At 40.8% G+C, this 144,179-nt stretch overlaps 1 long non-coding RNA gene and 1 pseudogene across 1 annotated transcript; one reads left to right on the forward strand and one right to left on the reverse strand.

Annotated features, from left to right (window-relative positions):
* Positions 1 to 29,779: 29,779 nt before the first annotated feature.
* On the reverse strand, positions 29,780 to 95,232 carry LOC126210395 (tubulin alpha-1 chain-like; annotated as a pseudogene).
* On the forward strand, positions 36,115 to 91,798 carry LOC126210397 (uncharacterized). Its single transcript, XR_007540657.1, has 4 exons — positions 36,115 to 36,230; positions 54,897 to 54,959; positions 69,664 to 69,732; positions 91,750 to 91,798. It is a non-coding gene; the product is annotated as an uncharacterized LOC126210397 (long non-coding RNA).
* Positions 95,233 to 144,179: the final 48,947 nt, after the last annotated feature.

Genomic DNA, 144,179 nt, shown 5'->3' on the forward strand with positions numbered 1-144,179 from the left:
AAATGGGAAGATACGTAAAGGAATTTTGTTTCATAAGAACAACAAAACAGGTAAACGGTTACTATGCATCCCTAAAGACAGCATAAAATATCTTACGTGGTATGTATACTTAGGCTGTGCATACTTTGGACTAAAGACCTGTATAATGCATGTGAAAGAGTATTAATACTTTAAAAAAAAGAATCAACAGGCAAAGAAAATATTACACTCCTGCAAGGTATGCCAAAAGATAAAAATAAATAGTTCAGAAGTACACACACTTCTGCACCCCATCATTTCAGGAGAAATTTGGGAGTTAGTGGCATTGGATTTCTTTGGCCCATTGCCTAAAGGCCAGGGAGGAATGGGATGCATCCTAGTCACTTTAGAATGTTGGTCAAAGTTGGTAAAATATTATCCTCTAATAAAAGCTGCAACCAATAAAAGATGGTAAAGCATTATCCTCTAAGAAAAGCTACAACCAATAGCATAGTAAATAAATTATGAGATCACTATTTTAAACAGGTCGGGAAACCTAAGAACCTGTTAACAGACAGTGGGAGCCAGTGCACATTCAAGAACTTCAAAGAGCTTTTGGCATGGGAGAATGTAAACCATATTTTGATTTTGTGCTACTATCCACAAAGTGTTAACTGGGATGTTTGTTCTGAATGTACTGTGCAACTGAACACTTAAAGTGGACAGACTTAGTAAGTGAACTGGAATTAGTGTTGCAAGAATTGCCACACTCGGTCATTAAGGTATCACCAGTGGAGGTAATAGCACAACAAGTAGAAGGGGAACCCTTCTTGAAATGGGTTAAATGGTCAGAAGAAAACTCTGCCCTCCAGCTGATGTCAGTAAAAAATATTAAAGCAGAGATGACTATGGTAGTTGAAAAATGGAAAAAGAGATGGGAAAAAGGCACCCCTATATCATATAGAGAAGTAGATATAGCATTGTTTAAAAGGCACAAGAGAACTGACAAGTATTGGAAAACAATGAGTAAGTTTTACTCACTGTATGAGGGGCCATTCATGATAATCAGGATACCGCATGCAAAGGCAGTAATGTTCACCAACCCAACAACCAGCAAAGAAACGGGCATGTATAATACCCAGGATTTATGCCCTTTCATAAGAAATTAAAGAGTGATTAAGTAACAGTCAATTTTTCCCGAAATTGCTGGGTCTAGCAAGCTTATTAGGCAGTTTCTAATAAATTAAATAATTCAGAAATAGTGTGTAGTTAAGACTCAGGATTTTAAGTGGCCTCACTGAGGGGTGGCAAAAGGAAGGTGATTACATTATGCATGGTGATGTTGAGAATGTTAGGTTGAACTCGACCTGAGGTATTAAGGTCGGTAGTGAACCCATCAAGAAAATTAGAAACAGTTTTTTTTTCTTCCCTATAAGGGCTTTTACACAGATAAAAGTAACTGATATCACTGCATGTATAGAGTAAGCTAAGTAGCAGCTCCAAGGCGGGGAGTCTGTTCCTAGTTTTGAGGTTGTTACACATGCTCTACATACAACAAGGAAGTATGTCATAATGAAAGAGATGTAGAATGTCTACACTAGTATTAATACTGACTGCATTATGACTGAGCATAAATTAAACCTTTCTGCAGTTCCCCCACTTATAACCATGTTACAAGCCACTATGTGTTATTTATGACTTAGAGAAGTTTTATCAGAAATGGATAACGAGAAATTAACATTCATATCAAATAAATCGTTTATGACATGTTATTCCCTTTTGAATATGACATTTTATTTGGTTTTGGCTGTGATTACAGTGGATTTCATAATGGAAACTAAGCTTCATAACAACACCCCAAAAAGTGTTATATGAGTCTTTATATCCAAATACAAACTGAGATCCTCAGTTTTTAATACTTGTTTAATGGTTTTACTAATGGTTTTACTAATGATAATTATTATGACTGATCAATTTAGGTTGTAAAGGTATTATTGTTTCCGACCACAACAACAGCGCTTTGTTACCCCTGTAAGGCGTGAAAAAGTAAAATAAGTAAATAAAAGGTTCACTTATCGGCTTTGAAGACAAACTGAAAATAGTTAAAGGAGGAGTCTAAGGTGTTCGTAACTTGACATATTGTTTTACAATATTCTAAATGTGCGTATGTATGTATGTATGTTTATAAGTTTGTTTTTCTTCTTTACTTCCTTTCCTGTTTGTTCATGTATAAGGGATGGCATATGCAAGGGTACAAAGTCTCCCTTTAATTTGTTGATTTTATATTTATAGGGGGGTGGCATATGTAAGGGTACAAAGTCTCCCTTACATTTGTTGATTTTATATCCATGTTGTGTAGCTTCAAATAAATGAACAAGCAGAATGAGTTGAGAATTAGGTTGTTTCATGTTAAGGAGCTAATTATCTTTATGTTTTTATTATTTACTTTGCTTTCGTAGTCTGCTGCTGTTGTATTTTTGAAGTCATTGCAAGTAACAGCAAAGAGACCCCAGGCCAAGTGCAGTGCCCAAGGAATACTGAAGAATGGAACATAGAGCTAATAACAGTGTCAATGCGAAATTCAATTGTTTCTGGTGTGAGAGAAAGACTGGTCAGTCCTGCTTGTCTGTATTTGTCTATGTTTGTGAGGAAATAATGAATTGTTATTTGAGGAATGGTGGTACTCCTTTAGTAGCGTACTTTGAAGCAAAAAAAAAAAAAAAAAAAAAAAAAAAAAAGACCTTCGCAGGAGTTAGTCAACATTTGTTCCACTGATGGTGCAAGATAGTTGAAGACCTTCACATTATACAGGGTGGTCAATTCATAGTGACCGGGCCAAATATCTCATGAAATAAGCATAAAACGAAAAAACTACAGGGAACGAAACTCGTCTAGTTTGACGAGGCAAACCAGATGGCGCTATGGTTGGCCCGCTAGATGGCGCTGCCATAGGTCAAATGGATATCAACTGCATTTTCGTAAATAGGAATCCCCATTTTTTATTACATATTCGTGTAGTGCATAAAGAAATATGAATGTTTTCGTTGGACCACTTGTTTCACTTTGTGATGGCGCTGTAATGGTCACAAACATATGGCTCACAATTTTAGACGAACAGTTGGTAACAGGTAGGTTTTCTTAAATTAAAATACAGAATGTAGGTACGTTTGAACATTTTTTTTTTCGGTTGTTCTAATGTGATACATGTACCTTTGTGAGCCTATCATTTCTGAGAACGCATGCTGTTACAGCGTGATTATCTATAAATACCACATTAATGCAATAAATGCTCAAAATGATGTCCGTCAACCTCAATGCATTTGGAAATATGTGTAACAACATTACTCTCAACAGCGAGTAGTTCACCTTCCGTAATGTTCGCACATGCACTGACAATGCGCTGACGCATGTTGGCAGGCGTTGTCAGTGGATCACGATACCAAATATCCTTCAGCTTTCCCCACAGAAAGAAATCCAGGGATGTCAGATCCAGTGAACGTGTGGGCCACGGTATGGTCGTCTTCTGCCACCCTACAGAACCCAGAGCCAAAATAGACCTTGTAATCTTACCCTCCCACACATCACCAGTAGATTTTCAGTCTCTTAAATAATTGATTCATTTCATAAGCTTCAAGAGGAGTAACATGTTCAAATAACTTTTTTACTTATCTTCATTTTCTCGTTGGCTGCAGTTCGACACATGAAGGGGTATATACTTGAGGTTGAAGTTTTTGACTTTGGGGATTCCAGGTAACTTGATAACAGTTAAGTAAGTCTGCTGTGTTATTTCTGTTTCTATGACTTTTTATATATATCCCATTCTTCTATGTCACACTATCTTTACAATCTCCACATTAAAACAGATATTTACATTGTTATTGCAAAAATTAAATACAGGTCCGATTCCATCAGAGGCACACCCACTACTGCTTCACTCTGCAGTACTAACAACATTCCAAAGAGTTTACAAAACAAAAGAGTTTACAAACTTTCATGACAAAAGAAGAATCTTCACCAAGTTATATCATTATTTTATAAATGAGCACAGAAATAAATTTAATAATTAGTGGCAGATTGCATAATTAATAATAGTTATTCTAAGTGTGCCAGATATTTTGTAGTTTTAAATGTTTCTAAAAGAAGAGCAATTTTAACCGTACACACAGAATTAATACATATCGATTGTAATTTCTTTTTATACATTTTAGCCTGAAATATACTGCATCATATACAAAATCATATGAAATTCTTTCTTGAGATAATTTTAACCTATTCAAGATTTGAAAATATTTTTGTTATTGGTTACTTCTATTAAAGAAAGGTAATGTTGGAGACGGGTGTCCCATTACAACCTACAACATCGTCATGAACATGTCCTCCAAATGCTTCAGTCCCACAGATGTACCAGTCATTACTAAAAGTCTTACTCCTTGCCTCACTCCCAAATCCAATCATGCTGGGTATACTGTGGTTATGAAACACAGTATTTATCTGTCAGAGGGACTCCATCAGGTGTCAGATATATCCTCCTACAAGCCCTGCCACAACAACCCCATCCAAAAAATCCAGTAGGATCTCCAGTCCCTCCTTAAGCCCTTAGGTCCATCCTAGAATATCTCCCCTAAGTCTCTCTCTCTCTCTCACTCCCCCCCCCCCCCCAACACACACAAACATATCCCCACCAAATCCTACCCTCTAAATGATTCCTACAGTTCATAAACTGAACCATGCTGCAACTTGTTAGTGTACCTCCACAGAGAGAATCTCTGCTCTTGTGGATCAACACCTTCATCGTATTACACATAACATACCTCCCTACATAAAAAGACGCCAACCATTTCCTCCATCGATTCTCCACAGTTCCTGTTCCTTTACCAACAAGTTCCCTGCTTGGCACTGTCAGTGCCACTGCCCTCTACACTAGCATCCCAATTCTCATGGCCATGCTGCTATTGCAGGCTAGCTTTCTCAATGCTTGACTGACTCTAAACCTACAACTTTCTTCCTGGTTACCATGATCAAGTACATCCTCAACCCACAATTACTTCCCCTTTGAAGGCATCACCTATGAACAAATCCATGGTACAGCAATGTACACACACATGGCACTATCCTATGTTAATCTGTTCAAGGGCCATCTAGAGGAATCCTTCCTAACCACCCAGAATCCCAAACCTCTCAAACTCCTCTCCTGATTCAGATTCATTAATAACATTTTCACAATCTGGACTGAAAGTTGGGACACTCTGCCCAAATTCCTCCAGAATCCCAATGCCTTCTTCCCAATTTGCTTCATGTGGCCCTTCTCAGCCCAGTAAACCACCTTCCTTAATGTCGATCTTCACTTCAAGGGTGGCTACATCAAGTCCACATCAAACCCATCAAACTCCACTTCGACAGCTGCCACTCATACAACTACAAAGACATCTGTTTCCCCCATATAGCCACTGTCCAGTCACATAGGAGCACTCCTCTTGTGACATAATACCTCCCAAGACTTGAGCGATTCAATCACATTCTCTGCCAGAGTTCCAGCAAGGTCTCATCACGTCCTGAAATGAGAAACATCCTGCCTGCCCCTCATACAGTAGTATTCCTCCTACCCACCCAAATTATGAAATTATGATAGACTAGATGCAATGTCTGTCCCATACATCCTACAACTATCACACCTACTTCAGTTCTGTCACAGGCATTTCTTATCCTGCCAAAGGCAGGGCCACCTGTGAAAGCAGCCATGTGATCTAAAAACTTAGCTGTCACCACAGTACGGCATTCTGTGTGGACCTGACTACAACAAGATGTCTGTCCTCATGAATGGTCAGCTACCAAAACCATCTTTTTCAAATTGCACAGGTGGGAATTCTCCCTCCAACATATCCTTCATTCTCATAACCCCCTTGTCCTTAACCTTTGCTAGTAACTGTCCTTCAAATGCCTATTGCTTTCCCTGTTCCCACTCTAGTACCACATATGGTTCTACCTCTGTAAGGCATTATATGGTCTTTTCCTCTTGTCTACATCTGTATTCTCCCCTTCCTCTACCCCTCCCCACAGTACAGCCACTGAATCCTTCATCTAGCAGCCCTATCCTGTTTCCACCACATCCCTCTGCACTCTCACAGGCAGCACTAGCATCTTCCCCCACCCCAGCCCCACTATCCCTGCCCCCCCCCCCCCCCACTCTTCCTTATCCATAGTGTTCACCCCAGCTTGATTAGCATTCATGTCGGACATTGCCACAGTCAAGCTTAGTACCTGGAGACCGAGGTTGTGTGAGTGAATTGCATTTGAGTGAATGTGAGAGAGTTTTATAATTCCAAGAAGGACTTTGTCCACATGCTGAAATATTTCTAGCACTCTTTTTCATTTTCTGTGACTCAGTACCTCCTCCATGTGGTGACTAGCACAATGTCCTTTCCACATTGTTGTAAATATTTATTCATAAATTTAATTAAACATGTCCAATTGTTAAAACCTGAGGAAATAAGATTATACAAAGAATCTTGAAATTCCTCCATAAATCTACACACGAAAGGTTAATACAAAAGACCTAGCATATTTACCTGAATGTAAGATGAGCTTTTCCCCAGATTCAGCATTCAAAAAATACTGGGTCATCTTACACTCATAGATTAATATAGTGGTCATCTCACATTTGCAGATAAAGCTTTGGCAGTTGAGGCACACACACATTTATATGTACAATCTGGAAGAGTTGCAGGGGGAACCATGACACCAGCTTGGCTGAGCACTAGTATGAGTGGGAGGAGGGAAGTGGTGAGGAGCAAGCAAATTTCGCCATGCTGTCAACAGAGGGAATGTATACAGTGTACTTTGGCTTTTTATATACATGTATCATGTTTAAATTGCCATTAGCCTGAACCCATTTGTAGTCAGAATAGAACTACCCATGAGTTGGACAAATAATAATAGGAAGAGAGCAATTATTGCTAACATTGTGGTCACACAGAACAACTGAAATGTGGTGTGAGTGGAACATGAGCTTCATCAATGTTGCTAAAGCTGCTGCTGTTCTACATCACTGATAATTTTTAAGATTTGGTACAGTATTAATCCAAAATGATACGATTTCTGCTTATTCAGCTGTAGGGAGTTGAGTAGACAATATATAGTTGCTGTTCAGTTTAGTAATATTTTCAGTGCTGTAAAAATTGTAAACTGTAGCAGTCAATAATGAATACAAATTATAGCTGTGACTTTGTTAAGAAATGTACAACTGTGAGATCATAGTACACAGTTGGTTCGGTCAGACAATATCACACTAATTTTAAGTTAAATATGTCTTTAAATATGTCTGCTTGTCTGTATGTGTGGATGGATATGTGTGTGTGTGCGCGAGTGTATACCTGTCCTTTTTTCCCCCTAAGGTAAGTCTTTCCGCTCCCGGGATTGGAATGACTCCTTACCCTCTCCCTTAAAACCCACATCCTTTCATCTTTCCCTCTCCTTCCCTCTTTCCTGATGAGGCAACCGTTGGTTGCAAAAGCTAGAATTTTGTGTGTATGTTTGTGTTTGTTTGTGTGTCTATCGACCTGCCAGCGCTTTCGTTCGGTAAGTCACCTCATCTTTGTTTCTATATATAATTTTAAGTTAATGTTGATTCATGAAGCAGAAGCTACAAAAAACTATGCATCAGGAAGAAAATTCAGTGTCACAGAAGCTAGTGTTGCTAGGTGGCATCAGATAAAGAGTAAGTTAAAGAATGCCATTTCTAAATGCTGAATTTTTGGAGAACCAAAGCAGGGGAAGGTTTCATGAATTTCAGCATCAGGTCATTGAGTATGTGAAGAGAAACGCAATGAAGGCTTCACAATTACTTGAGAAATTATCTAAATGAATGTTATGGAGATAAAGAGGAATTTTCCAACTGCATGCATTATAAAATTCAAAGCAAGTACTGGTTAGTGTGTGAGGGTGATGATTATGGCCAGGCTTATGATACAATTCAGAACAATGCCAGCTCAGCAATTTTCTGCAAGTGTTTGATGAAAATCTACTTACATATTAGTGTCATATTACTATGATACTTGCAGGGTTCTTGTTCCTAGTCCTCATGTCATGTATCCCTTTTGATACAAGCAGTTATGACACAGTAGTAAGTTCCACCAGCATCTGGCCTTAAGTTTGAGCATGGCTCATCGTCGTCAATAAGACGTGGCCGTACACCATCAGTCTATAGCTCAGCAACTCAATATATTAATGTTTATACCAAACCCCATACTAACTGTGAGACACATTAGCAAATATTTTCACAAATATGGAGAATGGTATCACTTAGCCACTAAACGTAAACTTAGGTCTTTCGGATCACAATACACTATTAACATACATAAATTACTCTATCCCCAAGGCAGTAAAATATAAGTAGGGATACAAAAGGCACTTCTATACAGAAAAAGTGAATACTTTCATCCAGTTGTTAGCTAATGAAACCTGGGAAGATGTCTTTGCACAAACAATAACCGAGGAATCTTTCAATGCTTTTTCTAGTACATTCATGTCCCTATTTGAGATGTGTTTCCCAAAAAAGCTCACAAAGATCAATGTCATGCCTAGGAACACAAGCCAGTGGATAACACCTGCTATTAGAGTATCTAGTCAAACACTAAAACATATCAGTCAACTCAAAAAAGATAACAAAGATGAACACTTCACAGATTATGTTAAGACATACAAGAAAATTTACAGGAAGGTGATCAAAAAATCCAAGACAATGCAGAATGACAGTGTAATTGCTGGGTCAGCAAATAAATCAAAAGCTATATAGAATGTAGTAAAAAAAGAAATAGGCCCAAGCAAAAATGTTAGAAATCCAGATGACTTTGTTTTAAAAGATGATCAAGGTGTGCTAGTCAGAAATCTTACTTTAGCAAATTACATTAATGACTACTTTATAAATAGTCCAATCAATCTGAGTAAAAATTGTTCTAAGATTAGTAGAACATCAATCCCAGAACAAAGTGTTAATTCATTATTGCTACCTCCCATGAACAAATTGAAAGTTAATCGAATAATAAAAACAATGAAGAATAAAATGTCCTCAGGGATTGACGAGATACCTTGCTCAGTCATTATGAGATGTGCTAGTGTCATATTAGACCCACTCTCACACATCATAAACATATCATTTTCAGAAGGTGTCTTTCCACAACGATTAAAAATTGCAAAAGTAAAACCATTGTATAAAAAGGGCAATATACATGAAGTGGGAAACTATAGACCAATAGCTTTATTATTGGTATTTTCAAAAGTAATAGAGACAGTTATGAAAAACAGAATTACAAATTACCTCAAGAAATTCAATCTATTGTCTGTAAACCAACATGGCTTTCACAAAGGAATGAGTACAGAGTCAGCCATCACCCAATTCATTGAAAACATTGTAACGGGGCTAGATAAGAACAACAGTACAATAGGAATAAATTTGGACCTCTCAAAGGCATTTGATACTGTCCAACATGATATCCTGCTAGACAAATTAGAATATGTCGGTATACGAGGAGTAGCTAAAAAGTGGTTTCAGTCATATCTCCATAATAGGAAACAGGTAGTAGAAATTGCAACAACAAACAGTAAAAACCAAAGTATTGTTTACAGATCAGATATTCAGACTGTGCCAATTGGGGTACCGCAGGGGAGTGTTCTAGGACCTCTCCCATTTCTTCTTTACATAAATGATATCAAGATTCCAGTAAATGGTACTCATATAACCCTGTTTGCGGATGACACAAACATTGTAGTAACTGACATAAACCGGGTATTGCCAACATCTGCAACCAGAGTTATAGAATATTTGCGAAATTGGTTTGAAGTGAACAAATTAACCATAAATATCTCTAAAACTAATTATATACATTACAGGAAAGCAAAGTCACATTCTGATCTAGATCTCAGAATACAAAATAAAGAAATTGTGAGAGTTGCTACCACAAAATTCTTAGGTGTACATATAGACGAAAATTTAGACTGGAAATCCCATATCCTGTATCTCTCGCATAAGTTAAGCTCTGCTTGCTTTGCTTTACATGTTATTAGCTTTGTATGTCGTAGGGAATGTAGCAGAGCTGTTTACTTTGCTTGTATACATTCTGCTATTACCTATGGCCTCACCTTCTGGGGTCATAGTAAGAAAAATCTCAAAACCATCTTCACTCTACAAAAACGAGCTGTTAGAATAATTACCAACAGTTCAAGGCTAACTCCTTCAAAGCAATTATTTAAACAGCTGAATATTCTACCCCTACCGTGCCTCTATATACAGAAAAGCGTAATTAATGTAAAAAGAAATATTAACAATTTCCAATCCAACTCGGATCTACATACTTACAACACAAGAAAGTGCAATGACATTCATATAAAAAGAGTTAACAAGGCTTTGGCGCAGAAACAAACAAACATACAAGGAAGCAGATTGTATAACAAACTACCGGTAAAGATAAAAGAAATAAAAAAATTGTCTTCATTTAAAGAAGCAGTATTCAAATTTCTAATGACCAACTGCTATTATAGTGTAAAAGAATACCTGGAATAGCTTCATACTAAACAATTATATTTATGTACTCTGTGCCAATAGTAATTTTTATCTGACTGTTGCTGTGATCTAAATAAATAATATGTACAAAAGTGCTATATCTAAATATCAACTGTGCATTCCATGTAAAAAGTCTTTCTCATACATCAATGTAAATAATCAAAGTTGTACATGCTATTTCAATGTGGTCTGATGTTATGTAGTCTACTATGCACATCTGTATTTTGTATAGTATTGTTCACCCTATATGTGTGTGTGTGTATATATATATATATTATGTATTTTTTGACGAAATCCATGCAATGTACATTGCCTCTGGATGAATAAACTACTACTACTACTACTACTACTAATTTAATAATAGATGAACTGAGATTGGATCTGTTGGATGAAATCCTGAAGGATAAAAATACTGCTCAAAACAAACTGATTTTTACTTTGATATAGATCCCTTTTATTTTTCAGAAATGCACAATATATGTGAATGGTGGCCACATAGAATAACTGTTCAGTATCTATCAGTAGTGCAAAATTTGGAATTACTTTGTGCAGACATAGCATTTAAGCCCAGCAACATGTGCTAAATAATAAAGTGCATCAGATTAATAAACTGTCAAAAACCTGAACTATATCTTGATGTTTACTAGCCTGCACTTTAACATTCCCGATGAATATAAATTTTATAGCTGTCAGTGCTATCCAATTAAATCAGTTCAAGCCCATAACAACATAAATCCGTTAAACCACAAGTCTTTACAAGTTCGCAATTGCAAGGATATACAACAGAAACTAAAGTCATTAGTGAAAGACCTCATCACTCTTCACTAACTAAACTGGCTATAAAGACTGAAATCAGAGTCTCAAGATTTACAAGTTATCACACATGCCCATGATTACTCTAAGCCTCACTACACAAAAGAAACACTCGCGGCATACACACTGCCCATAACTTTACTTACTCCATACAAACCCATGAAAAAACTACATCAAAACCTCTAGACGCGAGACAACAGATGAAAGACCATGAGCTCTTTGTGCATACTTATTTAAAGATTTGGTCACATGACTACTCCTCAGTTCGGTGCAGATACTTTCATCCTGACCACCATTCATAACTTTCACAGCAATTTTATATACACTCTTGTGATAAAACACATAGAAAATTTCCTTGGTTAGTTTGCAACCTCTTTTAAAATCACTTCCACATTGATTTAACAATTTCAGACAAATCTCAAACATATAAAGTGCCACACCCAGCACTTAAGCCAAAATGCTGACTTCATCTAAAAAACCACAACTATAGTTAAATATGCATTGAGAGGTACTAGAATATCAAAGAAGGAAACTCATGCTGATAACATCCTTTGTCTCTCTGTGGAGAATTCCGTAGTTATGGTACTATTTACATAAATAAACTAAACTGCTTATAACATTTTTTGTATGTTTGTTTAATTAGAAAAGTAACCTGCTCATCATATTGCTGGTATTATCCTCTTTCATCTTGTGTTTCATAAGTGTGACTTTCATGATGGGTTCAGCTGTTACAGTTTATAATAAACAATAATGCTTACAATGTTAATACCTTTTAACTGTTAAAACTTCAAACAAGGGTTTATATTCAATGAGCTTGTTGCATTGTTATGGTTCCAAAGATGTCATTGGTTTCTTTTTAGCATGCTTGTAAGTCTTTGACATATTTTTATTAAAATGACATTAGTGACAATATCTCAAATACAGCCCCCTCCACATTCGCCACTGGAACACAATCCTCTTTTTGCCTGGGAAACCCTGGTGACTGCTGGACCTCACGGCTCGCTAGCCGCCTTTATGTGCACTCAGCTCACCTGTCACAGTCCATCTGACAACTGGCCGCCCCAACAAACATTCACACCAAGCCACAGCTAACCTGTTAGATTCAGTCCGCCTGGTGGCAGTTGAACCAGCTGCTTGTAACATGACAATATAATCAATGAATGGAAATGACATGACTATTTTCTAGGCCATAAGGACACCTGTTTCTTTTGGTTTGTCATCAAATGTTCTATCAATGTGGATGGCATTTAAAGTTTTTCTTTAAGAAGTTCTGGCATTAAAAAGGTGATAATAGCAATAATTCTGCATGCACTAACAGATAGGAAGAAGTTCCCCCCCCCCCCCCCCCCATGCATGATTTTTTTGCAGGAAAATGATACTGAAAAAAAAAAATTGCCTGCAGGACTTATCTTCAGATACCAAGAAAGGGGTTGGATGACAAATGACTTCATGCAAGATTGGTTTAAGGTTGTTTGGTACAGAATACCATGCTCTCTACTTAACTGAAGGGAAATGTTGGTGCTGGGGTCATTCAGGGAATATCTCACCCATGAAGTAAAGCACCAGTTGGCAAAGAACAACTTACACCTGGTAATAATGCCTGGCAGCATGATCTCACAACATCAAATAATGGAAACAGACCTTTTAAGGCTCACCTCAGGCAGTTTTACAGTGAATGGTCTCTTTGAGAAGACTATACCCTCACTCCAGGTGGGACGATAAAGAAACCCTCAATATTCATGTTGGGCCAGTTGATTGTCTTCCAGGCTAGTGGAACATCAAGTTAACTCATTATGAAATGAGTCAAAAGTGCCACATATCCATTGTTATGGACAGCCCACAAGATGACATACTTTGGGGGGAGGGGAGGTGGGGGGGGGTGTCAGGAAGGAAAACATCCCAGTAGGCTTACAAATGAAGATGATGATACCAGAAAAGAAGACGATGATGGTGGTGGTGGTGATTAAAAATAGTGATACCACAGACAATGGCTTAGACTCTAAAGGAAGAAAGATTAGTGTTTAATGTCCCATCGACATAGCGAGGTAATTAGATATAGAGCACAAATTCGGGCTGAGTCAAGGATGGGGAAGAAAATCGGCCATGTGCTTTCAAAAGAAACATCCCAACATTTGCCTGGAATGATTTAGGGAAATCTTGAAAAAACTAAATCAGGATAGTCTGAAATGCAACATGGAAGGGTTTTGGTGTGGTAAGAATGTTACATTTCCTTTGGGAGATCTGTAATCCTCTGATGTCCAATGTTAGTTTTTAGTACATTTCTCTTTGTTGATGTTTTCCAAGGTGGCCACGATAGTCAAATCCGCCCAAGTATTGTGCATCACTCTTCACAGGACTTCATCTCCTTGTGTGTGGATGGCTGCGAAAGAAATTGTTAATTGTCTTCCAATTAATTTGAATGATGGGAAAGACTGAACTTTAAACCTTCTATATTGGCACTTTCTCTTACACAACATTGTGTCTCAATTCATAGTTTCATGTACAATGTCAGTTGACAGTCCTTTTTAAAAACTAATGTTGCTTGGACAAGAGCAAGGCAAGAAGCATTTTCTACACAATGAGGGTAACAGATTTTCCACGCTTTTGCAGTCAAAGTGTTAGAAAATAAAGAATTTTTTTAGATTGAAGGTAAACATGAACTTAAAAGTTTATATATGTAAGATGATTTGTTAAGGAGCAAGTCTTGTTTTGCGTGTTCTGTTAGTTATCTGAAGTATTCCGTGTTGGCTCCATTCTGTCCCAAGAGCATTAGAACTGTACTTAGTGTCAAAACATGTGAAGTAATTAAAGGCAGCAAAGAGTCTAATGGCATGAACCGTGGGGTCAAGGAATACCAACAACCATAAGATTATAACAATAACGTTTATACAAAAGCCTTCCTAAAATCATTGTTAAAGAGTCCTGGTTTCAGTAGAAACTGAGCTCTTCTACAGTCATAAGAAGAATTATCAACAAGTCATGGGGATTCACAGACTTCTCAGAGCTGAACAACAGCAATAGTGCCTTTTAATTATGCCTGTCTGCAACTTAATGTTTGCTCTTTATAGTAAGTAGCAATCTGTCTTTTCCTGCACTGTTAATATTCCTACCTGAAGTTGCCATTGTGTAGTCCTTGCTTTGTGTACCCAAGGAGCTATATGCTGATCTGTAAATTCAATCTGCAATTGATAATTGCAAGTCCTAGACATTTATTAAGTCAAGCATACACGGAAACACTGCTGTCCTCCTTTGACATTCACCAGGTAAGTCTCTCTAAATTGATCCACATTTGAGAACCATTCACGAATGTGAACAATTACTTGCTTCTACACCCTCTTCTATGGGTGGATACTTCTTAATTACCTTTCAACTTAACACACTAGTGTCCCTTCACAAATTTTCTTCCCCTAGTATGGTTCAGGTCATTCCTTCTGTGGACTCACCCGACATAGGCATAGGCCATCCCTTCCATGGGTCCACCTACCATTTACTCTCCAACACAATCAGTGTATCAGGTGCACTGTATCACAAACATTCACCAATATGTGAAGCATCCTACCCTATTTCCCTGTTCATTTAAATGAAGGTATTGCTTCTTAACCTTTCGACTCTTCCTGGTCATTATACACTTACATTCCACACTCCCCTAAATTTACATTCATGGTTATATTTCTTTTCATTTGGTATCTCAGTGCTGGTATTAAATACAGTTTGTTACTTACATTGCCACATTTTGGACCATTGATCGTTTTAGTACAGTATGGTAATGAGTTAAATCTGCACTCCTATATGCTACCTTAAAATATTATTTCATTTATTTTGATACATTATCCTCTCCTAGCTAGAACATACAGATTATTCAAAATTATCAAGACACTTTCAAGTGACTGTAAAAAAATGTTTGCTTTGAGGTAAGGTATTACGTTTTATGGGTATAGAAACAGAAACTCAAGAAGTTTTCTTTGTTACAAGGATCTCCAGCAACATGGCTGCCAGGTAAATGGAGAAGGTGTTTTGCGTAGTGGAGTTCTGCAAGAACGAGTCTGCAACTGCAAATCAACGCAAAATTGTTTCCACAGACATTTGTTGCTGCAGTTTCATCTGCAGGCATTTTCTCAGCATAGCCAAAACAATTGTGTATGGAATTTCTAGTTCGCTACTGGCCCTAACAATTCAGGACCATGTTTAACAAAGCTCCTACCAGACAATCCATTTACAACTAAGTACAAAGTTCAAGGAAACATGATGTCTTCGTACAACCAAATGTTCTGGGCAGCCAATGAAATCTGAGAAACAAACTGCAGAATGGAACATTCCTCACAAGCCTACAAAAATCCGTGCCTAAGACCAGCCACAATCCAGGAATTCCACAACCAACTATTTGGACAGTGCTGAGAAAATGCCTGCAAATGAAACCGTGGCAACAAGCGTTTGTAGGAACAGTTATGCATTTGTATGTAGTTGCAGACTCACTCTTGCAGAATTAAATCACACAAAATTCTTTCTGAGTTGCTCTGGCAGCCATGTTGCTGGAGATCATTCTAACAAAAAATTGTACTGAGTTGCTGTTCCCAAACAAATAATTACGTAATATGTCACCTCAATATAAACATTTTTTACAGTCAATTGAAAGTGCCTAGATCATTTTGAATAACCCTGTATTATTTGTTTTCAAAACCTTAAGGAGTATGCGAGTTTGAAGTTATGCCTTCTCTTAATATTTCATCCCTTCACTTTCAGAGCTTGTATTATCTACATACTAGCAACTGCCTAGCCCTTGCCTAATTTCATCATTAAAATGATCCTAACAATACCCCTACCAGTAGACAGTGGAGATCAAGTAACAACATGTAATAATCATCAGAAGTAATTTAGTCCTAGTCATCGGTCTTTAGGCCTTTGGTCAGTTATAGTATTTCACCACTATCATATGAATGTATATACACGGCAAGTTGAAGTATTTAATCTCTGTCATAAGTACTTCTGTGCTCGGTGACTTATAGTACTTAACCTCCACTATAAAAGATATAAGAAACCCAACCATTACTTATAAGAGGAAAGAAAAGTTGGAAAATCCCATGTCCAAAGCACCTTGACAATACATAAAGAAAAATTGTAATAATAAATTACCATATTTTGTTGTATTTTATTGTTTCTGGATGTGTCTAAGCAACTCTATTAATCCTTATAAAAAGGTAAGGGTTCATTTTGTTCCAATGTGTTTTCAAACAATAAAATAACTGTATTGCTTTATTTTGAAGTAGACAAGATGGGATCTGCTTTTATTAACCTTTTTTATATGTCTGACCTACAAGAGATCAGTATAATTAACAATATTAGGAAAAGGATGAATTGCTACACACTGTGAAGACGACATGTGGAGTTCCAGACAGGTACTACAAAAAGACTGTTACACATTTAGCTTTCAGCCAAAGCCTTCTTCAAAAAAGAAAACATACACATCCATGCAAGCCTGCAAACCTCATGCACACATGACCACCATCTCAGGCAGCTTGGACCAGATAATTCTAATTTAAAAATGTAATCCACTTTAAATAAATCTATGGCAGGGCAGTAAGAGAGAGTTAGTTGAAAAGCAACAGAATAGCAAAAGAGGAAGAAACTGCTTCAAGAAAAATTAAACTGAAAGTATTGAAACAGTTAACTTGGTAAACCCACAGACTTCAAACCACAAAACCTACTTAGATTGCAAGTTACTTTACCATATCAATATTAGATAAACCTTTTTCTTGTCCCATTTTAAGGTCTGCTAAAAAGTACTGCTTTTGGATGTGCAATAACCACAATTTTAAATTAGAATCATATTAATATTGTCAGCTGCTGACGGGCGTTGATATGTATCAACAGGGACAGGTGAAAATGTGTGCCCCGACCGGGCCTCGAACCCGAGATCTCCTGCTTACATGGCAGACGCTCTATCCATCTGAGCCACCAAGGGCACAGAGGATAGTGCAACTGCAGGGACTATCTCGCACTCGCCCCCCATGAGACCCACATTCTCACCTTGTATGTCCACACACTACATTCGTAGTGTCCCACCCCATCACACTCATTACTCATGGAAGACAATCTTACCAAGTCCCATAAGGGTTCGGGGAATATGTGTGCATCTGCAGAGGAGGAGGTCATGGCCGGTATTGCCAGAACTAAATACTTATATGGATATGGTGTCTGTTCTTTTGGACATGTCAGAAAAGTTTTGTTTGCAGATTATATAAACATTGGAATAAATAGCTAATGAAGTGTAGTCTTCAATCAGTTAATGAAAAAAAAAAAAAAAACAACAACACCCACAAAATGCAGTTCAGAACTTTTAAGATGTTTCCCACCAGTATGTGTAAAATATGATAAATAGACACATAAAGTTGACAGTGATAAATTCTTGGTATTACTGATTATTAATAAATTCACTTTGAAGGGGCATACCACAGAACTGCCAAGGAGCCTAAACAAATCTCTATTTGCAGTTCATTTGTTGTTAAGTCGTAGGGAATATAAAAGTGAAAAAATGCGGGCATATTACACTTACTTTCATTCCATGGCCATATGGGACTTTTTTTGCGCAACTTATTGAGAGTGAGAGAGAGAGAGAGAGAGAGAGAGAGAGAGAGAGAGAGAGAGAGAGAGAATAATGGAAGTATATTAGTACAATCTGGTTTCTGTACAAATTGGGTGCAGTAATGTGATCATTGTAAGTAAGTGTTGTAAAATGATTTTTCTATTTAGTATTTATCACCTCATAAACGAAATTATTACTCATTCCACATCCATGCAAAGCCTTCCACTTGGATCTGAGGAAGATACTTCAGCATATTTGTTTTCATTGGAAATATTAATTGTGAATTCTTGTTCTCCTGATATGTTCTAGATCCTAGATGACTCCTCACCACGAATCAATTGTAACGAAAAGTATGTCTAATTTAGCAAACTACATCCTTGGCAAAGGAGGAAGGAACCAGAAAATAATCATCTTGTGGTGCAGTTCTTCTTGTTGTCTCCGTGCTTGCAAAGAAAATGGGATGAGAAGTTCCGCCTTATGCAAGACACCTTTTTTCTTTTGTTTCACCCATACATGTTTCAGCACTTTTGTGCTATCATCAGTGGGTTCTGTTTTTTATTTTTAACTGTAAATGTGTTGTTATCATATTAACCAGAAAACATTACTTTCTGTCATGCCACAAAGTATGGTGTGGACACCTGGAATGACTATTCAGCTACAGTTGCTTGTAGGACATAGCCGATACACATTTTTACTTTATCCTAAACGTGGTAGCTATAAATGTGTAGATCATCTACAATCAAATAATCAAAAATTACCTGAAATGCAAACATTCATTCTTTCGCTGGCAAATGAAACGACAAACAGGAAACAACAAATAACAGGACAGTCTGCATAAAATGTGCACAAAAAATACCAATAATCAGCTAAGTGCAATTTCAACATTCAGAAACAAACATGGGAAATACATTAAATGTTAGGAACTTGAGAAACCACATTTCTGGATGAAAATGCAACTTTTGTATCCAAAACAGTAATGTGTTGCACTTTCAAGGTAAGGCTTGAAATGTGTATGTGACAAAAACAAATGGAAAATACAAATGTATTACTTTAACCATGTTGTAGATTTTGTAATGCAAGTCTCAGAGGTCAAATATCCCTTTCCATAGTTGTAACGGGCCCCCCCATGAACCATGGACCTTGCCGTTGGTGGGGAGGCTTGCGTGCCTCAGCGATACAGATGGCCGTACCGTAGGTGCAACCACAACGGAGGGGTATCTGTTGAGAGGCCAGACAAACATGTGGTTCCTGAAGAGGGGCAGCAGCCTTTTCAGTAGTTGCAGGGGCAACAGTCTGGATGATTGACTGATCTGGCCTTGTAACATTAACCAAAACGGCCTTGCTGTGCCGGTAGTGCGAACGGCTGAAAGCAAGGGGAAACTACAGCCGTAATTTTTCCCGAGGACATGCAGCTCTACTGTATGATTTAATGATGATGGTGTCCTCTTGGGTAAAATATTCCGGAGGTAAAATAGTCCCCCATTCGGATCTCCGGGCGGGGACTACTCAAGAGGACGTCCTTATCAGGAGAAAGAAAACTGGCGTTCTACGGATCGGAGCGTGGAATGTCAGATCACTTAATCGGGCAGGTAGGTTAGAAAATTTAAAAAGGGAGATGGATAGGTTAAAGTTAGATATAGTGGGAATTAGTGAAGTTCGGTGGCAGGAGGAACAAGACTTTTGGTCAGGTGATTACAGGGTTATAAATACAAAATCAAATAGGGGTAATGCAGGAGTAGGTTTAATAATGAATAAAAAAATAGGAGTGCGGGTTAGCTACTACAAACAGCATAGTGAACGCATTATTGTGGCCAAGATAGACACAAAGCCCATGCCTACTACAGTAGTACAAGTTTATATGCCAACTAGCTCTGCAGATGATGAAGAAATAGATGAAATGTATGACGAGATAAAAGAAATTATTCAGGTAGTGAAGGGAGACGAAAATTTAATAGTCATGGGTGACTGGAATTCGTCAGTAGGAAAAGGGAGACAAGGAAACATAGTAGGTGAATATGGACTAGGGGGAAGAAATGAAAGAGGAAGCCGCCTGGTAGAATTTTGCACAGAGCATAACTTAATCATAGCTAACATTTGGTTCAAGAATCATAAAAGAAGGCTGTATACCTGGAAGAATCCTGGAGATACTAAAAGGTATCAGATAGATTATATAATGGTAAGACAGAGATTTAGGAACCAGGTTTTAAATTGTAAGACATTTCCAGGGGCAGATGTGGATTCTGACCACAATCTATTGGTTATGAACTGCAAATTGAAACTGAAGAAACTGCAAAAAGGTGGGAATTTAAGGAGATGGGACCTGGATAAACTGAAAGAACCAGAGGTTGTAGAGAGTTTCAGGAAGAGCATAAGGGAACAATTGACAGGAATGGGGGAAAGAAATACAGTAGAAGAAGAATGGGTAGCTCTGAGGGATGAAGTGGTGAAGGCAGCAGACGATCAAGTAGGTAAAAAGACGAGGGCTAATAGAAATCCTTGGGTAACAGAAGAAGTATTGAATTTAATTGATGAAAGGAGAAAATATAAAAATGCAGTAAATGAGGCAGGCAAAAAGGAATACAAACGTCTCAAAAATGAAATCGACAGGAAGTGCAAAATGGCTAAGCAGGGATGGCTAGATGACAAATGTAAGGATGTAGAGGCTTGTCTCACTAGGGGTAAGATAGATACTGCCTACAGGAAAATTAAAGAGACCTTTGGAGAGAAGAGAACCACTTATATGAATATCAAGAGCTCAGATGGCAACCCAGTTCTAAGCAAAGAAGGGAAAGCAGAAAGGTGGAAGGAATATATAGAGGGTTTATACAAGGGCGATGTACTTGAGGACAATATTATGGAAATGGAAGAGGATGTAGATGAAGATGAAATGGGAGATAAGATACTGCGTGAAGAGTTTGACAGAGCACTGAAAGACCTGAGTCAAAACAAGGCCCCGGGAGTAGACAACATTCCATTAGAACTACTGATGGCCTCGGGAGAGCCAGTCATGACAAAACTCTACCATCTGGTGAGCACGATGTATGAGACAGGCGAAATACCCTCAGACTTCAAGAAGAATATAATAATTCCAATCCCAAAGAAAGCAGGTGTTGACAGATGTGAAAATTACCGAACTATCAGTTTAATAAGTCACAGCTGCAAAATACTAACGCGAATTCTTTACAGACAAATGGAAAATCTGGTAGAAGCCGACCTCGGGGAAGATCAGTTTGGATTCCGTAGAAATGTTGGAACACGTGAGGCAATACTGACCTTATGACTTATCTTGGAAGAAAGATTAAGAAAAGGCAAACCTACGTTTCTAGCATTTGTAGACTTAGAGAAAGCTTTTGACAATGTTGACTGGAATACTCTCTTTCAATTTCTGAAGGTGGCAGGGTTACAATACAGGGAGCGAAAGGCTATTTACAATTTGTACAGAAACCAGATGGCAGTTATAAGAGTCGAGGGACATGAAAGGGAAGCAGTGGTTGGGAAGGGAGTGAGACAGGGTTGTAGCCTCTCCCCGATGTTGTTCAATCTGTATATTGAGCAAGCAGTAAAGGAAACAAAAGAAAAATTCAGAGTAGGTATTAAAATTCATGGAGAAGAAGTAAAAACTTTGAGATTCGCCGATGACACTGTAATTCTGTCAGAGACAGCAAAGGACTTGGAAGAGCAGGTGAACGGAATGGACAGTGTCTTGAAAGGAGGATATAAGATGAACATAAACAAAAGCAAAACGAGGATAATGGAATGTAGTCGAATTAAGTCGGGTGATGCTGAGGGAATTAGATTAGGAAATGAGACACTTAAAGTAGTAAAGGAGTTTTGCTATTTGGGGAGCAAAATAACTGATGATGGTCGAAGTAGAGAGGATATAAAATGTAGACTGGCAATGGCAAGGAAAGCGTTTCTCAAGAAGAGAAATTTGTTAACATCGAATATAGATTTAGGTGTCAGGAAGTCGTTTCTGAAAGTATTTGTATGGAGTGTAGCCATGTATGGAAGTGAGACATGGACGATAACTAGTTTGGACAAGAAGAGAATAGAAGCTTTCGAAATGTGGTGCTACAGAAGAATGCTGAAGATAAGGTGGGTAGATCACGTAACTAATGAGGAGGTATTGAATAGGATTGAGGAGAAGAGAAGTTTGTGGCACAACTTGACTAGAAGAAGGGATCGGTTGGTAGGACATGTTTTGAGGCATCAAGGGATCACAAATTTAGCATTGGAGGGCAGCGTGGAGGGTAAAAATTGTAGAGGGAGACCAAGAGATCAATACACTAAGCAGATTCAGAAGGATGTAGGTTGCAGTAGGTACTGGGAGATGAAGAAGCTTGCACAGGATAGAGTAGCATGGAGAGCTGCATCAAACCAGTCTCAGGACTGAAGACCACAACAACAACAGTTGTAACGGTTGTCACATTGCCCACTGCTCTACTGTTGAATAGGTGTTGAGTGCACCTGCCTTGAGCAATACTTGGAATTTTGAATCCTAAACGTAATTAATGTTCAGTCATCCTGTCAGTGCCATATAAGAGGTAGTTTGACTCCATTACTTTTGCATCAAAATGACTCAATTTTATCACTGGCTGCAGCTCCACAAAAACTAATTTCTCGTTTGGATACAAGGATATTCTGGAACGTTCCAAAATTTCTACAGTTTACAGTCCATAAATGGTGTAGGGCAGAACGTGTGTCTTCATCTTTGTTCACGTGTTGTGTAACAAAAACGCTATCAGGAATAAGGCCTTTCACAAACCCATGGTGATCATCTGAGGCACCCATACATTTCAGTGACACTGCTGATAATACTAATCATTGGACAATAGGCTCAAAGACACACTGGATGCAAGCCCAAATTTACACTTAGCTATTGTTTCGGTTCCCAAAAAAGATCCATTTCAATTCAACTGTCATGTATTCTATATTATGTTGTTGTTGTGGTCTTCAGTCCTGAGACTGGTTTGATGCAGCTCTCCATGCTACTCTATCCTGTGCTAGCTTCTTCATCTCCCAGTACCTACTGCAACCTACATCCTTCTGAATCTGCTTAGTGTATGCATCTCAATCTGGCAAAAAACTGTTCAACAACTGCCCACCCGTAAAGCAAAAAAATTGAGAACCTCCACAAATTCACAATGAAAGTACAAACATGCCTTATACTCCGCCCCTATTAAAAATTATGGGGTTATGTAGGAAAAATACTAGTAGCAATGTTTATGGTTAATCTGCAAGACATACAGTAATGTTTTTGAAAAGTAACAATGAAGTTAAGAACAAGCTAGAAATAGAAAACGAGCAGCAAGTATAAAATGTAACTGAGGAAGCAGCAGATCGAAATTTAGTGGCGTTCCTTCTAATTTACCAGAAACTTTTGTTCATATATTAAAATATTTTAAAATTTTCTTTTTAAATCTGTTATCTGCAAAGTTTGTGAATGCTTACAAGTATTATAAAAAATTAGTGCCAGTAAACAAACACTGGAATTTTTCAAATTCACTACTTTTCACTTAACATACAAATAACTCTACATGTAATTCCCATGATTACCATTAGTAGATTAGCTTTAGCCATAATCCGTATACTTTACAGAGGTATCCTCCAATGATTGCTTCTGTCAGTTAATGTGCAACTTCACTCATTTTAAATCTCTTAATGATCTTCACAATGAGCTTCCATATGACACTACTAATGTAACAGCAACAGCGTAAATGTACATATGCCTACTATTGCATACTGTTAACAGCAGCCATGGGAGGTACATATGAGGCTGCTTCCATAGAATTCCAATTTAGCAAATATTCCGCAGTGACATGAGCTGAATGAGGAAGCTTACAATCACAAACTTTTCTCAATTTGCACTCTTGATATAACACAACATTATCTGTACTTAAAGAGCACAAAACATTTTCATACGCATTTTATGATCAAGATTCACATTCACAAGTATTTCTTGTTCAACATTCACAAGTCTCATTGTGTTCGCCTGGCATTGTAGGTAATGATTGTGCTGTACAAGGAGATGTTATGTTTTATTATTGTAATGTTTGAGAGTAATAAAGAGTTTATTTTGTACATTATGTTTTTTGAATTTAAATAAAAACCTACACACTGATCTTGTCAAAAGCCGAGAAGTGATTCTTCTTGGTGTTGTAGCTCTCAGAGGCACTCTGGGATGCGCACATTGTCTCTGGGCATCTGTGTTTTACGCAAGTACGGGGTCTCACAGGGTTCGGTCTTAGGTCCTTTACTGTTCTTGATATACATTAATGACTTACCATTCCACATTGATGAATATGCAAAGTTAGTTCATTTTGCTGATGATACAAGTATAGTAATAACATCCAAAAACCAAGAACTAAGTGATGTAATTGTAAATGATGTTTTTCACAAAATTATTCAGTGGTTCTCAGCAAACGGACTCTCTTTAAATTTTGATAAAACACAGTATATACAGTTCCGTACAGTAAATGGCACAACTCCAGTAATAAATAGAGACTTTGAACAGAAATCTGTAGCTAAGGGAGAATTTTCAAAAATTTTAGGTGTGTCCATTGATGAGAGGTTAAACTGGAAGCAACACATTGATGGTCTGCTGAAACGTCTGAGTTCAGCTACGTATGCTATTAGGGTTATTGCAAATTTTGGTGATAAGAATCTCAGTAAATTAGCTTACTATGCCTACTTTCATTCACTGCTTTCGTATGGCATCATATTCTGGGGTAATTCATCGTTGAGTAGAAAAATATTCATTGCTCAAAAACGTGTAATCAGAATAATTGCTGGAGCCCACCCACGGTCATCCTGCAGACATCTATTTAAGGATCTAGGGATCCTCACAGTATATATATTCACTTATGAAATTTGTTGTTAATAATCCAGCCCAGTTCAAAAGTAATAGCAGTGTGCATAGCTATAACACCAGGAGAAAGGGTTACTTCACTATGCAGGGTTAAATCTGACTTTGGCACAGAAAGGGGTAAATTATGCTGCCACAAAAGTCTTTGGTCACCTACCAAACAGCATCAAAAGCCCGACAGATAGCCAACTAACATTTAAAAATAAGTTAAAAGAATTTCTAGATGACAACTCCTCCTACTCATTGGCTGAATTTTTAGATATAAATTAAGGGGGGGGGGGAATAAAAAAAAATAAAAAAATAATCAGTGTCATGCAATATTTTGTGTAATGTAATATCTTGTACAGACATCTTTTATTAACCGGCACGTTCCACATCATTACGAAGTGTCGTATTCATGATCTATGGAACAAGTATTAATCTAATCTAATCGAGCACACACTCTCCACACTACCACTGAGACAATTCACATAATGGAGTGTAAGTATTACAAGACACATTATGCTGGAGACTAAAGCACAGCAAATGCATATGGATGAGTAGTGAGTGCCCTCAACTTTTTTTCCATTTGGCATTTGACAGCTACATTACATGGCCATGTGAACAATTCTGACACTACAAATTTAATACTAAACTCGACCGATCAGCTGAACCTGAATATCTTCAATAACAGATTTAAAATGTTGTTTTGGTTCACTTCTCAAATCTAGCTCCTTACCAAGGCTTTTAAGGCCCAAAGGATGTTTACTTGCCACCATGTCATCACCTGCCTTAGTGAAGCAGATGCAGTATGGAGAGCCATGTTAGCACACCACTGCTTGCCAAAAAATCCTTGGCTGCACCAAGAACCTCACCCCCAAATCCTCCAAACAACAGACATCTACATCAGTACCTCAACTACAGATGCAGACACCCTTTTGAAGTTGGTTTCTTATTTTTGAATTGAGAAGTTTCACGCTAATTTTACTTTGTAAGCAACTGAAGACTATATAATTATTTTCTGAAACCATCATAATGTAACCCGTGCCTTAACAGATTTTACACAAAGTCCTCCACAATATTATCTACAAAATACTGAGAACAACTGATAGCATTTAGACACTGACCACCACAAGGCCACTGCCAGCCATAGCAGTGCCCCTCTCCTCTGGACATGAGCCCACCTGTGCAACATCCAACAATGCACATGCAAGTTAACATTAACACAAACACACCACTCCCTGTACAATATAGGTTTGCATTATCTAATCATGACAGAGGCACAGTCTCATATATACAGTCGCGACACACTCGCTGATTTTTTTTATACACCGCAACAACAGTGCCCCGAGCGGTGCAGAATCTACGCTGCTGAATACGGTATTCAGTATATGTAAACAGTATCGTTTATATTCATTTTTAACACGGTTTTGACGAAAGGCAGCGTATGTTGCGCAATCGATTGCAGTAATAATAGGAGGAAGACACCACATTTGTCATTCTTCAGGTTTCCTAAGGACCCTGAGAGGTATGAAACATCACATTAGACCGCTCTTTATTCATGATTTTTTTCTAAACTGTATCGAATTACTGCATTTGTTTCTCTTTTCAGGAGCAAGAAATGGTTAATAAATAGTAGAAGACAGGACCTGTTGCGAAAAGATGTCTCTTATTTGCTCAATAACGTGAAGTTTTGTGCTTTACGTTTCAAGTCAAACCAGTTCATGAGTGCGGAAAAGAAGACGTTATGGAATGCAATTCCCACGTTATTTGACAAGCCGAATAAGCCACAACTAGTGACGAAGAGAAAATTGCCATACAAACGTGAAAGTGTTACTGCAAAAACAATAAGATTGTCTCCTGACAGAAGAAACAGCTACCACAGGTGTTCCTACTCGAGACACACACAAAATAACAACGGAAGCTGCAATACAGACCATCTTTTGAAGATGAAATGCATAGATTACATGAAATTATTTGCGTGTTGGAAAATCGTGTGAAGTGTAAAAACGTGCAAGTCATTAGACTTCGTACAAAACTACTACGTGACAAGGAAAGTGCCCATCGTAAGAGTAAACTGCAACCACAACGTCACAGGACAGAAGTACAAAAGCACAAGCTCATTTTAAAAAGTATTGGTTCCAAGTACTTGAAAAAGATGCTATCGATTTATTGATAAGCCAAATCAGTATACCACTGAATGGAAAACGTGGTATGAGATGGAAAGATGAAACAATTATTTGCACTTAATTTGTTGTAATATAGTACTCAGGCATACAGTTTTTTATCACACTGTTTTAGCCTTCCATCAGTATGTACCTTAAAAGGCATGTGGAAGATATACAATTAAATTGTGGGATAAATAACATATTTCATCTTTTAAAGCAGAAAGTGCAGCAGTTACCAGAAACTGATATAACTTAATTTGTCTATGGACGAGATGTCATTAATGGAAAATTTGATATATGACAGCTCTAGGGATCGTGTTATTGGATTTGAAGACATGGGTTTCATACGTACATCTGTGGTTGCCAATACTGCATTAGTTATAATGATTAATGGCATCTTCTCAAATTTTAAACAGCTATTAGTATATTATTTCTCCAAAGGACCAGTAGGAGCCACCCATCTGATGTGTATATTTTCTGAAGTTGTCAAACTCACAGCGATTGGTTTGGTTGTAAAAACGTGTGACTGACCAAGGCTCGAATTTTGTGGAGTGGAGGCAGACTGGGTATCACACCAGTTAATCCATGCTTAGTACACGAAGTGAGTAAGATCTCTTTTATGACACCACACACTTGATAAAAATCATATGTAATAATTTATTCAGGTATAACATTATCCGCACAACAGATGAAGGATGGGTTGGCACTGCTTCATGGAAGGACATTTGTCAGTTGCACATTGTGAAAGGAAGTACAAGTTGACCCCCAAGCTCACCAAAACAGCTGTCCAACTGCCAGCATTTTCAAAACGAGGTAAGCACTGCAGTTCGTGTGTTGAGTCAAATAGTAGCAGCAGGAATTGAGACACTTGTTACTTGTGGCACCACATCATCTGCTACTGCAGATTTTTACCGAAAAGTAAACGATATTTTTGACATATTTAATGCATATAGTGTTAAAGTGCCTGTATCCTTAAGGAACTGCATTACAAGTGCCTCAAGACATTTGGAAATATTAAAGACACAGAAGCTATGGATAGTCATGGAAATTTGTACAGACCTCAGAGGCAAACAGCACGAGATACGTGTGTGGTTATGTATTGAAGAAATTGCATACAATCCATGACTGTTAAAAATGTAGGACAGTACTTTTAGATGACAGCCAAGACTTAGATGTTAGACAAAGTTTGTCATTTTAAAAGCTATGAAGGCAACTTTGGAAGCCTATTTGTACAGAAGATGTCAAAGAATTTTTAACTTTTTGTGAGACTAAGATGACTTCTACTTTTGATGAATATGCTCATCATAAGTAATTGTGGTGCTTTCTTTGTGAACATGATGGAAATCCCCAATTTTCCACCTGGGTGCAGTGCTGAAACCAAGCTGCTGTTAAGACTGTTTGTGAAGGTAATGCTCTTCTACTTAGTCTGTAGGAGCAAGAGATGAAATAAAGTGATGAAGTTCGCTCATTTTGGTTGGTAAAGTGTTAGGACTGACTCACTCACGTAATTTTCGTTAAATGTATCAATGGGATATAATAGAGTTTTAAAACAGTCATGCTTTTTATTGGGATAGCCTGACACCACAAAGAATAAGATGGGAATTGTACTTTTGGAAGCAGGCTTCCTGCAAAGCAGAACGTAATGAGAAGTGATGTGTCGCTTCATTTTTACACAAGGAAGAGCATCTATATACTTCATATGTGGGATATACAGTGTGTATTCTCTTACTTTCAGTGGAATAAGTGTGATTGTATGCTACTTCTTAATTATTTCTTCCAGAAAATGTTGCAGCTTATGTCACTTCATTCAATAGCTCGTGCTCTGTTTACTTATATTTCACGATCATTTACGACTCGCTGTTCTAACACCTGTGACGTAAAAATATACTAACTATTTTGTAAATAAAGTACAAAACGAATGAAAAAACAAACATTTTAATGTCGCATCTGCCGTCAGAGGAAGGCGAGCTTTCTGGCCGCTAGTGTCATTTGAACTGTCAAATGGTAACAACTTTCACAGCAGCGAGTGTCGCGACTGTATATATTAGACTGTGACAGAGGCATCTAGTAAATTTTAAGTCTTTACACACAAAAACTTAATCCTTTTGTCAGAATACTACTCCATCCCAACTCACATTCTGAAAAAACTACAAACACCCAACTGATCATTAGTTCAAAATTTTACTCCAGTAAAATAGTGAGGTTCTGCTACAAATTTCTCATTTGTACACCCACCTATCAGTTCAATCTGAAGTAACAAGCCATTATTGTGTGTCCCTGACCAATGTGCAACAATTAAGCATTTGCTTTTTTTTACAATAGTTAAAATTTTCTATCTCTCAGAAGCCATCAGAGGCAAAACACTTACCTGCCAGACAGTGGAAATCTTACAAACCTAAGAAAGCATTCTTTTCTGTCAGTGCCCTAAGTGTTCCATCTTTAGTACACCATACAGACTAAATGTGAGCTGAAGTCTATTCCAACACTAAGTGGAGTATGAAAGAAATTTGTCCTTATATAGAAATTTACTAGTATACTGTTAAGATGTCCCATTTACAGCATCACTGAAGGTTGAAAGTTTAGTATACTCCCGAGAACGAGTTTTCATTAAGCTGAATAGTCATTCATTGCAATGGTTCCTTGTAATCAAACTCTACAAAAAATAATCTGTCACCAACTCCCAGAATTGGTTAAGTTATCACACCAGAAGGCTATCAAGCATACCAGCAATACACAGTTTTAACAATTTGTCAATTTGTAGATTTAACTGCTAATTCACTCGGGATTTCTGAAATAACCATTACACAACTTATGCTAAAACAAATTTTATTACACAAAAAGTGGAATGAGCAGGTATCTTTCAACTGTAAAAAAATCTGAACATCAAATCACAACTTAAATGACATCACAAACAAATCAGAAAATGGCATTTTCCATCTGTCAAACTTAGTACTCTTCAGCTCCTTCACCTTCTCCTTCAATAGAATCCATACCAACTTCTTCGTAATCCTTTTCAAGGGCAGCCAGATCTTCACGGGCTTTTGAGAACTCTCCTTCCTCCATACCCTCACCGACATACCAATGGACAAACGCTCTCTTGGCATACATCAAATCAAACTTGTGGTCAGGCCCCTGCAATTGCAGTTGTATTTGACACCATGCAAACAGCACGCTGAACCTTTGCAAGATCACCACCAGGTACCACAGTAGGAGGTTGGTAATTTAGTCCCACCTGTAACAAGTAACAGAAAGGTTTAGTAAATACACACAATATTTTCGTTCTGCCCCATAAAACGTCAATTAGCAGCGAAATCACAGATAGTAATATAACCACACATACCTTGAAGCCAGTTGGACACCAATCCACAAACTGGATGGTTCGCTTTGTCTTAATTGTTGCAATGGCAGCATTTACATCCTTCGGCACAACATCTCCTCTGTACAGCATACAACATGCTATGTACTTTCCGTGTCTTGGATCACATTTCACCATCCGGTTGGCAGGTTCAAAACAAGCATTGGTTATTTCTGCCACAGAAAGTTGCTCATGGTAAGCCTTTTCTGCAGAGATTACAGGAGCATAAGTAACAAGTGGGAAATGGATACGAGGGTAGGGAACCAAGTTGGTCTGGAATTCTGTGAAGTCCACATTAAGAGCTCCATCAAAGCGAAGAGATGCCGTGATTGAGGATACAATCTGGCCAATCAGCCTGTTCAGATTGGTGTAAGTCAGCCGTTCAATGTCCAAATTTAGGCGGCAAATGTCATAGATAGCTTCATTATCACACATGAAAGCACAGTCTGAATGTTCCAAAGTGGTGTGGGTGGTAAGGATGGAGTTGTATGGCTCCACAACTGCTGTTGAGACCTGAGAATTTAACACGATACTTTAGTTATAGAAAGCACACACAACTTCCAATATTTTAGGCAACATACAGGGTTTCACAAAACTAACGTACCTGAGGAGCTGGGTAAATAGCAAATTCCAGTTTGCTTTTTTTGCCATAATCCACAGACAGACGTTCCATCAAGAGTGAAGTAAAGCCTGAACCAGTACCACCCCCAAAGGAATGGAAGATCAGGAATCCCTGAAGCCCAGTACATTGGTCAGCAAGCTTGCGAATACGATCCAGCACAAGATCCACTATTTCCTTTCCAATTGTATAGTGATCACAGGCATAATTGTTTGCAGCATCTTCCTTGCCAGTAATCAGCTGCTCAGGGTGGAACAGTTGCCTGTAGGTACCAGTACGCACCTCATCTGCAATGGAAAAAATTAATTGCAGATGAGAAATTTGGAACACCACTGAAGCAATTTAAATGCATAAAACATAGATTAGAAACCATCGCACCATTTTTTACCAGCAGATACAACATACGCTGTCACCAACAACTAAATCTGCAAACCATTTCCAGTGACAACTGAAAGTGTACATTTTCATAATAGGCAACTACAAATACAAAAACGAATGAAGCGGCTGCTTAGTTTGCATGCCAGCCAAGCAGACTACAGGACAGGACACACATTAGGTTAATTCAGGAAAAACCATTAAGATCAATTCATTTACACTGTGCTGTAGAATACCAACTACCCCATGTCTTATGCTGTGACTGGGGGAACAGCTGCCACCTTGCTTATTTTCGTGGTTGCAGAGCTAACATGCCATTGCATGGAATTAAAGAGGGACCAATAGGGTGAAGTGGGGTAAGTGTAACCATGGGGTTAGTGTAACCACGGCTTATGGTGCCTTAAAGCTGTATTTTTACCTCTGACCTATCACACATGTTAATTTACTACTTTCTTTGTTATATTTAACCATAAGTTGTCAAATCTGACAAATTGGTAATTAATTTTTGGAGTTGAATTGACGTCTACATTTTCACTCTGCGAGAGAGTGACATGCTCAGAATTTGGTGGTCTGTCATTCTCGCAGTTTTAAAGATAACTGCACAATTTTTTGGTTACAAACTAACTTTTGCATGATAATTTCAAATATGAGATTTGTTTTACTCTACTGATAAAGCTCTTGATATGCCAGGCATGGTTACACTTACCCTAACTTTTTCCCATGCGGGGCAAGTGTAACCAATCGGCTGGGGCAAGTGTAACCGGGGGGGGAGGGGGGGGGGGTTACACTTGCCCCAAACAAACTTACCGGAACATTTATTTAAGCCATAACCCTGTTTTTGCCATCACACTAGATCAACTAAACTGACCTTCCTGTGTGTGAAATCTACCTGGGACCATAAGTTAACTCATCACCAGAGACATCATCAAGGAGTAAAAATGAGCAAACGTGACTGTTCCAATCTCCTCAATGCTGTATGGAATGAAACACCATCTGAATTTGTGAAAAGTGGTTTTCAAAAACCAGGAATATTCCCTTACAGTAGAGAAGTAATTGATAAAACTAAAGATGATCCCGAGGCATATAAAAGATATGTAGCTCATACCAAATCTTTGGCAGAAACAAATCCATTGCCAGCTCACGATAATGCAGCCATAGACTGTGTGGAAACTACGTCTCTAACAGAAAGTACTCAGATTTTTGGGAAGCTTCCAGCTGAACAACCTCCAGAATTTTATAGGCCTACATCTACTGAGCCCTGTAGTTCTCTCAGTATCAGAGTTCTTTCTCAATCATTCCCAAGCTAACCAATGTTTCATTATGTTCTGGAACTTATGATTTGTCATTTGAAAGGTTATTATTGGAAACAGTCCAACAGTGTAGTCCCACTGGTAAAACAAAGAAGAAAAGGATTGCACCAGGAGCTGAAGTTATCACTTTTCAAGATGCCATCTATAAAGAAAAAGATTTTAAAGGAAACAAGAATAATAATAAAAAAAAAAAAAAAAAAAAGCATTATCGGCATACAAAAGGGGTTGGTAATGAAAAGTAAATCTTCCAAACAAAGTGCTGTTACTTTATCCAAAATGGCATCTCAGAATGTTGTGGAAAAAGAAATCCCCGACTGCGCACGTGGGTAACAAGAAAAAAGACTGGAAGTTTAATCAACAAGTGAAGAAAGTGAAACTGAAGGAGGCCTATCTTTAATAAGTAGTGATGAAGATAACACTGGATGATCTCAGGAAAGAAATGATAAGCTGTGAAAAAAAGAGGCAAACTTTTTTGAAGCCAAAGATAAAATTACAGTTGGAAAAGTATGTTCTGGTAGCTTTTACAACAAAATGTAAGAAAGTTCATTTTATTGGCCAAGTTACCAAAATTATTGATTTAGGAGATCCAGAAGTGATTTTCCTCAGATCCAAAAATAAGAAAGCATGGCACCACATTCTATTGGCCTGATAGAAGAGATGAGACGCAAGTTTCCTCCTCTAATGTCATTTCAGTGCTGCCTTAGCCTACTTTGGGTCACAAGGGAGACCTGACATTTGGTGTTACATTTGATTCATACAGCATTCAGTGACTAAATAACAGTTAGGGCCTAAGTGTGAATATAATAAGTTGAATTAGGGCAGTTTAGCATTAAACACAAATTGCCAACAACTTTACTTCAATTACCGTGAAAAATAATAGAAAGTGAACTTATAAAGTGATTTTTTTCTTTCTCTTGAGACTAGATATTTTATTATTTTTGTCAAATTGCCTACTAAAGAAAAAAATATTACTTTTGTAGAATTTAAACTAATAAATACCTGGCCTAAAACAAAAATAAATCTATGATGCATTCAGTTTCAGTGTTTTATGGTTTAGGCTAACACTTATTTTTTTTTAGTTTACCTAACAGTTTCTGTCTATTTCATAATATACAAAGAGGCGAGTGCAAAAAAGTTCATATCTTGAGTAAAATTTAAGGTATTTTAATAATTTAAAAATCCTCAAATTCAGTAAAAATTGGGTAATCAGGTCACTTACCCAAAGTCTCTTTTTACAATGCTCTGTGTGGGTACAAGAATGCGGGGTTACACTTGCCCCGAACCTTGGGGCAAGTGTAACCTCACAACACAAAATTTTGAAAACAATTATTTGACCGTATAATTTTTTCTTTCAGAAACAAAATGTATATTGTTTAAAAGTCAGTAAGTCAAACTTTAAGCATGAGAAATTTCAAAATCATATCTTCAATAACAATTTGGCAATTTGGTGTCAAAGTTGAACTATGCCAAAACGTGGCTACACTTACCCCACTTCACCCTACTATAAAATCAGGCATGGGTCTAAATACATAAACTCTGCAAAAACAGATGTTAGGGCATCGTCCAAAAGTTTCACTTCAAATGGAAGTATTTTTTGAGGTCTTGCATACTTAGAATTGCCTATAGGCTTCAGTTAACTAGTGAAGCCTTGGACAACTATCTGGTGGGCGTATGGGTTTGTTTAATAACCCTAGAAGAAAATTACAACATCCAAAAACTATAGCACAGGGAATCCATAATTCACCAAGGAGTAGGAGAAATTTTGTTGAAATTTAAAACAATCCATAAACAAACGACACCATAATTCCCCATACCCAAGCCTCAAATTTTTACCACTGTCCACAGGTCATACCAAATGCACAAAAACAAATTTGGCAGAAAAAATAACACCAAAATACAGCAATAATAAATTATTAAAGGGGCATGCGCGACGTTCTTAACGGAACATACATAATAAAAGTATATACGCAACTTAAATGTGATCTAATTTATTTCAAACCTGAATAAAACGGAATTTGGGGTTTTCTGGTAAAATAAATGAAAAACCAGTGAATATGATTGGATAAGAAAACAATTTTGTACTTGCAAAGGGGGCAGGCTCCAATTCGTAATTAAATCTGCAAGCAGAGGGACAGTGCGTAGGATAGTAACACCCAGTATCCACCGGTTTCCGAACTCAGCAATACAAGAATATGCAGTTTCTTCTATTAAAACCAGTCTTTGACTGTCTGTTGTGCTAAACCAACGGAAAATGCTACGTCGGCGTATAATCTGTTTCTGTACTTACCAACAACAGTCGGTTCCAAGTCCACAAATACTGCGCGTGGCACATGCTTCCCAGCACCAGTTTCGCTAAAAAATGTATTGAAGCTGTCATCGCCCCCTCCAATAGTTTTGTCTGATGGCATCTGCCCATCGGGCTGAATGCCATGCTCCAAGCATTCACGCTGAAATACAGAAAACACTTATTAATGGCTTTACTTACAGTCTTCATTCACATTAAGTAACTTCCTTCTTACAACTAAATTTTCTCCCCAGACAGTTCTACATCAATATTCCTACAGAACAGGAACATCAGCTATTCATCCACGGCTCAATGAAAATCATTCGACAAGTAAAACAAAGAATAACGCTTATCTCTCTCGAAAATAGTGGAATTACACATGAAATAAGTTACAACGTAAAGTGCACACATTGGCTCCATCAATCTCAAATGAAAAAAAGAAAATTGAAAATTTAATTTCGCTCAAGATCATTTATCTTCGCCCTGTAATAGAAACTGAAATGGAAATACATTTCACTTCACTTCACGAACTGGAGCTGGAAACGTGTCAAACATGGCGGTCGGCCGGCAAAGTGCCCCACCCAAATCTGTAACCTCAAATTGAGAAACCATAATGAAACTTCCATGCCTTATTTTAACACGAATGCCATTCTTGAATGGCTCTGAGTACTATGGGACTCAACTGCTGAGGTCATTAGTCCCCTAGAACTTAGAACTAGTTAAAACTAACTAACCTAAGGACATCACAAACATCCATGCCCGAGGCAGGATTCGAACCTGCAACCGTAGCGGCGTAGCGGTTCCAGACTGCAGCGCCTTCAACCGCACGGCCACTTCGGCCGGCGCCATTCTTGAACCTGGTTGTAATAAATGCATACAATCACCGGCGTTCTTACATACGAATAGTCTTAATTTCTAGTATATTTGACTACTGTGATTGAAATAACAATTTATGTGTTGCGTCAATTATGATAACATGTTAAATTAAACGTTAGCGTATTTTATATGCATGTTGTTGCAAGCGATGCGTCATTTAATTAAGACAATATATCAATTACGTATGAGACAATTTTTATTAATATTTTATTACCCCGCCCCCCCCCCCCCCCCACATACACACTGGCTTATTGCACCATTCACAGCACGAAATTTTCGGTACACCCCTAGTAAAATCAGTTTTGGCGACTTTTGATGTTGAATCTAGCGACTCGGGTTTTTTAGAGTTAGCAACACTGCGTGCAGTTCGACTAAACGTCAAGTTTTGTTTACAAACAATGTGCCAGATGTTGCTGGCGTTAAGAAATTTACGAATAGAATATTTAAAGAAGTATTCCTGATTTCCATTTCAAAACACGTCGCTGTGAATATGGTGAGTATATGATAACTGTTGACTGAGCTGTATGCAACCTTTATCGTTGGACGTGACATTTTTTAGCAAACTCAAAACAAATTTGTCTCTAAAGTTAAGTTAGTAGGATAATCAATGCGTAACGTGTAACATGAAATTAAATCATAATGAGAGTTAGTTCGCACGAGAACAGCATATTAAATATGTGGTGTTTTCATATGAATTCGATTTAACATTAGTAGTCTTTTAAGGATTGTTATATTATTCCGTGCATTCGGAATTATTTATTAATTAGCTGATTACCCGGTTGCGTATTTGTCATATGTCATATAAGATCTGAAATGAAATGACATCTGCATTCGTGCAAAAATAAACTTAGAATATTGGATTTAGAGAAATGTTCGATACGAGTTCTAAAGCGGGCTACAGATCATACTTTTTTTTGACCTTTCTGCTTTCTCGTCCTTCTTCTTCTTCTTCTTCTTCCTTTTTTCCACAAAACTGGACATGTGCACCGAAAGGTAGCGTGACAGCCGTTTACATTACCTCACCAGCCAAAGTCAACGACGCTTATTGAACATGCCAGTTGACACGGAATGTGGGACATCCATAGGAAGCGTGTCAGTGGCTCCTACATACCCATATCCACCGTGAATGGAATTTTACTTAGTTATTCCTTGTAGAATAGAAACAAATATGCGCAAAATTTGAGGTACTAAATAAATCCTGGTTTTATGAGGCTTTCAGTGGAGAGCTACAAGATTTATGGGATTTACAAAAGTTTTGGAAAACAAGTAGGCTGTTTAAAGTGGAATCTGGGGCACTTATGCAGTTTAGCAGGTACGGAAAAAATTTTTCATTTTTTTCCAAAATTTGATCGATTATAGTCAAATGTGATACGCTGATTACGAATACGATATTTATTTTCGCCCCAGTCAATTATTTACATCAAAAAATTGTTTTAAATTTTTTTAAAATTTTTTTTTTTATTTTTCAATATTTTGTCGATAACAGTATACGTTCATTTTAACGGAACGGTAGGTACATATTTTTACTAATTAGCCACAATCAAACGCCAGTGCAAAATTAACAAACTTTTAATAAACTCCCCCCACTGTATATTTACACATCTGTAGCGTAGCCCACTTGAGGTTAGGTTGGGAGTTTTTTTTTTGGAATGCGGCCGCGGCAGCGGCCGCCTATGATTCGAAAATATTGAACTGGTGATCATTCACCATATCATTTAATGAGTTGATGATGAGAATATGCTGCTCATAATTTTAAACGAAAATAAGTAGAAATAAAAACAAAACGGATTAGTTTACAGCTTCGGGATACGCTAAGCAAAGGTTTAAACTAAGAAAAGGTTTAAACCCCGAAGCTGTAAACTAATCCGTTTTGTTTTTATTTCTACTTATTTTCGTTTAAAATTATGAGCAGCATATTCTCATCATCAACTCATTAAATGAAAATGGATGTTATATGGTGAATGATCACCTGTTCAATATTTTCGAATCATAGGCGGCCGCTGCCGCGGCCGCATTCCAAAAAAAAAAAACTCCCAACCTAACCTCAAGTGGGCTACGCTACAGATGTGTAAATATACAGTGGGGGGAGTTTATTAAAAGTTTGTTAATTTTGCACTGGCGTTTGATTGTGGCTAATTAGTAAAAATACGTACCTACCGTTCCGTTAAAATGAACGTATACTGTAATCGACAAAATATTGAAAAATAAAAAAATTTAAAACAATTTTTTTGATGTAAATAATTGACTGGGGCGAAAATAAATATCGTATTCGTAATCAGCGTATCACATTTGACTATAATCGATCAAATTTTGGAAAAAAATGAAAAATTTTTTCCGTACCTGCTAAACTGCATAAGTGCCGAATCTGGTGCTGAATGTATATAAATATACGTATGAGATACATACACACCTTTTTTGCTCAACACAGTTTTAACAGTTCAGTTTTATTAAGTTTCTACATATTTTGATTCAAAATTGGTGAATATTAACACCACCTATTTTTTTATTTCTACTTATTAAGAGAGAGCAGGTGTTTTTCTACTGAAAATGTGTTTTTTTTTTTTTTTTTTTTTTTTTTTTGGAGGTGCTACAGATAAGGTTCAAATTATGAGCCTGAAAATACTTCTGTCAAGCATTCCCAAAGTATTCATTAATCTTATGATTTACAGCTCTTACAAAAATTTTATTGTTGTTACACTTAACAGCCCATGTAAGACACTTCTAATCTAACTCATCTTACTCAAAGAAAGCTAAAAACCATAGTTTTTATGTTATCAGAAAAGACTTGTGAAGTCACAGCATGGTACTGACCAACATTTTGTAGCAGCTGTCAACATTTACTAATCTCAGTATGAAGAAACACATTTTTTTTATTTCAGCTCACTTTAGGTCATCATAACAAAAAAGAATATCATTACTGATTATTATAATTTTGCTGAAAAATGTATGTGGCTTAAAGCCATCAGATCCTGCAATCCGACCACAAATTTCACTTTATACCTGATTAATGTTGCTCTTTATGTAGGCTTTTGAATCTTGTTTTGAGACTTTCTGACAATTTTAGAGGAGAATGGCAAAGATTTGGGAAAGTACAGTTGATTCTTTCCGCTGTTTACATTTCTTTATCACCATGTTAAAACCTTTCAGGAGGATAACAGAGCAACAGGTTTATTGTGACTTCATCCTGACATATTGAACATAATTTTTGTTTTATTTATTAGTGCAGCTGCTCTTGTTTTATCAAAAGCAAATAAACCAATTTGATGCCCCCCCCCCCCTTTTTTTTCTCTTCTTCATTTTTCGTAAGGGCTCAAACTGAGCAAGAAATAAGGCTTAATATTAGAAACAGATCATTGAATGTGTTTCATTGTCATAACCAGGATGTGATGTGGTATCAACAATCTTTGTTGATCAGGTTGGAATCTAGTTAGTGATACACCAGTTTCTTAAGCGATAAGAAAGGCCTGATGGTACTCTGAATTTTCCAAACAACCAGTTGTGTGAGATGATTATGTCAGTGCCCACATCTTGATTCATTTGTGTACACACCATAATTTTAAACACCCTTTGATACAACACCTTATGTTTACCTTCTAAACAAGGAAGTTGTACTTGTATTGTAGGCTCAACAACTAAACTGGCAAGGAAGAACTCAAAAGTTAATAATTTATGATTATAATTAGAAAAAAACCTATTTGTACAAATGTACTTTTTCACGTGCTAGCCATATCCACCCATAGCAGTTTCCAGACACATCTGGTGGCAGCATCAATAATTATCACCCTAACGATTAGACTGCCACTAAAAATTATAACACAGCATACGTCAGCCAGTGTGCATCTGGAATCAACAGTGCGTGAATGTGTTTCATTTTATACAAGTCATTTATTGTTGAATTGTAGTCTGTTCTCCTTTTTGGACATTTCCCATGTGTCATAATTTCATGAATATGATTAGATATCATAAATATTAAAAAAGCAGCAAAACCACAACATTACAGGACCTGAAAATTACAAATAGGTATAGAAACTTACATATGACAGTTTACAAATACACTGGTGTCAGAATTAAAGCAACAAACCACTATTTCTCAATCTTGTGTCTAATTCATGTGATAAACATACAGATTGTCAACCTGCAGCTGTCACGAGGTGCTGTAGGCCCATACTTCTTATTGATGGATAATAATGCTCGACCTTATGGAGCACGGGTTGTTGATGTTTTCTTGGAAATGGAAAATATTGTATGCATGGTGTGGCCTGTTCACTCTTCGGTTTGAATCCTATAGAGGATGTCTGGGAAGCACTAGGGAGATGATTTGCGTCACATCAGAATTCACCAACCACTCTTCAAGAGAGAATGTGCATTATAGAGAATGTGCATTATTGCCTCAACGTGAGGCAGCATGCCCCCCATCATTGTCAGGCCTGTATTGGTGCCAGATGTGGTCACACCCCATACCGAGCACATTAACCAGTTTTGGGGATGTGTGTGCAAATCCGTTGAGCTGGAAAAAACAAAAAAAATATTTGTCTACCATTATGCATGTTGCAGTTGTTTACATTCTGCATCCTTTACATTGTTTCTACTCTACTGTCACTTGTTTATACTGTTTTGTGGCAAAATGAATGCAGCTGTGGAAAATTTCTGTCTGCTGCTCTAATTTTTGACACCAGTGTATTTGACTCTATAACTTTGAAGATCATTTTATAAATTTTATCCACAGAGTCTTCAAAGCAAACAAAACTTTTTTTAGTAAAGAAACACTCTTTCTAATCAACAAAAAAGTAAGAAAACAAGTGGTAATATTTAGTAGCATAGCATGAAAGTGCAAAGAAATTTGATAAATTAATTGCATGTTTACACTTTAACAACCTCTATAATACTCACAATAACTGCTGCAGTTTGGTAAAATTGATAACAACTAACTTATCTGCAAACATGCTAAATGGCTCTCAACGTGCTTTGCACAAAGAGTACTGAAGCCCCAAAATGGTTGAAAAATTGTCATGTTCAACTGTTCCTCAAATCTGACCTCACGTAGCATGAAAAAGCTGAATGTTATAGCCCTGAAATTAAAAAAAAAAATGGTTGTGTAAAGAAAGAAATTCATCTGACCCAAATATACAGGGTGTACGTAAAGTCTGGGAACACTTTGAATTATTTATTGCACAAGAACCAAAAATTGTACAGGTATCAGACATATGTCATTTTGAAGAGAAACCCTGAACGTTTTTTTCATGTATACCGCCACAGCATAGTTTAGTAAATCGCCGATAGTCAGCGCTAGTCACCAACATGGCGAGTTTAGGTGCGGAGCGAACTTTCTGTGTGTTGAGTTCGACAAAAACAGTATGGTTCAGCTGTTCAATGGATGTTTAGAACCAAATGTGGTAAGAAGCCACCAACAAGGAAGGCCATTCACCATTGGCACAACAAATTCATTAAGACGGGTTGCTTGTGCCCGGAAAAGAGAAGTGGACGTCCCAGTGTGAGTGAAGAGAATGTGGAGCGCACATGGGAGACATGCTTGAACGGGTATGGTAAGAATTCAATTACCGTATTGACGTCTGCCAGTCACTCATGGTTTGCATATCGAATGTTAAAAAAAACAAACAACTTTCAGAGTTTCTTCTCAAAATGCAATATGTTGACATCCGTTCAGTGTTTGGTTCTTGTGTAATCAATAATTGAAAGTGTTCCCAGACTTTATGTACCCCTTTATATTTTCAATTACTACTAGCTTCAATTTTAAGCCATCTTAAATTTGGCCAAAACCACTATAGAGCTGTCATTTTTCTTAGCCTACCACTGAAACCATCCTAAAACATTTAATTTTTGCATCTGAGCTCAAATTGTGCCTAGTTTAGGTTTTCTCTACAGGGAACATCAACATGAAATTTGATTGAAACTGGAGATGGTCAGTCGAAGACTACTTGATGTGGTATTATCCTGTTATTAAAAGTGTAAATTTATTATTAACCCCTCTGTAGACAATAAACACCCCCCCCCCCTTCCCTATGAACCATGGACCTTGCTTGTGTATCTCAGCGATACAGATAGCTGTACTGTAGGTACAACCACAACAGAGGGGTATTTATTGAGAGGCCAGACAAACATGTGGTTCCTGAAGAGGGGCAGCAGCCTGTTCAGTGCTTGCACGGGCAACAGTCTGGATGATTGACTGCTCTGGCCTTGCGACATCAACCAAAACAGCCTCACTGTGCTGATACTGCAAATGGCTGAAAGCAAGGTCAAACTGCAGCTGTAATTTTTCCTGAGGACTTGCAGCTCTACCGCATGGTTAAATGATGATAGCATCCTCTTGGGTAAAATATTCCAGAGGGGGCTACTCAGGAGGATGTTGTCATTAGTAGAAACAAAACTGGCATTCTACAGATTGGAGTATGGAATTTAGGTTCCTTAATCAGTCAGGTGGGTTAGAAACTTAAAGGGGAGTGGATAGGTTGAAGTCAGATATAATGGGAATTAGTGAAGTTTGGCAGCAGGAGGAACAAGGCATCTGCTCAGATGAGTACAAGGTGATAAGTACAAAGTCAAATAGGCATAATGAAGGAGTGAGTGTAATAATAAATAAGTAAACAGGAATGTGGGTAAGCTAGTATGAAGAACATAGTGAACACATTATCATAGCCAAGATAGAGGCGAAGCCCACACCTGCCACAGTAGTACAAGTTTATATGCAAACTAGCTCTGCAGATGATGAAAAAATTGAAGAAATGTATTATGACATTAAAGGAATTATTCAGATAGTTAAAGGAGATGAAAATTTAACTGGGATGAGGGACTGAAATTCCATAACAGAAAAATAGTAGATGAATATGGGGTGGGGGAAAGGAATGAAAGAGGAACCCGCCTGGTTGCACAGAACATAATGTAATCATTGCTAACACTTGGTTTAAGAATAAAGCCTGCATATGTGGTTGAAACCTAGAGACACCAGCAGGTTTCTGATTGAATATATAATGGTTAGACAGAGATCTAGGAACCAGAATTTAAACTGTAAGACATGTCCAAGGGGGAAGGGTGGACTTGGACCACAATTTATTGGTAATGAACTGAAGAAATTGCAAAACAGTTGGAAATTCAGGAGATGGAACTTTAATAAGTTGAGAGAACCAGAGGTTGTTGAGAGTTTCAGAGGGAGCGTTAGGCAACATTTGAGAATAGGGGAAAGGAATACAGTTGTAAACAAATGGGTAGCTTTAAGAGAAGAAATAGCGAAGGCAGCAGAGAATTAAATGGTAAAAAGATGAGGCCAACTAGAAATTAAATTTAATTGATGAAAGGAGAAAATTTAAAAATGCAGCAAATGAAGCTGGAGAAAGGGAATACAGATGTTTAAAAACTGAGAGTTACAGGAAGCGCAGAATGGCTAGAGGACAAGTGTAAGGATTTAGAAACATATTACAATAGGGGAAAAATAGATACCACCTACAGGAAAATTAAAGAGGGATTTGGGGTAAAGAGAAGCAGCTGTATGATTATGAAGAACTCAAATGGAAAACCAGTCCTAAGCGAAGAAGGGATGGGTAGAAGGAATATATGGAGGGTCTATACAAGTGGGATGAACTTAAAGGCAATATTATAGAAAGGGAAGTGGACGTAGATGAAGATTAGATGAGAGATAGGATACTGCGAGAAGAATTTGACAGAGCTCTGAAAGATCTAAGTTGAAACAAGGCCCAGGAGTAGACAACATTCCATCAGAACTACTTATAGTCATGGGAGAGCCAGGCATGACAGAACTCTTCCATCTGATGCGCAAGATGTATGAGACAGGCGAAATACCCTCCAAATTCAAGAAGAATGTAGTAACTCCAATTCCAAAGAAAGCTGTTGCTGAGTGGTGTGAAAATTATGTAAAGGTTTTTAACTACTGCTACCAGCTACAAAATTTGTTAACTTATGTATTATTTATTTATTGTGTGACATGTTTTGAGGGTGAGACGCCCTGCTGAACCTGCAGGACAGGACAGTTAGTTTAAATTGTGGAAAGGGGTCAAAATAAGCGGCTGTCAGTTACACTTGAACATACAACTTTATTTACTTGATAAAACATTACAAGAACCTTAAGAATTTTTTTTAACACACAGCTTTAATTTTTGGGACTTAATTACTGGCTGAAAGCCACTTTAATTTAAAAACGGCTGAAGGCCAATAACCTAAAATGCAAGCATAATCAGAAATTTAAAAGGCAAGCCTTATCTTACAAAAGTTCTTTATTTAGGCTGACGGCCCAAAGAATCTGAGATTTTCAGAGCAAACAATTTGAATCCAAAATTGGCTGAAAGCCCGACACTTAAAATTCAACAACATTAAAATTTTTAAAATGCCAAAGGCCTTACGTGAAACAGTTCTTTAAATTAGGCTGAAAGCCTAAAGAATCTTATGCCTTAAGGGCAAAACAATCTTAATGTAAAAATCAGCTAGAAGCCATACAAGTGCAAACAACAAGAACAAATAAAAAAAGGCAGTACACCCAAAGGCACTCAGATGTTCGAGGCTCAGCCTGGAATTCAAACACTAACGCTCGCTTAGGTGAAACAGGCGTCGGCCCAACCATTCTCAATCCAGCGGCAACCCAACCGACAGAGATCAGTTCTGCTCCATACTTGCACCAAAACTCAAATGATGCTAACAGCAGAGACAGTGGAACAACAACAAGAATGGATCACAGACAACCCATAAGTGGTGGATGACCCAAATACACGTTTTCAGAAAGAGATTTTCACTCTGCAGCGGAGTGTGCGCTGATATGAAACTTCCTGGCAGATTAAAACTGTGTGCCGGTCGGGCACACAGTTTTAATCTGCCAGGAAGTTTCAAATACACGTTGTTTAATCAGAGGACCGACCAAACGGTCAAACAAGGTTGTTGCCACTGAAACATGTGTATCGGCAATTGTTGGGCGAGTGATGGCTGTCCTGTCCTTCCTTGCTACTCCACGCCAACTGACCAATTCAGAACCAGTATGCCGACAACATTTAAATTAAGTTGTCAGTAAAACTCATATAAACTATCCACAGTTTCACGAACACTAGCATGAAGAACTAGATGATGCTAACGGCAGTGACTGTGCAATAACAAGGACTATTCACGAGTCGGTACACACAGGCAACCTATAAGTGATCACCGGCCAAATACACGTCATCCGACAAGACGACCGACTGACAATCCACCAAAGTCATTCCCACTCGTATCAAATGTGTCGGCAATCGTCGGCGAGTGATGGCTATCCGTGCCTCTCTGGCACTGCATGCCCCACTGGTGCTACGACGTGACTGCCCCAATCGACCAACTGCTACACATCAGCATGGAGACAGCACTAAAACAACTGGGCAGTTGACATCACAGGCTACATACAATTTCACAAACACTTGGGCGAAGAACGTGACGAATGCTAAAAGCAGTTACTGTGCAATCACAAGGACGAACCACGACTTGAGATACACACCACCAACCCATAAGCGATCGGCAAGCAAATACACGTCGTCCGGTAAGATGACCAGTCGATGATCAACCGAGACAGTTCACACTCGAGCCGTGTGTGCCGGCAACAGTCAGGCGAGTCATGGCTATCCGAACCTCGCTGCCGCTCCAACCCGACCGAACTTCTGATGCATCCCAACCGTCCGGCTACCAGGTCCGAACACCACTGCTGGTGTGTTCCAACTGACTGGTCAACACACGACGACCAGGAAGTAATAGCAATCCAGCAGAGTTAATACCGGAGGGCCTATGTCGATAAGCACTGGTGCTGCCACTCACGGGCAGGCAAGGCAACAAGTCAGTGACACCAGTAATTGAAATAGCATAACGAGGTGACAGTATGGTAAAAACAGGATATTAAATAAGAGATGGCATGAACATGAGCCACGCATGGCTCAGAGGGTATACCCCATCCTCAGGCTATATGGCATTACACAAATTAATTCACAATAGGAACATACCGATGTTAAACAGTCTTTTCATAAATGCTGTGGTCATACTGTGGAAGAAGAGAAAACCTAGTAAGAGGCAATGTCACACTGCAAGCTGGACTGATGTGTGCATGAAAATGTTTTGTAACAGTCACTCACTTTGTTCTTATGGAGTAGCAGTGTAGTTCTGATGAGCTGAGGTGTATCCATTTCTGTGGCTCTCTTGGCTTTCTTAATCACTGTTCACAAATTTTCACAACAGGATAACCACAGAATTTATGAAAAGACTGTTTAACGTCTGCATGTTTCTATTGTGAAATTGTTTTTGTAGTGCCATATTGCCTGAGGATGAGGTGTACCCTCGAAACATGTCACACAGTAAATAATACATTAGTTAACAAATTTTGTGACTGATAGCGGCAGTTAAAAACTGAGACAGTCACGGTTGAAAAATAGTCAAAATGCTGTGAAAATTACTGAACTATCAGTTTAATAAGTTATGGTTGCAAAATACTAGCACTAATTCTTTACAGAGGAATAGAGCAACTGGTAGAAGTCAACCTTGGGGAAGATCAGTTTGGATTCAGGAGAAATGTAAGAACATGCTAGGCAATACTGACCCTACCACTTATCTTAGAAGCCAGGTTAAGGAAAGACAAACGTACATATAGCATTTGTAGACTTAGGGAAAACTTTTGGCAAAGCTAACTGGAGTACTCTCTTTGACATTCTGAAGGTGGCAGGGGTAAAATACAGGGAGTGAAAGGCTGTTTACAACTTCTACAGAAACCAGATGGTGGTTATGAGAGAAGAGGGGCATGAAATGGAGGCAGTGGTTGAGAAGGGATTGAGGCAGGGTTGTAGCCTATCGCCCATGTTATTCAATCTGTACAAGCAGTAAAGGATACCTAACAAAATTTAGAGTATGAATTAAAGTTCAGGGAGAAAAAAATAAAAACTTTAAGGTTTACTGATGACATTGTAATTGTGTCAGAGATAGAAAAGGACTTGGAAGAGCAGTTGAACAGAATGGACCGTGCCTTTAAAGGAAGACATAAGATGAACATCAACAGAAACAAAACAAGGATATGGAATGTAGGCTAATTAAATCAGATGATCCAAAGGGGATTACATTAGGAAATGAGAGACAAAGTAGTAGATAAGTTTTGCTATTTGAGCAGCAAAATACCTAATGATGGCCAAAGTTGAGAGGATATTAAAGTAGAGTGTTAACATAAAAAATAGATTTAAGTGTTTGGAAGATTTTTTCTGAAGGTATTTGTCTGGAGTGTAGCCTTGTAAGAAAGTGAAACATGGATGATAAATTGTTTAGACAAAAAGAGAATAGAAGCCTTTGAAATGTGGTGCTATAGGAGAATGTTGAAGACTGGATGGGTCAATCACATAACTAACGAGGAAGTAGTGAATAGAACTGTGGATACAAGACATTTGTGGCACAGCTTGACCAAAAGAAGGGATTGGTCGATAGGACACATTCTGTGACGTCAAGGGATCACCAGTTTAGAGAGAGAGAGAGAGAGAGAGAGAGAGAGAGAGAGAGAGAGAGAGAGAGTGTGTGTGTGTGTGTGTGTGCGCGCGTGGGTGTGTGTGTGTGTGTGTGTGTGTGTGTGTGTGTGTGTGTGTGTGTGTGTGTGTGTGTGTGTGCGCGGGGGGGGGGGGGGGGAGGTAAAAATTGTAGTGGGAGACCAGGAAATAAATACAATAAGCAGATTGAGAAGGATGTGGTTTGCAGTAGTTATTTGGAGATGAAGAGGCTCAGACAGGATAGAGTGGCATGGAGAACTGCATCAAACTAGTCTTCAGACTGAATACCACAACAACAACAACAACAACAACAACAGCAACAGACAGTAAACATTGTATGGATGTTATTCATACATACACGAAGATTTTATGTAAATTAACTGCAAAGAAAATGCAACATACTACAATATTAAAAACTAATCTATGTAAAGTAACAAACTAATCTATGTAAAGTAGTAAAATATAGGAACTCGTTTCTGCTCTTGTAGTGATCATTGTCTGTTCTTCATAAGCCTGTCTGTTCTTCAAAAGCCTCGGTTAGTTTGTTTCAGCATGTTCCATGGGTCATGTTCATGACAACTTGCCATGGTTTGGAACACGTTAATAGGTTTACAAATAAGAAACATTTTCTCTGTGGAAACATGGTGGCATGCTGGCTGTTTACACAACTGAATTTGTAAAGCTTAATGTGTCACAGAATTGGTAAAAGTAACCCAGCCACTTAGGTACTAGCTTCTCATCAATTTATCAATAGGATATAAGGAATTGTCAAGGAGAAATTATTTAAGTTTGGTTTTAAGCCTTTAATTATCTGCCAATATTTTTAATTCACAAGAGATAAGATCAAATATTTTTATGGCTGTGTACCTCACTCCTTTTTGTGCAAGAGTAAGTTAACTTTGTGGATAGTTGAATCTATTTTTGTTCGAAGTGTAAAATCAAACAATGGGAAATCCAGGATGGAATAATGACAATATTATGAAAAGGACAGTTGCTACTAACCATACAGCAAAGATGCCGAGTTGTAGGTAGGTACAACAATGTCAAACAAAGCTTTTGGCCAAACAGGCTTTCATCAGAATCAGACAAACACACACACACACACACACACACACACACACACACACACACACACACACAAATGCAACTCACATACACATGACCACATCTCTGGCTGCCAAAGACAGGATCTGGCTGCGGCAGCCAGAGACGTGGTCATGTGTATGTGAGTTGCATTTGTATGTGTGTGTGTGTGTGTGTGTGTGTGTGTGTGTGTGTGTGTGTGTGTGTGTGTGTGTGTGTTTTGTCTGATTCTGATGAAAGCCTGTTTGGCCAAAAGCTTTGTTTGACATTGTTGTGCCTACCTACAACTCAGCATCTTTGTTGTATGGTTAGTAGCAACTGTCCTTTTCATAATATTGTCTTTGTTCCTAGTGTTATATTTATGAATGCAACTGTTTTCAAATTGTGCCTGATTCTTCACAACATACTTCAAGATTGTGAAAGAATATCCTTACAGCACATTTGTGCTTAATGAACACTTTGGGCCTGTATAGAATTGCCCCAGAAAATTATTCCATACGACATCAATGAATGCAGTGTAAGCTAATGTTCTAATGCTTTCATCAGCAAAGTCAGCTATTACATGTAGAGAAAATGCTACTGAAGTTAAGCATTAGAGAACATCTATAATATTTGATTTCTAATTCATGTTCCGATCAAGAGCAGAGCTTTGTTGGACTTGATTATGATGCTTACATCAGCACTAAAATGCAATATTATTTCTGCTTTATTGGAGTAAGATGAAAGATAATTTACATATAGGGAGAAGAGGAGTGGTTTCTGACTTGAAACCTGTGGAATGCTGATAGTAAGAAGATTATTCATCACAAGAGCTGTGTGACACTTTGCTTCATATTAATGAAATGAGAAGGGAATCATGTGCTCACTGTATGTAAAAAAATCATAAACTTTAATTTGCTCCTAACAAATTTTGTCATTTGCTCCAGAATAAACATCTAGGCAAAATCTCATCATTCAGGTATTTTAATACACAGTTACTGAAATGGTAAATAGCATGTTCAGTGGAGAGGTTCTTGTGGTATCCAAATTATGACTGATACAGAATCTTATATTTGTCGATATGCTCTACCATTATGAAATACATTACCTTCTCCGGAATGTTTGAGGAGGAGGTTAATAGTGAAATCAGGTGATAGTTGTTAATGACTGTCTTACTAGTTACAGAGGGGTCTGACAGCGATGTAGTTTAGTCTGTCAGGAAAGCTACATTGTAAAAGCAATGCAGTGCATTAAATATATTTCTGAATACACTAGCCATATCAGAAGAATATGCTTTTAATATTTTGCTTGGAAGGTTAGCAAACTCATGAGAATATTTGCTTTTAAGAGATATATTTATCTGGAAGAAGTTGGAGTGATCTTTTATTGGTAGGACACTTATGGTGCAAGTTGTCACATATAGCCTACAGAAATTCTTTTTTCTGCAGCGAATAAGAGGGGCAGTTAGAACAGTTTAATATGTTCTCATTAACATAAGTGAATAGCTTTGAGCTTGTCTCAATTTGCCACCTTTTCATCAGCAGTCATTGTTCTAGATCTTCAGTTGTCTAGGAAACCACAGTTTAGTCAATAATCAGCCGCCTTTAGTGAATTAGCAGACTAGTTAAAAGTTGATTAACTCTCTTCAGTAAATTGATTCCTTAGGATGGATAGGATCTGTGGCTGCTGTGTACAGACGCAGGAGGAGCTGGCCACTGTTCGCGAACAGCTGAACGTGTTGATGGCCGCGGTCAGCCGTCTTCAGGCTGCTGCCTCGGAGTGTAGCAGCAGTGGGGGAGTCTGGTGCATCACATGGTACATCCCAGGTGCTACATGCTTCACCCACTGTCGCTGCTGTTGAGACATCTTCGTGGGTATCGGGCGCGGTTGGGCCACTCTCTCCCCAAGGGGAGTGGCGGGTTCAGCGGCGTTCGCGGCGCACAAGGCGGAGGATAAATGTGGAGGCTGGCCATGTGGCATCGCCCGCTCTGCCTGTGAGTGGACATCTGGCCGCTCCTTCAGCAAGGTCTGAGCAGGCTCACGGCGGGAGGGGTTTATTAGTTATTGGGAGGGGAGCTCCAACGTTAGGCGGGTGATGGAGCCCCTTAGGGAAATAGCAGAAAGGTCGGGGAAGAAGGCCAGTGTTCACTCTGTCTGCTTGCCGGGGGGTCTCATCCGAGATGTGGAGGAGGCTCTGCCGGTGGCGATAGAGAGCACTGGGTGCACCCGACTGCAAATTGTTGCTCATGTCGGCACCAATGACTCCTGCCGTCTGGGTTCAGAGGTCATCCTCAGTTCCTACAGGCGGTTGGCGGAATTGGTGAAGGCGGAAAGCCTCGCTCGTGGGGTGGAATCAGAGCTAACTATTTGTAGTATCGTTCCCAGAACCGATCGCGGTCCTCTGGTTTGGAGCCGAGTGGAATGCGAAAACCAGAGGCTCAGACAATTCTGCGGATATCTGGGGTGCAAATTTCTCGACCTCCGCTATCGGGTGGAGAAATGTAGGGTCCCCCTGAATAGGTCAGGCGTGCACTACACGCCGGAAGCGGCTACAAGGGTAGCGAAGTACTTGTGGAGTGCACATGGGTGTTTTTTAGGTTAGAGAATTCCCTCCCTATGCCCGACAAGATGCCTCCTGAGACGCGGCAAAGTAGGAGTAGGCAAAATGCAACAGGGAATAACAATATTAATGTGCTAATAGTAAACTGCAGGAGCATCTATAGAAAGGTCCCAGAACTGCTCTCATTAATAAACGGTCATAACGCCCATATAGTACTAGGGACAGAAAGTTTGCTGAAACCAGATGTAAACAGTAATGAAATCCTAAACTCAGATTGGAATGTATACCGCAGAGACAGGCTGGACAGTGAAGGGGGAGGCGTCTTTATAGTGATAAGAAGTGCAATAGTATCGAAGGAAATTGACGGAGATCCGAAATGTGAAATGATTTGGGTGAAGGTCACGGTTAAAGCAGGCTCAGACGTGGTAAGTGGATGTGTCTATAGGCCCCCTGGCTCAGCAGCTGTTGGTGGCTGAGCACCTGAAGGATAATTTGGAAAATATTTAGAGTAGATTTCCCCACCATGTTATAGTTCTGGGTGGAGATTTTAATTTGCCGGATATAGACTGGGAGCCTGAAACGTTCATAACGGGTGGCAGGGACAAAGAATCCAGTGAAATTTTTTTAAGTGCTTCATCTGAAAACTACCTTGTGCAGTTAAACAGATAACCAACTCGTGGTGATAACATATTAGATCTTCTGGTGACAAACAGACCCGAACTATTTGAAACAGTTAACGAAGAACAGGGAATCAGCGATCATAAAGTGGTTACGGCATCGATGGTTTCAGCCGTAAATAGAAATATTAAAAAAGGTAGGAAGATTTTTCTGTTTAGCAAAAGTGACAAAAAGCAGAGTACCTGACGGCTCAACACAAAAGTTTTGTCTCAAGTACAGATAGTGTTGAGGATCAGTGGACAAAGTTCAAAACCATCATACAATATGCATTAGATGAGTATGTGCCAAGCAAGACCGTAAGAGATGGAAAAGAGCCACCGTGGTACAACAACCGAGTTAGAAAACTGCTGCGGAAGCAAAGGGAACTTCACAGCAAACATAAACATAGCCAAAGCCTTGCATGCAAACAAAAATTACGCGAAGTGAAATGTAGTGTGAGGAGTGCTATGCGAGAGGCGTTCAATGAATTCGAAAGTAAAGTTCTATGTACTGACTTGGCAGAAAATCCTAAGAAATTTTGGTCTTATGTCAAAGCGGTAGGTCGATCAAAACAAAATTTCCAGACACTCTGTGACTAAAATGGTACTGAAACAGAGGATGACAGACTAAAGGCCGAAATACTAAACGTCTTTTTCCAAAGCTGTTTCACAGAGGAAGACTGCACTGTAGTTCCTTCTCTAGATTGTCGTACAGATGACAAAACGGTGGATATCGAAATAGATGATAGAGGGATAGAGAAACAATTAAAATCGCTCATAAGAGGAAAGGCCGCTGGACCTGATGGGATACCAGTTCGATTTTACACAGAGTACGCGAAGGAACTTGCCCCCCTTCTTGCAGCGGTGTACCGTAGGTCTCTAGAAGAGCGTAGCATTCCAAAGGATTGGAAAAGGGCACAGGTCATCCCTGTTTTCAAGAAGGGACGTCGAACAGATGTGCAGAACTATAGACCTATATCTCTAACGTCGATCAGTTGTAGAATTTTGGAACACGTATTGTGTTCGAGTATAATGACTTTTCTGGAGACTAGAAATCTACTCTGTAGGAATCAGCATGGGTTTCGAAAAAGACGGTTGTGTGAAACCCAGCTCGCGCTATTCATCCACGAGACTCGGAGGGCCATAGACACGGGTTCACAGGTAGATGCCGTGTTTCTTGACTTCTGCAAGGCGTTTGATACAGTTCCCCACAGTCGTTTAATGAACAAAGTAAGAGCATATGGACTATCAGACCAATTGTGTGATTGGATTGAGGAGTTCCTAGATAACAGAACGCAGCATGTCATTCTCAATGGAGAGAAGTCTTCCGAAGTAAGAGTGATTTCAGGTGTGCCACAGGGGAGTGTCATAAGACCATTGCTATTCACAATATACATAAATGACCTTGTGGATGACATTGGAAGTTCACTAAGGCTTTTTGCAGATGATGCTGTGGTGTATCGAGAGGTTGTAACAATGGAAAATTGTACTGAAATGCAGGAGGATCTGCAGTGAATTGACGCATGGTGCAGGGAATGGCAATTGAATCTCAATGTAGACAAGTGTAATGTGCTGTGAATACATAGAATACACAGTTAATTCCATAAATTATCTGGGAGTACGCATTAGGAGTGATTTAAAATGGAATGATCATATAAAGTTGATCGTCGGTAAAGCAGATGCCAGACTGAGATTCATTGGAAGAATCCTAAGGAAATGCAATCTGAAAACAAAGGAAGTAGGGTACAGTATGCTTGTTCACCCACTGCTTGAATACTGCTCAGCAGTGTGGGATCCGTACCAGATAGGGTTGATAGAAGAGATAGAGAAGATCCAACGGAGAGCAGCACACTTCGTTACAGGATCATTTAGTAATCGCAAAAGCATTACGGAGATGATAGATAAACTCCAGTGGAAAACTATGCAGGAGAGACGCTCAGTAGCTTGGTACGGGCTTTTGTTGAAGTTTCGAGAACATACTTTCACCGAAGATTCAAGCAGTATATTGCTCCCTCCTACGTATATCTCGCGAAGAGTCCATGAGGATAAAATCAGAGAGATTAGAGCCCACACAGAAGCATACTGACAATCCTTCTTTCCACGAACAATACGAGTCTGGAATAGAAGGGAGAACTGATAGAGGTACTCAGGGTACCCTCCGCCACACACTGTCAGGTGGCTTGCGGAATATGGATGTAGATGTAGATAGTATTTGTTGCTGCAAAATATCATCATTGCTAGCAAACTGGTTAACATATGACAGCGAGCTCTACTTAGCCTATGGAATCCTCAAAAAGTTTTTATATATGCTTCGAGGTAGACATTTCACTGTTATTGTGAACCACAAGCTACTCATTTTCACCTACCATCAGAATCCAGGCAATTCATCACTGCACTAGTAGTGGGATTAGGACTTCATGGCACAGTTCACTCCAGAAATTTAACATGTTTATGGTAAACAGAATGGATGAGCAAATGCTCTGTCTCTCACTGATGCCATTGCAAAGGGAATTGGCTGACACTCAAGCAGGACACAATGAACCGAAGGCTTCCTGCCCAGGCTTCTTCATATCCCATACTAAAATGTAGCACTGTATTGCAAAATGCCAAATTCACAAGTGCATCTGTTCATATCAAGTGTACTTGCTCCAGCAAGCAATCTTGCTGTATACAGCTCCTCCTGTACAGGATTATAGTCTGCAACATGATTATTAATAAAGGCATTTGTTTGGCCATATATCAAGAAGGACTGCAAGGCATTTGTCCACTAGTGCAACAAAATAACGTGTCACATTGTGATTCTGCTCAGTACTTCCACCCCACTGACTCAGAGATTTGAGTGTATACATGTTGACATCATTGCATGTTAATGACTATCAGAAGGATATAAACACAGCCTTGGCCAGCAGTTTCTCTCATTGGCTTGAGGCCTACCAGTGACAGATTCATTAGGAGCAATTGTAGCCACAATCTTATTCCATAAAAATACCTCGTAAACCACATCTCCTCTGATTTGTCTAAATATTATGACTCACAGATATAAATACTACATAACTCAAATGTACATATTAAAAGGAACTTTACTTTGATAGTGAAGAGACATTTAAAAGGGGTCCATTTAAAGAAAATTCTTTGTTTGAAGTGTTAAATAAAAATCATTTGAGAAAATTAGTGGTATCCATAATTTGTGATTGATATACTTCACAGGAATAGCCAGCAGTTGCAGCTTGTGCCTGTTAATGTGTAACTTGATTCATTTCATGTTCCTAAAGGCTGTTCTTCATGATGAGATTTATCCAATGTGATCTGTGAATAAATGAGTGAATATTTGTCTGCTGACCTTGTTTTCTCTCCATTTTTGCTCATTCGTCTAGCCTGTTCTCTTCTCACAGGAATCTGCAGGAGAGATAGATGCAGCAGCAGTGGATAGCGAAGTGGATATCAAGGAAGAACCAGTAAGTAATACGAATACAAATACTCATTGAAGCTTCTCACTGACACATTGCTTTTCATGTAGCCATTGTGGCAATAAAGTCAGTGCATTGCTTTCCTAAAAACACACACACACACACACACACACACACACACACACACACACACACACACACACAGAGAGAGAGAGAGAGAGAGAGAGAGAGAGAGAGAGATTGATTTTCGCGGCAGACTATATTGTATTGGGGTACTGCAGTGTGTGTGTGTTTTCTGTGCTAGTTATCTCTGAATAAGATCCTTGTCCCAAAGTTTAGCAATGTTGTTAGCCTTCTTTATGTGCCTATTGATCAGTCAACACTGCAACTGTATGCCGAGTTGTTACTTTTACCCCTTCCTTTATTTTGTTCCGCACAGAACTTTTCATTATTGTATTTGTACCACCACATGGCTCCGTTTCATCCTATTACCTCATTTCATCTGTCCTCCTACGCTGTACTGTGTTCCATATGTGTTTTGCCCTCTCTCCTAATGCCCATCTGTATGTCTCACTTTGGTTTGTACCTGCACAGTTGTTACACTCATGTCTTCCCGCCTGTCACTAGTGCATCTGTGCTTGATTTTGTGGTATGCTGTAGCTCTGGTCGCAGCCACTCCTCCTGCAGCACCCACTATCACCTACTGACCTCACTGCCAGATTACAGTCAAACATTTTCTAACAAGTTACCTCATTTTATTCTGTAATCCATCCAACCCTTTTCCAAAGACTGTTCTTGTCATTATGTCACGTGATATCTGTTGTCATTTCCTTACCTCCAGGAGTCCTAGTCCCACAAAGCATGCGGGAGAACTTCTTTGCCATTTGAAAGTTAGGAGACGTACTGGCAGAAGTGAATCTGCGAGTGTGGATTGTCAACCGTGGTTGAATACTAGGCAGAAATGCTAACCGTCACACCACCACAGCACTATGGTTAACACTGCTGCACAAACTACCCAAGCTGAGTGCCCTTCCCAACACAAACTTCAGTTCATATCTGATGCTTATTTTCCCTTACATTGTCGCTACTGTCAGGGCTCTCTGGCTTTTGCATAGCACCCCAGCATTGGACGTAATGGGAACGTCCTGTACCAGAGGTGATCTTATAGATTTTATATTTTGCCCTGAGACGTGTAAATCTCTTCTTTATCTATACAATTATAAGGTCGCCTATTGTACAGGACTTTCCCATTACGTCCAATGCTGTGGTACCATTCCAATGCTGGAGAGCCCTGGCAGTAGTGACTGTGTAAGGGAAAATATGCAGAAGAAGTTTGTGTTGAGGAGGGCACTCAGTTTGGATAGTTTGTGCAGCAATGTTAATTATAGTGCTGTGGTGGTGTAATGGTTAGCATTTCTGCCTAGCAAGCAAGAAGACCTGGGTTTGAGACCCAGCTGCAACACAAATTTTAATTCATGCTTGAATAGTTCAACTGTAAGAGCACTTGTCTGCGATAAGAGAGGCACCCGGTTCAAGTCTCCCAATAAGTTTCAAATCTGTTGTTGTTTTTGTTGTTGTCTCCATCATCATCATCATCATCATCATCATCATCATCATCATCATCATCTTCAGTCCTAAGAATAATTTGATGTGGTTCTCCATGCTAGTCTATCCTGTTCAAGCCTCATCATCTCTGAGTAACTGCTTCAACCTATATACAAGATGTGATCAAAAGGTAACACGAATTTTTGTTTTCTTAAAGAACCTTTATTTATTCATCAACATCAACTTTGTCCCCTTCAGAGCAATCTCCCTCAGATATAATGCACTTTTGCTGGGCATTTTTCCCAGCCTTTGAAGCACTTCTGAAATTTATTTTTCATTATTGTATTCAGCTTTTCAGCAATTCTGTTTTTATTACATCAATGGTGGCAAAATGATGTCCTTTCATAGCTCTATTCAGCCTCAGAAATAGAAAGAACTCACAGGGGGCCATTTCTGTTTAATACAGTGGCCGAGGCAACGTAACAGTTTTGTTTTGTTTTGTCAAAAAATAACAGGAGCATTACTATCATGCAATTTCCACGTTTCACTACAGTTGTGGTCATTTTCTTTGGAGTGCTTCATGCAAACTGTGCACGACTCCCAAGTAGTATTCCTTATTGACTGGTACAACCATAAGGCAGGAACTCATGATGCCCTATGCCATTATAATTGAAGAAAACGGTGAGATGAACCTTCACATCTGATCGAACTTGATTTTTTTCGGTCTTGACTCTTCAGAAAGTTTCCATCGGGACAATTGGGCCTTGGTTTCATCATACCTGTATACCCATGTTTTGTCACCTATTATAGCTTCATTTAGAAGCACTGGATCATTGTGAACTTCATTCAGCAATCCCTGAGTGATTCAACAATTTTGATGCTACATGTTTCATACCTAAAGCATCTAAAAAAAATTGCTTGGCATCAGCCAGAGGATATGCTGACATCATCAGCAACCTTTCTGATGGAGATTACCCAGAACCAATTCTTTACTTTTTCCACTCTGTCATCAGTAACTGTTGTGCTAGGATGTCTTTGGCAGTCATCTTCTTCAGTGCCTTCTCAATGTTCTTTGAAATGTTTATACCACTCTTAAACTCTTGTCTTACTCAAAGTAGATTCGCCAAAAGCCACAGTCAACATTTTGAATGTTACACTGCTCTTTATTCCACTATTCTAGCAACATTTAATGGAAATTCTTTGCTCAGTCTTTTTGCAAAGTAAAAATTCACCAAGCACTTGAAAACACATATAACCTTTTCGACTGTCAACAGTAAACTAAATAATTGAAACATCTGAAAAGATAAATGTACATCAGGAACATATGCACCAACAATATAAAAAGAAATAAATTTGAAAATTGGGTTTTTAAAGCCTGCGAATTTAAAAATTTCGCATTACTTTGTGATCACATCGGGTGTCAATCTACTTACTGTATTCATCCCTTGGCCTGCCTTTGTGATCCCCCCCCTCTCCCCCCCTCCCCCTTCGCCCTTCTCCACCCCCATTACACACAAACAGTACCTTCCAGTACCAAACTGACAGTTCCTTGATGCACCAGGATGTGTCCTGTCAGTTGATCCCTTCTTTTAATGTTGTGCCAGAAGGTTCTTTTTTCAGCAGTTTGCTTCCATACCTTTTTGTTTGTTATTCAAACTAGCCATCTAATCTTCAGCATTCTTCTTTAGCTCCACGTTTCAAAAGCTTCTATTCTCATCTTGTCTGAACCGCTTATTGTCCAAGTTTCAGTTCTGTACTAAAATAAACTTGCCCACATCTAAATTTGTATTAGATTTAGATTAGATTTTTATTAGTTTTTTTTCCAGAAATGCTGCTCATGCTATAGCTTGTCTCCGTTTTATATCCTTTCTACTTTGACCATTGTCAGCAATTATGCTGCCCAAATAGCAAAACTTACTAACTATTCTTAGTTTCTCATTTTCTAAGCTTATTCTCTCAGCATTTCCTGATTTAATTTATCTATATTCCATTAACCTTATTTTACTTTTGTCGATATTTATTTTACAACCTCCTTTCAAGACACTGCCCATCTGTTCAGTTGCTCTTCCAAGTTCTTTGCTTTCTCTGACAGAGTTACAATGTCATCAACAAACCTCTTGAGTGTCTTATCCCTGAAATTTACTTCTCTTTCCCAACTTACCTTTGTTTCTGTAACTGCTTGCTATGCTCACAGATCGAATAACATTGGGATAGGCTACAAGTATGTAATACTCCCTTCTCAACCACTCTTTCTCCTCCATATCATTCAACTCTTACAGTTGCCGTCTGGTTTCTGTCAAATTGTAGAAAATCTTTTGCTCTCTGGGTTTAATCCCTGTTGCTTTCAGAATTGGAAAGAGTGTTCAGTCAACAATGGCAAAAGCTTTCTCTAAATCTACAAAATCTGTAAGTGTAGGTTTTCTTTTCTTCAACTACATGCTAGGATAAGCCATAAGGTTAGCATTGCCTTCCGTGATCCTACATTTCTAATGAACCCAAACTGATCTTCTCCAAGGGTGGCTTCTTCCATTCTTCTGTAAATATTTCATGTCAGTATTTTGCCACCACAACTTATTTGAACTGAAAGTTCAGTAACATTCACACTTGCCATCACCTGCTTTCTTTGGGGTACAAAGAAGGTCTGAGACTACTTAGCCTGTCTCATAGATCGTGCACACCAGGTGGACCTGTTTTGCCATTGCTGGCTCCCCTACAGATCTTAATAATTCTGAGTGAATGTTGTCTACTTCAAAGACCTTATTTTGCCTGAGATCTTTCAGCACTGTGCTAAATTCTTCTCACAGTATCGTATCTCCTAACTCACATTTATCTACTTCCTCTCTCCATTCTGTTACTGGGTAGTTATAATTTAACTTTCCCTATTTAACTAATTACTGTATGAGGACCAAACATGGTAGCATTAATGTTGAGGACATGGGGAATAGAAATAATGCAGAATCAATTAAACTGAAACACATTTAATGTGCTGCTAAGGTGCATGAAACCATTACATACTGTTACCATTATTGCTACAAAAGGGGCTCAATATGGCACCCATCAGTGTCCAGAAGAGTCTGAAAGTGCAGGATTGCATTCTCCACAACAGAGTGAAGGTGTTTGAAGGAATGCTGGCTACCTCTCTTGACATGCTGCACTTCAGATCAGCACACGTGTGAATGTTCCCCTGGTAAACCCTGACCTTCAGGCAGCGCCACAACCACAGATCACGGGGAGGGAGCTCAGGTGATCGTGCCGACCGAGCATTTGGAAACGATCGGCTGATAATTCAATAGTTTCCATACGTGTTTCGGAGAAGCAGGTGTGCTTCGAGAGCGATGTGCAGTGGGGCCCCATCTTGCATGAAAACTGTTGAGTTCAGTGTGTCTCTCTCCTGCAGGGTGGATATGAAATACTGGCAGAACACATCACAGTAACACTGGCCAGTCACACTGCACATCTTTGAACCTTGAGTGCCAACCTGTTCAATAAAGAATGGGCCAATGATGAACATAGTCATGAAGCTACACATACGGCGACAAATTCACCGTACAGAGGAACTTCGTGTAATGCGACTGGAGGTGAAGATCCCCAATTCTGTGTGTCCTGCCCACCCATAACAGAAAAATAAGCTTCATCTGTCCATAGGACAGTCCAGGGCCTATCTTCATCAATGTCAATCCTTGCAAGAAAGTGAAGTGCGAAGTCAACATGTCATTATGCGTCCTACGGTGCAAGCTGCTGTACGGTATGGATCTTGTGCAGATACTATTTGAAAATGTTTCAAAGCACCTTTTGTACAGTGGTCTGCAGTGACTCAGGACCGGGAATTGCGCGCAGCGTTGTCTTCCGTAGCAACAGAGATTTCATCGAGCACCTGTGGTCGTTGTCGGCCTCTTCCCAGAGTGACGCCCAGTTCTCTAGTTGATTCAAACTTCATCGTGCAGGTGGAGAAAGAGGACCCCACCATAATCCTTTCAGCCAGCAATAATCTCAAAGTGCAGCTGCAGCATTACTGTTGTTTTGATAATATAGTTTCACAAATAATGCCCTGCTCTTTTTGTCCAAGCTCATATTGACACGTGAACAAGTGCACTGCGACTGGTCAGGTGTGTTGGACTATGAATCAGATGGTTGATAATGGCACCAAGTGGCCATAGGTAGAACTGGACGGTGGCGTTATGTAGCATGGAAATCGTGCATCCCATACTCTGGACATTAATGCTACCAAGTTTGGTACTCGTACAGTATTAGTTTCCATGCTTTTCTTTTGTTCTTCAGTCTTCTGACAGGTTTGATTTGGCCCACCATGAATTCCTATTCTGTGCCAACCTCTTCAACACAGAGTAGCACATCCTCAATTATTGCTGGATGTATTCCAGTCTCTGTCTTCCTCTACAGTTTTTGCCCTCTACAGCTCCCCTAGTGCCAGGGAAGTCATTCCATCATGTCTTAACACTCTGCCATCCGGCGACACCACAGTGGTGTCGTGCGCATAGTATCGCGCAGTGGCCAGCGATATCACTTTTGTATCTTTTGCATTCTGTTGGTGTTTTGTTTAGATAACAATAAGTTACACATGTCAACGAGTTTTTTGTTTTCTTTTTGTAAGTACTTGTGCCATTTCATCATGGCAGATGAAAGAGACAATATGATTAATTATGATGAATGCATGGAGCAAAACTTGGAGGTTGTCAGTACATTGTGTGTGTCTCATCATGATCTGGTTGACAGACTTTCGAGTCTCATAAAGCAACACCAACTAATAGGCCTATGTATTTCCGAAATGAAAACGAAGAAACTGCCACGTATGTCCTAAAAAAAAAAAAAAACTTTATGTGCAACTCTTGTGGAGTTGTGTTACATCTTGGAGACTGTTTTGCTGCGTATCATATGAAAGAAAGATGCTAAGTACCAAAGTCAATGCAAATAAACAAATATATGAAACAAATTTGTGTTTATTTACACATGTATATCTTCGAAATTTCGTGAAAGTAGGGGAGCAGGGTTGAGAACTTATGAGAACTAACGATGATATTAGTCAAACGTAACAATTTATAATTTCTCGATAATGTCTAGAACGACTGGCGACAAACCGAGTAATCCGAATTAGCGCTGCTAGCGCCAAGTGAATAAGTTTGTACGAGATGTGCAGATGGCAAAGTGTTAACAGATGTCCTACCATCCTGTCCCTTCTCCTTATCAGTGTTTTCTGCATATTCCTTTCCTCTCCAATTCTATACAGAACCTCCTCTTTCCTTATGTTATCAGCCCACCTAATTTTCAACATTCGTCTGTAGAATCACATCTCAAATGCTTCAATTCTCTTTCATTCCAGTTTTCCCACAGTCCATGTTCACAATGCTGCACTCCAAACGCACATTCTCAGAAATTTCTTCCTCAAATTAAGCCCTATGATTGATACTAGTAGACTTCTCTTGGCCAGGAATGCCCTTTTTGCCAGTGCTAGTCTGCTTTTGATGTCCTCCTTGCTCCATCCATCATTGGTTATTTTATTGCCCAGGCAGCAGAATTCCTTAACTTCATGTACTTCGTGACCATCAATCCAGATGTTAAGCTTCTCGCTGTTCTCATTTCTGTTACTTCTCATTACTCTCGTCTTTCTTCGATTTGCTCTCAATCTGTATTCTCCTCATTAGATTGTTCATTCCATTCAGCGGCTAATGTTATTCTTCTTCACTTTCACTCAGGATAGCAATTTCATCAGCAAATTGAATCATTGATATCCTTTCACCTTGAATTTTAATTCCACTCCTAAACTGTTCTTTTATTTCCACCATTGCTTCTTCAATGTCCTGATTGAATAGTAGGGGCAAAAGACTACATCCCTGTTTCACAGCCTTTTTAATCTGAGCACTTCGTTCTTGGTCGTCGTCTCTTATAATTCTCTCTTGGCTGTTGTACATATTGTATATTACCCATCTCTCGCTATAGCTTACCCCAATTTTTCTCAGAATTTCAAACACCTTGCACCGTATTACATTGTCGAGCGCTTTTTCCAGGTCAAAAAATCCTATGAAGGTGTCTTGATTTTGCTTTAGTCTTGCTTCCATTACCAGCTGCAATGTCAGAATTGCCTCTCTCATGCCTTTATCTTATCCAAAGCCAAACTGATCATCATGTAACATATCCTCAATTTTCTTTTCCATTCTTCAGTTGTCAGCAACTTGGATGCATGAGCTGTCAAGCTGATTGTGGGATAATTCTTGCACTTGTCAGCTCTTGCAATCTTCGGGATTGTGTGGATGATAAAGACTGCTGGCTCTTACAGTACCACTTCATAACATGTAATACAGACTGTGACATAAATCTAAATACTGAGTGCTTTGACAGTCATTTTCCAATAATAATGTTCTCATTATTTACCAATAAAATGGTGTAAGAGGGTCGGCTTGGTGAAGCAAGGCTATATTTTAATTGTTTGGAGGAACATTGATCTTAAGTCTTCCAAAGTGCTTTTAAATTCTGATTCTAATACTGGATCCTCTATCTCTTGTAAATCGACTCCTGTTTCTTCTTCACATTAGACACATCTTCCCCCTCATAGAGGCTTTCTATGTATTCTTTTCACCTATCAACTCTCTCCTCTGCATTTAACAGTGGAATTCCTGTTGCACTCTTTATGTTACCATACTTGCTTTTAATGTCACCAAAGGCTGTTTTGACTTTCTTGTATGCTGAGTCTGTCCTTCCAACATTCCCTTCTTTTTTTTGTTTCTTCACATTTTTCATGCATCCATTTCGTCTTAGGTTCCCTGCACTTCCTATTTATTTCATTCCGCAGTGACTTGTATTTCTGTATTCCTGAGTTTCCCAGAACATTTTTGTACTTCCTCCTTTCATTGATCAACTGAAGTATTTCCTCTGTTACCCGTGGTTTCTTCACAATTACCTTCTTTGTTCCTATGTTTTTCTTTCTAACTTCATTCCTCTTCAACTGTACCACCTACTGAACTATTCCTTATTGCTGTATGTATAGCCTTAAGAGAACTTCAAGTGTATCTTGTCATTCCTTAGTACTTCCGTATCCCACTTCTTTGCATATTGATTCTTCCTGACTAATGTCTTAAACTTCAGCGTACTCTTCATCACTACTATACTGTGACCCAAGTCTATACCTGCTCCTGGCTACACCTTACAATCCAGTGTCTGATTTTGGAATATCTGTCTGACCATGATGTAGTCTAACTGAAATCTTCCCATATCACCCAACCTTTTCGAAGTATACCTCCTCCTCTTGTGATTCTTGAAAAGAGTTTTCACTATTACTAGCTGAAATTAGTCTTTCTCCTCTCTCATTCCTTGTCCCAAGCCCATTTTCTCCTGTAACCTTTTCTTCTACTCCTTCCCTTACAATTGTATTCCAGTCCCCCACGACTATTCGATTTTCATCACCCTTTACATACTGTATTATTTATTATGAATACTTCGTATTCATAATAAATCCTACTCCCTTTACACTATTTTCTGCTGCTGTTAATATTACCCTATACTCATCTGACCAGAAATCCTTGTCTTCTTTCCATTTCTACCATATCTTGATTGAGCCTTTGCATTTCCCTTTTCAGATTTTCTAGTTTCCATACCACATTCAAGCTTCTGACATTTCCACCCCGACTCATAGAATGTTATCCTTTCATTGATTATTCAGTCTTTTTCTCATGGTCACCTCCCCCTTGGCAGTCCCCTCCTGGAGATCCGAATGGGGCACTATTCCAGAACCTTTTTCGAATGGAGAGATCATCATGACACTTTTTCAACTACAGGCCACATGTCATGTGGATATGCGTTACGCGTCTTTAATGCATCTGCATCCTCGTGCTGTTGATCATTGATGATTCTTCCACCTTTAGGGGCAGTTTCCCACCCCTACGACAAGAGTGTGCCCTGAACCTCTGTCCACTCCTCTACCCTCTCTGATAAGGCTGCTGGAAGAGTGAGGGTGATTTCTTATGCCGGAAGTCTTCAACTGCCAGTGCTGATTATTAATCAAAATTTAAGCAGTGGAGGGATTCAAATCTGGGACCAAAGACATTTTGATTACTAGTCAAAGATGCTGCCCCTAGACCACAGGTCTATATATTATGATGTGTTAAATAGGGAAAGTTTAATTATAACCACTCGGTTTACTCCTACGAATTATTTCCCTTGTATAGCCCTCCTGTATATTGCTTCCACATTTCGGCTTTCCCTTCTGCACTTACAAGGAAACATCACCAACTTGACCCCATACTCTAAGGAGAAAAAAGCAGACTTTAAGATATTTCCCCCAGCAGTCAATCCCATGCAGCACCCTACAGGGTGTGATTCTGACAGTATGCTGTTACTACCTTCTGAAAATAAAGCTTGAAAAGTTTTTCGTGCACCGGTTATGTGTCATTTGCTCCACCCCACTGCAGCTGCTTAATGCCTGAGCATGAAGTGGTGTACAACAGAGCGACAGCCAGAGCCCTTCTGTTCACAGGATGTTGAAGGGGGAGGTGGACAAATCTGTCCCTCACGTTTTGAAATCTTTTCAAGAACACATTATTTTACATGAAAAGAGTATGTAATATGTAAAATTCTCGCACAATTGTATCTCTTGAGACATTCTGGTCATGAAACCGTACTTTCTCAAACACTGTCTTTGGAGGAACATCCTTAAGGGGACATTATATGCCCTATGCCACCAATATGAAATTATCAAATTTTGTGACCCATTATCTTGGAAACTTTTCAAGACATCAACTTACAATTTTCCATAATTATTGAATGCACCTTTCTAGATACACTGAAGTAGAGGTATTACTAAAATTGTATTGTGGGGCATGTTATCCATTTCTTTTTTTCAGACACTCAATTTTTGACAGAATTTTGTAAATAGATGAACATAAAAACAAAACAACTCAGGATATTTTAATTATTCTAGTTCCATATGTGTTGAATCTCACACTTGGCATGCTGTGAAAAGTTCATATCTCTACCATCAGTACTTTCTTAGAAAATGGGTCATTTATTGCCAAAAATGTAGTTCAGAGATACTGGGGTATAAACTTTTTTTATTGCAATTTCTTATACAGACTTACATTTCTGCATCTTATATGCACTAGAATTGGCCTGGCCCATAGTCTGTGTCGTCTTCAGTGTCACAACAGCCCAGTGCTTGCCTCCTCCTTTTCTTTCTTGCTTCTTTCTTCATTTGCTGAGCAGCTAACTCTGCTTCACGTACACGAAGCTCATCCTTTAGCTGTATTCTGTCCAAATCTTACCCCTAACTTCTCAAGAACCGTAAGTCTTTCATAGTTCCCACCATTAAAAGTTATTACAGCATCAGACAGTGCTAAGTTTAGAGTCATAAGGCCAACAAACACAGCACCACACAACATTATTGCAAGACTCATTCACATTCTGGATCTTCTCATGTAAACACTTCTTTAGTAGCTTAGGATTTGCCAAATCTCTGTAAATAGGTTTGATTGCCATAATATCATTACTTTTACCACTGTCATCCATTCCTAAAGTTACTTTCCTTTTTTGATGCACTAGGGGCTGGGGTCACTTCAGAAACATTATCGTGGTTTCCTTCACTGTTAGCACACGTATTTTCAAGTACTTCAGAAGAAAATGAAGGTCTCACTTATCTGTTATCTGCAAATTTGTGTTTCTTGAAGTTACTTTTACACTTAGTCATTTTATTTACATATAAAAAGCAATAGAAGTTAGCATACTACATAAATAGCTGATAATCACACTACTTTCAAGAGAAACTTGTATCAGAAACAAAGGACTGATTTGTTTATTCGTAATGCCAACTTTAGAGACATAGCAGAAGGCACGAAACAAAGCAATTCACAGCTTTCTAGACTGTGTAGTTCCCAAGATATGACTGCTCAACTGTGGCAGTATATGCGTAGCCGCAAAATTTGATTGTCACACGTCAACATTCAAAATATTGTTTGAAGGTCTCACAATGGTCTGTATTGTATACCAAAATGTTCAGGAAAATCCTAAGTAGATTATGAAGTAGAAAACAGAAAATGTCAAGGTTCAGCGAATTTCACATACAGTGTCCCCTTAAGTAGTTTTAAGTACCCAGATTGACAGTTTCACGGTTTCCAAGAGTCCCTGCGCTGTACTGACCAGCAGCTTCACCTCCTCCCATGGGCATCATCTCCTTCATCCAATTTACTGTTCCCATCTCCTCACAGCCAAAGACTAGAGACCTCCTGAATTTGGGGACTTGACTTACACTCGCCCTAATCTATTGAAAGAGAGCAAACTGAAATAGCTCCTCCTGCTTGCACAGTGATGTTAACAAGTGGATATCCTTGGTGGATTACCACCATCCTGAAATATGAGACTGCAGCACTGTAAGTCTGTTTCCCTGTTTCCTGTCTCAGCTTTTGCTGGATTCAGTTATCCTGGGAAGTGGGAGTAAGGAACTCCTCTCTCATTCTCTTATTCACTGTTGTGGAAGTGGTACGGATCTGTTTACCCCCTTCACTTGGCACTTTTCTTGGAGACCTTAGGTTCAAGACCCTTTAATTTCCTCTATTCGTTCTTAGGAAGCCATTCTTTGGCTTCCTTTTCTCTTAGTTCTCTTAGAAGTGTCCTCCTCTGTGCCCTAGACAAGGCTTTGATCTTGATCTGGTCCAATTTATTAGAAATCTTTTCCACATCTTGGACTGCTCTGTCCCCCAAACCAGTTTTGAAAAGAACCTACATTGTTTCAGTGCCCGATTTTTGGGTATTTGAAATATCATCAAGTCCCTCACTTTTTAGATTAGTATCTAAAGGACTACAGATTTTAATGGGAAAATGTACTACTGAAAAAATGCATAATTTGGCAATGATTTGATTTTTGTTCGGCAGTGAAAATGTGTAGTTAAAACTGGCACTGTATATCAGACAGTATTTTTTGATGTAATTGTCTTGCTCTTTGTCCCATGTTTGAATGCACACAGGACCTCACCATCAGTAGAAAATCATTTTAACCTGTAAACAAATTCAGAGCAGTGAAAAGATGAAAATCTGGAAGTGTCAAATCAGGGCTGTGAGCAGAATCCACATCCACACTCTTCATACCACGATGAGGTGCATCGCAGAGGGTACGTCCCTTTGTACCAGTTATTAGAATTTCTTCCTGTTCCATTCACATATGGAGTGCAGGAAGAATGATTGTTTGAATGCCTGCACACATGCAGTTATTCTAATCTTATCCTCATGATCCCTATATGAGCAATATGTAGGAGGCTGCAGTATATTCCTCGAGTAATCATTTAAAGCTGGTTCTTGAAACTTTGTGAATAGACTTCTTTTTGGGGTAGTTTACACCTATCTCCAGGAGTCTTACAGTTCAGTTCCTTCGGTATCTCTTTGACATTCTCGCACGGATTAAACAAACCTGTGACCATTCGTGCTGCCCTTCTCTGTATATGTTCAGTATCCCCGTTAGTCCTATTTGGTACCAATATTTTAGAACCAGTCACACGAGTGATACGAGGATTAAATCGGGGAAATTCTCCTAGGTTTTCCTTTGTAAAGGAACATTTGAAAATGGAGTGAAGCATTTCAACTTTTGCTTTTCTACCCTCAGTTTCAGGTCCTGTTTCATTCACTGTGGACTGGACACTAACTTTGGTGCCACTAAGAGCCTTTACATACAACAAGAATTTATTTGGGTTCTGTAAAGATCACTTTACAGTATTCTGCTACGATAGTCATTGAAGGCATCACGCATTGCTCTCTTGACAGCCAAATGCGTTTCATTCAGCATCCCTCTAGCTGTAGTCCTACGCTTTGTTTTACACGTATTATGCTGCAATCTCTGTTTCTTTAGAAATTTCTTTACAGTGACTGTATACCATGGAGATTCCCTACCATTACGAACTGTTCTACTGGATACATATCTATCCAGCGCATGGTGAACTATTCTTTCAAACTTGAGCCTTAGTTCCTTTACATTCTTCCGCCTTGTGCTGAAAGTTTCAAGTTCTTAATTGAGATATGAAACTACTGACTTTTTATCCTGTTTACTTAACACACATATGTTTGGTAATCATTGTTGCCACAACTGTGTCATGGTCATTGATACCAATTTTGATGTGGGCGTTCTCAAAGAGGTGAGGTCTGTTTGTTGCCATTAGGTCACATATATTTTCACCATGAGTGGAGTTCCTAACTACCTTTTCTAGGTAGTTTTCAGGGAAGGAGGAGTGGAGAGCAGAAAGGGAGAGGAGCAGAGGAGTAGAAAAGACTGTTGGATACATTAGCAAAGAGTGGCACATAATGAGGGTGAGAGGACATGAATCGAGAGGAGGTGATGGGACAGAGGGGCAGAAACTGTTGGCTGTAGGACTTCAGGACAGTAGTTACCCTTGGTTGAGACGGATGATTTCTGGAGCCCCACTCGGCGTTGCTGCATCTGCTCAACGTGATACTGTTGCTTTCTGGCCGGAGACAGTGGTCGTGTGTGTGTGTGTGTGTGTGTGAGGGGTGCTTGCTTGTGTGAATGTGTATGTGTATTTTTCTTTTCCTTTCTGAAGAAGGTTTTCGCAAAAACTCAATGTATAACAGCCTTTTCGTTGTGCATGTCAGCATCTCGATGTATCATCGTTAGAATTAGTAGCAATCTAACCTTTCCATAATATTGTTGAAAAATGTACTTAAGATGACATGTGAAAATGAAACACATACAGATGAAGCAGATCATTGTAAAAGTGTGCAATCAATGAAAAATAAAGTACAGCAATTTCAGATCCTACTTCAATGTTTAAATACTACAATAGTGTGCATTACAGGAAACTGGTGTAGGGAGGCAGAAATCCACATATTGGAACATTAACTGTTATTCTAGGACTTCTATAAAGGGTGAGGGATCATTCATTTATATCTAAAAATTATCCCAGTTTAAAGAAAGTGATAAGCTTACTACAGTTAGTGCTGATGAATAGCTTAAAGTATCAGGCACTGAGCTAAGAGAGATTTGCATTTAGAAAAATATTAATCATTCTTTGAGTATATCAATCCTGGTGGTAGTATTCATACATTTTTATATGTGTTAACTGAAGTTCTAGACAAAGAGCCAACTCACAAACTAAAATGTTATATACAGAAATGTATAATTGGCAGATTTATCCCCCCCCCCCCCCCCCCAAAAAAAAAAAAGGTCGTGTGTGTCTGGGGTCTCATTGAGTTTTCTTACTGGCAGATATTAACTGAACCCAGCCAGCAACCATGTGAAGAAGATGAACACATCATCATTAAAGAAGAAAATATTGTAAGTATTGCGAGCTATTTCTTCCTGTATTTTATGTGGAGTTTTTAATTAAATAGTGTATATTACACAAATATTTGGCTTTTACATTGCGCAAGTGTTAAAAGAGGGAAAATACACATTTATGGAATATAAATATATGAGGATTAAAAAGAAAGATTTAACTGGTTTTAAGACTTTTCCTCTTTAGCCGCAGCAGACAACAACAGTGTTGGCACACACAGCTTGTAGATGGTTCAGGTGGTAGTTGCATAAAATAACATTACTCTCCATCTAATGTAATTCTTAGGCCAGTCATAATATCCTGGGAATGAAGCACACAATTCCTGAAAGATCATATGAGCTCGTACTGGTACCAGGGCTCCCACATATTTCGAGCTGTTGCTTCTGATGTCACGTATACACTCTGCTCCACACAGATGAGTCCGTACATTATGACCAGCTGCTTCATAGCATATTACTCCCCCTTTGGAATGCAGTAAGCAGCAAGCTTGTGTGGCATGGATCCAACAGGTCATTGGTAGGTGTCTGAAGGTATGAACCACCAGATGTCTGCACACAGGTCGTGCAGTTCCATTAATTACTAGCTGTTGGTTTATGAGTGTGAAGATTGCACCTGATAGTGTCCCATATATGTCCCACCAGATTCCGATTAAATGAAGTTGGTGCCAACACATCAGTGATAGTTCAGTGGCTTGCTCCTGACCGTGTCACATGGACAATTATCCTATTTAAAGATGCCACCCCGATTGACAAAGACATCACACTTGCAAGGATGCAGTTGGTCCATAATGAGGTTCACATCATCCACAGCTGTGTGTGTGCCTTCAATTACTACCACAAGCATCACAAAATCCTTGGTGAATGTTCCCACTGACCAGATACTGCCATCACCTGACACAACCATCAATCCGATATAACAAGAAACACGATTCGTGTGATCAGCCGACATATGTCCATTGATCCGTGGTCCTCACTTGATGATCCAGAGCCTACTGGAATCACAATTGATGATGTCATTGTGTCAACATGGGAACATGCAGTGGTCATATGCTGCAGATCAACATGCTCAATAGTATGAGCTGAACAGTATGCTCTAAACCACTTGTGCCCATGACAACACTGTACTCTTGTCATCTGGTTTGCCATAGATCACTGGCTATTCTAGAATTAAATTTTTACTCTGCAGCAGAGTGTATGTGCTGATATGAAACTTCCTGGCAGATTAAAACTGTGTGCAGGACCAAGATTCAAACACAGGACCTTTACCTTTCATGAGCAAGTGCTCTTCCAATTGAGCTAATCAAGCACGACTGATGACCCATCCTAAAAGCTTTACTTCCACCAGTACAGTCGGAGAAGTGAGGAAGACTCGAAACTACATATTCTACGATGAGGTGTGGATGTCCAACTCCTCGTTGCCGTCTCATGGTTTCACCGTAGTTCAGCCACTTTCCATAGTTACTCATGGCAGCAAAATGTGAACATTCTGCCAGAATCACTATTTCCAAGACACTTATTCCTAAGCATCAGGCTATAACAATTTCCTCTTTGTCAAAGCTGCTTATGTTAGTGAATTTCCCCAGTTATGGACCGTGTCATGGCTAGAATGACACCTCGTTCCTCTCTGCTAAACTTAAATATTTTCCTTAACATGTACACTACACTACACTACAAGCCAACATCCAATGTTGGTGGGAGGAGGAGGGGGGGGGGGCAGTTGTCATAATGTTTTGGCATATATGAGTTAGAATCATATTGATTTTGTCATTGAATTTAGCTTTGGCAGTATAATTGGTCTGTTGATTTCATAATCATGAAATATTTGCCTTTTTAGTAAGTTATTTCTTTATGACACCAACCTTTCATACTTGTTCATTAATGAGCAACAATCAGTGCTCAACTAATTAAAAGATATACACAGTTACACCTCATAATTTGCAGACTATGGACATAGAACAAGAAACATTGATTGTATTTCACTATGGGCTTCAAGACAATCCAGTGAAGACAGGAGCTACAGTGTGACATCTGTATTTTTGCAACGAGATTAGCATCTGCTCCATATGAATGTCACTGCCCTCTGTAGTGTATTAGTTTCTGATATAAGAGTAACAAAAAGCAAGTACCAATTTGTGTACTAAATAACACACACAGTTTGGGAGTAACTGTTACATGCACATGAGACCATGCCTCTCTCAGCTATAGGTAATGTTGGCACATATGTAACATAAGTTTTTATGCAAGTTTTTATACCATCATGACATATAGTTACAGCTGTGAACATCCATCTACAGCCATATTGTTCGTATCTCTGTGGTATGACTTGACAGTGATTAATTCTTCACAGAGAAACTGTCCCAATTCCTATAGAGGTGCTGGACCATAATAACGAACCTGTAATTGTGCTCCAAGGCAGACCACAGAAGCTGGATACATTGGGTGTTCCAAAACTATTCATTCAAATTAATACCGTAGATAGAGACCATCAAAACCAAAGAAATTTAACTGTGGTATATATGGTCTCTGACATTAATTTCTGATGCTGGGGGCTATTTATGCAGAAGGTAGTTTAGCATGCTTATTACAGTAGTGGCATTCACAGAAACTACTAGGATGCACAATCATTAGCCTGTACGCACACATTATATCATCGGGCCATCGACTGTTGTGTCTGTTAGAAGATTCCTGGCATGTTCACAACGGTACCAGAAGCAACGGCAATTCCAGCAAAGAGATCTTCATCTGCGCCCACAGCTGTTTCAAACACCTGGTGCTTCATATGCTTTCAGAGGAAGAAATCTGGACATACGAGGTCAGGCAACATAGGTGGCCAAGCAGTGGGGCCACCTTGGTCTGTCCATAGATTTCCTAAGATTACTCTCACAAGGCCATAACCTTTTTGGTGCTCAGAATTTGTCTTGATTTTTTTTTGGTTTTGCTATGGTTTGTGAATGTGAAACCCAAGTCTCACCACCAGTAACAAAGTATTTCAAAAACACCTCACCATCCTTGTCATACCAAGCGAGGAAAGTCAGTGCAGACCCCTGGTGCTTCTTATGCTTCCAGAGGAAGAAATCCAGACACACGAGGTCAGGAAACCCACCTGACACACAGACTTCTCTGTATCCAGTTCACCATAACAATTGGATAAGGAACTGATCATGAAATTTCAGGAAAGCATAAGCTCATTTCATTAATTTTGAAATGTCTCTTCTGTTGAAATTTTTACTCAGTTCTTGATTTTAGTTTTGTCAGTCACAACTGAAGGTCACCATGAACGTGATAAACATTTCCATAAATTTCAGTTATCTGTCAGTACATTTTGATCGAACAATTTTTTCGTTCAGAAACCATATTACAGTATGAACCTCTCATTTATCTGGTTCATTATTTTTGTCACATTTTTAAAAATCAGACAAATAGACAATAAACAAATGTTCCTGGTCATTGTTAGCATCGTACTGGCACTGATGATTCTCCCCCACTGACAGTAGCAGTGGGGGAGGGGGGGGGGGATTGTTGTGCAATTTCTAAGATCTCAAAATTTTTTGCTTTTGTAATAATCCTCATATATTATGTAGAGTTGTGGTGATGCAGCAATAGCACTCCTGTATCATAAACAGTGTCTGCAAGCAATGGGCCAGTCTAATTCTGAAGCCAGAGTTAAATTGTTTCAATGTGTTATCCAGCATGAACGGCTCATGATGAGGCCTCTTTTAGCTGTGTTGGTTTCATCAACTGCCATTGGAGCCATCTGTGGGGTGATGGAATTCACAAGTCGCACTTGTGTCAGAACAGTAGCCCGATTACATGCATTGAGACTGAGACTGGCACTCACCACTATGGCCAGTTGCTTTGGGCTTAAGTCGTTGCTGTAAGGTGTAAGTTGTTTATAATAATGAAAAACAATGTGTTTATTTCTGATGATTAAGTCTTATCTCAAAGTACTCAGTCTACAGTGCTCGACCGTGCATGTTATATTGATGCCACCGATTTGAAATCTGCTCCTTTCACCACTTGTGAATGTTATATTGTTCTATATCCTCTTCAAAAGTTTCTTAAATTGATCACAATCTACTGAGTGGAACTGTGGAATGAAATGACAATACTGAATTACCATTTTGTGTGGCTTCATGTTGTTGCTGTTCTTATGGGTATTGGTCCAAATACTGATGTGATGTAGCTCTGTGTGCTAGCCCACCCTTTGCAGGCCTTTTCATCTCTACATTACTACTGCAGCCTCCATCTATTTGATGTGTCTAACAGTAGTCAAGTCTTGATCTTCCTTAAAAAATTTTACCTCCACACTTCCCTCCCGTTGTAAGCCTCACTTCAGGGCACAACATATATTGAAAATAAATAACTTCAGTAAATTGTCATTTGGTCCATGAATCAAACATTAAGAGTTTTGGGTGAAATATTAATCTTATCCACAAATAGAAATTGTCCTGAGGTCATTCCCAAGCAGTAGAATAAAGCCCAAACACAAGTATTTCATAATCAGAGTTCCCAATAGGCAAGCACTAATCACACAAGTAAACAGTCAGAGCATTGCAGAGTCCAAAGCCACAGGTCAAATGAGGTGGACAGCACTACCGTGTTACCTTGTACTTGTACAGAAAAAGATTTCATCTGAATGAGGCAAGAGATCAGAATCATTGCATGATCAGTAATGGTTTGCTTGACATCTCAGAACGCCCAAGTTTCCTGACCATCACCAACAGTGAAGCCTAATGACTGTAGGAAATGGGGACTTGTTGTTTTTGTAATTGATACAATTGAGTCCCACCCCATGAACCATGGACCTTACCGTTGGTGGGGAGGCTTGCGTGCCTTAGCGATACAGATGGTCGTACCGTAGGTGCTACCACAACGGAGGGGTATCTGTTGAGAGGCCAGACAAAAGTATGGTTCCTGAAGAGGGGCAGCAGCATTTTTAGTAGGTGCAGGGGCAACAGTCTGGATGATTGACTGATCTGGCCTTGTAACACTAACCAAAACGACCTTGCAACACTAACCAAAACAGCCTTGCTGTGCTGGTACTGCGAACGGCTGAAAGCAAGGGGAAACTACAGCCATAATTTTTCCCGAGGGCATGCAGCTTTACTGTATGGTTAAATGATGATGACGTACTCTTGGGTAAAATATTCCGGAAGTAAAATAGTCCCCCATTCGGATCTCCGGGCGGGGACTACTCAAGAGGACGTCGTTATCAGGAGAAAGAAAACTGGCGTTCTACGGATCGGAGCGTGGAATGTCAGATCCCTTAATCGGGCAGGTAGGTTAGTAAATTTAAAAAGGGAAATGGATAGGTTAAAGTTAGATATAGTGGGAATTAGTGAAGTTCGGTGGCAGGAGGAACAAGACTTCTGGTCAGGTGAATACAGGGTTATAAATACAAAATCAAATAGGGGTAATGCAGGAGTAGGTTTAATAATGAAAAAAAAAAAAAAATAGGACTGCGGGTAAGCTACTACCAACAGCATAGTGAACGCATTATTGTGGCCAAGATAGACACAAAGCCCATGCCTACTACAGTAGTACAAGTTTATATGCCAACTACCTCTGCAGATGATGAAGAAATTGATGAAATGTGTGATGAGATAAAAGAAATTATTCAGGTAGTGAAGGGAGACGAAAATTTAATAGTCATGGGTGACTGGAATTCGAGAGTAGGAAAAGGGAGAGAAGGAAACATAGTGGGTGAATATGGATTGGGGGAGAGAAATGAAAGAGGAAGCCGTCTGGTAAAATTTTGCACAGAGCATAACTTAATCATAGCTAACACTTGATTCAAGAATCATAAAAGAAGGTTGTATACATGGAAGAATCCTGGAGATACTAGAAGGTATCAGATAGATTATATAATGGTAAGACAGAGATTTAGGAACAAGGTTTTAAATTGTAAGACATTTCCAGGGGCAGATGTGGACTCTGACAACAATCTATTGGTTATGAACTGTTGATTAAAACTGAATAAACTGCAAAAAGGTGGGAATTTAAGGAGATGGGACATGGATAAACTGACTAAACCAGAGGTTGTACAGAGTTTCAGGGAGAGCATAAGGGAACAATTGACAGGAATGGGGGAAAGAAATACAGTAGAAGAAGAATGGGTACCTCTGAGGGATGAAATAGTGAAGGCAGCAGAGGATCAAGTAGGTAAAAAGACGAGGGCTAATAGAAGTCCTTGGGTAACAGAAGAAATATTGAATTTAATTGATGAAAGGAGAAAATATAAAAATGCATTAAATGAAGCAGGCAAAAGGGAATACAAACGTCTCAAAAATGATATCGACAGGAAGTGCAAAATGGCTTAGCAGGGATGGCTAGAGGACAAATGTAAGGATGTAGAGGCTTATCTCACTAGGGGTAAGATAGGTACTGCCTACAGGAAAATTAAAGAGACCTTTGGAGAAAAGAGAACCACTTGTATGAATATCAAGAGCTCAGATGGAAACCCAGTTCTAAGCAAAGAAGGGAAAGCAGAAAGGTGGAAGGAGTATATAGAGGGTCTGTACAAGGGCGATGTACTTGAGGACAATATTATGGAAATGGAAGAGAATGTAGATGAAGAGGAAATGGGAGATAAGATACTGCGTGAAGAGTTTGACACAGCACTGAAAGACCTGAGTCGAAACAAGGCCCCGGGAGTAGACAACATTCCATTGGAACTACTGACGGCCTTGGGAGAGCCAGTCCAAACAAAACTCTACCATCTGGTGAGCAAGATGTATGAGACAGGCGAAATACCCTCAGACTTCAAGAAGAATATAATAATTCCAATCCCAAAGAAAGCAGGTCTTGACAGATGTGAAATTTACCGAACTATCAGTTTAATAGTCACAGCTGCAAAATACTAACGTGAATTCTTTATAGACGAATGGAAAAACTGGTAGACCTCGGCGAAGATCAGTTTGGATTCCGCAGAAATGTTGGAACACGTGAGGCAATACTGACCCTACGACTTATCTTAGAAAATAGATTAAGGAAAGGCAAACCTACATTTCTAGCATTTGTGGACTTAGAGAAAGCTTTTGACAATGTTGACTGGAATACTCTCTTTCAAATTCTAAAGGTGGCAGGGGTAAAATACAGGGAGCGAAAGGTTATTTACAATTTGTACAGAAATCAGATGGCAGTTATAAGAGTCGAGGGGCATGAAAGGGAAGCAGTGGTTGGGAAGGGAGCAAGACAGGGTTGTAGCCTCTCCCTGGTGTTATTCAATTTGTATATTGAGCAAGCAGTAAAGGAAACAAAAGAAAAATTTGGAGTATGTATTAAAATCCATGGAGAAGAAATAGAAACTTTGAGGTTCGCCGATGACATTGTAATCCTGTCAGAGACAGCAAAGGACTTGGAAGAGCAGTTCAAGGGAATGGACAGTGTCTTGAAAGGAGGATATAAGATGAACATCAACAAAAGCAAAATGAGGATAATGGAATGTAGTCGAATTAAATTGGGTGATGCTGAGGGAATTAGATTAGGAAATGAGACACTTAAAGTAGTAAAGGAGTTTTGCTATTTGGGGAGCAAAATAACTGATGATGGTCGAAGTAGAGAGGATATAAAATATAGACTGGCAATGGTATGGAAAGCGTTTCTGAAGAAGAGAAATTTGTTGACATCGAGTATAGATTTAAGTGTCAGGAAGTCATTTCTGAAAGTATTTGTATGGAGTGTAACCATGTATGGAAGTGAAACATGGACAATAAATAGTTTGGACAAGAAGAGAATAGAAGCTTTCAAAATGTGGTGCTACAGAAGAATGCTGAAGATAAGATAGGTAGATCACATAACTAATGAGGAGGTATTGAATAGAATTGGGGAGAAGAGGAGTTTGTGGCACAACTTGACAAGAAGGAGGGACCGGTTGGTAGGACATGTTCTGAGGCATCAAGGGATCACAAATTTAGCATTGGAGGGCAGCGTGGTGGGTAAAAATCGTAGAGGAAGACCAAGAGATGAATACACTAAGCAGATTTAGAAGGATATAGGTTGCAGTAAGTACTGGGAGATGAAGAAGCTTGCACAGGATAGAGTAGCATGGAGAGCTGCATCAAACCAGTCTCAGGACTGAAGACAACAACAACAATTGAGTCCTGATAAAATCTGTAATGCCTAATGGAATAGCACTGACTTTGCAAAATCCAGGATTTGCTGTAGGTTTTAAGACAATAAAGGCTGGAAATTCAACTGTTTTCCCCAAAACACGTTCAAAGAGTTGTGCGAGTTGTGTATGAAATTTCTCAATGGCAGCACAAGGAACCTCCCAGCTGAGGAAACATAGTACTGTAGTACTGCATGATGTAATGAAAATCCAAAATCAGAAAATGCATTGGAGACCGAGTATAGTCTCGGTTGACAGGTAAAAAAAAAAAAAAGAGGGGGGGGGGGGGTCACAGAGCTGTTTTGCACTGTAGCCTGTAACAAAATGTTATGTGAGACCAGCACCACATCACTGGGAATGTTATAAATTTTCATCAGCTAGATTTGCTGCCTGGTGCCTCCTGTGCTGTGGGATAATTACACAGTGTGACCTTCATGTAAAGGTTTATGTAAGCACTTCACAACACTTGTCCTCATAATGTGGACATTCCTACCTGCGATGCAAGAAATAACCATCAGGGCAATTGGGAAACAGTGTATCATTGTGAACAAAACCTGGTACTACCTTGGGATTGTGGAGAATGTGTCAGATTGGCCACCACTGCCTAAATTATTTACCATCTTACAATCTGATACTATAACTCACTGCATTACATTACTATGCCTCTGGGCCACATACAAAATGTCAAACCCTGCATAAAACATTTGTTGTGACACTTGCGCGATTTCAAATGCACGAGAAGTTTGTGGCACTTTAGCTAGAGAGTGGTAAGACTGTTGTAAGGCTTGTATGTGAACCTCTTTATCCGAGGCTACGTGGCTCACTAAGTCACTAATTAAACTATCTGTTTATGATTTACCATATTCAGGCGTGAAGTTCCATTTTCAATTCAGTCCCTAAAATTTCCCAATCCAAGCTGTGTAACATACAATGTTGGACTTCTGATGTTGTAAGAATTCTAGCCTTGCCACCACCACATGTATTTTGTTGGAAAAATGCTCAGACAATAAAGAGAATATGTCAGACTATGGTAACACTAAAAGATCAGACAATGGGGCTAACTTTTCAGCCAAGGAATATGATTGAGGATTCGCAGGCAGCAGAGAGACCTGTCTGTGATGCAGACATTTAATGTCGCTTGCCTCGAAAAGTACCACAAAGCTTTCTTGAGGTATTTACCATTATTGTTGAACGTTGTTAAATGACTGAAATGTGAGTGTGGCTGGGAACATCTGTGACTACTGCGGCTGCTGTTGTCGTTCATTTAAGTGCTGCTGCTGTTCCTGTAAACAAAATAAGTGCTTGGTCAACCTGTGGTGATGTTACTGTCGTTAGTTTAGCTGTTGCTGTCAAAGTTCAAGAAATGTGGCATCCATTTAGCACTTGTTGAAACAAAACTGTGATCACCTTGCCGTCAATGTTGTAAGGCTCACATCAAGCAACAACGTTTATTGAATATAAATAACTTAGATAACGATGATGTAAATTGTCAGTTGGTCTGTGAACCAGATGGTAATAGTTCTTGGTAAAATATTCATCTGAATCACACACAGAAATTATTCTTAGATCATTCCGGAGAAGTAGAATAAAGTCAGTTGTATAACATGTGTTTCGTAATCAAAGTTCCAGTAGGCAGACCACAAGTTCCTGATTTATCACACTAAATACACAGTAAACAGTTGGAACATTGCACAGGCAGAGGGGAGTTGGAATACAGCAAATGAGGCAAGAATACAGTATTGGCATTTTTCCTGTTGCAGTTGCCCTCACCAGATGTGTGAGATCTGAACTTCGGGGGCATTACTAAACATAGTTTACCAAACTCATAATTTCGTGATGCTTCAAGATGTGCCCTATGAGCCATTCCTTAGTTCAGCCATGTTGTGCCACAAAAATTCTTTTTTCCCCTCAATTCGATTCAGTACCACCTCAGTAGTTATTTGATCTGCCCACCTAATCTTCAGCATTCTTCTGAAGCACCAAATTGCATAAACTTCTATTCCCTTCTAGTCTGAACAGCTAGACGTCCATGGGTGACTTCCATATAATGCTAAATTCAAGGCTGATACTTTTGGAAAACGTATCTTAACACTTTTGGACAATGTAAAGTAATTGGATGGGTAAAAAAATGTACTCACGATTTGGCAGCAGGAGAACACACAGCAAGTCTTCCCTAACCCGGTGTTATAGGTGACTTTTCCAAACTCTTCCCCTTTTTCTAAACCTCTCCATTCCTTTTTTTTAAATTCTTTATTTATGCGTGTCTTCTTCTGCCAATGTTTGGCAAGTAGATTTTTTTATCTATACAATTACTTTTTGACACTTTAATTTATACACGATATAACAAATTCCTCTTTTTCAGAACCATTTCTTTTCTTGCTAGGGCCAGGTTGCAGTTCTCTCTACTTCAGCCATGTACAGTTATTTTGCTGCCAGAATAAAAAGAAACACATATACTCTTTTCAGTGTTCCATTACCCTCAGCATCAGGTGGTTTATAATGGGTGATCAAAAAGTTTTTGTCCGAAAACCATTACACTGTCCAGAACCAGTATTCCAATTGTGCAAAATCATTGTGGGCATTGAGGCAATCATCCAAGCAATGCACCAGCTTGTAGATACCCATTTAGTAAAACACAGTTGGAACATTGCACAGGCAGAGGGGAGTTGGAATACAGCAAATGAGGCAAGAATACAGTATTGGCGTTTTTCCTGTTGCAGTTGCCCTCACCAGATGTGTGAGATCTGAACTTCGGGGGCATTACTATACATAGTTTAGAGGTCCGTAACAGCCTGCTGCACATCATTGTGCGACAGAAATTGTTGACCCTTCACAGCCTCTTTTAAGTGACGGAAGGCATATTAATCACATGGGGAAAGATCAGGACTATCGAGCTGGTGCTCATGTGTCTCCCATTTGAGTTGGCATAACTTCCGTCTTAAGATATTTGTGATCTGAGCTCACGCATTATCACGAAGCAGCAGCACCAGCTGTCATACCGTTCCACAATAGTGCTTTTTGACAGATATGCTGTCCCATACACATTCTTCATTCTCCGGTTCTCTGGTGTTTGTTCTTTGACAGCTAAGAAAAGAATTACAGCAACTTGGTCCTGTTTGGACACATTTGGTAAGAACGTTGTCATATTTGATGTTTTCACATTTACCACACACATGTCAGAAGGACACAAATGCCACACTAATTCCCTGCCTGTAGGTCAGTGCTTGTATATCCTCATTAGAGTCACACTTTGTTGCACGTATGTTGCAGCAACACCCTCAGATGGAATCTGTTTGAGCACCCCTTATAATTTGAATACATCCCATTGTCCTTGACTTCCTTTGGTTGATGTTCATCTTATAACCTCTTTTTGAGGCATTAAACCTTGTTCCGATATTACGGTTGACAACCTTTCAGTCATTCTCGAGGTAAGGTGCTCGCAAAATTAAAGTGCCGTACATTGTGGAGTAAACACACGCATGTCAGAGATAACACTGTCGGTAATGAGTGTTAGTCATAGATAAAACTTTATGCCTCTAAGAATAAGACAAAGCAAGTATGGTATCTAAAATGATTGACATTTACACCGATAGTGAGTAATGTAGATGCACCTACTTATTGGTTGGCCAAGTATTTAACCTCGTTGTTGAGACCTTTTGAAGGTAAATGTGAACATCAGCAGATTTTATAAGATTAAAAATCTTGTTTTTTGTGATGGCATGGGAACAGGATACGATTATCGGTTGAATGCAATAACTATCCCCATTAAATTCCACATAGAGATATATTTCACAGTAAGTCATATATGTGTACACAGCTTGTGATACAGAACAGAACTAAAAACTAACATGGTGGCTCGGCAGAGCAATCAGAGTCCAAAGATAATGTTAATTGTGGTCGATACGACCTATTGATGCCACACAGATGGTGATGCCAGTCGGGCAGCTGAACCTGCCAATAAATGAGGAGACGAAACCCTTGGCCACAGTTTCAGCAGTTGTGTTGGGTAAAGGAACAGCTTCCACCCCATGAGACATGCAGTCGGTTGTGGAGAGAATATATCTGTGGCCCTCCGACGGTGGTAGTGGACCTATAAGGTCAATATGTAAATGACGAAATCGTCCTTGTGGAATGTCAAACATGCCTAGTGGAGGGGTGGTGTGGTGGCCGATTTTGTTGCATAGCCAGGAGACGCAGCTGCGTGCTCAGTTCTGGCAGACCCGTACAATATTTTTCCAAACGAAATGCTCGGATACGGGCCACGTAGTGGCGCAGACGCCAGGGTGAGCAAGGTCACACAAGGCGTCGAAAGCTTGCCTGCGCAATGTGGGCGGGAGCAACTGCCGCAGGGTGCCAGTAGAAGAATTTCACTACACCTCATCCAAAACAGTGGGAAACTTGGCTTTGGTAAACACGAGATGTTTGAGGATCCGTGAGGAGAGCTAGAGATTCCTTGACAGAGGCCTGGAGAGCGGCCAGGTTGGATAAGTCGATGATGCGTGAGACAGTATTGATACGCGAGAAAAAATCAGAGGGGATGTTTTCTGTACCTTTGATGTAGTAGACGTGTGTTGTGAATTGAGAGACTAAATCAAAGTGGTGGAAACGCCGAGTGGGTTGGTCCTCGGGACGGTTGCAGAAAGCATCTGCTAGTGTTTGTGATCGGTGAGGATGAAGACAAAGCGGCCCCCAACATCGGGGTGAAAGTGTTTGACGGCTTCGTAGACCGCCAGAAGTTCCCTATCAAAAGCGGAATATCTCTTCTGAGCTGTTGACACTTTTCTAGAGAAGAAATGAAGGGGAGAAACTGTGTCGCTCTTGCGTTGCTGTTGTACTGTCCCCACAGCGATGTCGCTGGCGTCCGTAGTGATGAACAACTCGGCCAACGGGTCAGAATGGGCAAGTGTCATGGCATGAGGTAAGAAAGTTTTTAGAGCCTTGAGGGCCTACAGCATAGGCTCAGTTCAGCAAACTGGTTTAAGGCCTGAAGTCTGTTTGCCCAACAACAAGTCTGTCAGTGGGGCCTGCATGGCGGCAGCAGAAGGCAGATGCCGATGGTGGTAATTTATTGTACACAAGAAACGTCAGAGTTCTTTGTAAGTAGCCGGAGGCGGCAGTGACGTGATGACCTGCATGCGGGATTCTGGAGGCTGTATTCCATCTGTGGAGATGGTGTAACCCAAAAATGTGACAGAGGACTGGTGCAATTGGAATTTGTTCTTGTTGACCTCGACACTGTTGGAGTTCAAGCTCTGGAGAACCTTGTATAAATGATTTTCGTGTTCCTCAGCCGAGTTGCTGAAAATGAGTGTCAGCCAGATATGCAAAGTAAAACTCGAACTGTCATAAGATTGAGTCGATGAAATGTTGCCATGTTTGTGCCACATTTTTCAGGCCGGACGGTATGAAGTTGTATTGGAACAAACCGAGCAGCATGATAATAGCTGTCAATGGTATGTCTTCAGGCACAACAGGAATGTCGTGATAGGCACTTTTACAGTCCATCACACTGAAGACTGTGGCACCTGATAACATACGAGTGAAATTGTTTATGTTCAGCACGGGGTAATTTCCCATGACGGTACGAGCGTTTAAGCGTCTGTAATCACCGCACATTCGAAAAGAACTGTCGTGTTTGGGGACGAATCGGTGAAGACCAGTTGCTGTCCAACGGTTGTAGAATACCTGCCTCCAAAAGTTTGTTAATTTGCTGCCGTGCCGCGTGCAATTTAATGGGGTTGAGGCATCTAACCCTGTGCCTAATAGGAGGGCTGGCAGTGGTAATTATCTCGTGTGTCATTCCGTCAGTGACAGAAGAAACTGAGAACTCCACACGAGACTGAGTAACATCCTGACGTGAAGTTTTTGGACGAGTGGGGCACGACGAGGTGTAACCATTAGCGCGGATGGGAAAATTCAGCTCGAAAGTCACATGTCTATTACGTGAGCACAGTGTGCACTTGTTTGGAGAGGTCGGATGCACGTGCAGCACGGAGCGGGTCAGGATGCACAGCGACTGTCTGTTGTCAGTCTTGCCTCGGGTAACTGGCACAGACGAGAGAGGTGTTGGGGTCACGCAGGGAACAGCGGTGACCGCCGAGTCGTGTGGTTGGCGCGCGAGAGAAGGGGAATGTTTATCAACACGCGGGGCAGCTGCCTGCGCGGTGGACGTGCTCGTATCGCACGCACGACTGTCATTAGACACACTGTTTGAAACACGTGGCACTGAATGTGGTGAGTGCCTCGGGGGTGCGGTGTCTACCGGACGCGAATTGTCACAGGCAATTAATGTTTTTAGTCTAACCTGCTGAGTGTCCGAGCTGGTGTCTGCTGGGGAAACAAGGTTATGTGGCGGCACTGTGTACTGCAGTTTCAGCAGTGAGGTACGAGCCGCGACGAGCTCGTTGTAAGTGTGTGATATTCATTGTTTCAGCTCGTCGTTTTCCTGGCTGAGTTGTGCCGCCAAGTCGTATTCTGAAAGTAGGTTAGTGACGCAGGTCACAGTGTTGCCCGTGAGGGCAGAGCACTCGTGTACTAACTCACATGTTGCGAGAGAAACAGAACTTGGAGCATAAGTGCGGGAGCACAGTATTTGAATGTTAGTGGGATGGTGTAGCACCGAGCCCTGAACCGTGTTCGGAGAGAGTTTGTAATGGGACAAAAAATCCATACCGAGAATTGGTTCACCAATGTCGGCAATGTAGAAAGTCCACGGAAAACACAGAGAAGGAGATAGGTGCACCGTAACTTTGACAGAGCCTGAGGTTCGTAATGTTGATTTGTTGACAGCTCCCAGAAGTGACCTCGTCGGTGAAAAGACGGGGGGAGCCATCGATGTAGGTATGATAGACTTATCAGCACCGGTGTCGACTAGGAAAACGAGCCGTGACGAAATGTCGGTCACGTATAAATGACTGCTCGGCCGGGCTACGAGTGGACGGAGTGCAATGTATGGGGACACCTGTGAGGTTCCCTGCAGGACTCGGCATCTTTCAGGTCCTACGGTCGGCTTTGGTGCTGACAAGGTAACCGGCACTTCTTAGGATTATCGCCGAAAATCTTGTGGTACCAGCAGTACGGATGAGCCGGATGTGGTGGTGGTGGTGGTGGTGGTGGTGGTGGTGACTGCAGCAGCGGAGGAGGCTTGTCCTCGTCGATTTGTTCTGGCACGTATACCGGCACATACGGTGTGTGGGCGATCCTGGAATGTTCGGACAGTGGAGAGAGCAAGCGAATACTGCCAGGTGGTGTAGAAAGTGCGGATGTGGGGCGAGCTGTGCCTCTGCCAGCAGACAGCAGGTAAACAGGAGCAGTTGTGGCGAACAGTGGTGAGCTGGTTGGTGTTGTCGTAGCAATGCATACGGCTGGTATGTGATGTAGAAACAAGAGCCGATTGACTCGAAGGAATGTGGTAGCAGGTGAATCTGTGGGTCGGTAGGCAATTTGGCGGACCATACCGCCCACTGAGTGACGTCCGGTACTGTATGCTCACTCCTGAGCAACTGAAGGTGGCGCCAGAGTTGTGATGCAGTCCGGTCCCCCAGATGTTCGTTGTACAAGATCTTGATGATTAATTCTTGTGGTAAGCAGGTGAGTCAGTCCACGATTGTTTTTTTCGTGAACTCGTACTTTGGTGGAGGCGTTGGCGAGAGGAGTTGATCGCAAATTAAGTCTAAGTGATCGTGGAGGTGCGTGACGAGACACAGGAATTGAGAGTTGTTGTCGGACACATGATGCTACTCGAAAAGATGCTCCACAAGGGCAGACCACGATACAGGGTTGTCCTCGCATAAAGGAAGCAGCTTCGGCAGATGACCAGAGGGAGGAGACGAAGGCGGCTTCAGTGTCCCTTGGAAAACTGGCTGGTCCGTGGTAGGAGAGACCGTACAGCAGACTGGGGCACAGTAGGCGTAGGTGTGTTACTGGCAAGCACGCCCATAGCAACAGTGGGTTGCATTGTCCTTGACATGTCGTGAAAACACGATACGGCTTGCACGGCCGGTACCGTAGGAATGAATGGTTGCGCAATACGTGCAGGGGTCCCGTAAACTGGACTAGAGATTACAGGTACTGAATTGAATTGACCCACTCTGGACATAACATGGAATGCCGACGCCGCAGACACAAGCGGTGCTGTGAGAGAGGCGAGCGGCTCAGCAACCGTAACCAGGGCCCCCTGCAAATGGGGAGGGGAGGGGGGGGGGGCAGTAGCTTGTATGACCAAAGTTTAATTTCTTCTTGAGTGAGCATGGCGAATTGTGTGCACTAAAATTCTTGATTATTTTGCCAATGAGGCAAAACCGGAACAGGTTGCAGTTGATAGTGGCCAGGTGCATTTTGCAATAATGGTGGTGCTGCACACAGCACGACAATAAAATGTTGTTGCGGTCTGTTGGGAGTCAAAGTATGTGTGCGAATGTAGATCACTTTGAGCATTATACAATCGATCAGTAAGTACACAGTTCTGAATATTATTCACTTCACACTTCACGTGCTGGTGAACCCAGTCTGGCGACACAAAACCCAAGTCCATTGTTTGTGTTAGTAGCGTAGCACTCAACCATTGTAGAGTGACAAAATTTGAAGTTGACGTGGCTGGAGATCGTGAATCACTATGAATTAATGTAGAACCGGTCGTCGGCCAAGGAATGAAGATGTCCGGCGATCTTTGTAGAGCTTCCAAATCTTCGAACAAACCATTGGCTGAGGTAGCCATGGCGTTGGGCACATTACCTATTGATTTACAACACCCACCGCGGAAGACGTAGAAACTTAGGGGTCACCAGTATGGGAACGCGATACAATTATTGGTTGAATGCAATAACTATCCCCATTAAATTCCACATAAAGATATATTTCGCAGTAAGTCATATAGGTCTACACAGCTTGCGATACAGACCAGAACTAAAAACCAACATGGTGGCTCGGCAGAGCAATCAGAGTCCAAAGATGGTGTTAATCGAGGTCAATACGACCTGTTGACGCCACAGTGGCTTGTATACATGTCGAAGGATTTTAAACTCTGGCATGTGCTGAAGCATAAATGTTTGCAGTACCACTTGAAAATGGCCCAAAGACTGAAATTGCAATTGTGAAATAAATAACTTCTACAGTCAATGGTGAATACAATTTCCTTGAAAAAAAAAATGAAATACTGAATCTGAAAAATAGGGAGAGGGGGGGGGGGGGGAGGGGGAGGAATATTATAACACAGCAAGTGAAGCAGATAAAACTGAGTTCATACATAAAAAGAGAAATTGACAAAACATGCAAATATGCAGCAGTAAGAATGAGTATGAGAAAGATAGATGTCATATACAGGGAAATTAAAGGAACCATTGGAGAAAAGCGAAGCAGCTGTATAATATCAAGAACTCAGATGGCAATTCAAGACCAAGCAAAGAAGGGTAAGCTGAAATGTGGAAGGTATGTACAGAATGGCTATCTATATAAAGGAAATAAACTCAAAGACAATGTTACTGGAAGGGAAGAGAAAGTAGATGAAGATGACACGGCATGTGTAATATTGCAAGGAACGTTTAACAGAGCACTGAGAGAAATACTAAAGTAAGACACCTAGAGGAGATAACATTCCCTCAGAATTATTAAGACCTTTGGGAGAACCAGGTATGACAAAACTATTCTGTCTGCTATGTAGAATGTATGAGATAAGCAAACCACCCTAGACTCCTCCCAATACCAAAGACCTGTGTGAATGTTAACAAGTCATGGTTGCAGAATAATAGCACAGATTATCAGTAAAAACAGAGACAACTGACAGAGGCAAATTTGGGGGCAGAGGGGAGGGAGATAAATTTGAGTTTCAAAGAAATGTAGGAACATGTGAGACAGGACATCTTAAAAGATAGATTGAAAAAAAGTGAACCTTTATTTATAGCATTTGTAGATTTACAGAGAATCTTGGTAATGTTGACTGTAACAAAGTGGTTTCTACAAACTGGTTTCTGTAAATCCTTTTGCTATCTGTATTTTGTTACTGGTAGCTTCAAAATTTCAAGGAATGTATTTCTGTCAACATAATCAAAAGCTTTATGTAAACATAGAAATACTCGAAATATAGGTCTGCCTGTTTCAAATCCATCTTAAAAATAAGTCATAGAGCCGGTATTGCTTAACATGTTCCCACATTTCTCTGGAAAACAAATTGATCTTCTCCCATGTCAGTTTCTGCCGGTCTTTCTAGTCTTTTGTGAATAATTCATGTTAGTATTTTCCTGTATGGTTGGTGGTTTGGTAATACTAACGCCTACCAGCATCTGCCTCATTTGGTACTGAGGTTATTAGTCTTCTTGAAGTCTGAGAATATTTCTCCTGTGTCTCATATCTTACAAACCAAGTGGAACAATTTTATCATTGCTGGAACTCCTAGGGATAGTTCTGAGGGAAAGTTGGGTAGCCCTGGTGCTTTATTTCAACTTAGGTTTCTCAGTGCTGTGTTAAATTCTTCTGGCAATAAGTCTTCCATCCCATCTTCATCTGCTTCCTTCTCTCTTTCTATAATTTTTTTTTTTTTTTTTCAATTTTGTTTCCCTCTTATAGACCCTGTATGTATGCCTTCCACACCTCAACTTCCTCCTCCTTGCTCAGTACTGTTTTGCTATCTGAGCTCATGATACTGATACAGCTACTTCTTTTCTCCAACAGTTTCTTCAGTTTTTCTTATAAGTGACAACTTTCTTTCTTATAGCCATGTATGTTTCTACAGCATTACGTTTCTCCTTTACATGTTTCCACTTTGCCACTTGGCATGCCGTGTCGCTCTAATTTTGTAGGCATATTTACTTTATTTTGTTTGATTCATTTGCTGCAGTTTGATATTTTTTCCTTTTATCGATAAATTCAATATCTCATGTTTCATGAAATGATTTACACTCCTGGAAATTGAAATAAGAACACCGTGAATTCATTGTCCCAGGAAGGGGAAACTTTATTGACACATTCCTGGGGTCAGATACATCACATGATCACACTGACAGAACCACAGGCACATAGACACAGGCAACAGAGCATGCACAATGTCGGCACTAGTACAGTGTATATCCACCTTTCGCAGCAATGCAGGCTGCTATTCTCCCATGGAGACGATCGTAGAGATGCTGGATGTAGTCCTGTGGAATGGCTTGCCATGCCATTTCCACCTGGCGCCTCAGTTGGACCAGCGTTCGTGCTGGACGTGCAGACCGCGTGAGACGACGCTTCATCCAGTCCCAAACATGCTCAATGGGGGACAGATCTGGAGATCTTGCTGGCCAGGGTAGTTGACTTACACCTTCTAGAGCACGTTGGGTTGCACGGGATACATGCGGACGTGCATTGTCCTGTTGGAACAGCAAGTTCCCTTGCCGGTCTAGGAATGGTAGAACGATGGGTTCGATGACGGTTTGGATGTACCGTGCACTATTCAGTGTCCCCTCGACGATCACCAGTGGTGTACGGCCAGTGTAGGAGATCGCTCCCCACACATGTGATGCCGGGTGTTGGCCCTGTGTGCCTCGGTCATATGCAGTCCTGATTGTGGCGCTCACCTGCACGGCACCAAACACGCATACGACCATCATTGGCACCAAGGCAGAAGCGACTCTCATCGCTGAAGACGACACGTCTCCATTCGTCCCTCCATTCACGCCTGTCGCGACACCACTGGAGGCGGGCTGCACGATGTTGGGGCGTGAGCGGAAGACGGCCTAACGGTGTGCGGGACCGTAGCCCAGCTTCATGGAGACTGTTGCGAATGGTCCTCGCCGATACCCCAGGAGCAACAGTGTCCCTAATTTGCTGGGAAGTGGCGGTGCGGTCCTCTACGGCACTGCGTAGGATCCTACGGTCTTGGGGTGCATCCATGCGTCGCTGCGGTCCGGTCCCAGGTCGACGGGCACGTGCACCTTCCGCCGACCACTGGCGACAACATCGATGTACTGTGGAGACCTCACGCCCCACGTGTTGAGCAATTCGGCGGTACGTCCACCCGGCCTCCCGCATGCCCACTATACGCCCTCGCTCAAAGTCCGTCAACTGCACATACGGTTCACGTCCACGCTGTCGCGGCATGCTACCAGTGTTAAAGACTGCGATGGAGCTCCGTATGCCACGGCAAACTGGCTGACACTGACGGCGGCGGTGCACAAATGCTGCGCAGCTAGCGCCATTCGACGGCCAACACCGCGGTTCCTGGTGTGTCCGCTGTGCCGTGCGTGTGATCATTGCTTGTACAGCCCTCTCGCAGTGTCCGGAGGAAGTATGGTGGGTCTGACACACCGGTGTCAATGTGTTCTTTTTTCCATTTCCAGGAGTGTATATGAGGCCTTGTCTTTTTACGTATTTGATCACTCTCTGCTGCTTTCACTACTTCATCACTCAAAACTACTCATCCACCTTCTGTTGTATTACTTTCCCCTCACTGTTACCTATTATCTAATGCTCTCTTTAAATCTGTCATTAATATGGTAAAGTTCAGGAACTATACGGGAGGAGGAGATATGTTAGAGGACAAGTTCCTATATCTGGAGTTCTAGGAAATGTAGTTTAGGTGGGAGCTAGTAAATGTTATGTGTGTAATTGCAGTAGTAGGCACTCAGCTCCTTTTAGAGCACGCTCAACAGCTGGATTAGAGAGTTGGAGACTTCCTTTGTATCTATTTGTGCCTTTGCTGGATTGGTACATTTATGTATGAAAAGCCATACAGTGGGAACATGTTAGCCAGATTTTACTTGCAGCAATGTTTGAGCAAAAGTACACTGTTCCACAAAGTGGGTAGTGCTCAGATTTCTAACAGCAAAGTCTTTCACTCGAGTTTGGCAGCTGATTTAATTTCTGTGTATTAAATGATATATGACAAAACTAAAATATGGCCCGCCCGGTTAGCCGTGCGGTCTAACGCATCGCTTTCCGGGCGGGAAGGCGTACCGGTCCCCGGCACGAATCTGCTCGGCGGATTAGTGTCGAGGTCCAGGGTGCCGGCCAGTCTGTGAATGGTTTTTAAGGCAGTTTTCCATCTGCCCTGGTGAATGCGGGCCGGTTCCCCTTACTCTGCTTCAGTTACACTGTGTCGGCAATCATTGCGCAAACACTTTCTCCACATACGCGTACATCGTAATTACTCTACCGTGCAAACATTGGGGTTACACTCGTCTGGTGTGAGATGTTTCCGGTGGGGTCCACAGGGGCTGAACTGCACAATAACTCTGGGTTCAGTGTGGGGCGGCGGTGGGGTGACGTGGACTGCTGTAGCCTGTTGTGGGTTTGTGAACCACTGAGGGCTACGATGGGGACGAAGCCTCTCTGTCGTTTCTAGGTCCCCAGTTCCATACAATACAAACTAAAATATAGCCAGTTCAGAATTGAGTTGCAAAATGAGACTATCAGATAAAAAAAGACAAATTTTTTATTTAAACAGTTTTCAAAAAAATTGGTCTGAACAGATTGTGTAGTGAATCCAAACAGGTTTGATTTCACTTGTTTTTACAAAAGGTAAAATGTGTACAAAAAATGGCACTTCATAGCTGCATGCTGTTACTGAGCCTCAAGGAACAGCATTATTGTTTCTGACATAGCCTACCAGAGATGTGGGAAAGAGAATATGCTTGCATCTTGTAAGGTTTTAGGTATCAAACAAAGTGTGCATTTTCTTTGGACGGTGAATACCACATAAAACATAGTAAGGGAGCAAGTGTATTTTCTAAACACAGCACTTAACATGTTCTTGTCATTGAGCTTGAGATAAAAGGTCTTACTTATATTAATTTGAAACCCACCATTTTCCTATATCATGTGGTTTTCAGAAAAAGTTACTAAGAATAGAAATTATAAATACAAATTTATTTGAGTATGTACATACTAGTATGTTGTGAGTGAAGGTAAATTAATATAAGCCACATTAATTTTTGCAGATTTTTGAAGATTCTGATGCATGTGACCCAGTACAGATGAAGAAAGAGGTAAGTGATACCTTATTTGCAATATTCTGGTCTATTTAATGTAGATGTAATTGCCATAATTAATAATGTATGACAGACAGACATGAAGTTATGTAAGAGACACTTTGAAAAAAATAAGTTGGTTAATTAACTTTTTGCTGGGAACAGTAGGTTACTGTAGAATGAGGCTGGGATGATTTTGGGTGTGGAGAATGTGTCGTAAGGCTAACTTTGGTCTGTGAAATTCAGAAAAGTTGGTGGTGGAGGGGAAGAACCAGATGGCCTGAGTTGCGAGCTCACAACCTGGGCCATCTGGATCTTCCTTCCACCACCAGCTTTTCTGAAATGTATAAATGGGAGATATCCTTACAACACATTCTCCCCTCCCAAATTATCCCATCCTCAACCTACTGCCCCCAACCCTCCACCAACAGTTTCCACCGCCTCTGTTCTATCACCTTCTCCCTTTCACATCCCCACACCCTCGTTGTGTACTGCCCTCTGCCAACACCCCTACCTTTCTTATCCCTTGCTTATCTACTTTTCTGCTCCCTGCTACTCCCTCCCCCCCTCCCACACCAAATCTCCCTCCCCAATGCTGCACTTAGCAGTTATGTCATGCCTGCATCTAGTTCCTGTACGCTCCACTAAACAGTGTTCTTCTCTCTCCCCATTCATCTCCTGCTATCCCTCCCTCTTCCTTGCCCCACTCCAGATTGCCACTCAGTGTGAGAGTTGCATTCTGGTCCAAGCTGCCAGAGATGGCAGTCATGTGTGCTAGAGATATGCTTGCTTGTGTGAATGCGTGTGTGTTTTCTTTTCTGGAGAAGGCTTTTGCCAAAAGCCAAATGTGAAACAGTCTTTTCATTGTATCTGTCATATGTACAGTTAGTCGATATGCAGTTTATTTATTTCAAAATTGTGTAGGCTTTCATGGCCAGTTGCTGACATACTGTGTGTTGGCTTTTGTCTTGGAATCTGCATCCTAAGTTTGTTCTATAATTTTTCTGACATTTTGCCAGCACGAGTAGCTGGCATTACCAAAGATTCGCACTCCACTGCTAGTGGTTCGCCACCAGCAATGGACGGCGCATCTTTGATAACGCCAGTGACTTTTCCTGGTGTAGTGTTAGAAAAGTCATAAACAAATGTCAATCGAAGATCACAAGATACGATCTAACTTTATTTATTGTTTATAAAGTGTCAAGAATTAGAAACAAAATAATTGAATGAAGTATTTAAAAAATTGCACTGTGACATCAGTCTAATTGCCACAAATCTATACGCCTATATGAAGCATTCCAAACAATTTATCACACGCTAGACATTTGCAGTGGACTGTGAGCTATAGGACAGAGGCAAGGCAGCAGTGTAACTGTGAGTGTGGGTCGTTTGTTTGGCCCAAATATCTTGTTCAGTTAGGGCACGGTCTACAAAAGATGGGGCTCTAGCTTCTAGGTCATTGCAAAGCAGCACAAATGGCACTACTAATTAAAACATACATTATGAACTAAGTTCATTCATTCTGACAAACTTTAACTGTTACACATTGTTTTCTTTGAACTAGATAATACATGTATATTTGTATTTCCAAATCATTTGTAAATAGCTTCAACATTTAGTCAGCTTGTGCCAATAATTATTTCTATGACAGGGTTGTAGCCTGTCCCTGATGTTATTCAGTCTGAATATTGAGCAAGCAGTAAAGGAAACAAAAGAAAAGTTTGGAGTAGGTATTAAAATCCATGGAGAAGAAATAAAAACGTTGAGGTTCGCCGATGACATTGTAATTCTGTCAGAGACAGCAAAGGACTTGGAAGAGCAGTTGTACGGAATGGACAGTGTCTTGAAAGGAGGATATAAGATGAACATCAACAAAAGCAAAATGAGGATAATGGAATGTAGTCGAATTAAGTCGGGTGATGCTGAGGGAATTAGATTAGGAAATGAGACACTTAAAGCAGTAAAGGAGTTTTGCTATTTGGGGAGCACAATAACTGATGATGGTCAAAGTAGAGAGGATATAAAATGTAGACTGGCAATGGCAAGGAAAGCGTTTCTGAAGAAGAGAAATTTGTTAACATCGAGTATAGATTTAAATGTCAGGAAGTTGTTTCTGAAAGTATTTGTATGGAGTGTAGCCATGTATGGAAGTGAAACATGGATGATAAATGGTTTAGACAAGAAGAGAATAGAAGCTTTCGAAATGTGGTGCTACAGAAGAATGCTGAAGATTAGATGGGTAGATCACGTAACTAATGAGGAGGTATTGAACAGAATTGGGGAGAAGAGGAGTTTGTGGCACAATGTGACTAGAAGAAGGGATCGGTTGGTAGGACATGTTCTGAGGCATCAAGGGATCACAAATTTAGCATTGGAGGGCAGCGTGGAGGGTAAAAATCGTAGAGGGAGACCAAGAGATGAATACACTAAGCAGATTCAGAAGGATGTAGATTGCAGTAAGTACTGGGAGATGAAGAAGCTTGCACAGGATAGAGTAGCATGGGGAGCTGCATCAAACCAGTCTCAGGACTGAAGACCACAACAACAACAACAACAACAACTTCTGATACCATTTTTCCACCCGTATCAGAGGTGTAATGCAATGTAGTGTGAGAGCACAAAGAAAGCTGGCAGTCTGCATGCTAACTGCCCGCACAGCTAAGTGCAATTACATGCATCTGCTGGTGGTCACAGCACACACTTGTTAATCTTCCAGTTGAGGTGAAGCAGCATTGCAATGAATAAGATATCTCTAGTACACTGGTTGCTTTTCACTAGTACTCTGGTTTTAAAGAAAATATGTGGTAAATCATAGCCTCATTCGTCAGCTTGATATTGAACTGCCTATCTTTTTGTTAATAGTCATAGTTATGGTGATATATGAAAAGTAAGTAACCCACCACACCAAATTTGAATAGTTTGCAATGAAAAATAGGAGTCACTATAAGTTTAAATTTGATGCAATGTTGTTTATACATTACTGCATATGACATGTAGCTAACACTCACTTTTTTTCTTTAAACTTGCGAGGACATGTCCACTCTCGAGGAAATTAATTATGTGTAGCACTCACTTCTGTCTACATGCGTAAACAATACAGCAAGAGTGAACTATTCATAACATCCCTTGCATCTTACAAATGCTTCCAGGTACCGGTACAAATTTTTAGCAAATTGTTGCTCAGCAAGAGGAAAATATTTTGGGATGTGATTAACATGCAAAATTTTCTTATCTGTCCCAATATACAAGTACAGGAGAGCATCCATTATCCAAAACAATTCGCAACTGGAGGTGTTCAGATGACTGATTCATTGGATAACCAATCCTTGTGGAGAAAATGTGCCACTATCAAGAGAACAAAATGAAACAAAGAAACAGATATATGTGGTAAACAAAAAACTGGATATATTTTATATGTATTATGAATTCTGTACATACCTTACATCAATTATGCAGTTTCCGACCTGGTAATGTCTTCTTTCATGAACTCAGGGCAGATATTAAGTCTGTAGGTGGGCTAACTTTGGCTCTTTACCGCGAACAAGCAGAGCGTGTGCTCGTCTTTTTGTAAGTTTAGCTGTTTTGATTTACTGCTATACACATGCTGCTACAGAATGATTTTAACAATATTACGGGAAAATATGGAAAATGATTTTAAACAACGTAACACAAGGGATAGAGCAGAAGTGCTGAACCTGCCGGTAACACCCGTCTGTTTTGACTCACATCATCTCCAAACACTTAGGATAAAGTCCCAATAAAGATCAAATCAAGTACACAGTCAATCGATAAATTCTTTTAATAAACTCATCATCCCGTTAGCTTTGTGGGAGCATGCTAGCTAATTCCTTTCCTAGGAAAAGATCATTTAATATTTTTTGCAAATCAGACGTTGTTTTTTAAATCATTTCAAATCGAATTTTGTCTCTCACTCACATCGACATATCTTTTTCATCGATTATCCAGACCTGCCATCATATCACCAAAGCTTCATTTTATTACGAAACCTTAATAAAACGTTTTATCACTGAAAAAAATGCTGTATAATAACTGTGTATCAACACAATACTTATTGCTTAAAATTGCGCAATTGGCGGCACTTTATAGCAATGCTTTATCATTGCAGCAAATAGCCTAAGTATCTCTGACAATACCCCTTTGGCAACCCTATCGTGCAGTTCGACTAAACGTCAAGTTTTGTTTACAAACAATGTGCCAGATGTTGCTGGCGTTAAGAAATTTACAAATAGAATATTTAAAGAAGTATCCCTGATTTCCATTTCAAAACACGTTGCTGTGAATATGGTGAGTATATGATAACTGTTGACTGAGCTTTGTACAACCTTTATCATTGGAAGTGACATTTTTTAGCAAACTCAAAACAAATTTGTCTCTAAAGTTAAGTTAGTAGGATAATCAATGCGTAACGTGCAACATGAAATTAAATCATAATGAGAGTTAGTTCGCACGAGAACAGCATATTAAATATAATATGTGGTGTTTTCATATGAATTCGGTTTAACAGTAGTAGTCTTTTAAGGATTGTTATATTATTCCGTGCATTCTGAATCATTTATTAATTAACTGATTACCCGGTTGCGTATTTGTCATATTTCATATAAGATCTGAAATGAAATGAAATCTGCCTTCGTGCAAAAATAAACATAGAATATTGGATTTAGAGAAATGTTGATACGAGTTCTAAAGCGGACTACAGATCACACTTTTTTTAGACCTTTCTGCTTTCTCCTCCTTCTCCCTTTTTTCCACATTAGGTGGCGTCACGAACAAAAAAAAAAAAAAAAAAAACTGTGGACATGTGCACCGAAAGGTAGCGTGACAGCCGCCGTTTACATTACCTCACCAGCCAAAGTCAACGACGCTTATTGAACATGCCACTTGACACGGAATATTTACATGTTGGGACATCCATAGGAAGCGTTTCAGCGGCTCCTACATACCCATATCCACCGTGAATGGAATTTTACTTAGTTATTCCTTGTAGAATAGAAACAAATATGCGCAAAATTTGAGGTACTAAATAAATCCTGGTTTTATGAGGCTTTCAGTGGAGAACTAAAAGATTTATGGGATTTACAATAGTTTTGGAAAACAAGAAGGCTGCTTAAAGTGGAATCTGGTGCTGAATGTATATAAATATACGTATGAATACATACACAACTTTTTTGCTCAACACAGTTTTAACAGTTCAGTTTTATTAAGTTTCTACATATTTTGATTCAAAATTGGTAAATATTAACACCACCTATTTTTTTATTTCTACTTATTAAGAGAGAGCAGGTGTTTTTCTACTGAACTTTTTTTTTTCATTTTGGAGATGCTACAGATAAGGTTCAAATTATGAGCTTGAAAATACTTCTGTCAAGCATTCCCAAAGCATTCATTAATCTTATGATTTACAGCTCTTACACAAATTTTATTGTTGTTACACTTAACAGCCCATGTAAGACACTTCTAATCTAACTCATCTTACTCAAAGAAGCTAAAAACCATAGTTTTTATGTTATCAGAAAAGTCTTGTGAAGCCACAGCATGGTACTGACCAACATTTTGTAGCAGCTGTCAACATTTACTAATCTCAGTATGAAGAAACACATTTTTTTTATTTCAACTCACTTCAGGTCATCATAACAAAAAAAGAATATCATCATTACTGATTATTATAATTTTGCTGAAAAATGTATGTGGCTTAAAGCCATCAGATCCTGCAATCCGACCACAAATTTTACTTTATACCTGATTAATCTTGCTCTTTATGTAGGCTTTTGAATCTTGTTTTGAGACTTTCTGCCAATTTTAGAGGAGAATGGCCAAGATCTGGGAAAGTACAGTTGATTCTTTCTGCTGTTTCCATTTCTTTATCACCATGTTAAACCTTTCAGGACGATAACAGAGCAAAGGGTTTATTGTGACTTCATCCTGACATAATGAACATGATTTTTGTTTTATTTATTAGTTCAGCTGCTCTTGTTTTATCAAAAGCAAATAAGCCAATTTGATGACCTATTTTTCTTTTCTCTTCTTCATTTTTGGTAAGGGCTCAAACTGAGCGAGAAATAAGGCTTAATATTAGAAGCAGATCATTGAATCTGTTTCATTGTCATAAACAGGATGTGGTGTGGTATCAACAATCTTTGTTGATCAGTTCGGAATCTAGTTAGTGATACACCAGTTTCTTAAGCGATAAGAAAGGCCTGATGATACTCTGAATTTTCCAAACAACCAGTTGTGTGAGATGATTATGTCAGTGCCCACATCTTGATTCATTTGTGTACACACCATAATTTTAAACACCCTTTGATACAACACCTTATGTTTACCTTCTAAACAAGAAAGTTGTACTTGTATTGTAGGCTCAACAACTAAACTGGCAAAGAAGAACTCAAAAGTTAATAATTTATGATTATAATTAGAAAAAAACCTATTTGTACAAATGTACTTTTTCACGTGCTAGCCATATCCACCCATAGCGGTTTCCAGACACATCTGGTGGCAGCATCAATAATTATCACCCTAACAATTAGACTGCCACTACTAATTATAACACAGTATACGTCAGCCAGTGTGCATCTGGAATCAACAGTGCGTGAATGTGTTTTATTTTATAGAAGTCATTTATTGCTGAATTGTAGTCTGTTCTCCTTTTTGGACATTTCCCATGTGTCATAATTTCATGAATATGATTAGATATAATAAATATTAAAAAAGTAGCAAACCCACAACATTACAGGACCTGAAAATTACAAATAGGTATAGAAACTTATATATGACAGTTTACAAATACACTGGTGTCTGAAATTAAAGCAACAAACCACTATTTCCCAATCTTGTGTTTAATCCATGTGTTAAACATACAGACTGTCAACCTGCGGCTGTCACGAGGTGCTGTAGGCGCATACTCCTTATTGATGGATAATAATGCTCGACCTTATGGAGCACGGGTTGTTGATGTTTTCTTGGAAATGGAAAATATTGTATGCATGGCGTGGCCTGCTCACTCTTCGGTTTGAATCCTATAGAGCATGTCTGGGAAGCACTAGGGAGATGATTTGCGTCACATCAGAATTCACCAACCACTCTTCAAGAGAGAATGTGCATTATTACCTCAACGTGAGGCAGAATGCCCCCCATCATTGTCAGGCCTGTATGGGTGCCAGATGTGGTCACACCCCATACCGAGCACATTAACCAGTTTTGGGAATGTGTGTGCAAATCCGTTAAGCTGGAAAAAACAAAAAAAAATATTTGTCTACCATTATGCATGTTGCAGTTGTTTACATTCTGCTTCCTTTACATTGTTTCTACTCTACTGTCACCTGTTTATACTGTTTTGTGGCAAAATGAATGCAGCCGTGGAAAATTTCTGTCTGCTGCTCTAATTTTTGACACCAGGGTATTTGACTCTATAACTTTGAAGATCATCTTATAAATCTTATCCGCTGAGTCTTCAAAGCAAACAAAACTTTTTTTAGTAAAGAAACACTTTCTAATCAACAAAAAAGTAAGAAAACAAGTGGTAATATTTAGTAGCATGGCATGAAAGTGCAAAGAAATTTGATAAATTAATTGCATGTTTACACTTTAACAACCTCTATAATACTCACAATAACTGCTGCAGTTTGGTAACATTGATAACAACTAACTTCTCTGCAAACATGCTAAATGGATCTCAATGTGCTTTGTACAAAGAGTACTGAAACCCCAAAATGGTTGAAAAATTGTCATGTTCAACTGTTCCTCAAATCTGACCTCATGTAGCATGAAAATGCTGAATGTTATAGCCCTGAAATTAAAAAAAAAATGGTTGTGTAAAGAAAGAAATTCATCTGACCCAAATGTACAGGGTGTACATAAAGTCTGGGAACACTTTGAATTATTTATTGCACAAGAACCAAACATTGTACAGGTATCATACATATGTCATTTTGAAGAGAAACCCTGAACGCTTTTTTCATGTATACTGCCACAGCATAGTTTAGTAAATCGCCGATAGTCAGCGCTAGTCACCAACATGGCGAGTTTAGGTGCGGAGCGAACTTTCTGTGTGTTGGAGTTCGACAAAAACAGTGTGGTTCAGCTGTTCAATGGATGTTTAGAACCAAATGTGGTAAGAAGCCACCAACAAGGAAGGCCATTCACCATTGGCACAACAAATTCATTAAGACAGGTTGCTTATGCCCGGCAAAGAGAAGCGGACGTCCGAGTGTGAGTGAAGAGAATGTGGAGCGCACATGGGAGACATGCTTGAACGGGTATGGTAAGAATTCAATTACCATATTGACGACTCATGGTTCGCATATCGACTGTTAAAAAAAAAAAAGAAAAACTTTCAGAGTTTCTTCTCAAAATGCAATATGTTGACATCCGTTCAGTGTTTGGTTCTTGTGTAATCAATAATTGAAAGTGTTCCCAGACTTTATGTACCCCTTTATATTTTCAATTACTACTAGTTTCAATTTTAAGCCATCTTAAATTTGGCCAAAACTACTATAGAGCTCTCATTTTTCTTAGCCTACCAGTGAAACCATCCTAAAACATTTAATTTTTGCATCTGAGCTCAAATTGTGCCTAGTTTAGGTTTTCTCTATAGGGAACATCAACATGAAATTTGATTGAAACTGGAGATGGTCAGTCGAAGACCACTTGATGTGGTATTATCCTGTTATTAAAAGTGTAAATTTATTATTAACTCCTCTGCAGACAATAAACACCCCCCCCCCCCCTTCCCCATGAACCACGGACCTTGCTTGTGTATCTCAACGATACAGATAGCTGTACTGTAAGTACAACCACAACAGAGGCGTATTTATTGAGAGGCCAGACAAACATGTGGTTCCTGAAGAGGGGCAGCAGCCTGTTCAGTACTTGCACGGGCAACAGTCTGGATGATTGACTGCTCTGGCCTTGCGACATCAACCACAACAGCCTCACTGTGCTGATACTGCAAATGGCTGAAAGCAAGGTCAAACTGCAGCTGTAATTTTTCCTGACGACTTGCAGCTCTACCGCATGGTTAAATGATGATAGCATCCTCTTGGGTAAAATATTCCAGAGGGGGCTACTCAGGAGGATGTTGTCATTAGTAGAAACAAAACTGGCATTCTACAGATCGGAGTATGGAATTTTGGTTCCTTAATCAGTCAGGTAGGTTAGAAACTTAAAGGGGAGTGGATAGGTTGAAGTCAGATATAATGGGAATTAGTGAAGTTTGGCAGCAGGAGGAATAAGGCATCTGCTCAGATGAGTACAAGGTGATAAGTACAAAGTCATATAGGCATAATGAAGGAGTGAGTGTAATAATAAATAAGTAAACAGGAATGTGGGTAAGCTAGTATGAAGAACATAGTGAACGCATTATCATAGCCAAGATAGAGGCGAAGCCCACACCTGCCACAGTAGTACAAGTTTATATGCAAACTAGCTCTGCAGATGATGAAAAGATTGAAGAAATGTATTATGACATTAAAGGAATTATTCAGATAGTTACAGGAGATGAAATTTTAATTGGGATGAGGGACTGAAATTCCATAACAGAAAAATAGTAGATGAATATGGGGTGGGGGAAAGGAATGAAAGAGGAACCCGCCTGGTTGCACAGAACATAATGTAATCATTGCTAACACTTGGTTTAAGAATAAAGCCTGCATATGTGGTTGAAACCTAGAGACACCAGCAGGTTTCTGATTGAATATATAATGGTTAGACAGAGATCTAGGAACCAGAATTTAAACTGTAAGACATGTCCAAGGGGGAAGTGTGGACTTGGGCCACAATTTATTGGTAATGAACTGAAGAAATTGCAAAACAGTTGGAAATTCAGGAGATGGAACTTTAATAAGTTGAGAGAACCAGAGGTTGTTGAGAGTTTCAGAGGGGGCATTAGGCAACAGTTGAGAATAGGGGAAAGGAATACAGTTGTAAACAAATGGGTAGCTTTAAGAGAAGAAATAGCGAAGGCAGCAGAGAATCAAATGGTAAAAAGATGAGGCCAACTAGAAATTAAATTTAATTGATGAAAGGAGAAAATTTAAAAATGCAGCAAATTAAGCTCGAGAAAGGGAATACAGATGTTTAAAAATTGAGAGTTACAGGAAGCGCAGTATGGCTAGAGGACAAGTGTAAGGATTTAGAAGCATATTACAATAGGGGAAAAATAGATACCACCTACAGGAAAATTAAAGAGGGATTTGGGGTAAAGAGAAGCAGCTGTATGATTATGAAGAACTCAAATGGAAAACCAGTCCTAAGCAAAGAAAGGATGGGTAGAAGGAATATATGGAGGGTCTATACAAGTGGGATGAACTTAAAGGCAATATTATAGAAAGGGAAGTGGACGTAGATGAAGATTAGATGAGAGATAGGATACTGCGAGAAGAATTTGACAGAGCTCTGAAAGATCTAAGTTGAAACAAGGCCCAGGAGTAGACAACATTCCATCAGAACTGCTTATAGTTATGGGAGAGCCAGACATGACAGAACTCTTCCATCTGATGCGCAAGATGTATGAGACAGGCGAAATACCCTCAAAATTCAAGAAGAATGTAGTAACTCCAATTCCAAAGAAAGCTGTTGCTGAGTGGTGTGAAAATTATGTAAAGGTTTTTAACTACTGCTACCAGCTATAAAATTTGTTAACTAATGTATTATTTATTTATTGTGTGACATGTTTTGAGGGTGAGACGCCCTGCTGAACCTGCAGGACAGGACAGTTAGTTTAAATTGTGGAAAGGGGTCAAAATAAGTGGCTGTCAGGTTACACTTGAACATACAACTTTATTTACTTGATAAAACATTACAAGAACCTTAAGAATTTTTTTTAACACACAGCTTTAATTTTTGGGACTTAATTACTGGCTGAAAGCCACTTTAATTTTAAAACGGCTGAAGGCCAATAACTTAAAATGCAAGCATAATCAGAAATTTAAAAGGCAAGCCTTATCTTACAAAAGTTCTTTATTTAGGCTGACGGCCCAAAGAATCTGAGATTTTCAGAGCAAACAATTTGAATCCAAAATTGGCTGAAAGCCCGACACTTAAAATTCAACAACATTAAAATTTTTAAAATGCCAAAGGCCTTACGTGAAACAGTTCTTTAAATTAGGCTGAAAGCCTAAAGAATCTTATGCCTTAAGGGCAAAACAATCTTAATGTAAAAATCAGCTAGAAGCCATACAAGTGCAAACAACAAGAACAAATAAAAAAAGGCAGTACACCCAAAGGCACTCAGATGTTCGAGGCTCAGCCTGGAATTCAAACACTAACGCTCGCTTAGGTGAAACAGGCGTCGGCCCAACCATTCTCAATCCAACGGCAACCCAACCGACAGAGATCAGTTCCGCTCCACACTTGCACCAAAACTCAAATGATGCTAACAGTAGAGACAGTGGAACAACAACAAGAATGGATCACAGACAACCCATAAGTGGTGGACGACGACCCAAATACATGTTGTTTAATTAGAGGACCGACCAAACGGTCAAACAAGGTTGTTGCCACTCAAACGTGTGTATCGGCAATTGTCGGGTGAGTGATGGCTGTCCTGTCCTTCCTCGCTACTCCACGCCAACTGACCAGTTCAGAACCAGTATGCCGACAACATTTAAATTAAGTTGTCAGTCAAACTCACATAAACTACCCACAGTTTCACGAACACTAGCATGAAGAACTAGATGATGCTAATGGCAGTGACTGTGCAATAACAAGGACTATTCACGAGTCGGTAGACACAGGCAACCTATAAGTGATCACCGGCCAAATACACGTCATCCGACAAGACGACCGACTGACAATCCACCAAAGTCATTCCCACTCGTATCAAATGTGTCGGCAATCGTCGGCGAGTGATGGCTATCCGTGCCTCCCTGGCACTGCATGCCCCACTGGTGCTACGACGTGACTGCCCCAATCGACCAACTGCTACACATCAGCATGGAGACAGCACTAAAACAACTGGGCAGTTGACATCACAGGCTACATACAATTTCACAAACACTTGGACGAAGAACGTGGCGAATGCTAAAAGCAGTTACTGTGCAATCACAAGGACGAACCACGAGTTGAGATACACACCGGCAACCAATAAGCGATCGGCAATCAAATACACGTCGTCCGGTAAGATGACCAGTCGATGATCAACCGAGACCGTTCACACTTGAGCCGTGTGTGCCGGCAACGGTCGGGCGAGTTGTGGCTATCCGAACCTCACTGCCACTCCAACCCGACCGAACTTCTGATGCATCCCAACTGTCAGACTACCAGGTCCGAACACCACTGCTGGTGTGTTCCAACTGACTGGTCAACACACGACGACCAGGAAGTAATAGCAATCCAGCAAAGTTAATACCGGAGGGCCTATGTCGATAAGCACTGGTGCTGCCACTCACGGGCAGGCAAGGCAACAAGTCAGTGACACCAGTAATTGAAATTAGCATAACGAGGTAACAGTACGGAAAAAACAGTATATTAAATAAGAAATGGCATGAACACGAGCCACGCATGGCTCAGAGGGTATACCCCATCCTCAGGCTATATGGCATTACACAAATTAATTCACAATAGGAACATACCAATGTTAAACAGTCTTTTCATAAATGCTGTGGTCATACTGTGGAAGAAGAGAAAACCTAGTAAGAGGCAATGTCACACTGCAAGCTGGACTGATGTGTGCATGAAAATGTTTTGTAACAGTCACTCACTTTGTTCTTATGGAGTAGCAGTCTAGTTCTGATGAGCTGAGGTGTATCCAATTCTGTGGCTCTCTTGGCTTTCTTAATCACTGTTCACAAATTTTCACAACAGGATCACCACAGCATTTATGAAAAGACTGTTTAACGTCTGCATGTTTCTATTGTGAAATTGTTTTTGTAGTGCCATATTGCCTGAGGATGAGGTGTACCCTCGAAACATGTCACACAGTAAATAATACATTAGTTAACAAATTTTGTGACTGATAGCGGCAGTTAAAAACGTTTAAATATTTTCTGAGACAGTCACGGTCGAAAAATAGTCAAAATGCTGTGAAAATTACTGAACTATCAGTTTAATAAGTTATGGTTGCAAAATACTAGCACTAATTCTTTACAGAAGAATGGAACAATTGATAGAAGTCAGCCTTGGGGAAGATCAGTTTGGATTCAGGAGAAATGTAAGAACATGCTAGGCAATACTGACCCTACCACTTATCTTAGAAGCCAGGTTAAGGAAAGACAAATGTACATATAGCATTTGTAGACTTAGGGAAAACTTTTGGCAAAGCTAACTGGAGTACTCTCTTTGACATTCTGAAGGTGGCAGGGGTAAAATACAGGGAGTGAAAGGCTGTTTACAACTTCTACAGAAACCAGATGGTGGTTATGAGAGAAGAGGGGCATGAAATGGAGGCAGTGGTTGAGAAGGGATTGAGGCAGGGTTGTAGCCTATCTCCCACGTTATTCAATCTGTACAAGCAGTAAAGGATACCAAACAAAATTTGGAGTATGAATTAAAGTTCATGGAGAAAAAAGTAAAAACTTTAAGGTTTGCTGATGACATTGTAATTGTGTCAGAAATAGAAAAGGACTCGGAAGAGCAGTTGAACAGAATGGACAAGACATAAGATGAACATCAACAGAAACAAAACAAGAATATGGAATGTACGCTAATTAAATCAGATGATCCAAAGGGGATTACATTAGGAAATGAGAGACTTAAAGTAGTAGATAAGTTTTGCTATTTGAGCAGCAAAATACCTAATGATGGCCAAAGTTGAGAGGATATTAAAGTAGAGTGTTAACATAAAACATAGATTTAAGTGTTTGGAAGTTTTTTCTGAAGGTATTTGTCTGGAGTGTAGCCATGTAAGAAAGTGAAACATGGATGATAAATTGTTTAGACAAAAATGGAATAGAAGCCTTTGAAATGTGGTGCTATAGGAGAATGTTGAAGACTGGATGGGTCAATCACATAACTAATGAGGAAGTAGTGAATAGAACTGTGGATACAAGACATTTGTGGCACAGCTTGAAGGGATTGGTCGATAGGACACATTCTGTGACGTCAAGGGATCACCAGTTTAGAGAGAGAGAGAGAGAGAGAGAGAGTGAGTGTGTGTGTGTGTGTGTGTGTGTGTGTGTGTGTGTGTGTGTGTGCGCGCGTGGGTGTGTGCGCGCGCGTGTGTGTGTGTGTGTGTGTGTGTGTGTGTGTGTGTGTGTGTGTGTGTGCGCGGGGGGGGAGGGGAGGTAAAAATCGTAGTGGGAGACCAAGAAATAAATACAATAAGCAGATTGAGAAGGATGTGGTTTGCAGTAGTTATTTGGAGATGAAGAGGCTCAGACAGGATAGAGTGGCATGGAGAACTGCATCAAACTAGTCTTCAGACTGAAGACCACAACAACAGCAACAGACAATAAACATTGTATGGATGTTATTCATACATACACGAAGATTTTATGTAAATTAACTGCAACGAAAATGCAACATACTACAATATTAAAAACTAATCTATGTAAAGTAACAAACTAATCTATGTAAAGTAGTACAAAATAGGAACTCATTTCTGCTCTTCTAGTGATCATTGTCTGTTCTTCATAAGCCTCGGTTAGTTTGATTTAGCATGTTCCATGGCTCATGTTCATGACAGCTTGCCATGGTTTGGAACATGTTAATAGGTTTACAAATAAGAAACATTTTCTCTGTGAAAACATGGTCGCATGCTGGCTGTTTACACAACTGAATTTGTAAATCTTAATGTGTCACAGAATTGGTAAAAGTAACCCAGCCACTTAGGTACTATCTTCTCATCAATTTATCAATAGGATATACAGGAATTGTCAAGGAGAAATTATTTAAGTTTGGTTTTAAGCCTTCAATTATCTACCAATATTTTTAATTCACAAGAGATAAGATAAAATATTTTTATGGCTGTGTACCTCACTCCTTTTTGTGCAAGAGTAAGTTAACTTTGTGGATAGTTGAATCTATTTTTGTTCGAAGTGTAAAATCAAACAATGGGAAATCCAGGATGGAATAATGACAATATTATGAAAAGGACAGTTGCTACTAACCATACAGCAAAGATGCCGAGTTGTAGGTAGGCACAAAAATGTCAAACAAAGCTTTTGGCCAAACAGGCTTTCATCAGAATCAGACAAAACACACACACACACACACACACACACTCACACACACACACACACACACACACACACACACACAAATGCAACTCACATACACATGACCACGTCTCTGGCTGCCACAGCCAGACCCTCTCTTTGGCAGCCAGAGACGTGGTCATGTGTATGTGAGTTGCATTTGTGTGTGTGTGTGTGTGTGTGTGTGTGTGTGTGTGTGTGTGTGTTTTGTCTGATTCTGATGAAAGCCTGTTTGGCCAAAAGCTTTGTTTGACATTGTTGTGCCTACATACAACTCAGCATCTTTGTTGTATGGTTAGTAGTAACTGTCCTTTTCATAATATTGTCTTTGTTCATAGTGTTATATTTATGAATGCAACTGTTTTCAAATTGTGCCTGATTCTTCACAACATACTTCAAGATTGTGAAAGAATATCCTTACAGCATATTTCTGCTTAATGAACACTTTGGGCCTGTATGGAATTGCCCCAGAAAATTATTCCATGCGACGTCAATGAATGGAAGTATGCAGTGTAAGCTAATTTTCTAATGCTTTCATCAGCAAAGTCAGCTATTACATGTAGAGAAAATGCTACTGAAGTTAAGCATTAGAGAACATCTATAATATTTGATTTCTAATTCATGTTCCGATCAAGAGCAGAGCTCTGTTGGACTTGATTACAGTGCTTACATCAGCACGAAAATGCAATATTATTTCTGCTTTATAGGAGTAAGATGAAAGATAATTTACATATAGGGAGAAGAGGAGTGGTTTCAGACTTGAAACCTGTGGAATGCCGATGGTAAGAAGACTGTTCATCACAAGAGCTGTGTGACACTTTGCTTCATATTAATGAAATGAGAAGGGAACCATGTGCTCACTGTATGTAAAAAATCATAAACTTTAATTTGCTCCTAACAAATTTTGTCATTTGCTCCAGAATAAACATCTAGGCAAAATCTCATCATTCAGGTATTTTAATACACAATTACTGAAATGGTAGATAGCATGTTCAGTGGAGAGGTTCTTGTGGTATCCAAATTATGACTGATACAGAATCTTATATTTGTTGATATGCTCTACCATTATGAAATACATTACCTTTTCCGGAATGTTTGAGGAAGAGGTTAATAGTGAAATCAGGTGATAGTTGTTAATGACTGTCTTACTAGTTACAGAGGGGTCTGACAGCGACATAGTTTAGTCTGTCAGGAAAGCTACATTGTAAAAGCAATGCAGTGCATTAAATATATTTCTGAATACACTAGCCATATCAGAAGAAAATGCTTTTAATATTTTGCTTGGAAGGTTAGTAAACTCATGAGAATATTTGCTTTTAAGAGAGATATTTATCTGGAAGAAGTTGGAGTGATATTTTATTGGTAGGACGCTTATGGTGCAAGTTGTCACATATAGCCTACAGAAATTCTTTTTTCTGCAGCGAATAAGAGGGGCAGTTAGAACAGTTTAATATTTTCTCATTAACATAAGTGAATAGCTTTGAGCTTGTCTCAATTAGCCACCTTTTCATCAGCAGTCATTGTTCTAGATCTTCAGTTGTCTAGGAAATCACAGTTTAGTCAATAATCAGCCGCCTTTAGTGAATTAGCAGTCTAGTTAAAAGTTGCTTAACTCTCTTCCTTAGGATGGATAGGATGTGTGACTGCTGTGTACGGACGCAGGAGGAGATGGCCACTGTTCGCGAACAGCTGAACGTGTTGATGGCCACGGTCAGCCGTCTTCAGGCTGCAGCCTCCGAGTGTAGCGGCAGTGGGGGAGTCTGGTGCGTCGCATGGTACATCCCAGGTGTTACATGCTTCACCCATTGTCCCTGCTGTCGAGACATCTTCGCGGGTACCGGGTGCGGTTGGGCCACTCTCTCCCTAAGGGGAGTGGCGGGTTCAGCGGCGTTCGCGGCGCACAAGGCGGAGGGTAAATGTGGAGGCTGGCCGTGAGGCATCGCCCGCTCTGCCTGTGAGTGGACATGTGGCTGCTCCTTCAGCAAGGTCTGAGAAGGCACACGGGGGGAGGGGTTTATTAGTTATTGGGAGCTCCAACGTTGGGCGGGTGATGGAGCCCCTTATGGAAAAAGTGGAAAGGTCGGGGAAGAAGGCCAGTGTTCAGTCTGTCTGCTTCCCGGGGGGTCTCATCCGAGATGTGGAGGAGGCTCTGCCGGTGGCGATAGAGAGCACTGGATGCACCCGACTGCGAATTGTTGCTCATGTCAGCACCAATGACTCCAGCCGTCTGGGTTCAGAGGTCATCCTCAGTTCCTACAGGAGGTTGGCGGAATTGGTGAAGGCGGGAAGCCTCGCTCGCGGGGTGGAATCTGGGCTAACTATTTGTAGAATCGTTCCCAGAACCGATCGCTGTCCTCTGGTTTGGAGCCGAGTGGAAGGCTTAAACCAGAGGCTCAGACGATTCTGCGGAGATCTGGGGTGAAAATTTCTCGACCTCCGCTATCGGGTGGAGAAATGTAGGGTCCCCCTGAATAGGTCAGGCGTGCACTACACGCCGGAAGCGGCTACAAGGGTAGCGGAGTACGTGTGGAGTGCACATGGGGGTTTTTTAGGTTAGAGAATTCCCTCCCTATGCCCGACAAGACGCCTCCTGAGATGCGGCAAGGTAGGAGTAGGCAAAATGCAACAGGGAATAACAATATTAATGTGCTAATAGTAAACTGCCGGAGGGTCTATAGAAAGGTCCCAGAACTGCTCTCATTAATAAACGGTCACAACGCCCATATAGTAGTAGGGACAGAAAGTTGGCTGAAACCAGATGTAAACAGTAATGAAATCCTAAACTCAGATTGGAATGTATACCGCAGAGACAGGCTGGACAGTGAAGGGGGAGGCGTGTTTATAGTGATAAGAAGTGCAATAGTATCGAAGGAAATTGGCGGAGATCCGAAATGTGAAATGATTTGGGTGAAGGTCACGGTTAAAGCAGGCTCAGACATGGTAAGTGGATGTCTCTATAGGCCCCCTGGCTCAGCAGCTGTTGTGGCTGAGCACCTGAAGGATAATTTGGAAAATATTTAGAGTAGGTTTCCTCACCATGTTATAGTTCTGGGTGGAGATTTTAATTTGCCGGATATAGACTGGGAGACTCAAACGTTCATAACGGGTGGCAGGGACAAAGAATCCAGTGAAATTTTTTTAAGTGCTTTATCTGAAAACTACCTTGAGCAGTTAAACAGAGAACCGACTCGTGGCGATAACATATTAGACCTTCTGGTGACAGACAGACCCGAACTATTTGAAACAGTTAACGCAGAACAGGGAATCAGCGATCATAAAGTGGTTACGGCATCGATGATTTCAGCCGTAAATAGAAATATTAAAAAAGGTAAGAAGGTTTTTCTGTTTAGCAAAAGTGACAAAAAGCAGAGTACCTGATGGCTCAACACAAAAGTTGTATCTCGAGTACAAATAGTGTTGAGGATCAGTGGACAAAGTTCAAAACCATCGTACAATATGCGTTAGATGAGTATGTGCCAAGCAAGATCGTAAGAAATGGAAAAGAGCCACCGTGGTACAACAACCGAGTTAGAAAACTGCTGCGGAAGCAAAGGGAACTTCACAGCAAACATAAACATAGCCAAAGCCTTGCATGCAAACAAAAATTACGCGAAGTGAAATGTAGTGTGAGGAGGGCTATGCGAGAGGCGTTCAATGAATTCGAAAGTAAAGTTCTATGTACTGACTTGGCAGAAAATCCTAAGAAATTTTGGTCTTATGTCAAAGCGGTAGGTGGATCAAAACAAAATGTCCAGACACTCTGTGACCAAAATGGTCCTGAAACAGAGGATGACAGACTAAAGGCCGAAATACTAAATGTCTTTTTCCAAAGCTGTTTCACAGAGGAAGACTGCACTGTAGTTCCTTCTCTAGATTGTCGTACAGATGACAAAATGGTGGATATCGAAATAGATGATAGAGGGATAGAGAAGCAATTAAAATCGCTCATAAGAGGAAAGGCCGCTGGACCTGATGGGATACCAGTTCGATTTTACACAGAGTACGCGAAGGGACTTGCCCCCCTTCTTGCAGCGGTGTACCGTAGGTCTCTAGAAGAGGATTGGAAAAGAGCACAGGTCATCCCTGTTTTCAAGAAGGGACGTCGAACAGATGTGCAGAACTATAGACCTATATCTCTAATGTCTATTAGTTGTAGAATTTTGGAACACGTATTATGTTCGAGTATAATGACTTTTCTGGAGACTAGAAATCTACTCTGTAGGAATCAGCATGTGTTTCGAAAAAGACGGTCGTGTGAAACCCAGCTCGTGCTATTCATCCACGAGACTCAGAGGGCCATAGACACGGGTTCACAGGTAGATGCCGTGTTTCTTGACTTCCACAAGGCGTTCGATACAGTTCCCCACAGTCGTTTAATGAACAAAGTAAGAGCATATGGACTATCAGATCAATTTTGTGATTGGATTGAGGAGTTCCTAGATAACAGAATGCAGCATGTCATTCTCAATGGAGAGAAGTCTTCCAAAGTAAGAGTGATTTCAGGTGTGCCGCAGAGGAGTGTCATAGGACCGTTGCTATTCACAATATACATAAATGACCTTGTGGATGACATCGGAAGTTCACTGAGGCTTTTTGCAGATGATGCTGTGGTGTATTGAGAGGTTGTAACAATGGAAAATTGTACTGAAATGCAAGAGAATCTGCAGTGAATTGACGCATGGTGCAGGGAATGGCAATTGAATCTCAATGTAGACAAGTGTAATGTGCTGCGAATACATACGAAGATAGATCCCTTAGCATTTAGCTACAAAATAGCAGGTCAGCAACTGGAAGCAGTTAATTCCATAAATTTTCTGGGAGTACGCATTAGGAGTGATTTAAAATGGAATGATCATATAAAGTTGATCGTCGGTAAAGCAGATGCCAGACTGAGATTCATTGGAAGAATCCTAAGGAAATGCAATCCGAAAACAAAGGAAGTAGGGTACAGTACGCTTGTTCATCCACTGCTTGAATACTGCTCAGCAGTGTGGGATCCGTACCAGATAGGGTTGATAGAAGAGATAGAGAAGATCCAACGGAGAGCAGCACGCTTCGTTACAGGATCATTTAGTAATCGTGAAAGCGTTACGGAAATGATAGATAAACTCCAGTGGAAGACTGCAGGAGAGACGCTCAGTAGCTTGGTACGGGCTTTTGTTGAAGTTTTGAGAACATACCTTCACCGAAGAGACAAGCAGTATATTGCTCCCTCCTACGTATATCTCTCGAAGAGTCCATGAGGATAAAATCAGAGATATTAGAGCCCACACAGAGGCATACTGACAATCCTTCTTTCCACGAACAATACAAGACTGGAATAGAAGGGAGAACCGATAGAGGTACTCAGGGTACCCTCCGCCACACACCGTCAGGTGGCTTGCGGAATATGGATGTAGATGTAGATAGTATTTGTTGCTGCAAAATATCATCATTGCTAGCAAACTGGTTAACATATGACAGCGAGCTCTACTTAGCCTATGGCATCCTCAAAAAGTTTTTATATATGCTTCGAGGTAGACATTTCACTGTTATTGTGAACCACAAGCTACTCATTTTCACCTACCATCAGAATCCAGGCAATTCATCACTGCACTAGTAGTGGGATTAGGACTTCATGGCACAGTTCACTCCAGAAATTTAACATGTTTATGGTAAACAGAATGGATGAGCAAATGCTCTGTCTCTCACTGATGCCATTGCAAAGGGAATTGGCTGACACTCAAGCAGGACACAATGAACCGAAGGCTTCCTGCCCAGGCTTCTTCATATCCCATACTAAAATGTAGCACTGTATTGCAAAATGCCAAATTCACAAGTGCATCTGTTCATATCAAGTGTACTTGCTCCAGCAAGCAATCTTGCTGTCTACAGCTCCTCCTGTACAGGATTATAGTCTGCAACATGATTATTAATAAAGGCATTTGTTTGGCCATATATCAAGAAGGACTGCAAGGCATTTGTCCACTAGTGCAACAAAATAACGTGTCACATTGTGATTCTGCTCAGTACTTCCACCCCACTGACTCAGAGATTTGAGTGTATACATGTTGACATCATTGGATGTTAATGACTATCAGAAGGATATAAACACAGCCTTGGCCAGCAGTTTCTCTCATTGGCTTGAGGCCTACCAGTGATAGATTCATTAGGAGCAATTGTAGCCACAATCTTATTCCATAAAAATACCTCGTAAACCACATCTCCTCTGATTTGTCTAAATATTATGACTCACAGATATAAATTCTACATAACTCAAATGTACATATTAAAAGGAACTTTACTTTGATAGTGAAGAGACATTTAAAAGGGGTCCATTTAAAGAAAATTCTTTGTTTGAAGTGTTAAATAAAAATCATTTGAGAAAATTAGTGGTATCCATAATTTGTGATTGATATACTTCACAGGAATAGCCAGCAGTTGCAGCTTGTGCCTGTTAATGTGTAACTTGATTCATTTCATGTCCCTAAAGGCTGTTCTTCATGATGAGATTTATCGAATGTGATCTGTGAATAAATGAGTGAATATTTGTCTGCTGACCTTGTTTTTTCTCCATTTTTGCTCATTCGTCTGGCCTGTTCTCTTCTCACAGGAATCTGCAGGAGAGATAGATGCAGTAGCAGTGGACAGCGAAGTGGATATCAAGGAAGAACCAGTAAGTAAAACGAATGCAAATACTCATTGAAGCTTCTCACTGACACATTGCTTTTCATGTAGCCATTGTGGCAATAAAGTCAGTGCATTGCTTTCCTAAAAACACACACACACACACACACACACACACACACACACACACACACACACAGAGAGAGAGAGAGAGAGAGAGAGAGAGAGAGAGAGAGAGAGATTTTCGCGGCAGACTATATTGTATTGGGGTACTGCAGTGTGTGTGTATTTTCTGTGCTAGTTATCTCTGAATAAGATCCTTGTCCAAAAGTTTAGCAATGTTGTTAGCCTTCTTTATGTGCCTATTGATCAGTCAACACTGCAACTGTATGCCGAGTTGTTACTTTTACCCCTTCCTTTATTTTGTTCCGCACAGAACTTTTCATTATTGTATTTGTACCGCCACATGGCTCTGTTTCATCCTATTACCTCATTTCATCTGTCCTCCTATGCTGTACTGTGTTTCATATGTGTTTTTCCCTCTCTCCTAATGCCCATCTGTATGTCTCACTTTGGTTTGTACCTCCACAGTTGTTACACTCATGTCTTCCCGCCTGTCACTAGTGCATCTGTGCTTGATTTTGTGGTATGCTGTAGCTCTGGTCGCAGCCACTCCTCCTGCAGCACCCACTATCACCTACTGACCTCACTGCCAGATTACAGTCAAACATTTTCTAACAAGTTACCTCATTTTATTCTGTAACCCATCCACCCCTTTTCCAAAGACTGTTCTTGTCATTATGTCACGTGATATCTGTTGTCATTTCCTTACCTCCAGGAGTCCTAGTCCCACAAAGCATGCGGGAGAACTTCTTTGCCATTTGAAAGTTAGGAGACGTACTGGCAGAAGTGAATCTACGAGTGTGGATTGTCAGCCGTGGTTGAATACTAGGCAGAAATGCTAACCGTCACACCACCACAGCACTATGGTTAACACTGCTACACGAACTACCCAAGCTGAGTGCCCTTCCCAACACAAACTTCAGTTCATATCTGATGCTTATTTTCCCTTACATTGTCGCTACTGTCAGGGCTCTCTGGCATTTGCATAGCACCCCAGCATTGAACGTAATGGGAAAGTCCTGTACCAGAGGTGGTCTTATAGATTTTATATTTTGCCCTGAGACATGTAAATCTCTTCCTCATCTATACAATTATAAGGTCGCCTATGGTACAGGACTTTCCCATTACGTCCAATGCTGTGGTACTATTCCAATGCTGGAGAGCCCTGGCAGTAGTGACAGTGTAAGGGAAAATATGCAGAAGAAGTTTGTGTTGAGGAGGGCACTTAGTTTGGATAGTTTGTGCAGCAATGTTAATTATAGTGCTGTGGTGGTGTAATGGTTAGCATTTCTGCCTAGCAAGCAAGAAGACCTGGGTTTGAGACCCAGCTGCAACACAAATTTTAATTCATGCTTGAATAGTTCAACTGTAAGAGCACTTGTCTGCGATAAGAGAGGCACCCGGTTCAAGTCTCCCAATAAGTTTCAAATCTGTTGTTGTTTTTGTTGTTGTCTCCATCATCATCATCATCATCATCTTCAGTCCTAAGAATAATTTGATGTGGTTCTCCATGCTAGTCTATCCTGTTCAAGCCTCATCATCTCTGAGTAACTGCTTCAACCTATATACAAGATGTGATCAAAAGGTAACACGAATTTTTGTTTTCTTAAAGAACCTTTATTTATTCATCAACATCAACTTTGTCCCCTTCAGAGCAATCTCCCTCAGATATAATGCACTTTTGCTGGGCATTTTTCCCAGCCTTTGAAGCACTTCTGAAATTTATTTTTCATTATTGTATTCAGCTTTTCAGCAATTCTGTTTTTATTACATCAATGGTGGCAAAATGATGTCCTTTCATAGTTCTATTCAGCCTCAGAAATAGAAAGAACTCACAGGGGGCCATTTCTGTTTAATACAGTGGCCGAGGCAACGTAACAGTTTTGTTTTGTTTTGTCAAAAAATAACAGGAGCATTACTATCATGCAATTTCCACGTTTCACTACAGTTGTGGTCATTTTCTTTGGAGTGCTTCATGCAAACTGTGCACGACTCCCAAGTAGTATTCCTTATTGACTGGTACAACCATAAGGCAGGAACTCATGATGCCCTATGCCATTATAATTGAAGAAAACGGTGAGATGAACCTTCACATCTGATCGAACTTGATTTTTTTCGGTCTTGACTCTTCAGAAAGTTTCCATCGGGACAATTGGGCCTTGGTTTCATCATACCTGTATACCCATGTTTTGTCACCTATTATAGCTCCATTTAGAAGCACTGGATCATTGTGAACTTCATTCATCAATCCCCGAGTGATTCAACAATTTTGATGCTACATGTTTCATACCCAAAGCATCTAAAAAAAATTGCTTGGCATCAGCCAGAGGATATGCTGACGTCATCAGCAACCTCTCTGATGGAGATTATCCAGAACCAATTCTTTACTTTTTCCACTCTGTCATCAGTAACTGTTGTGCTAGGATGTCTTTGGCAGTCATCTTCTTCAGTGCCTTCTCAATGTTCTTTGAAATGTTTATACCACTCTTAAACTCTTGTCTTACTCAAAGTAGATTCGCCAAAAGCCACAGTCAACATTTTGAATGTTACACTGCTCTTTATTCCACTATTCTAGCAAAATTTAATGGAAATTCTTTGCTCAGTCTTTTTGCAAAGTAAAAATTCACCAAGCACTTGAAAACACATATAACCTTTTCGACTGTCAACAGTAAACTAAATAATTGAATCATCTGAAAAGATAAATGTACGTCAGGAACATATGCACCAACAATATAAAAAGAAATAAATTTGAAAATTGGATTTTTAAAGCCTGCGAATTTAAAAATTTCGCATTACTTTGTGATCACATCGGGTGTCAATCTACTTACTGTATTCATCCCTTGGCCTGCCTTTGTGATCCCCCCCCTCTCCCCCCCCTCCCCCTTCGCCCTTCTCCACCCCCATTACACACAAACAGTACCTTCCAGTACCAAACTGACACTTCCTTGATGCACCAGGATGTGTCCTGTCAGTTGATCCCTTCTTTTAATGTTGTGCCAGAAGGTTCTTTTTTCAGCAGTTTGCTTCCATACCTTTTTGTTTGTTATTCAAACTAGCCATCTAATCTTCAGCATTCTTCTTTAGCTCCATGTTTCAAAAGCTTCTATTCTCATCTTGTCTGAACTGCTTATTGTCCAAGTTTTAGTTCTGTACTAAAATAAACTTGCCCACATCTAAATTTGTATTAGATTTAGATTAGATTTTTATTAGTTTTTTTTTCCAGAAATGCTGCTCATGCTATAGCTTGTCTCCGTTTTATATCTTTTCTACTTTGACCATTGTCAGCAATTATGCTGCCCAAATAGCAAAACTTACTAACTATTCTTAGTTTCTCATTTTCTAAGCTTATTCTCTCAGCATTTCCTGATTTAATTTATCTATATTCCATTAACCTTCTTTTACTTTTGTCGATATTTATTTTACAACCTCCTTTCAAGACACTGCCCATCTGTTCAGTTGCTCTTCCAAGTTCTTTGCTTTCTCTGACAGAGTTACAATGTCATCAACAAACCTCTTGAGTGTCTTATCCCTGAAATTTACTTCTCTTTCCAAACTTACCTTTGTTTCTGTAACTGCTTGCTATGCTCACGGATCGAATAACATTGGGATAGGCTACAAGTATGTAATACTCCCTTCTCAACCGCTCTTTCTCCTCCATATCATTCAACTCTTACAGTTGCCGTCTGGTTTCTGTCAAATTGTAGAAAATCTTTTGCTCTCTGGGTTTAATCCCTGTTGCTTTCAGAATTGGAAAGAGTGTTCAGTCAACAATGGCAAAAGCTTTCTCTAAATCTACAAAATCTGTAAGTGTAGGTTTTCTTTTCTTCAACTACATGCTAGGATAAGCCATAAGGTTAGCATTGCCTTCCGTGATCCTACATTTCTAATGAACCCAAACTGATCTTCTCCAAGGGTGGCTTCTTCCATTCTTCCGTAAATATTTCATGTCAGTATTTTGCCACCACAACTTATTTGAACTGAAAGTTCAGTAACATTCACACTTGCCATCACCTGCTTTCTTTGGGGTACAAAGAAGGTCTGAGACTACTTAGCCTGTCTCACAGATCGTGCACACCAGGTGGACCTGTTTTGTCATTGCTGGCTCCCCTACAGATCTTAATAATTCTGAGTGAATGTTGTCTACTTCAAAGACCCTATATTGCCTGAGATCTTTCAGCGCTGTGCTAAATTCTTCTCTCAGTATCGTATCTCCCAACTCACATTTATCTACTTCCTCTCTCCATTCTGTTACTGGGTAGTTATAATTTAACTTTCCCTATTTAACTAATTACTGTATGAGGACCAAACATGGTAACATTAATGTCGAGGACATGGGGAAGAGAAATAATGCAGAATCAATTAAACTGAAACACATTTAATGCGCTGCTAAGGTGCATGAAACCATTACATACTGTTACCATTACTGCTACAAAAGGGGCTCAATATGGCACCCATCAGTGTCCAGAAGAGTCTGAAAGTGCAGGATTGCATTCTCCACAACAGAGTGAAGGTGTTTGAAGGAATGCTGGCTACCTCTCTTGACATGCTGCACTTCAGATCAGCACACGTGTGAATGTTCCCCTGGTAAACCCTGACCTTCAGGCAGCGCCACAACCACAGATCACGGGGAGGGAGCTCAGGTGATCGTGCCGACCGAGCATTTGGAAACGATCGGCTGATAATTCAATAGTTTCCATACGTGTTTCGGGGAAGCAGGTGTACTTCAAGAGCGATGTGCAGTGGGGCCCCATCTTGCATGAAAACTGTTGAGTTCAGTGCGTCTCTCTCCTGCAGGGTGGATATGAAATACTGGCAGAACACATCACAGTAACACTGGCCAGTCACACTGCACATCTTTGGACCTTGAGTGAGTGCCAGCCTGTTCAATAAAGAATGGGCCAATGATGAGCATAGTCATGAAGCTACACATACGGCGACAAATTCACTGTACAGAGGAACTTCGTGCAATGCGACTGGAGGTGAAGATCCCCAATTCTGTGTGTCCACCCCACCCATAATAGAAAAATAAGCTTCATCTGTCCATAGGACGGTCCAGGGCCTGTCTTCATCAATGTCAATCCTTGCAAGAAAGTGAAGTGCGAAGTCAACATGTCATTATGCGTCCTACGGTGCAAGCTGCTGTACGGTATGGATCTTGTGCAGATACTATTTGAAAATGTTTCAAAGCACCTTTTGTACAGTGGTCTGCAGTGACTCAGGACCGGGAATTGCGCGCAGCGTTGTCTTCCGTAGCAACAGAGATTTCATGGAGCACCTGTGGTGGTTGTCGGCCTCTTCCCAGAGTGACGCCCAGTTCTCTAGTTGATTCAAACTTCATCATGCAGGTGGAGAAAGAGGACCCCACCATAATCCTTTCAGCCAGCAATAATCTCAAAGTGCAGCTGCAGCATTACTGTTGTTTTGATAATATAGTTTCACAAATAATGCCCTGCTCTTTTTGTCCAAGCTCATGTTGACACGTCAACAAGTGCACAGCAACTGGTCAGGTGTGTTAGACTATGAATCAGATGGTTGATAATGGCTCCAAGTGGCCATAGGTAGAACTGGACAGTGGCGTTATGTCGCATGGAAATCGTGCATCCCATACTCTGGACATTAATGCTACCAAGTTTGGTACTCGTACAGTATTAGTTTCCATGCTTTTCTTTTGTTCATCAGTCTTCTGACAGGTTTGATTTGGCCCACCATGAATTCCTATTCTGTGCCAACCTCTTCAACACAGAGTAGCACATCCTCAATTATTGCTGGATGTATTCCAGTCTCTGTCTTCCTCTACAGTTTTTGCCCTCTACAGCTCCCCTAGTGCCAGGGAAGTCATTCCATCATGTCTTAACACTCTGCCATCCGGCGACACCACAGTGGTGTCGTGCGCATAGTATCGCCCAGTGGCCAGCGATATCACTTTTGTATCTTTTGCATTCTGTTGGTGTTTTGTTTAGATAACAATAAGTTACACATGTCAACGAGTTTTTTGTTTTGTTTTTGTAAGTACTTGTGCCCTTTCATCATGGCAGATGAAAGAGACAATATGATTATTTATGATGAATGCATGAAGCAAAACTTGGAGGTTGTCAGTACATTGTGTGTGTCTCATCGTGATCTGGTTGACAGACTTTCGAGTCTCATAAAGCAACACCAACTAATAGGCCTATGTATTTCCGAAATGAAAACGAAGAAACTGCCACGTATGTCCTAAAAAAAAAAAAAAAAAAAAAAAAAACTTAATGTGCAACTCTTGTGGAGTTGTGTTACATCTTGGAGACTGTTTTGCTGCGTATCATATGAAAGAAAGATGCTAAGTACCAAAGTCAATGCAAATAAACAAATATATGAAACAAATTTGTGTTTATTTACACATGTATATCTTCGAAATTTCGTGAAAGTAGGGGAGCAGGGTTGAGAACTTACGAGAACTAACGATGATATTAGTCAAACGTAACAATTTATAATTTCTCGATAATGTCTAGAACGACTGGCGACAAACCGAGTAATCCGAATTAGCGCTGCTAGCGCCAAGTGAATAAGTTTGTACGAGATGTGCAGATGGCAAAGTGTTAACAGATGTCCTACCATCCTGTCCCTTCTCCTTATCAGTGTTTTCTGCATATTCCTTTCCTCTCCAATTCTATACAGAACCTCCTCTTTCCTTATGTTATCAGCCCACCTAATTTTCAACATTCGTCTGTAGAATCACATCTCAAATGCTTCAATTCTCTTTCATTCCAGTTTTCCCACAGTCCATGTTCACAATGCTGCACTCCAAACGCACATTCTCAGAAATTTCTTCCTCAAATTAAGCCCTATGATTGATACTAGTAGACTTCTCTTGGCCAGGAATGCCCTTTTTGCCAGTGCTAGTCTGCTTTTGATGTCCTCCTTGCTCCACCCATCATTGGTTATTTTATTGCCCAGGCAGCAGAATTCCTTAACTTCATCTACTTCGTGACCATCAATCCAGATGTTAAGCTTCTCGCTGTTCTCATTTCTGTTACTTCTCATTACTCTCATCTTTCTTCGATTTGCTCTCAATCTGTATTCTCCTCATTAGATTGTTCATTCCATTCAGCGGCTAATGTTATTCTTCTTCAGTTTCACTCAGGATAGCAATTTCGTCAGCAAACTGAATCATTGATATCCTTTCACCTTGAATTTTAATTCCACTCCTAAACTGTTCTTTTATTTCCACCATTGCTTCTTCAATGTCCAGATTGAATAGTAGGGGCAAAAGACTACATCCCTGTTTCACAGCCTTTTTAATCTGAGCACTTCGTTCTTGGTCGTCGTCTCTTATAATTCTCTCTTGGCTGTTGTACATATTGTATATTACCCATCTCTCGCTATAGCTTACCCCAATTTTTCTCAGAATTTCAAACACCTTGCACCGTATTACATTGTCGAGCGCTTTTTCCAGATGAAAAAATCCTATGAAGGTGTCTTGATTTTGCTTTAGTCTTGCTTCCATTACCAGCTGCAATGTCAGAATTGCCTCTCTCATGCCTTTATCTTATCCAAAGCCAAACTGATCGTCATGTAACATATCCTCAATTTTCTTTTCCATTCTTCAGTTGTCAGCAACTTGGATGCATGAGCTGTCAAGCTGATTGTGGGATAATTCTTGCACTTGTCAGCTCTTGCAATCTTCGGGATTGTGTGGATGATAAAGACTGCTGGCTCTTACAGTACCACTTCATAACATGTAATACAGACTGTGACATAAATCTAAATACTGAGTGCTTTGACAGTCATTTTCCAATAATAATGTTCTCATTATTTACCAATAAAATGGCGTAAGAGGGTCGGCTTGGTGAAGCAAGGCTGTATTTTAATTGTTTGGAGGAACATTGATCTTAAGTCTTCCAAAGTGCTTTTAAATTCTGATTCTAATACTGGATCCTCTATCTCTTATAAATCGACTCCTGTTTCTTCTTCACATTAGACACATCTTCCCCCTCATAGAGGCTTTCTATGTATTCTTTTTACCTATCAACTCTCTCCTCTGCATTTAACAGTGGAATTCCTGTTGCACTCTTTATGTTACCATACTTGCTTTTAATGTCACCAAAGGCTGTTTTGACTTTCTTGTATGCTGAGTCTGTCCTTCCAACATTCCCTTCTTTTTTTTGTTTCTTCACATTTTTCATGCATCCATTTCGTCTTAGGTTCCCTGCACTTCCTATTTATTTCATTCCGCAGTGACTTGTATTTCTGTATTCCTGAGTTTCCCAGAACATTTTTGTACTTCCTCCTTTCATTGATCAACTGAAGTATTTCCTCTGTTACCCGTGGTTTCTTCACAATTACCTTCTTTGTTCCTATGTTTTTCTTTCTAACTTCATTCCTCTTCAACTGTACCACCTACTGAACTATTCCTTATTGCTGTATGTATAGCCTTAAGAGAACTTCAAGTGTATCTTGTCATTCCTTAGTACTTCCGTATCCCACTTCTTTGCATATTGATTCTTCCTGACTAATGTCTTAAACTTCAGCGTACTCTTCATCACTATTATACTGTGACCCAAGTCTATACCTGCTCCTGGCTACACCTTACAATCCAGTGTCTGATTTTGGAATATCTGTCTGACCATGATGTAGTCTAACTGAAATCTTCCCATATCACCCAACCTTTTCGAAGTATACCTCCTCCTCTTGTGATTCTTGAAAAGAGTTTTCACTATTACTAGCTGAAATTAGTCTTTCTCCTCTCTCATTCCTTGTCCCAAGCCCATTTTCTCCTGTAACCTTTTCTTCTACTCCTTCCCTTACAATTGTATTCCAGTCCCCCACGACTATTCGATTTTCATCACCCTTTACATACTGTATTATTTATTATGAATACTTCGTATTCATAATAAATCCTACTCCCTTTACACTATTTTCTGCTGCTGTTAATATTACCCTATACTCATCTGACCAGAAATCCTTGTCTTCTTTCCATTTCTACCATATCTTGATTGAGCCTTTGCATTTCCCTTTTCAGATTTTCTAGTTTCCATACCACATTCAAGCTTCTGACATTTCCACCCCGACTCATAGAATGTTATCCTTTCATTGATTATTCAGTCTTTTTCTCATGGTCACCTCCCCCTTCGCAGTCCCCTCCTGGAGATCCGAATGGGGCACTATTCCAGAACCTTTTTCGAATGGAGAGATCATCATGACACTTTTTCAACTACAGGCCACATGTCATGTGGATATGCGTTATGCGTCTTTAATGCATCTGCATCCTCGTGCTGTTGATCATTGATGATTCTTCCACCTTTAGGGGCAGTTCCCCACCCCTACGACAAGAGTGTGCCCTGAACCTCTGTCCACTCCTCTACCCTCTCTGAAAAGGCTGCTGGAAGAGTGAGGGTGATTTCTTATGCCGGAAGTCTTCAACTGCCAGTGCTGATTAGTAATCAAAATTTAAGCAGTGGAGGGATTCAAATCTGGGACCAAAGACATTTTGATTACTAGTCAAAGATGCTGCCCCTAGACCACAGGTCTATATATTATGATGTGTTAAATAGGGAAAGTTTAATTATAACCACTCGGTTTACTCCTACAAATTATTTCCCTTGTATAGCCCTCCTGTATATTGCTTCCACATTTCGGCTTTCCCTTCTGCACTTACAAGGAAACATCACCAACTTGACCCCATACTCTAAGGAGAAAAAAGCAGACTTTAAGATATTTCCCCCAGCAGTCAATCCCATGCAGCACCCTACAGGGTGTGATTCTGACAGTATGCTGTTACTACCTTCTGAAAATAAAGCTTGAAAAGTTTTTCGTGCACCGGTTATGTGTCATTTGCTCCACCCCACTGCAGCTGCTTAATGCCTGAGCATGAAGTGGTGTACAACAGAGTGACAGCCAGAGCCCTTCTGTTCACAGGATGTTGAAGGGGGAGGTGGACAAATCTGTCCCTCACGTTTTGAAATCTTTTCAAGAACACATTATTTTACATGAAAAGAGTATGTAATATGTAAAATTCTCACACAATTGTATCTCTTGAGACATTCTGGTCATGAAACCGTACTTTCTCAAACACTGTCGTTGGAGGAACATCCTTAAGGGGACATTATATGCCCTATGCCACCAATATGAAATTATCAAATTTTGTGACCCATTATCTTGGAAACTTTTCAAGACATCAACTTACAATTTTCCATAATTATTGAATGCACCTTTCTAGATACACTGAAGTAGAGGTATTACTAAAATTGTATTGTGGGGCATGTTATCCATTTCTTTTTTTCAGACACTCAATTTTTGACAGAATTTTGTAAATAGATGAACATAAAAACAAAACAACTCAGGATATTTTAATTATTCTAGTTCCATATGTGTTGAATCTCACACTTGGCATGCTGTGAAAAGTTCATATCTCTACCATCAGTACTTTCTTAGAAAATGGGTCATTTATTGCCAAAAATGTAGTTCAGAGATACTGGGGTATAAACTTTTTTTATTGCAATTTCTTATACAGACTTACATTTCTGCATCTTATATGCACTAGAATTGGCCTGGCCCATAGTCTGTGTCTTCTTCAGTGTCAAAACAGCCCAGTGCTTGCCTCCTCCTTTTCTTTCTAGCTTCTTTCTTCATTTGCTGAGCAGCTAACTCTGCTTCACGTACACGAAGCTCATCCTTTAGCTGTATTCTGTCCAAATCTTACCCCTAACTTCTCAAGAACCGTAAGTCTTTCATAGTTCCCACCATTAAAAGTTATTACAGCATCAGACAGTGCTAAGTTTAGAGTCATAAGGCCAACAAACACAGCACCACACAACATTATTGAAAGACTCATTCACATTCTGGATCTTCTCATGTAAACACTTCTTTAGTAGCTTAGGATTTGCCAAATCTCTGTAAATAGGTTTGATTGCCATAATATCATTACTTTTACCACTGTCATCCATTCCTAAAGTTACTTTCCTTTTTTGATGCACTAGGGGCTGGGGTCACTTCAGAAACATTATCGTGGTTTCCTTCACTGTTAGCACACGTATTTTCAAGTACTTCAGAAGAAAATGAAGGTCTCACTTATCTGTTATCTGCAAATTTGTGTTTCTTGAAGTTACTTTTACACTTAGTCATTTTATTTACATATAAAAAGCAATAGAAGTTAGCATACTACATAAATAGCTGATAATCACACTACTTTCAAGAGAAACTTGTATCAGAAACAAAGGACTGATTTGTTTATTCGTAATGCCAACTTTAGAGACATAGCAGAAGGCACGAAACAAAGCAATTCACAGCTTTCTAGACTGTGTAGTTCCCAAGATATGACTGCTCAACTGTGGCAGTATATGCGTAGCCGCAAAATTTGATTGTCACACGTCAACATTCAAAATATTGTTTGAAGGTCTCACAATGGTCTGTATTGTATACCAAAATGTTCAGGAAAATCCTAAGTAGATTATGAAGTAGAAAACAGAAAATGTCAAGGTTCAGCGAATTTCACATACAGTGTCCCCTTAAGTAGTTTTAAGTACCCAGATTGACAGTTTCACGGTTTCCAAGAGTCCCTGCGCTGTACTGACCAGCAGCTTCACCTCCTCCCATGGGCATCATCTCCTTCATCCAATTTACTGTTCCCATCTCCTCACAGCCAAAGACTAGAGACCTCCTGAATTTGGGGACTTGACTTACACTCGCCCTAATCTATTGAAAGAGAGCAAACTGAAATAGCTCCTCCTGCTTGCACAGTGATGTTAACAAGTGGATATCCTTGGTGGATTACCACCATCCTGAAATATGAGACTGCAGTACTGTAAGTCTGTTTCCCTGTTTCCTGTCTCAGCTTTTTCAAATTTTTAAATTCGGTCAATAATCAAGCGAAATGTTCAAAATAAAATTTTTTTTCCTCTCGGAGCCGTGAGGTCGGCAACCTGCAAGTGCCATTTGGATGGATGATAAAGGCTTAGTAACATACACTATGTGACCAGAAGTATCCGGACACCCCCAAAAACATACGTTTTTCACATTAAGTGCACCGTCCTGCCAGGTAGTCCATATCAGTGACCTCAGTAGTCACTAGACATTGTGAGAGAGCAGAGTGGGGCGCTCCACGGAACTCACGGACTTGGAACGTCGTCAGGTGACGTGGTGTCAATTGTATCATACGTCTGTACGCAAGGTTTCCACTCTCCTAAATATCCCTAAGTCCAATGTTTCCGATGTGATAGTCAACTGGAAACAAGAAGGGACACGTACAGCACAAAAGCGTACAGGCCTATCTCGTCTGTGACTAACAGAGACCGCTGACTTTTGAAGAAGGTCGTAATGTGTAATTCGCAGACACCTATCCTGACCATCTCACAGAATTCCAAACTGCATCAGGATCCACTGCAACTACTATGACATTTAGGCGGCAGGTGAGAATACTTGGACTGCACGGTCGAGCGGCTGCTCATAAGCCACACATCACGCCGGTAAATGCCAAACGACGCTTTGCTTGGTATTAGAAGCGTAAACATTGCACGACTGAATACTGGAAAAACGTTGTGTGGAGTGACGAATCACGGTACACAATGTGGCGATCCGATGGCAGTGTGTGGGTATAGCGAATGCTGGCCAACGCCATCAGCCAGCGTGTGTAGTGCCAACAGCAAAATTCGGAGGCGGTGGTGTTGTGGTGTGGTCGTATTTTTCATGGAGGGGGCTTACACCCGTTATTGTTTTGCGTGACACTATCACAGCACAGGCCTACACTGATGTTTTAAGAACCTTCTTGCTTCCCGCTGTTGAAGGGCAATTCGGGGATGACGATTGCTTCTTTCAACACAATGGAGCGCCTGTTCATAATGCACGGCCAGTGGCTCAGTGGTTGCACAATAATAACATCCCTGTAATGGACTGGCCTGCATATAGTACTGACCTGAATCTTATAGAAAACCTTTGGGATGTTTGGGAACGCCGACTTCGTGCCAGGCCTCACCGACCGACATCGATACTTGTCCTCAGTGCAGCACTCCGTGAAGAATGGGCTGCCATTCCTCAAGAAACCTGCCAGCACCTGATTGAAAGTATACCTGCGAGAGTTGTAGCTGTCATCGGAGCTACGGGTGGGCCAACACCATATTGAATTCGAGCATTACCCATGGTTGCTGCCACGAACAAAAACGTTGCGAAACCAAGGTGAAACCATGTGCAGCCGTCGTGGGATTGCGCGGGCACCCCTCATTACAGATGTCGGATGTCGTAGCCTGGGAAGCTGGTAAAACAGGACAGGCGGCGAACTGTGGCGGAAATAACATCATACTTTAATGCTGGACAGAGTACAAGTGTGTCTCAACACACAGTGCACCGAACACTCCTAAGGGTGGGTCCCCACAGCCGACGACCCATGTGTGTGCCATTGTTAACACCACGACTTCGGCAACGACGACTAAAATAGGCTCGTGAACATCGGCACTGGACGTTGGCGCAGTGGCAGATCGTTGCATGGTCTGATAAATGCCGATACCTCCCTCATCATGCTGATGTGAGGCCGTGAACCCGCCGTCTTCTACAGGAACAGTTCAATAAAATGGCTCTGAGCACTATGGGACTTAACTTCTGAGGTCATCAGTCCCCTAGAACTTGGAACTACTTAAACCTAACTAACCTAAGGACATCACACACATCCATGCCCGAGGCAGGATTCGAACCTGCGACCGTAGCGGCCACGCGATTCCAGACTGTAGCGTCTAGAACCGCTCGGACACTCCGGCCGGCCACACAGGAACAGTTCCTTGACACTTGTACTGCGGGAGGGAGACAAGCTTGTCGCAGCTCCAAAGTGCTGTGGGGAACATTCACGTGGACATCCATGTGTCCAGCGGAGCTCGTGCAAGGCACCACGACGTCCAAGAAGTGTTGCACATTCGTTGCAGACCACGTGCATCTCTTCCTGACGATCACGTACCCCGATGGCATTGGCATTTTTCAGCAAGATAATGCGCCATGGCACAAGGCCAGGAGTGTGGTGCAGTGGTTCGAGGAAGACAGTGGCGAGTTCCAGTTGATGCGCTGGTTTCCCAACTCGCCATATCCGAACCTCAACGAAGACATGTGTGATGTGAGTGAACGTGGCGTCACAGCTCATAGTTCCCTCTGCCAGATTTACCGGAATTGGGTGACTTGTGTGTGCCGTCCCCCTCCAACGACCTACCTAGGCCTCATTGCTTCAGTGCCAAGACACGTCGCCGCTGTCCACAGATGGACATACTGGCTATTCGTTAGGTGGTCATAATGTTCTGGCTGAGCAGTGTAAACGCGATTATGACGAAGTTTCTGATATAATTTAGCGATGGGAGCACCATGTTATAAAGGACGGCAATGGAAATCTCCGTGTGGCCATCCACATCCAGGTTTCCCGTGGTTTTCCTGAATAGCTCACCGATCTAGGTAGCGCAGTGGTTAGCGTACTGGACTCGCATTCGGGAGGACTACGGTTCAATCCCGCGTCCGGCCATCCTGATTTAGGCTTTCCATGATTTCCCTAAATCACTCCAGGCAAATGCCGGGATGGTTCCTTTGAAAGGCCACGGCTGACTTCCTTCCCCGTCCTTCCCTAATCCGATGAGACCGATGACCTCGCTGTTTGGTATTTTCCCCCAAACAATCCAATCCAAAATCCTGAATAGCTTATGGCGAATGCCGTGATGATTCATTGGAGCGGCGTCGGCCAGTCTGCTGCCTCATACTCCTCCAAACCGAGCCGCGTTTCGCCTGTAATCACCTCGGTGTCGGTTGGACGTCAATACCTGTCCTCGCTCCCTCCTTGCACGATGTAATTTACCGAACGCATATCCGTCACACGTCATTAACACCGTGGTGTGAGTCAGAATAATTTAATACCGCCAGATATAGAGCCTGGCTGTTAGATTACTTTTTTATTTACTTTTTACTCTACCAGCAGTGGCAGGTTAATAGTTCCTCCGCTCGTACAGCTGTCGGCAGAGGCGGGCCACGCCTATTGTGTCTACCCGTTACCTGGCGCCGCTCGTAAATAAGAAAGGCAGGAGCCGCGGTTGCCGTGCTATTACAGGGGATATGTCACGACGCGCGACGGCCACGGATATTAAAGCCAGCGCCGGCGCCGACACGCCGTGCCGCTGGACGCTCTGGAGGGCCCGGCGGCTGCTCACGAGGACAACCTGTTGCTTAATTGGCCCGCGCGGCGGCGCGGCAAGGCGACCAGACACCGAGGCGGCAGCCGGGTTAACAAGCTGCTGCTGCTGGGGGCGGCTGCTGCTCCCGGACTTTTATTAGCCGGCGCCGCGTCTAAACACGGATAAATGGCGCCAGTAATCTCAGCTGCTGCACCGGCTATTCCTGTACTACGCCTCCTGACATCTGAGGACGGTACGAAGGTGAAAGTTGTAGAAACGCCTCATTTGGTGGGTCGCCTCCACAACTTCATTTATTTATAGAGGAACGTGCAGGTAGCGTTCCTGCAGACGCAGAATTTAGGCGGACAGCGCTAAATACATGCTATACGATATACAACAAGTAGTTCGCTTCACAAGCGGGTAGAGCTCAAGGAACTATTTTCAAGTCGCGCAGAAGGTTACACAACAGACCAAGGAGTATCGATTACCAGTTTATATGCATTTGTAAATTTTGAGAACTTTGGAAATTTGTGGTACGTTCGCATGGGACCAGACTGATCATGTCATCGGTGCCTAGGATTACACACGACCGAATCTGACTTAAACGAACTTACGCTAAGAACACACCCATGCCCGAGGGAAGACTCGAACCTCCGAAGGGGGTGGTGGGGGGGGGGGGGGAGCCGCGCGAACCGTGACAAGGCACTACAGACCTCGCGGCTACACCGCGCGGCGGATTGTAAGAAAAGTTTGACCCAGACTCAACAACTTTTTAACTGAAAGTCCCTGTGAAATAAGGCACTAATTAAGTCAGTTCTATATAACTGCAAAAGTACCTCCTAAAGAAAAAAAAAAAAAAAAAGACGAAACTTTTGTGTTAGCAGAAGAGCCAACGCCGTGTTACGAGTGGAGGCCGAAATGCACGCGTTTTAGCTCACGCAAGCTGGCGTGAGGAGGGAAGAACGCCGGCCGGAGTGGCCAAGCGGTTAAAGGCGCTACAGTCTGGAACCGCGAGACCGCTACGGTCGCAGGTTCGAATCCTGCCTTGGGCATGGATGTGTGTGATGTCCTTAGGTTAGTTAGGTTTAAGTAGTTCTAAGTTCTAGGGGACTGATGACCTTAGAAGTTAAGTCCCATAGTGCTCAGAGCCATTTGAACCATTTGAGGGAAGAACCATACTGACGTGAGGTCTGGAACATGACAAGGAATGAGAATTCAGAAATCGCACGTAATTAGTATCATACTTAACTTTAATCCATTAATGATGAACGTCGCTCTTGACGGTACATGATTCACAATATTATCTGTTCAGAATACATTCTTGAAGAATTTGGCGCTTTGCTAGGTCGTAGCAAATGACGTAGCTGAAGGCTATGCTAAACTGTCGTCTCTGCAAATGAAAGCGAATTTAATCAGTGAACCATCGCTAGCAAAGTCGGCTGTACAACTGGGGCGAGTGCTAGGGAGTCTCTCTAGACTAGACCTGCCGTGTGGCGGTGCTCGGTCTGCAATCACTGATAGTGGCGACACGCGGGTCCGACGTATACTAACGGACCGCGGCCGATTTAAAGGCTACCACCTAGCAAGTGTGGTGTCTGGCGGTGCCACCACAGAAACAGTCTAGATGAGGGCATTATCCAGCATTGGATATCAAATGCTTGCATCTGCTGGTGATGACGATGTGGGGAAAGGGAAAATTCTGTGTCAGGCCAGGTTCCATCCCAACCGACTCAGCCTCCCTCCGTGACCGAGAACTCAGTGTGCCAACAAACATATGCACGGCAAGGAATTAAAATTACAGACCTACCCGTCTTCGCCATATGATTGCTTAACTGGAAGAGTACAGAAGAGCTGAAGGATTTGGACAGTCCACTGACAGAAACGATTACAACGTGAAACTCGGTTCATTAACAGCAGTGTAAGTACAGTCGAAAGGTGTGGACTGTCCACTCAGAGAAACGATTGCAAGGTCAAACTCGTATCCTTACCAGGAGGTAAAACTTTACAAACATAATGGCCCTGAAGCGTGCGCGTATAATGTGCTTCCCCTCTTTCTCTTGCATGCCACCCATTCCGAACTCCGTGAAACGTCACCCACACAATGCTCCTCACAGCCCACATACACTTACTAAGTGAAGCGTAATCTTAATAACTTTTCCCCAGTCCATCAATACACCAAACACCTAAATGTCCCCACATCATTGCATATAACTACTGCACACTACTGAAGATACTTTTTAATTACATACATCACCAGAATGTTTCTTATGAGAATTTATATTTAATTATTAATTATAATAAAAATAAACTCACAGAAAGTGGAATAATATTTTATAGAGTAACACAAGACAAAAGAAAAATGAAAGATAATTTGAAAGGACTACATACAATGTATAATGGAAACTATCTGGACAACTATTAGGGGACATTAATTTGGGCGTGTGCAGTACTAGCCTTTCTGACGGTTTGAATTCTGTTGGGGGCAGTTTGATTGAGATGTCTGACCCTCTTTTGGAAATGGCAGTCCATTCATCCTCAAAAGCCGACACCAGACAAGGCAGTGATGTTAGATGCCGGCGTCTGGAGCGAGGTCGACGTTCTACTGGCACCCACATGTGTTTAATTGGTTTCTTATCGGGACTCAGGGCATGCCAGTCCATTTCAGGAATCGTAATGAATTAAGAATGCGTCCATATTTCCGGAAGTACTCAAATTATTGTTTTACTTTAACAACCAAGTAAGTGTCACCACAAATGCGGCATCCTCAGTGGACTTTTTCTTTTATTTTTTATTTTTTTAAATACATACATACTGATTATGTTTAGGTTAGGAAATACATTACATCGGATTTTTTTCTTATCTATATGTTATGTACACTTTACCTTTTATATTTCATTGTCTGTGTCCTGTGGCTGCGCATCGAAATGAGCAACAGGTCTAGGTTATTACACCACGTCATCTGGAAACTTGAGGGATGTTAGTATATCGTCTGCATTGGATATTTGCTTATAATCCACTTTTTATAATGTATGTCCAGGTTAAAATCGTGGTATGTGCCCAATTTTGTCCTTACCATTGCAGCATTTGGCTAGTTCTGAGATGTGACACGTGTATTTTTTTGGTGCTAAATAAGTCTTTGTTGTTTTTGTGCAGGTGGACTGACCTGCGAGCATCGGTAAAACAATTTGTGAAGCTTAGGTATGAAGATTAATTTGTTACTTGTGGATAGTTTTTGGTATTTTTACAGAGTTTAATTAGGTTTTCCCATGATCTTCTTTGAATACTGGATCTTGCTGTGTTGCTGTGGCTTGGACACACATTTCATTGCACAAATTTACGTTTCTGATACCTTTGGGCTGTGGTTTGTTTACTGTTTTGTTTTGACGTTGGCAGACTTTGAATCTGTTCTGTTTGTTTCCATTCTGCGACCTCGCGCGCGTTTGCTTGCGTGTGCGGGCATGCTTGCGGGTGTGAGCGCGCGCGACCGTTTGTGCGTGAATGCATGTCTGTTTCACTTTGCGTTGTCCGATACTTCGTTTAGAGTGCTGCGTTTAGTTACATAGCATTGGTGGATCTTCGATAAATCTTTTGCCATGTATGTAAGCTTTTTGGATGTGTTAAGTTTCTTCTATTGCTAAAACCTGCTATAGATCTGAAGGGCTGTTTCTACGACATTGTGTTGGTGGTTGTGGGTGTCTGTACGTGTGTAATCTGCGCTGTCACTTTTCAGTGCTCTTAAGTTTCCGGAATATCTTACCCGGAACTTTGTATGTCCGTCCAATGTATACTGAATCACAGTCCTTGCAGGTTAGGTGGTATATTTCTGCTGTGTTGAATTTATTTCTGGTGGTGCTGGATATTTTTAATTTTTTCTGCAGAGTGTTGTTTGTTTTATGTGCCACACGTATGGCTTGTTTTCTTATGATGTGTGCTATTTTGTTGTTAAAAGTCGGGGTGTGTCGTGTTCTCTTGTTGTTTGTGGTTTCTTCATCCTGTATGCCTTGTGTGTTCTCTCTTATGTGGTTGGAGCTAGCGTGTTATGTTGTGATACGGTTGTGTGTATCTGGCGTCAGCTGCGATTTTATTCTATGGTTTAGTTTGTCAACAGTGTATATTGTACAACCATTGTCTGTATAAATCTGTCTCAATGTGATTTGTTCTTGTGTGTTGCTGCGTTTCTACATAGGAATTCTGATCAGTCAGTGTAGGATTTATCTGAGGTTACCTGCTTGTGGGCTGTCGGCTGGTTAGCATGTTGTGAATAACTGAAATGGATGATGTGAGTTTTCATTATATTCAGAACTAGTGTTTGTGGTTTTTGTTTTCGATTTTTATGTCTAGGAAATTTAATTTTTTGTGTGTTACAGTTTCAAGGGTGAAGTGCATTTTTCGGTTGGCAGTACTGATGTGTATGTGCAATTGTAACAACCGCTCAAATGTTTCATCTGTCAGGCAGATAGCGTCATCAACATAGTGTTACCAATACACTACTTCGTACTGTTTTTTTTTTTTAGTGTTTATTCAAAGATTTTGTTTTCATATCGATTAAGGAGGACATTGGGCAGCAGGCCACTTATGGGTAGGATGTAGTATTCATCTTTAAATCAGAAATGACTTTGCCCTGGCCACCCGGGATAGCCGCGCGGTCTTGGACGCCATGCCACGGTTCGCGCGGCTTCTCCCGTGGGCGGTTCGAGTCCTCCCTCGGGAATGTGTGTGTGTGTGTGTGTGTGTGTGTGTGTGTGTGTGTGTGTGTGTGTGTGTGTGTGTGTGTGTGTGTGTGTGTTTTGCCCTTAGCTTAAGTTAGTTTAAATTAAATTAAATTGTGTGTAAGCCTAGGGACAGACGACCTCAGAAGAATGGTCCCATAGGAAATTACCAAAAATTTCCAAATCTTACCCTGTGGTTACTTACAAAATAGTTGATACTTCATGTGTCTGTGTTTGCAGTATAATGTTTGTCTGTGTTAGTTGGCGTTCAATTGTTCTGATTGTTTCTTCATTTAGTATGTGGGTGGACATTGATGTGATATCGAATGAGAGTAGTGTAACTGTGTTGGACAGATTAGTATCTTTGACTTTTTTGATTAGGTCATTAGTGTTTTATAAGCTTCTGTTGTCTGTCGAAGTCTAGTGTTCCTGTAGAAACGTGTGCGTGTATCTGGCTAAATGATAGGCTAGTGGAGTTGTAAAATCAGTCACACGTCTCCTTGGAATAGAAGACTTGTGAATCTTTGGTAAACTTCTCATTGTGGCAGCCCTGGGATTCATTTGTGTTGTTCTTTTGATTTGACTTTGTGAGGATGTTTCAGAAGTTTTTGTCTGTCTCTTTAGAATCGTTGGGAGGTCTCACCTTTTAATTTTTTTGTTTGGTTTTCTGTTATCAAATTTAATGTTTTCTCTGTATAGTCCCCTGGTTATCCAAGCACTGAAATTTCTCTCTCTTTCCTTCCTCCCTGGTTTTATTATACAATGTGTAAATGACATGGCGCACTCATTTAGGTGTGTGGCTGATTGCAGCTGGCAGCCACAGGGCACACACACACACACAATGTACAATAAAAGGCTAAGTGCATATATATATATTGCATTTTCTACCTTAAAAATAGTCTGTGTGTATGTATTTCAGAAAAGTAAAGGGCCATAACCCACTGACGATTCTACAACTGTGGAGAAATATGTTTGGATGTTACAATAAAACAATAAATTGCGTGCTTGCAAAAAGGCAAACGCATCCTTAATTAATATTATATCCTGCATGCTTGGGGAACTGAGGTAAAACTCCAGTATGATCATTTCAGGAATGTTATTGCCCACAAATCGTTGCCTCAGAGACACTGCTTTCTGACGGGGTGCATTATTATGTTCTACTGTATACAGAACAGGATGCTGTTAAATGTGTTCATATCCCTCCACACTTAGCGTTTTCTGAACGGAATAGGGCCGGCCGCGGTGGCCGAGCGGTTGTAGGCGCTCCAGTCCGGAACCGCGCGACTGCTACGGTCGCAGGTTCGAATGCTGCCTCGGGCATGGATGTGTGTGATGTCTTTAGGTTAGTTAGGTTTAAGTAGCTCTAAGTTCTAGGGGACTGATGACCACAGATGTTAAGTCCCATAGTGCTCAGAGCCATTTGAACCATTTTTTTGAACGGAAGAAGAGGAGGACACCCCAACCACACTGCAGCACCACCCCCTTCTCGTTACTTTTGTACTACCCGTTGTGGCAGGTAACGTTCGCTAGGTATTCTCCAAACGGAAACCGTGTCAGCGCATTGCCGTATACTATAGCGTGATTCATGGCTCCAAATAACTTGTTCCCAGGTATCCACTGTCCATTGCGATCGGTGTTTGCATCATCTCAAGCGTCGCTTAGCTCTAACGACAGAAATGTATGCATAATGAAGACCTGCCCGGCCTTTGTAGCCCGTTCTCTTTAAAGTTCTTGCGCACAGTTACTCTGCTAGCTGGGCTGCTGGGAGAACTTTCAAACTTAGAAGTGATTCATTCCGTTAATTTCGTTCGATGACCCAGGTCCACCATCACGTGAGGTCTCTCTGGCTGTGATTTAGTTGTGTTTGTTCGTCGCTCCTTTCACATTCACATCACGAACTTCCGGCTGAGGTGGCTGTACAGAAATTGAAATTCCCCTGATGTATTTATTACTGGATGAGCTTCAGTGACTAGTCCGCTTTCTACTGACGCACCGCCTCTGCCTTTTACATCTAGAGGTCAATTGCGCATTAGATGGAGGTGTTGGGATATTTTTGATCAGACAGTGTAAGTTCTGGTGTCCATATGATGACGTAAACTGCTAATCAAATGTACACCGACAAGCCAGAACGTTATGACCACTGCCCACTGCGACGCTGAATTCTTCTTGGTGGCGCTGCAGACACGTGACGCGGTAACAAAAGTATGTAAGCGGAGCAGACACGGTCCGGGCGTCATCCTGGTGAAGATAAAGGCTGTTGTTGTTGTTGTGGTCTTGAGTCCTGAGACTGGTTTGATGCAGCTCTCCATGCTACTCTATCCTGTGCAAGCTTCTTCATCTCCCAGTACCTACTGCAGCCTACGTCCTTCTGAATCTGCTTAGTGTATTGATCTCTTGGTCTCCCTCTACGATTTTTACCCTCCACGCTGCCCTCCAATACTAAATTGGTGATCCCTCGATGCCTCAGAACATGTCCTACCAACCGATCCCTTCATCTGGTCAAGTTGTGCCACAAACTTCTCTTCTCCCCAATCCTATTCAATACTTCCTCATTAGTTATGTGATCTACCCATCTAATCTTCAGCTACAAATGGGGAAATCCATTGCGATAAGCGACTTTGAAAAAGGTCACATTATTATTACTCACGGACTGTGAACTAGTGCCTCGAAAACGGTGTTGACGCGCTACTTTGTGAGCATCTACGGAAAGAGGTAGAAGGACAGTGAAAGTATCACTAGGCGCTGAATGGTTGGAGGTCGACGGCTCTTCACATAACTTGGGGTACGGAGGCTTATCTGTTGCGTAAAGTAGGGTAGATGGTCTTCTGTGGCACCTCTGCCGAAAGTCCACAGTTCTGGTGCAAGCACAAGTGTCTCGGGTGACACCGTTCTTCGAATGTTGTTGATCACGGAGCTCTGCATCAGGCCGCAGCTACGTGTTCATACACTCCTGGAAATTGAAATAAGAACACCGTGAATTCATTGTCCCAGGAAGGGGAAACTTTATTGACACATTCCTGGGGTCAGATACATCACATGTTCACACTGACAGAACCACAGGCACATAGACACAGGCAACAGAGCATGCACAATGTCGGCACTAGTACAGTGTATATCCACCTTTCGCAGCAATGCAGGCTGCTATTCTCCCATGGAGACGATCGTAGAGATGCTGGATGTAGACCTGTGGAACGGCTTGCCATGCCATTTCCACCTGGCGCCTCAGTTGGACCAGCGTTCGTGCTGGACGTGCAGACCGCGTGAGACGACGCTTCGTCCAGTCCCAAACATGCTCAATGGGGGACAGATCCGGAGATCTTGCTGGCCAGGGTAGTTGACTTACACCTTCTAGAGCACGTTGGGTGGCACGGGATACATGCGGACGTGCATTGTCCTGTTGGAACAGCAAGTTCCCTTGCCGGTCTAGGAATGGTAGAACGATGGGTTCGATGACGGTTTGGATGTACCGTGCACTATTCAGTGTCCCCTCGACGATCACCAGTGGTGTACGGCCAGTGTAGGAGATCGCTCCCCACACCATGATGCCGGGTGTTGGCCCTGTGTGCCTCGGTCGTATGCAGTCCTGATTGTGGCGCTCACCTGCACGGCGCCAAACACGCATACGACCATCATTGGCACCAAGGCAGAAGCGACTCTCATCGCTGAAGACGACACGTCTCCATTCGTCCCTCCATTAACGCCTGTCGCGACACCACTGGAGGCGGGCTGCACGATGTTGGGGCGTGAGCGGAAGACGGCCTAACGGTGTGCGGGACCGTAGCCCAGCTTCATGGAGACGGTTGCGAATGGTCCTCGCCGATACCCCAGGAGCAACAGTGTCCCTAATTTGCTGGGAAGTGGCGGTGCGGTCCCCTACGGCACTGCGTAAGATCCTACGGCGCCGGCCGCGGTGGTCTCGCGGTTCTAGGCGCTCAGTCCGGAACCGCGCGACTGCTGCGGCCGCAGGTTCGAATCCTGCCTCGGGCATGGATGTGTGTGATGTCCTTAGGTTAGTTAGGTTTAAGTAGTTCTAAGTTCTAGGGGACTGATGACCACAGATGTTAAGTCCCATAGTGCTCAGAGCCATTTGAACCATTTGATCCTACGGCCTTGGCGTGCATCCGTGCGTCGCTGCGGTCCGGTCCCAGGTCGACGGGCACGTGCACCTTCCGCCGACCACTGGCGACAACATCGATGTACTGTGGAGACCTCACGCCCCACGTGTTGAGCAATTCGGCGGTACGTCCACCCGGCCTCCCGCATACCCACTATACGCCCTCACTCAAAGTCCGTCAACTGCACATACGGTTCACGTCCACGCTGTCGCGGCATGCTACCAGTGTTAAAGACTGCGATGGAGCTCCGTATGCCACGGCAAACTGGCTGACACTGACGGCGGCGGTGCACAAATGCTGCGCAGCTAGCGCCATTCGACGGCCAACACCGCGGTTCCTGGTGTGTCCGCTGTGCCGTGCGTGTGATCATTGCTTGTACAGCCCTCTCGCAGTGTCCGGAGAAAGTATGGTGGGTGTGACACACCGGTGTCAATGTGTTCTTTTTTCCATTTCCAGGAGTGTATGTTTGACCCGACGACACCGTCAGTTACCATTGCAGTGGGCACGGGACTACGGGGACTCGACCGTCGATCAACGCGGACGTGTCGGCTCTTCTGGTGAATGACGGTTTTGCTACACCAGGTCGATGATCGTCTCCACAAAAGCCGTCATCGACGCGAACGGCGGCTCGAAACGTGCAGGCTGTTGTGAACAGTAGCGTTCTGCCAGAAACATTCTCCTGCGCTTGTATGGGTCCTGTGGTGGTAATCGAAGACACATTCACACCTGCGAACCAGATGGATTCTTTCATTCTTGATGTCTTTCTGAGTGCGATGTCATCTTTCGGCAATACAATTGCCCGTATCTCGGAGCCAGGACCGCGCTACAGTGGTTTCAGAAGCATTAAACTGCTCGGCCACCAAACACGACTGATGTAAATCCTATGAAACCCATCTGTGTCGCTATGGGGCGCCATCACCACGTGCGCAAATCAGCGGCCGTTATTTACGCGAATTACATGACGTGCGTGTAGACATGTAATGCCACGTACCTCCACAAACCTACCAACGAACTGTCGGATCCCTGATACGCAGAGTCAGTGATGTATTGCAATAACCGACAAATACGTTACTAAGCTGGTCGTCATAATCTTGTCTTGTGACAGCCAGAGCAAGAGCACCAACAGCAGCGAGTACTGTTTGTATAAAGCGTTTATTTTGCATTTTGTTTACGACCTTCCACTAAGGAAGGGATTCTATTTGTGTTTATCTGCTCTGCATAGTAACTAACAGTTCTTGATAAAACTTTACGTAGTTTTCGTGTTAGATTTCTTAGTGTTTTCTTGATCGTTTAGAACAGAAAGCGCCCTAAAACCGTCTTTTGTTTGTTTCGCGGCCGTTAGCCACTAGTCACTTGAATCAGCAGTTGTCTTGTGACAGCCAGAGCGAGAGCACCAGCAGCAGCGAGTACTGTTTGTATAAAGCGTTTTTGTACTTATTTGCTGCGCTTAGCTTTTAAATAGTTTTTCTGGGAAAACCTAGCGTAGTTTTCGCGTCTCGTATTTCAGTGAGTGTTTCTTGATTATCAGAGTAGTTCATCAGAAGATTATCTTGGGAATTTGTCACCGTATAGAGTAGGGTAAACATAGTCATGTGTAGGGACTGTGGTTGTTGTGAGCGGACGCAAGGAGAATTGGCCACTCTTCGGGGGCAGGTGGAGGCTTTGTCTGTTAGGCTCATCGAGCTCGAGGCGCAGGCGTCGGCTCGTAGTGGCGTTGGGGCAACTGTGGTGAGACCTATGCCTACTTCGGTGGCCTTGGAATCACATGGAACCCCTGATGTCGCTGCGTCTTCCGGCAGTGAGCATCTTACCGGTCAGCCATCACTCCAGGGTGAATGGCGGACAGTGGTGGGCTCGCGCGTGCCTGGCCGAAAGGCGAAGGTGGGATCTGGCCGCGTGGCAGCTGCCTTACCCCTTTCCAACAGGTACGGGGTGCTTCCTAGTGGTGATGACATCGTTTCCGAGCCACCACAGGATGCCTCGCCTGTTGGGCCAGTGGCCGATTCTCCGGCAAGGTCCCGACAGTCACAGAGGGCGGGCCTATTAGTTATAGGGAGCTCCAACGTTAGGCGGGTTATGGAGCCCCTCAGGAAAATAGCGGGTAGGTCGGGGAAGAATGCCAGTGTGCACTCGGTGTGCTTGCCGGGGGGTCTCGTCCGTAATGTGGAGGAGGCCCTTCCGGCGGCTATTGAACGCACTGGGTGTGACCGGCTGCAGATAGTAGCACATGTCGGAACGAATGACGCCTGCCGCTTGGGTTCTGAGGCCATCCTTGGTTCCTTCCGGCGGCTGGCTGATTTGGTGAAGACAACCAGCATCGCACGCGGAGTGCAAGCTGAGCTTAATATCTGCAGCATAGTGCCCAGAGTCGATCGCGGTCCTCTGGTTTGGAGCCGTGTGGAGGGTCTAAACCAGAGGCTCAGACGACTCTGCGACTATAATGGTTGCAAATTCATCGACCTCCGTTATTGGGTGGAGAACTGTAGGGCCCCCCTAGACAGGTCAGGCGTGCACTACACACCGGAAGCAGCTACTAGGGTAGCAGAGTACGTGTGGCGTGCACACGGGGGTTTTTTAGGTTAGAGGGACCCCCCCTTGGGCGAAACGATAAAATACCTGACGGCTTACCAGAGAGAACATTATCATCGTTGATAAAGAACGTCCGTCCTCAGAGACCAAAAACAGGAAAAGTTAACGTAATATTGGTAAACTGCAGGAGTATCCAGGGCAAGGTTCCTGAATTAGTATCTCTTATTGAAGGAAATAGTGCGCATATAGTATTAGGAACGGAAAGTTGGTTAAAACCGGAAGTGAACAGTAACGAAATCCTAGACACAGAATGGAATATATACCGCAAGGATAGGATAAACGCCAATGGTGGAGGAGTATTTATAGCAGTAAAGAATTCAATAATATCCAGTGAAGTTATTAGCGAATGCGAATGTGAAATAATCTGGGTTAAGTTAAGTATCAAAGGTGGGTCAGATATGATAGTCGGATGCTTCTATAGACCACCTGCATCAGCAACCGTAGTAGTTGAGCGCCTCAGAGAGAACCTGCAGAACGTCGTGAAGAAGTTTCGTGATCATACTATTGTAATAGGGGGAGACTTCAATCTACCAGGTATAGAATGGGATAGTCACACAATCAGAACTGGAGCCAGGGACAGAGACTCTTGTGACATTATCCTGACTGCCTTGTCCGAGAATTACTTCGAGCAGATAGTTAGAGAACCAACTCGTGAAGCTAACGTTTTAGACCTCATAGCAACAAATAGACCAGAACTTTTCGACTCCGTGAATGTAGAAGAGGGTATCAGTGATCATAAGTCAGTGGTTGCATCAATGACTACAAGTGTAATAAGAAATGCCAAGAAAGGAAGGAAAATATATTTGCTTAACAAGAGTGATAGGGCACAAATCGCAGAATATCTGAGTGACCACCATCAAACGTTCATTTCTGAGGAAGAGGATGTGGAACAAAAATGGAAAAAATTCAGAAACATCGTCCAGTACGCCTTAGATAAGTTCGTACCGACTAAGGTCCAAAGCGAGGGGAAAGATCCACCGTGGTATAACAATCATGTACGAAAGGTACTACGGAAACAAAGAAAGCTTCATCATAGGTTTAAGAGTAGTCGAATCATAGCTGATAAGGAAAAGCTGAACGAAGCGAAAAAGAGCGTAAAGAGAGCAATGAGAGAAGCATTCAACGAATTCGAACATAAAACATTGGCAAACAATCTAAACAAGAACCCTAAAAAGTTTTGGTCATATGTAAAATCGGTAAGCGGATCTAAATCCCCTATTCAGTCACTCGTTGACCACGATGGCACCGAAACAGAGGACGAACGAAGAAAGGCAGAAATACTGAATTCAGTGTTCCGAAACTGTTTCACTGCGGAAAATCGTAACACGGTCCCTGAATTCAGCCGTCGCACGGACGCCAAAATGGAAAATATTGAAATAAACGATATCGGAATTGAAAAACAACTGCTATCACTTAGTAGCGGAAAAGCATCCGGACCAGACGAGATACCCTTAAGATTCTACAGTGATTATGCTAAAGAACTTGCCCCCTTTCTATCAGCAATTTATCGTAGATCTCTGGAAGAACGTAAAGTACCTAGCGACTGGAAGAAAGCGCAGGTCGTTCCCATTTTCAAGAAGGGTCATAAATCAGATGCGAATAATTATAGGCCTATTTCGCTTACGTCAATCTGTTGTAGAATAATGGAACATGTTTTGTGTTCTCGTATTATGGCTCAAATGGCTCTGAGCACTATGGGATTCAACTTCTGAGGTCATTAGTCCCCTAGAAATTAGTACTAGTTAAACCTAACTAACCTAAGGACAACACAAACATCCATGCCCGAGGCAGGATTCGAACCTGTGACCGTAGCGGTCTTGCGGTTCCAGACTGCAGCGCCTTTAACCGCACGGCCACTTCGGCCGGCTCTCGTATTATGACGTTCTTAGATAATACAAATCTCCTTCATCATAACCAACATGGATTCCGCAAACAGAGATCATGTGAAACTCAGCTCGCCCTATTTGCCCAAGAAATTCACAGTGCCGTAGACACTGGCGAGCAGATTGATGCCGTATTCCTGGACTTCAGGAAGGCATTTGATACGGTTCCGCACTTACGTTTAGTGAAAAAAATACGAGCTTACGGAATATCGGACCAGTTTTGTGATTGGATTCAGGATTTCCTAGAAGAAAGAAAGAACACAACATGTCATTCTTAACGGTTCAAAATCTGCAGATGTAGAGGTAATTTCGGGAGTACCGCAAGGAAGCGTGATAGGACCTTTATTGTTTACAATATACATAAATGACTTAGTTGACAACATCGGTAGCTCCGTGAGGCTATTTGCAGATGACACGGTTGTCTACAAGAAAGTAGCAACATCAGAAGACTCGTACGTACTCCAGGAAGACCTGCAGAGGATTAATGAATGGTGCGACAGCTGGCAGCTTTCCCTAAACGTAGATAAATGTAATATAATGCGCATACATAGGGGCAGAAATCCATTCCAGTACGATTATGCCATAGGTGGTAAATCATTGGAAGCGGTAACGACCGTAAAATACTTAGGAGTTACTATCCGGAGCGATCTGAAGTGGAATGATCACATAAAACAAATAGTGGGAAAAGCAGGCGCCAGGTTGAGATTCATAGGAAGAATTCTAAGAAAATGTGACTCATCGACGAAAGAAGTAGCTTACAAAACGCTTGTTCGTCCGATTCTTGAGTATTGCTCATCAGTATGGGACCCTTACCAGGTTGGATTAATAGAAGAGATAGACATGATCCAGCGAAAAGCAGCGCGATTCGTCATGGGGACATTTAGTCAGCGCGAGAGCGTTACGGAGATGCTGAACAAGCTCCAGTGGCGGACACTTCAAGAAAGGCGTTACGCAATACGGAGAGGTTTATTATCGAAATTACGAGAGAGCACATTCCGGGAAGAGATGGGCAACATATTACTACCGCCCACATATATCTCGCGTAATGATCACAACGAAAAGATCCGAGAAATTAGAGCAAATACGGAGACTTACAAGCAGTCGTTCTTCCCACGCACAATTCGTGAATGGAACAGGGAAGGGGGGATCAGATAGTGGTACAATAAGTACCCTCCGCCACACACCGTAAGGTGGCTCGCGGAGTATAGATGTAGATGTAGATGTAGATAATGTTTTGGCTTATCAGTGTTTTTGGCTTAGCACAACATGTCTTATTTCAGTCCTCCTTATTTTCCGTTACAGTTGCTGCAGTGATTTTGAAGGATTGGTTTCTGTTACAAGTACTTTATTTGTCCACGGTGTTTTTGCGCTTTTGAGGATTGAAATTAGAAATGTGAGGGCTTTAGCTCTAAATGAAGCTAACAGACCGATGACTGCTCACAACAAGATCCGCAACACAAGTCGGCGACGAACGGTTCTGTTCGTTGAACTTTTTTACGTTTGAAGTTCTTGTAGCTCTGATGACATCTCTAGCATTAGCAGACGAAACGTTTAGCACAAAAACATGCGTTGGACGACGGTTTAATACACATAAAAGAGAAATTAGTTACTTTGGCGTTTTATTCGTTCTTGTGTGTGCAAAATAGTCAATAATTTTAGAAAAATTTGTAAATCAGCTTCGTGCTGTTTCATTTTCTTCATGCATCTATGCACCTACATCCTCATCTTATTACTGTAAAGTGCGTGGTGGAGATACTTCCTACTGAACGTAAAAGTCAATTTATGTTACATTCACGAATGTTCCGTGTGAAGACCCAGTGCTTCTGCGTCGCTGTCTGAGCCAAATGTCATCTGCACGATCTCCGCGTCTCAGTTGAGTGAGTGTCTGGAGAACAGTCGTGATATTTGCGCTGGGCGACTGGTGCTCGGCGTTTCCAGTCGCGAATGTGCGGCTCCTTGCTTCGAGTTCTTCCAAATAAAATTTCTCAACACGTCTGTTGCGTTCTCCCAACAGTCCAGTAAACCTGTCATCATCCTCGTACAGGTTGTACCGCCAAACCGGGTAACTGTGTCCGACGTCATTATAGGATGTAAATATGGGTTGAAATGTTGATAGCTTGTA

Source organism: Schistocerca nitens, chromosome 10 (assembly GCF_023898315.1).
Source record: "Schistocerca nitens isolate TAMUIC-IGC-003100 chromosome 10, iqSchNite1.1, whole genome shotgun sequence".
In the NCBI taxonomy this organism is placed as follows: Eukaryota; Metazoa; Arthropoda; class Insecta; order Orthoptera; family Acrididae; genus Schistocerca; species Schistocerca nitens.